Source organism: Pinus tabuliformis, chromosome 1_1 (genome assembly GCF_031772625.1).
Source record: "Pinus tabuliformis cultivar Carrire ecotype Pingquan chromosome 1_1, CPIR1, whole genome shotgun sequence".
Classification (NCBI taxonomy): domain Eukaryota; kingdom Viridiplantae; phylum Streptophyta; class Pinopsida; order Pinales; family Pinaceae; genus Pinus; species Pinus tabuliformis.
The window spans coordinates 572,097,337-572,241,515 of NC_142297.1; the positions used below are offsets into that span (position 1 = coordinate 572,097,337).

At 38.2% G+C, this 144,179-nt stretch overlaps 1 pseudogene; it reads right to left on the reverse strand.

The window, feature by feature from the left end:
- Positions 1-5,264: 5,264 nt before the first annotated feature.
- Positions 5,265-71,312, reverse strand: LOC149214466 (elongation factor TuB, chloroplastic-like; annotated as a pseudogene).
- Between the last annotated feature and the right edge of the window lie 72,867 nt (positions 71,313-144,179).

Below are 144,179 nucleotides of genomic sequence, written 5' to 3' on the forward strand. Positions count from 1 at the left end.
CACCTCTGTAGCAACAGCAGCACCAAGTATCTACATCATCCCCACAAAAGCTTCTTCATTCTTCGCATTAGATTGTGCAATAGCAGCCACTTTCGGTCTAGAAGGACAATTCTTCACCGTATGTGGTTCAGCACATATCCAACACTTCAAGGCTTTCTTCATCTTCGACTTATCATCCGATTTCGAAGCATCATCCTTCTTCTTTTCTTTCGGCTTATCAGACTTCTTCCTATCATCAGAAGTCTCATCATAATGCTCCACCAACCTGTCCACAACAGCAAAAGCTTCCTCAAGTGTTTTAATCTTCTGCCTCTTCACTTCATTGCGTGCCCAAGGCTTCAATCCAATAATGAAGTTGAACACCTTGTCCCTCTCCGCCATGTCAGGAAGTTCCAGAACTGCACTTGCAAACTCCCGCTAATATGTTTGAAGGTTCCCTGTCTGCTTTATGAACTTAACCTTCATTCTTGCTTCCCACGTTTCGTCCTGAGGGCTGAAATGGGTCTGCAAATCTTTCTTCATCTCATCCCACGAAGTAATGTCACCAGCACTGCCATTGGCAATCTGATCCATTCCCCTTCGCCACCACATCTTAGCATCCTTCGTCAAGAACTGAGCAGCTACCTTCACCTTCATCTCATCATCAGATAGACCCAATCGTTCCAAGTATTCCTCCATGTCCCATAGAAAGTTGCCAAGAGTTTTTGCACTCCTTGTACCATCATAAGATTCTGATTCCTTGACTTTCACATGAGGCACTCCTCCACCTAAGTTATGCCTCACGGCCTTCTTCAACACTGCGATCTCATCTCTGGCTTCATCAAGAGATTTCTGCAAGTCCACGATCTCTGCCAAGCCTTGATCTCTTGCCTCTTCAATCTCCTTGACCCTTACTTCAAGTTGTGTACACAAAAGATCAGTGTACTCGTGTTGAGTCCGGAGTTCATCGAGCTCTTCCCTCATCTTCGAATTGGCCTCTTGATCTTTCTCGACCAAGTCCATCTTCTTAGTCTAGTAAGCCTCTAAGTCCTCCATTCTTTCCAACACCTTTTCAATGAATGCCATAGTAGCATCCTTCACACCATGACTAGACCCAACCTGAGATTCACCTGCCATTGCTAACAGTTTCCTTCTTTGCGATCTAGTTTCCACCATCCAACAGCTTCACCAAGATGCCTGCAACCATGAACCAACCCTTGTTCCACTTGTATGTGAAACAACTTCCTTCACCTGCAAGTACCTGCTTCACTGTCACCAACTTCCAAGCTTCTTCAACCCTGAATCAGCTTCACTCACCAGCTCCAACCGAGCTCTGATACCACCTGTCACGCCCCCAGGCCGGCGGTAGTTTTTCAACCACTCTTGGCGAGGTGCGCACCACCGCACACTTTCTTTTCACCAATACTTATGTTCGTGGACTACGCCTAACCACTTATCCTACTGAGTTTGTGTTTCGCAACCAAGTAATTATTAATGTTTCCTTTATACCAATGAACACCCATACACATTCATTATCAACAGCAATTATACAAGAGAACACAATTGCACAGTATAAAGGGAGGGGCAACTCCCTGAACAATCAGTCTGCCCGAATAATATATTATACAATCTTCTTCAATATTACAAAGCTTTACAAGTATACTTGGAAACACCAAGTTTCATACTTAGCCAAAATTACAACTTCATCATACCTCCGAGCGATCACCAAGATTTGCGTGCCCTCACACAAACTGCCAACCAAACTTCACAACCAAACCTTGTCGACGAGCGGGCGACTCCACCAAGTCACCCTCGTTTCCTTCGCACGGCGGTCTCACCAAACTGCACCGCGTTATGTTTTGCACGACAGGCAGGTGCTCACCCGAGCCACCCAAGAACCCGTGCCAAGTCTCGGCGCCTTCACCCGCGCCTTCAACCAATAACCGAACGATGGGTGTTCCTACCCGCGTTCTCACCCAAGACTAAGACCTGTGTGTTTATCCCGTGCGGCCTTGCCCAAGAGCGGGCGCATTACCTTGTTCTGCCTTCTCTTTATTGTCGCGGCTTCACCTTTATCTGCACACACCCTTCTTTCTTGAGTTGATGACCGAAAGTTCGATGATGAAATGACTCCACGCATCGTTGTTTTTATATGAGTGGAAGGGCGAGTCGAGCTGCCCAAGCCGACTCGTCCTCCACATGTTTACACGCCCCTACTTCAACGCAATTCCTTTCAAATGTATGTCGGCCTTTGCTTTGGTTGTAGGTCGGCCCATGGGTTGAGCGCTCACGCTCCCCACGCTATATAAACAAGCCTTTCCCTCCTTCCTTGTGCGCATTTCGCATATGTCTGTCGCACGTTAAGTCAAGAGCTCATACTTCGCATATTTTTCTTTCGTTTGTTTGCCAAGCAAACTGTCGCACATCGGGTGGGCGTGCCTAGGAACCGCAGTCCCTTACACCTTCAATCTCTAAAGGAATGCTTCCAACCAAATGATTTCTAGAGATATTGAGATAATTGAGAATCTGTATCTTTGTTATCTGTGGGGTATAGGTCCACTGAGCTCATTCCTACACAAATTTATAAGGCCAAGACCTTACAGTAACTTATGTCAGTAGGTATCACTCCAGAAAATCTGTTACTACTGAAATCCATCTTGGACAACTGTTCAAACGGCCAATCTGTCAACGAATGCTGCCAATGAACTCATTACCACCGAGAAGAAGGATTTGCAAGCTAGAGAAGTTTCCTATGGAGTCTGGAAGTGGACCAGTGAGTCTGATGTTAAACAAGCTCAAATGACCCAACTTAGAGGTCACCATAATTTTAGTCGGCATGCCACTTAGTTGTCATGGAGTTAAAACATCTCCAACCTTGGAAGGTTTAGCAGCCCTTTTAGGATGGATCCATTCAAGTAATTGTGGCCCATTCAGGCTCTGGTGAGTGACTCACAGTTGCCCAGAGATTCAAGAATGGGGCTGAAGACTGTAAACGGTTTGCAGAGCTGATTTTCATATATAAAATCCTAAAGGAGCTCTTCTGAGGACTTGGCCCACAAAAATGGGATGAAGATTTTGGCTTTGACATGCAACTACCCCTACCCAACTTAGGTTACAGATAAGCCAGACAAACTACCAATCTAATCTTATAATCATGGATGACCAAAAAACTATTTTTAAACATTAAATATGAAACTAATAAAAATATTAAAAAAAATTAACCAGAAAAATACAATGGAATCCAAACCATGTAATTGGGGAAAGAAACCAAAGATAAATTGAAAATCATGTAATTACCTACCTGGTGCAATATAGCCACAAGAAGCTGCTATTGCAGACATGCATTCTGAAGTACCAGAATCCTGCAAAAACTTGGCAAGGCCAAAATCTGCAACATGATCTTCAAAATTGGAATCCAGAAGAATGTTGTTGGATTTTACATCCCTGTGAACAATAGGTGGAGAGCAATTGTGATAAAGGTTGAAAATTCCCTTGGCAGCCTCTAGTCCAATCTTATATCTTGTATCCCAGTGAAGATGACCACCATTTTTCACAGCAACTTCTTCTCCACTGGGCATAATGCCTGTGTATACTATTCCTGCTCCTCCTTTGCCTATAATGTTGTCTTCCTTCAAGATCTCAAGAACCTCGTCACAAGAAAAATCCAGTCTCTGGAATGCAGTCAGCTTCCATTGCCTTGAAGTGTTTGCCTTTTTCTGTTTTCTCGCTTTAGTAACCGCAGCTATTGCAAAGGCCATGGAGCAACTGAGAAGCCCTATGACCAAAAGCAGCTTGAAAGTTGAAGAAAATGGACCTTTGATAAGGGCTTCCTTTGATGCAGATATGTCATTGCAAGGTCCCAACTATGGTCCAAAGAGCTCAGAATCACCCGCAAAGGAAGTTGCATTGAAGTGAAAGAACTGGCCATTACCAGGAACTAAACCCGAGAGATTGTTGTAGGAGAAATCAACAGATGTTAGGCTTAAAATGCCTTCAATCTCGAAAGGAATGCTTCTAACCAAATGGTTTCTAGATATATTGAGATAATTGAGAATCTTCATCTTGGTTATCTGCATGGGTATGGGTCCATTGAGCTCAGTCCTACTCAAATCTACGAAGGCCGGGAGATTACAGTAACTTATCTCAAGAGGTATCACTCCAGAAAATCTGTTACTGCTGAAATCCATCTTGGACAACTGCTTCAAATGGCCAATCTGATGAGGAACACTGTCAGTGAACTCATTGCCACTCAGAAGAAGGATTTGCAAGCTGTAGAAGTTTCCAATGGAAGCCCGCAACTGGACCAGTGAGCCTGTTGTTAAACAAGCTCAAATGAACCAACTTAGAGGTCACCGTAATTTTAGCCGGCATGCCACCATTTCGATAGTTGTCATGGACTTAAAGCATCTCCAACCTCGGAAGTTTTAGCAGCCCTTTTGGGATGGATCCATTTTAATAATTGTGGCACATTCAGACTCTGATGAGTGACTCACAGTTGCCCAGAGATTCAGGATGTGGGCCGAAGATTGTAAATAGTTTGCACAATTGATCTTCATATATAAAACCCTAAAGGAGCTCTTCCGCTGACTAGGTCCACAAAATTGGGATGGAGATTTTGGCTTTGACATGCAAATACGCCTACCTAACTTACGTTACAGATAAGCCAGACAAACTACCAATCTAATCTTATAATCATGGATGACCATAGAACTATTTTTAAACATTAAATATGAAACTAATAAAAAAATTTAAACATGATTAACGAGAAAAATACAATGGAATCCAAACCATGTAATTAGGGGAAAACGCCAAAGATAAATTGGGAATCATGTAATTACCTACCTGGTGCAATATAGCCATAAGAACCTGCTATTGCAGACATGCATTCTGAGATACCAGAATCCTGCAAAAACTTGGCAAGGCCAAAATCTTCAACGTGAGCTTAAAAATTGGAATCCAGGAGAACTGTTGTTGGATTTTACGTCCCTGTGAACAATAAGTGAAGAGCAATTGTGATAAAGGTAGAAAATTCCCTTGGCAGCCTCTAGTGCAATCTGATATCTTGTATCCCAGTGAAGATGACCATCCTTTTTCACAGCAACTTCTCCACTGGGCATAACGTCCTTGTATACTATTCCTGATCCTCCTTTGCCTAAAATGTTGTCCTCCTTCAAGCTCTCGAAGCAAATCGTCACTGGAAAAATCGTCTCTGGAATGCAGTCAGCTTCCATTGCCTTGAAGTGTTTGCCTTTTTCAGTGCCCTCGCTTTAACAACAGCAGCAATTTCAAAGGCCGTGGAGCAAAAGCAGCTTGAAAGTTGAAGAAATTGGACCTTTGATAAGGGCTTCCTTTGATGCAGATATGTCATTGCAAGGTCCCAAATATGGTCCACAAAGCTCAGAATTACCCGCAAAGGAAGTTGCATTGAAGTAAGAGAACTGGCCAGTACCAGGAACTAAACCTGAGAAATTGTTGTAGGAGAAATCCACAGATGTTAGGCTTAGCAAGCCTTAAATCTCTAAAGGAATGCTTCCAACCAAATGGTTTCTAGAGATATCGAGATAATTGAGAATCTTCATCTTGGTTATCTGTGGGGGTATGGGTCCACTGAGCTCATTCCTACTCAAATCTATGAAGGCCAGGAGCTTACAGTAACATATCGCAGGAGTTATCACTCCAGAAAATCAGTTACTGCTGAAATCCATCTTGGACAACAGCTTCAAACGGCCAACCTGTTGAGGAAGACTTCCGGTAAACTCATTGCCACTGAGAAGAAGGATTGCAAGCTGGAAAAGTTTCCTATGGAGTCCAAAAGTGGACCAGTGAGCCTGTTGTTAAACAAGCTTAAATTACCCAACTTAGAGGTCACCATAATTGTAGCCAGCATGCTACCACTTAGATAGTTGTCATTGAGTTAACACATCTCCAACTTCAGAAGGTTTAGCAGCCCTTTTGGGATGGATCCATTCAAGTAATTGTGGCCCATTTGGACTCTGGTGAGTGACTCGCAGTTGCCCAGAGATTCAGGAATGGGGCCGAAGACTGTAAATGGTTTGCACAACTGATCTTCACATATAAAAACCTATAGGAGCTCTTCTGATGACTTGGTCCACAAAAATGGGATGGAGATTTTGGCTTTGACATGCAAATATCCCTACCCAATTTAGCTTACAGGCCAGACAAACTACCAATCTAATCTTATAATCATGGATGACCAAAGAACTATTTTTAAACATTAAATATGAAACTAATAAAAAAATTAAACATCAATGGAATGATGAATCCAAACCATGTAATTAGGGGAAAAAAGCAAAGATAAATTGGTAATCATGTAATTACCTACCTGGTGCAATATAGCCATAAGAATCTGCTATTGCAGAGACGCATTCTGAAGTACCAGAATCCTGCAAAAATTTGGCAAAGACTAAAATCTGCTACATGAGCTTCAAAATTGGAATCCAGGAGAGCAATCGTGATGAAGGTAGAGAAGTCCGTTAGCAGCCTCTAGTGCAATCCTATATCTTGTATCCCAGTGAAGATAACCACCCTTTTTCACAGCAACTTCTTCTCCACTGGGCATAATGCCCTTGTATACTATACCTGCTCCTCCTTTGCCTATAATGTTTTTTTTCTTTCAAGCTCTCAAGCACATTGTCACAGGAAAAGTTCAGTCTCTGGAATGTGGTCAGCTTCCATTGCCTTGAAGTGTTTGCCTTTCTCAATGCCCTCTCTCTAATAACAGCAGCAATTGCAAAGGCCAAGGAGCAAATGAGACGCCCTATGACCAAGAGCAACATGAAAGTTGAAGAAAATGGACCTTTGATAAGGGCTTCCTTTGATGCAGATATGTCATTGCAAGGTCCCAAATATGGTCCACAAAGCTCAAGATTACCCACAAAGGAAGTTACATTGAAGTAAGAAAACTGGCCAGTACCAGGGACTAAACCTGAGAGATTATTGTAGGAGAAACCCACAAATGTTAGGCTTAGCATGCTTTAATCTCTGAAGGAATTCTTCCAACCAAATAATTTCTAGAGATATTGAGATAATTGAGAATTTTCATCTTGGTTATTTATGGGGTATGGTGTTAGTTTTTGTAGCATCGGATGTGTTCTAGCCACGAAATTTGGTCGAGAGACTAGAATACATGTATTCTCCAAAACCCATAAATCATTTCTGGGAATTCCACCTAGAGACGACTTAATTAAAATAATTAATTGTTTTCTAATGTTTCCTAAGTCTAAACTAACGAAATCTGATTAATTAAAGGGTATTAATTAAATCATGGTGAGAATCTTCTAGAAGAAGACATGGATTGAGTTCTAGTTAATCTTAGCCATCAACTATGTTTTAATCTTGGCCATTGATGTCTCAACAAGAGATTATAAGAAGAGATTCGATGGGGATTGGAGAACACACTTGAGACACCAAAAATTCGATTTTTGTTGGGAAATCGATCTCTAGAGTAGTAGCATTCAGTTGCCGTAGGTGATTCAGTAAGATCGAAGCAGTGAGAAAGGGGCAGGGATAATAAGGCCAGAGGGAGATTTCTTAGTCCAGTGAGTGCATAGTAGAGAGGCAGCGCAGTGCTTCAGAGGGGAATCCGTATTTCGCTGGGGAGAAGCAGTGATTCAATGCCAAAAGCGGAGTGGGAGCCTGGATGCCAGGAGAATCGATCTTCCAGACAGCAATTGGTCAGTTAGCAAGAGAGACGTTGGTCTGAGTTGTAGGACCTAGCACTGCGTAGGCTGGTGTAGGGATTGCGCAGAGGTGGCAAACAACAGCTCATCAGGAGCCAAGGTGAGTGTCGAATCGCCAGTGGAGTGAGATTTTTCTCACTAGACTTTTTGTCAGTCATTTCTCTGTATGGATTGCTAGATTTGAGAATCCATAGTTTTGTACTCAGATTTACTACTACATAATAATAAAACCCTCAGTTGCTGCACTGGTTTTCCCAAGTTGGGTTTTTCCAAGGACATTGGTCCAAAAATAACTATGTATATGTGTGTGTACATCTATTCTTCCAGCATTATTTTTCTTCCGTAGTGTTTTATTTGTGAAGGTTGCAGTGTATTAGTTTCGATATTTACCATAGAACACAGTAAATAATTTGTTCAATTTATTTAACAAATAGAAGAAACTTAATCAGTTGTTGCAGTAGGATTCAGGGTTTCTGAATTTTCACATATGGATCCACAAAGCTCATCCCTACTCAAATCTATGAAGGCAAGGAGCTTACGACAACTTATCTCAAGAGGTATCACTCCAGAAAATTTGCCACTGCTAAAATCCATCTTGGACAACTGCTTCAAATGGCCAATCTATTGAGGAACAATGTCAGTGAACTCATTGCCACTGAGAAGAAGGTTTTGGAAGTTGTAGAAGTTTCCTATGGAGTCCGGAAGTGGACCAATGAGCCTGTTTTTAAACAAGCTCAAATGACCCAACCTAGAGGTCACTGTAATTTTATCCAGCATGCTACCACATAGATAGTTGTCACAATCAGGGTCGTTGGGGAGTGGCCTCCCCCCCCCTCAAACCCACTCCCAAAGCATGCTCCGGAGTCCGAGCGAGAGCGGGAGCGAATTTCCGGAACGCGCTCCCTAAAAAAAATTCATTCCCTGCCAATTCAGGAGCGATTTTTTGAGTGGGGCGACGGGAGAAAATTTCGAGAGCGCACTCCCTAAAAAAAATTCACTCCCTGCCAATACGGGGGCAATTTTTAAGTGAGGCATCTTGCTATTCAAGCATATGGGCCTAGTATTGATATGCAGTTCATGGTAATGTTAAATTCTTAAACATTACCATGAAATGACTTAGGATGTTTGAGAGTGGTTCTGACCTCATTGGGGTTCATATGGACAAAGTAGAATTTTAGATCTCAGTCGAAATCTAGCATACTTATCAGTTTTCCGGGATTTCAGAATTGGGGGGATTAAAATGTTTCCATTGGATGTTTTCATGTACTAGAATATGGAACTTGTATTTAATCAAGATCACCAATCCCTCTATGTGGGGCAGACTTCCAATAATCAAGAGCACCTAGGGTATCAAGGTATGGAACTTGTATTTAATCAAGAGCACCATGGTCATTCGACTATGTGGGAGGAGGCTCCCAATAAACCATGAGACAGGAAATTAGAAATTTCTCGTGGCAAGAAGGTCAAGCAATAGATAATAGATTTAGATGTCTTGACTCTTTTCTAGTTTCCAATACTTTTTATAACTAATGACTCTTTCATATTTATTATGGTATTTTTTGTAAATAATATATGACAATTTAAGTTTGAAGTTTGAAGTTGGCATTTATAACTCATTGGTATTGAATTATGAATATGATGCTTCTTGAAAGTTGAAACATTTCATTTTATGTTTGATATTCTTTGTTATAGTTTGGTAATGGTTACAAGTACAACTTTAGTGATGACAAATGTTATATATTGAATTTTGAAAGTTTGAATCTTTAAGATTGATGAATCATGAGACTCGATATGTTGTAACATGTAACTTGTGGGCATGTGGTTGACAAAGATTATAACTTCTAGATGATTGATGTTATATGGTTTAATCCATTTTGTTTTTAAATTATATCTAATTCATCATTATACATGCTTTTGTTGACAAGTATGCATCAAAATATATAAAAATATATATTATATAAAATTTGCTCCCAATTCGCTCCCAAACGAGGAGCTTTTGAAAATGTCACTCCCCGCTCCCGCTTCCCGCTTCGGCTTCCCAAGCAACCTCGATCATGGAGTTAAAACATCTCCAACCCCGAAAAATTTAGCAGCACTTTTGGAACGGATCCATTCAAGTAATTGTGGCCCATTTGGACTTTGGTGAGTGACTCAGTTACCCAGAGATTCAGGAATGGGCCTGAAGAAAAAGTTGTCAAGCAAAATCAATGTCTACAACTTCCCACCAGTGCATGGATCCTGAAGAATGAAACCAATAAGCTTGTTGGAAGACAAATCCACCTGCAAAAGCTCAGATTTCCTTCCTAACTGTTGAGGAATCCCACCAATTAAGTTATATTCGTGAAGCCGATTTCTGAAGAGATTCATAAGGGTTATCTCCTTCAGTGAGGAGAACTCTTCCGAGATTTCTCCTGCCAGGTGGTTGTTTGAAAGGTCCATAGATTTCAAGCTCTTGAGGTTCCCCAACTTTGGAGGAATTGGACTAGATAGCTCTCACTCCGACATATCCAGATGAAGAAGATTCCTCAACTTTCCCATTTCAGGAAGTATTCCACCATCAAATGAATTGTAATAGCCCACATAAAGCTCTTAACATTGGCTGAGTGTACAGTTTTGTAGATGTTCTATGCTAAGAGCAATTTCACTTTTCTCACAGCAATCATACAAGTAGATAAGCAAAATGCAGATAGAACATATAAGCAGATCTTACAGAAGACAAATCAGAAACAAGAAAAATGTATGTGTTTGTTTCGGCGGTCAACAGGATGCTTCAACCAGCAAAGTCTCCTTTGGTCAGCCAGCCCAGCATGTGTCACAACAACCCTCCAACCAGTAGATGAGTCAACCCAAGTCAGTTCTACAAAGTCAACGTTGTCCTGAAAAGTCAACGCAGGGGCAGCAAGCTAAAAGTCAACGCAGCAGCAAAACGGTCAACCCTTTGACCTCGATTTTTGTGCCAGGTAGTATGGCCTTCAAAAATCGAACCTCCCACAAGTTTTCAGCTTGTTTGGACCAAGCGTTGACCAAAGTCAACGTTGGTTAAACTTCTGCGAAACCCTAGCAGCAGAAACCCTAGCTGCAGAAAAATCCTCTTCGTCCTTCCCACGTGTGGCTGAAATTCGTCCTCCAGGTAGCTCGTACTTTTTAGGATGAGAGAGGAAGATGTGAGTTGTGTTGTGATCAAATTCTCTCCAACTTTTCCTGTATATATATATCCATCAATGAGGGTGTGTGACACATCTGTTGGGCATGTGAGCCTACATTACAAAACTGGCTGACCTTTGCACATATAATTGATTAAGAATAATAAATTCAAAATATAAGTTCTGCTCATCGGATTAAGACTATTTTTATATGGATTTTACACCTCTCAGAAAGAGGAATCCAACAAAAATATTAGCCTCTTAATCTGAGCATCAGAACATGGAGTTTGGACCTAGTTGTCCAATTTAACACTCCCTCTCAACTAGGGAGAACTCCATCTATTACTGCAATTAACATCGTGAGTCATCTCGCCGAAACTTGCTTTGCTGGCTTCTTTATTTCAGAACAGAAGTGGGTCAGTCACAAAGACATCATTCCCCGACTGACATAATCAGTCCAGAGGTCCCAGACCTCACAAATCTTGATCCCAGATCAAGTGGTTGGACCATGCCATCCTAGATAGAGAGTACGGCAATCTCTGATGCGTCCATCAGTCTTTGCTAATAGTCTCTAGCTTTTCCACACCTCATTGGCCAAATGAGAGGTACTTCCCATGAGCCCTGAACTCAATGGGTAGGATGCATACGGGGCACAGATTAAATGAGTGGCGAACCAGCTCAATAATCACAAGGGTGGGGCAGAAGCATTATGAGTGCTTATAGCTCCGAGAAGCTATCCCCAAAGCCCCCCAGAGCTCCCAGAGCTCATCGTCCAACAGGACCCACATCATAGGGTCTTTCCACGACACCAAGACTCTCACGGAAGGTTAGGAACTTGACCTTCCCCAGGGGCTTAGTGAGAATATCCGCGACCTGCTCATCAGTTCCTATATGATCGAGCCTTACGGCGCCTCGCTGTACCATATCCCGGATAAAGTGGTACTTGATATCAATATGCTTGGATCGGTCGTGGAACACAGGATTCTCAGTCATACGAATCCCACTCTGATTATCACAGAGTATTACAGTGGTATCTAGCACATGTTGGAACAGCTCACTAAAGAGCTTCCTCAACCAAACTGCTTCACAACAGGCCATACTAGCAGCAATGTATTCGGCCTCCGCGGTGCTCAAAGCCACCGACTTCTGCTTCCTGCTCATCCATGAGATCGAAGCAGAACAAAGATTGAAACAGCATCCAAATGTGCTCTTACGATCCACCACACTGCTAGCCCAATCGGCATCAGTATATCCCGGAGTATCACACTCCGGCAGTGTATCTCGATTCTCAGCCCATGGTTAATCGTGCCCCGAAGATATCTCAAAAGATTCTTGGCACCAACCCAGTGAAAATGATGAGGCTCAACCATCTGTTGACTCAAAGTATTCACTGCAAAACATATGTCCGGACGGGTGTTCACTAAGAACATCAAAGCTCCTATGAGTTGACGATACTCAGTAGGATTGGCCAATATAGGCCCTGCAGCGCTGCCACTCAACTTCTTAAAGTTGAGTTCCATTGGTGTCGACACGGACTTACAGTCCACCATCCCAAATCTTTCCAGAAGCTTCACAATATACTTTCCTTGAGAAAGGAAAATCTCTCCAGGTCTCTCCCAGACCTCCAGGCCTAGGAAATAGTGCATCAGTCCTAGGTCTTTCATCTCGAACTCAGCAGCAAGCTCCCTCTTACATTGATGAATGAGAGGGTCATCACCTGTCAGGAAGAGGTCGTCCACATACAGCACTAGAATGAGAGGCTTTCCTTCCTCAACCTTAAAGTAAAGGTTTGGATCAGCATTGCTTCGAGTGAAGCCCAGCTTCATCAAGTAACTATCCATCCTATCATACCAAGCTCTGGGTGCTTGCTTTAACCCATAGAGGGCTTTCTTCAACCTGCAGACATAAGTGTCTCGATCTTGAACTTCAAATCCCAGAGGTTGTTCTACATACACCTCTTCCTTTATTGCACCATGCAGCAAAGCGGTCTTGACATCCATCTGATGAAGACTCCATCCTTGCGTAGCAGCAAGGGCTATGATGGATCGGATGGTGGTATATCGAGCCACAGGTGCAAATATATCGTCATAGTCAATTCCTTCCTTTTGAGAGAAGCCACGGGCAACAAATCTTGCCTTAAACTTTTCAACACTCCCATCAGATCCATGTTTAATCTTGTAGAGCCATTTAGCGGTGACAACAGATTTGTCCTTCGGTCTCGGGACCACATCCCAGACATCATTCTTCATAATGGCCTCATATTCTTCATGCATAGCATCCTTCCAGACTTGATGCTTGATGGCTTCTTCAAAAGATCCAGGTTCAGATTGTATAATAGTACTCATGGCAGCTAGATACCCTTGGTATCTACACGGCTTCTTGCTTTCTCGGAATGTTCCCCTTGGGGCAGCATGACCCTCAGCATCTTCGAGGGTGTCCCTGAGCCATGATGGCCTCTTTCCTAGAGAAGGGGAAGGATCAATAGGGTCCATTGGCCCTTCAACATCAGGCATAGTCTCATCCTGGGGTTCTTCCAGATTTCCAGGTCTTTCTTCATGGTTTTCTTCAGATCTAGGAAGATCTACTACTTTCTTCAGGGAAGCATCTTCGTCAAAAGTGACATCATGGCTTATCTCTACTTCCCTTTGACCAGGTACATAGACTCTATATGCCTTAGAAGTTTCACTGTAGCCCACAAACATTCCTTTCTTCCCAGTAGCATCCAGCTTACTTCTCTTTTCTTTCGGCACATGAAAATAGACAGGACATCCAAAAATTCTAAAATGTGAGACATCAGGTTTCTTACCAGAGAAAACCTCTTCGGGAGTTTTGGAGTCCAAAGCGGAATGAGGGCATCGGTTTTGAATGTACGCAGCAGTATTTGCAGCTTCTCCCCACAGAAACTTTGGAAGACCCTGGTCACATAGCATGGCACGGGCAGCTTCCACAATAGTCCTATTCTTGCGTTCAGCAACACCATTCTGCTCAGGAGTATATGCAGTGGTAGTCTCCCTCTTAATGCCAGCTTCTCTGCAAAAGTCTTTGAACTCATTTGACTCATATTCAGTGCCATTGTCAGTCCTCAAAATCTTGATCTTCTTTCCGGTCATATTTTCCACCAAGGCTTTGAAGGTACGGAACCACATGAAAGCCTCATCCTTCTTCTTCAAGAAGTATATCCAGGTTTTGCGAGAGAAGTCATCAGTAAATGTCATATAGTAAGAACATCCCCCCAGGGATGTTACAGGCAACATATCGGAAAGATCAGAATGGACTAGTTGCAATATCTCAGATGTCTTTCTGACACTTGAGGGGAAAGGTCCCCTTGTATGTTTTCCTTCAGCACAACCCTTACATACACCTTTATGATTATTTCCAAAATTAGGCATCCCTGTCACCACCTTCCTTGCTTCGGGAAGAGCCTTGTAATGAAGGTGTCCAAATCTTCGGTGCCATAGTTCGGTTTGACGGATAGTATCACAAGTCATAGCTCCCAACGGACTCCCTCCAACCTGGTAGAGTGTACCAACTCTAAAACCAATTGAGATAGCTTCCTTGAAGCTCTTCTTCCACATGAGTACCTTTCCATCAGAGAAAGTTACATTGAATCCTTTGTCTTCCATGGCAGATACAGACACAAGGTTCTTCTTCAATTTGGGTACATAGAGTACATCTTGTAGATGGAGGACTTGTCCTTGAGACAAGTGGAGGGTCACAGTCCCGGTCCCTTTCACAGGATAAGTGGCATTATCCCCAAGGATAATTTCTAGATTAGTATCCCTTTCAACCATGTCAGAAAGTGCTTCCTTGAATCCGGTGATGTGTCTTGAGGCACCACTATCGATTAGCCAGACATCCATAGTGTCGGGCGGAGATGCAGCTGAGAGAGCAGATATTAGAATATACTCATTTCTTTTATCAACAACATTAGACTCCTCATACCTGGTATTTCTGGTCCTTTTAGAAGGTGGATGGTTTCCTTCAAAGTGAGCCTTCCTCTTTCCTTTGGATTTGTCATTTCTTTGATTCCCATTCCTTCGGTTGTTGTTGTTGTCGTCACTATCGGGAGAATTCTTCTGGAAGGGGCATTCTCTAGCATAGTGTCCAGTCCTATGGCAGGTGAAACATTTACCCTTCTTCTTTTGAGTCTTAGTCCTTCCTTTGTCCTTGGAACCACCAGAGTTCTTCTTTCGGGAATGAGCAACATAGGCAGCATTTCTTTCATTATCAAATTCCTTCATCCTTGTTTCTTCTTGCATACATCTAGACAGAAGCTCATCAAAGTTAGGGATGGTATTATTGTTGAGAATGGTAGTTGTGAATACTTGCCATTCATATGGAAGTCCTCCAAGTGCAGTGAGAACCATCTCACGATCAGCTGTTGTCTCCCCAATAGCTAGCAGATTGTTCCTGGTTTCGGTCAACTTCATAAAGAAAGTTTGAATAGACTCGTCTCGGCCCTTCTTCATATTCTTCAACTTGTTCTTGAGGAATAGCACTTGGTTCACATTGTTTACTCGGAACATAAGTATCAGTTTGTCATACATCTCCTTGGATGTGCCTAGTTCAGATATGTAGGCAACCAGACTTTTATTTATGGGTTCCCTGATCAGCAGTTTTGCTCTGATTTCTCCCTTCTTATACTTGTGTTTAACAGCAGCAGAGGCATTTGATGGAGGTTCTTGAATCTTCCCTGTCACATGATCTAGGAGATCATGATCTTCTAATTTGAGATCTAATAACATCTTCCAGGCATGGAAGTCATCACTTCCAGTCAGCTTGTCATTCTCCCTGAATTCAAGCTTAGAGGAATCCATTTCCTTCGATGATGATTGCTATAGATAGAGTTTGTCTTCACCTCAGCTCTGATACCATGTAAAGTTTTGTAGATGTTCTATGCTAAGAGCAATTTCACTTTTCTCACAGCAATCATACAAGTAGATAAGCAAAATGCAGATAGAACATATAAGCAGATCTTACAGAAGACAAATCAGAAACAAGAAAAATGTATGTGTTTGTTTCAGCGGTCAACAGGATGCTTCAACCAGCAAAGTCTCCTTTGGTCAGCCAGCCCAGCATGTGTCACAACAACCCTCCAACCAGTAGATGAGTCAACCCAAGTCAATTCTACAAAAGTCAACGTTGTCCTGAAAAGTCAACGCAGGGGCAGCAAGCTAAAAGTCAACGCAGCAGCAAAACGGTCAACCCTTTGACCTCGATTTTTGTGCCAGGTAGTATGGCCTTCAAAAATCGAACCTCCCACAAGTTTTCAGCTTGTTTGGACCAAGCGTTGACCAGAGTCAACGCTGGTTAAACTTCTGCGAAACCCTAGCAGCAGAAACCCTAGCTGCAGAAAAATCCTCTTCGTCCTTCCCACGTGTGGCTAAAATTCGTCCTCCAGGTAGCTCGTACTTTTTAGGATGAGAGAGGAAGATGTGAGTTGTGTTGTGATCAAATTCTCTCCAACTTTTCCTGTATATATATATCCATCAATGAGGGTGTGTGACACATCTGTTGGGCATGTGAGCCTACATTACAACACTGGTTGACCTTTGCACATATAATTTATTAAGAATAATAAATTCAAAATATAAGTTCTGCTCATCGGATTAAGACTATTTTTATATGGATTTTACACCTCTCAGAAAGAGGAATCCAACAAAAATATTAGCCTCTTAATCTGAGCATCAGAACATGGAGTTTGGACCTAGTTGTCCAAATTTAACACTGAGATTTCCCAGTTCTCGCAAAATATTTCTTCTCAGTTCATTTCCAGAGACTGCAAGATACTCCAACTTCGCCATCCACCATACTCAGGAGGAATAACACCAAAAAGTAGTTCCCTCCAAGGTGAAGATGCCTGAAATTGTTTAGCCCTGTCACGTACACTGGCGATGGCCCTGTGAAGTGACAACATCAATCCAACTTGATCGAAGAGCGAACGCACCCATTTTCACAAGCCCAAGGAGATGTAGGCATGCAAAATCGGCACTCAAAACTGCACATGGCCTCCTAGCACAGCATTCTCCATCATCCGTAACTGAAATGCTCACCATTTCGCCCATGACAGATGTCAAATTAGGCAAATATCTACGTGAAAATTAGATGTCAAATTAGGGGCAAATATTGATGTAAAAATATGGAAAGACAAAAAAAATGGTCTGCATATGTTAAGCAGTGTTCCACGAGGACGCGTCCCGAGGGTGGGAAGCGCTCCCCCATGCAAACCCTTGGGGAAACGTTTCCCCATATCCCCCTTTTGGGAAAACGTTGGGGGAAACATTTCCCCACGTTCCCCTTTTGGGGAAACATTTCCCCAATGAGGTAACTTGTTTCCTTTATAGGGGGGCAAGGGACATAAGTGGGATGCAGGGGCCACCGATATTTTACATTGTTGCCAAGGACCCTTTGAACGCAATTTTTTTCAAAAAGGCAATGATTTATGATAGGGGAAGCCTAGTATTTGACCATATTGCCCTACTAGTGCTATGCAATTCATTGTAATATTAAATTCTTATAGTATCATTTTACTTAAATTTTTAACATTACCATGAAATGACTCAAGATGTTTGAAATTGGTTCTGACCTCATTGAATTTCATATGGAGAAATTAGAATTTTAGATTTCACTCAAAACTATCAAACTTAATAGTTTTCCAGGATTTCATAAATCGGGGGATTGCAAAGCTCCATTGGATTTTGTCATATACAAGGGTATGGAACTAATATTTAATCAAGAGCACCAAGCCCTCTATGTACCTTAATGTTAGTTGCATTGGTTGTTGAATTCCTTTATCATGACCAACTAAAAAAAGTACCTATCACTCAAACAAAATCTGGAATTGACATGGTATGTTTTTCCTATCTTATTTTAATTCTTAGAGGGTGATATTGACGAAAAAGATCCCAATATAGGAAATGATTTTGACGATGTGTAGGTATTTGTTGTAGAATGAATTTTTTTGGATGCTAGAGGCCATGTGGAGCTTGTTTGTTGATGTATTTTTGGTTTAGATATTGATTGCACTCGGTGCTATTTTGGTTATGTGCACCTTTACATGCTATATAAATGACAGCTTTTGCTTGTTTGTGTATAAATGGTTTGGATTCATATGGATGCAGATGAATATATATGTTATTCTTTAAAATCTAAATATTTTATGTGTTTTTTGTTGACCAGATTTTTGGTCCGGTTTTTTAACCGGTTCTGGTTTGGTTCTATCTGATTCCCGGTTTGGGGGGTCTATCAGTTCGATGACAGGTCCAGTGCTAATAACATTGTTTTAGACTTCAACATAATGTCATTGTCATATGATGAATTTACTTTTAGATGTGTATTGCACAATTTCAATTGTCAAATGATGAATTTAATTTAGATATACCTTGCATAATGCTAAATGACGAATTTATATGGAACATTACATAATGTCAAATGATGGATTCAATTTACGTTTAAATGTAAATTGCATAAATGATAATTCATAATAGTCTAATACGAAATGATTCAATTTACATGTACATTCATAATTATTAAGATTTACTATTTAGTTATTGACATATTGTTGGGATTTTATTTTTTATTTTTATATATTAAATTTTTAATAATTTTATAATTTTTATGACTCTAACGTCCCCCCGTTTCCTCGAAATTTCCCTAAATTTTGGGGTTGCTTATATACGTCCCCCTTGTGTGTATGCCCACTCCCACGCTTCCCCATCCCAGAAACTCGGTGGAACATTGATGTTAGGTCTCATGATAAGAAAAAACTAGAAAATGACATTTGTCTCATGGTCTCAATTCTTCTCCATATTCAAACTCATAGATATAGACAGATCCAGTGGGCATGGCGAGAACTTCTTTAGATGGACTGTCGACTTCTGAATTGAGTTCATAGAGGATATGACAGCATTTGATGCGTTCAAAAGACTCGGTTACAACCCTAATGTCTGACAAAAGTGTTTCAAGTCCATGGATGTTCACTTCAACCTTCCTATTTGCCCAGTCAATGACCAGTTTTGAGAAACCCATAACCTGCAGATAAGACAAGCCTTTTTTTCTAGCTAGGTCCAAAAGAGATTGTAATGTTGCAATTTTAGCTTCCTTATTCAACCTCTACCAGGAGAGTGGCGATAGTAAATAATGTGGGAGTGACTAAAGTATAGAACTATCCTAATGTCACATCGAGAGTGGTGGCCCTGGTTGGCACATCAAAATAACCCCAAGGAGATTCATAATCAATTCAAGCATGATTAGCACTTTGGGCTTGCTTGGGCTCAGGTCCAACTTATATTCCTGTGCTAATGCAACAACATTTGCCGCATCCCTTTCTAATGTAATAGCCTTATCTTGGAAAATGTTGAGATTCTGAGCACACCAAATTCCAGCAGCTAGAAGGCACGAGGGAGCTTTGAAGGATGCAACATGTTTGTCCTACCACCAAAACTTGAGAATGTCACCAAGAGAAGAGCCTCCCCCATCTCGAATTTGGCTTAAAAATTCGTCATAAGAGAGGAACAATCGAAGCCACATAATTTCACTGTAAAAAATATGACCGTGAGATTCCTCACGGGAATTGCATAGGGGACATTAATTTGGCCCTTGCCATCCTTGCTTTTGTAGCTTGTCTTAGGTAAGTAATTTACTAGAGAGGGCAATCAAAGCTATCAACTCTGCTTTTAGAGGAGGGCATACTCCCTATAGCACCTTCCACCACAAACACTTATGTTCAGAGAAGCAGTCTTCAAACAAAGCCTTATATCCCAATTTTATTGTGAAAGAACCGGTATGGAAATTCTTGGACTAGCGTATTGAATCAGGCATCGAGTCTCTGAGGGAGACAAAATTCTCTAAGAGCAGGTTCACATATCTATCCCATTTCAAAGCATAGGCTCTCAACAGTGCTAAACTATAACAGACTTCCATCTAAAACGTCCTCTGAGTTGGAGCTCCTAGGCTTTGACGTCTGCTAAGTAGTGGATATTGGAATGCTTGAGTTCATCTAGCAAAGGAGTTGACAGTTTGTAATCATCGCTTGCACCGAACCAAGGGTCGAGGCCTAAGAAAACCTGCCACCCATCACCCACACGCCACGTGGCCCATTTGCCTGCCAAGGGAAACGCTGGAACCAAAGTTTTCCAAATAATTAATCCATTTGGAGACTTATTTTAGACTCTAAACCAATCAACCAGTGACATTCTAGGAAAATTAATTATTTGATATTTCTTAATTATGATGACGTGTAAGATTAAAATTAACTTGCAATTTCCTTTTCAAGTGTAAAAATACATCAACCACGAAGGATGGCGAGCTCCACAAGCGAGGGATGGGTTTTTGTTGCAGGAATTTTTAGTTCCATCACTTTGAGCCTGGAGATATGGTTGTCGAATAGGGGGATGGCTCTCGCCCCTCCTCTATCTTTTGCCTATTATCTGGGAAAGGCAAGCTGAGCGGTGATTAGAGGCCTTGGCAGAGGGGTTTTGTATTCAAATTTCATTGGGTTGGCCTGTGTTGGTCTTAATGGGAACCTTATGATTGTGGAGGCTCTCGATTCATCTTTTTCATCCCATCAGGTCAGATTTCTAATGGAGCTTATGAGCCTTATGATTGTGGAGGCTCTTGATTTCATCTTTTTCGTCCCATCCGGTCGGATTTATAATGGAGCTTAAGAGCTTGTGAGCGCACCTAGGCTAGACAATCGCGTGTACAAGATGTTTTCCTGCAAAATGTTTGTCAAAAATTTTGAATGGGATTGTCAATGAGAGCTCAAGATAACCTACAAAGTTTTCAACACATTGCTCCCGCTAGGCAAGTCTCTCAAGCCAGTCACGAATGTATCATGTTGTCAATCTTCAGATCGTTGGAAGGATGTTGATAACGAACTAGCCGAAAATTCAATAAGAGGTGTCAATCTAGGCTTGGTCATGTCTGCAAATTGTTTGATGAAAGCCTCCTACCAGCGAGCTTGTCCAAGGGTGTTGTGGTTGAGGATCTTCAAATGTTCTCCATTTTAGTTAGGTCCTTATCTGGGGATTCTTTGTGTTTTAAAGTGAAAGAGGAAGATCTAGTGGTTTCAGTAGCCATTCGCATCCATCAAATTACACGTATTCATGTGGGAGCATTCAAGCTCCTTTATGAAGGGAGGATGTTGAAGATGGAAAGTGATCTCAAATCTTCTGGCATTAAAAAGGGCGCTTCTATATCCCTTGTTGCAAGTTTGCGAGGAGGTGCCAAGGGCGGCAAAGCTTCTTCTTCCTCAATGCCCATGTCCTTCAAAGAAGCCCCTAAGTCGAGACCTGGTCCTCAAATTCCAAAGGAGCTCTCAGGTCAGACTTTCGTGGTGCAACATTCTTCGAATATCACAACCTTAGAGGTAAACGAGAACATTAATGAGAGAAGAACAATAGATTTTGAAATTCGGGCAATTATATGTCGTTTCAATGGCTTTTGCCCTTCGAGAATGGATCTACTAAAACTAGTCCTAGAACCTAGATATGTTTTTTTGCTCGAAGGATTACTTTGTGGTTTTCTTTAAAGATTTAGAAGACCGGAGAAGGTTTTTGATCATGGGCCTTAGTTTTGGGGCCAAGCTAGTCTTTTGATTCGGCCATGGTTCTCAGACTTTAATCCTCTCACGACGAAGCCCCTACCTATTCCAGTTTGGGTTAGGCTCCTAAACTTGCCTCTTCATTGGATTGTGCCAGAAATCCTAGAGGATATTGGCGACTCTATAGGCAACTTTATTAAAGTAGATAACGAACGATTGTCAAAAGGTTTCGTAAGTTACGTTCGCATATGCATGGAAGTGGACCTAAGTGAAGGCTTGCCAGAAAAATCGTCCTTATGAAGGAGCCTGGAGGGGAAGGAGTAAATTCAGCCATTGGACTATGAAAACACCGCCTCCAAGTGCAGAATTTGTGCATGTCCATCCTCAAAAGGGGCTTTCTGCAATCAGGAACCAAAGAGATGGCTGGAGTGATCCAAAGGTAGCAGCAGAGTCCAAGAATCTGGTGGAGCAAAGGTAGAACAACTCTCGAAATCAAAAGTCATCTCCCAACACCTCAACCTCTTAGGATTTCAAGCAGCCTCCAGCCACATTGACACATCCCCCAACAGGGGAAAATATTTTAGTAAATGGCAATGAGAAATTTCCAGCCATAACTGCACCGGCAATGTGGGCAGAAGTCCAACCATGAGTCTAATCACTCTGATAGCGAGAAATACCTACCGAATTCAGCTAATTCGGTTGCTTTGGTTCTTTCTCAAAAAATTGAACTAGCATTATCCTCTGTTGCGTTGGATGGCTCATGTGGGTGTATTGATGTTCGTAGAAGAAAGGGTAAAAAAGAAAAATCCATGAATCATCTTGGTTTTTAGTTCCAGCCTCCAGGCCTATAGAAGATGTGCTTTGGATGATCTATTTTCCTAATGGAATATGGTTTTCTGGAATTAATAGAATTCAATTTAAAATTTTAAACAAACAAACAAAAATTGTAAAATACATCATTTTATTGTAAAGAATGCGAATAAAATTTAATTTACTATTTTACTTGTGATTGAATAAGTTTGGCCTTTTTCACAAGCAATATGAATAAGTTGAATTTATTATTTTTTTAAGTAATTGAACAAGTTTTGAGACTTTTTTATTGTTATTTTGTACAAACAAGAAATACTAATACCTTTGTGAGGTTTTAAATACATGAAATCTTACTCTTTAAAAAACCTACAACTTTGACTATAGGGTGAAAAAGGTTAAGTTTTTTGTTGGATAATGGAAAGAGGTGTTAAATATAGTGTATTATTTGTCATGTGTTCATATAAAAGCATATATGGCTTGGACGGGTTTTTAATTCCAAGTACTATTGTTATTTATAATAATGAGTAGTCACATGTTATAAAATGTTATTTATTTTATATTTGTAGATGTGATATACAATTTAATTGTGCTTGGTTTATGAGGTGTATTACAAGATAGTTGAGAAAGCACTAAGTTTAGATGAAACAAAATAAAAGAAAGGAGGAATAAATTGTTGGATAAATTTTCATTCAACTTGAAAATGAGAATGAATATTTCTTTCCGAAGTTGGAAGTAGTTTGGATAGAAAAGGTTAAAAATTTCTAGAAACTTGAAAATGAGAATGAATATGTCCTTTCTAAAGTTAAAGTAATTTGGATAGAAAAGGTTAAAAAATTCTAGAAATGATTTTCTTGATACATTAATTTTTTCAATTTTTATTTTCCTAATAGAGGATTATTCCTTAGAGATGGTGGGTGTGGGTGGTTTTATCTTAGATCTTAGAGGAACAAATTAAATTCCTTTGCATGGGATCATTGATGACTCAAAATGTCATAAAATCATCATCAAAGACTCAAAAAGTACAATAAGAGCCCTAGTTAAAAACCAAATGGATGCTAGTAAGGAAAAGATCCAAAAATACATCAGAATTCTAAAAGAACTAGTCAAGTTTGAGGACACAAAGTTCTATCACATTCTTAGAAAGGGAAACTAAAGTCAAATGAAAGGCAAAGCATGCACCAATGTGTGTTTCAAGATAAACATGGGCAATCCCTAGTTTGGGTCTCATAGCCTTTAATAATCAAATGGTTGGGTTTTTTAATAAAGTTTTTTAAGAAAAATGTTTTGTGGAGCATGTCACCCCAATTTCATATTAATCATTAATGTCATTGTATTTAATTGGCATGCATGCTAATATATTGGCATCATAAATTGAATAAATCTTCACTTCTTCAAATTATGCAATTAATGAATGGGACAAGCCACACAGAATCGAGTGTTGTAGAGGACAGTATATCCACCTTCCATGATTACAATTCACATGGGCTAATGTAGGACTCAAGTGATGTAACACAATGAATTAGAGAGAATGGAGGATTTGTGGGTGTGAGTTTTAGTTTGAGCTAACAAATTAGAAGGGTCAAGACAATAGAGCTCAAAATTTGTAGTGGAACTAGGAAGGAGGATTAGTATAGAGGATTAATTGGTTTTATCGTTCAATTAGACATAAGATCAATGAGGGTGGTAAAGGAAGAAATCACAAGGTAGTGGCAAAGAGTGATTGGATCAATTTGAGTGAAGATGCATAAGCAGTGACGGTGCATAAAGAATTTGGATAATGTGCCTTTTGTGAGCTCACGGAAATGAAGAGATCCAACAAAGTGAACGAACCTAGAATAAATGAATTAAATGTGGCTCTGGTTAGGCTCACTAAGTAAATTTGCACTCAAGAAACCTTGAGCGTAAATGATCTTGCCATAATTTTAAAGGCTATCAATGCAAGTAAAACATAAATTGTGGAATCAAAAGATGAATGTGCTTCATTAGAACCATGTTTGATCCAGGAGGATCCTAAAAGGCCAAATTTTCAAAGTCCTCAAATCTCAACAAAACCTATCTCAAATCGAAGATCTCGTCGTTTTGAATCCAACGACGCAAACGATGTCTCAATCCGACACCATATGCAAAAGTTATGGCCCGCTGAAGTTTTTGACAAACAACAACAAAAAATTGTGTGCAGGATCCATAGGTTGTAACTGACGTCAACAATATGGACAACTAACGTCAGTGGTACTGATGGTGACGTGGCGGTACGGTCAACAGAATTTGGGGGATATTCCTAGCCAATCCAAAGCCAACACGTAGCAGACTAGTATTAGCCGAATAAGGCCCAATCTGGGGCCGCCATTTGGCCCAATCACAGGGTGCCACATGGCACCCCACGATTAGCCAATTGGGCCTGGACCAGGCCAATTTTGGCAAGACAATTAGCGACAACTAAATTCAATGGGCTTGGCTAATTCTAGCAACAGTTTTGGCAGTTACAACTGAATTTAGCATGCAGTTTGGAACCCATTTGGCAGAGGCCAAAGTTGGCACAACTGCCAAGCCTCCAATTATTTATAGCGGGCCAAATTGTCGAACAGTTTGGCGTTTAATCGGACAGTTAGACAAATCCAACGGTGGCATTGTTTTATATTAAAATTTAATACAACTTCTATATTAAAATTTTATACAGCTTGAGCGGGCCTAATGGTTAAGAGCATGTGTTTCCTCCTCATAGGTCACAGATTCAAAACTAGAGGGGTAGAGTATGTATACCTTCATAGACTTAGCAGTCAAATCGTTGTGCGAAGGTGGATCCCTTGTCCCACAAACAAGGGGGTCTCATACACCAATTTGGTGTCTAGCTTGGCCGCGACCTTAAAAATGGATAATAATAATAATAATAATATGTTGAATGGTCCGCCAGGAGGGTAGAACCCGTGACCTTCGGGTGGCATAAGGACTCGCGAGCACCACATTAGCAACGCGCCAGCTGGCACTACGTTGGTAGGTCTGCCATACAGATTGTATTTAACCCATTTATTTGCACACTGTCGAGGAGGAGACCGTGTGGCAGTGTGAGAGAGCCAAACCAGAATTGTAGAGGATCCAAGAGCCGGAACTGCACGCGAGGGAGTGCGTTTTTCAAGAGACTCTGCAGAGAATATTTTGCAAGAATATTCCTTGGAATATTTTGCAAGAATATTCGTTGGAATATTCCAATGAGGAATCTTGCAAGGAATCTTCAGATTTCCTAGGAGCACCATAGGTCACAGTGATAGAAACTAGTCAACTTTATACTCAAATTTCACGAAATTTCGCAACAAATCCAACCATGCAGTCTGCTTTCTAATCTGAGTAGTGCATTTTCAAACCATCCTCAAAATTGGAGGTATTAGGTGTAATTTTGCCATGTATGCATTTTGATTTTCCTGAGATTAATGCAAGAGGCCTCCCCACTTTGAGCAGGGCTCGGAGACGTAGTCCACATTGAAAACTTTGTTATCAAGTTGTGTGTGCTCTTGTCTTTATGGTTACCTTTTATTTTCCTCTTTTGTAACGTGTATGCACTTATGGTTATCATCTAAGCAAGGTTGCACGAAATGGGGAAACGGGTACGAGTTTCCGAAACGGGAAGCGATACGAAACGCGACCTCCCCAAATTTTGGAAACGGGGAAACCTGAATATATATATATATATTAGGACATTTAAGAAATATGTGCAATCATAAAGCATATATATAATATGATACATTCTAATTTATTACATTATGATAAAACTATCAATTGTCAATGCATAAACTATAAGTATCTAAATTTGCATCACATTTACTCATGAATAATCACATAATGAAAATAGAAATATCCAAAATCAGCCACGAGAAATTTCTAATTCTTGTCTCGTGCTTGATTGGGAGTCTCCTCCTACATAGTCGAACGACCTTAATGCTCTTGATTAAATACAAGTTTCATACCCTAGTACCCTACATTCTCTTGATTATTGGGAGTCTCCCCTGCATAGAGGGCTTGGTTCTCTTGATTAAATACAAGTTCCATACCCTAGTACATGATAAAATCCAATGGAAACGTTGCAATCCCCCCAATCCTGAAATCCTGAAAAACAAATAAGTCTGCTGGATTTTGAGTGAGATCTAAAATTCTACTTTCTCCATATGAAATCCAATGAAGGCGAAACCACTCTCAAACATCCTGAGTCATTTCATGGTAATGTTAAAAATTTAAGTAAAAGGATGAAAATGAAAAATAAAGGAGAATATCACTTTTACTTAAGAATTTAACATTACCATGAGCTGCATATCAACACTAGGGCAAAAGTTCACTTTTATAACTTTAGACAGGCATCTGGAAGCAACTAGAAGTCACTAGGCTAATGTAAGAATAGATTAGAAAATAAATAAAAAAATAAAACACAAGTAAATGCTGAAACATGGGTCGTACGGCCCTGAAACGCGTTTCAAGCCATACTGGCCACGTTTCAGTTTCGTGAAACGTGGCAGTACGGCCTGAAACGCATTTCAGGGCTGTACCAAGCGCGTTTCAGCGTTTCGTACCCGTTTCCGTACGGAAACGCCCTTCTTCCCCACGTTTCCTGCAACATAGCATCTAAGTAATCGGATTCATTATATAGGGTCCACGAATCCGAATCCGGCATGTCGGACACGATTCGCCGAAAATCGTGTCCAAAAAACATGACACGTCGAATCTTATTATGACACGTCGAATCCCAAGCGTGTCACTAAATTCACCAGCGTGTCACGATTTTTGACATCGTGTCCCGTTTTCCAGGACTCGTTTGGCAGAAAAGTGACTTACGCGGGTTAAAAAAGGCTGCATTTGTTCATTACAGCCATGTTGTTTATCATTTGGCAAGCATTGTTTGAGTTGTTGGCAAGTGGAGAAGGGTTTGGAACAAGGAGTTAAGGGAGTAGAGCGTTCGGTAAGGAGATTCAAGCACCAGGTAAGTGCATTTCAGCTCCATTTTTTTGCATTTCTTATTCTATTACAGCAGTTTGTATATGATTTTTTGTTTACAAATTTGTGCATGTTTTGTTCATTTCTTTTACAATATTCATGGCTCAATCAAAGGCAACAGTTAGGGGACAAAGGAAGGGCAAGAATGTCATGGGTGGAGATGTCCCTCCTCCCCCAATATCATCAAACTCTGTTGCAAGTAATGTTGAGGGAAGAGGAGGACCTAAAGACAATGATAAATACCCATTGTGGAAATATGTCACAAGAGTGGATGGGATAACCACCAAGGGAAAGGGAGGAGGCAATGTGCAATGGAAATGCAACTTTTGTCACATTTCTTTCAAAAGCACATATTACCGTGTGAAAGCACATTTGTTGGCTTTACCGGGTTGTGGGATTGGAGCTTGTAAAGTTGTTTCTTTACAAAACAGAAAAGAATTGGAAAAGGAGTCCACTGTTGGTATGGAACATGTGGCTTCAAAATCAAGAAAACCCAAGAATGAAGACCCCCTTCCATTTTTTAAGAAAGCCACCACCAAATTTCCATTTGAGAGTTCTACTTCTATTGGGGGACAAGCAGCAAAAAGAAGAGCACTTGGTCCAATGGACAAGATTTTCCAAAAAGAGAGACTGGAAGAGCTTGATCTCACCATTGCCTTCTTCTTCTATCAAAACTTCATATCATTTAATGTTGCACGCTCACCTCTATTTATTGAGATGTGCCGAGCTCTAACTGAAGGGGCTCTAGCAGGGTATGTGCCTCCTGGGTCAGAGAAGCTGAGAACCACATTGTTGATGAAGGCAAAAAAAGAGGTGCAAAAAATGCTTGAGTCTATTGTAGCATCATGGCCAACATTTGGGGTTAGCATTGTTTCTGAGGGATGGACAGATCCAGCACGACACCCAATCATCAACTTCGTGGTGTCTTTCTTGAGTGATCCAGTTTTCATGAAAACAGTGGATACACTTGGCGAATACAAGGATGCACAATTTATTGGTGAGTTATTATTAAAGTTATTAAGATGTAGGTGTTGATTCCTGTGTGCAAATCATTACAGATAATGCACCTGTTTGCAAGGCTGCTGGCATGATTGTGGAAGCTAAATATCCACAAGTGTTTTGGACACCTTGCATTGTCCATTCATTGAACTTAGCACTGAAATCCATTGCTTCTGATGTGCTTTGGCTTGGAAGCATTATTGAGGATGCAAGACATATCCGTAACTTTGTGCAAAATCATACAAATGCCCTCACTATCTACAAGGAGTACACCAATCTATCATTGTTGAAGATCGCTGATACACGGTTTGCCTCTTCATTCATGATGTTGAAGAGGTTGAGGGAGGTCAAGACCGCTCTTGGGTCCATGGTTATTTTTGAGTTTTGGTCTTTTTGGAGAAAGACAGATCAGGTAGCCTCTAAAAGAGTGAAGGACACAGTGTTAGATGATGCTTGGTGGGAGAGGGTAGATCTAATTATTCGGATCATGGACCCTAGCATTTCTTTGCTTTGATTTGCAGATACAGACAAACCCATCATAGGAGAGGTTTATGAGGGATGGGATTCCATGATTGAGTCTATGAGGAGCATTATTCTATAGAGTGAGTGCCCCAAGTATGAGACATCAGCAGAGGCCTTCCGTGATACTACAAAATATTCTTGTCAGCAGATGGGACAAGAATTGTACACCTTTACATTGTTTGGCTCCCTCATTGAACCCCAAATACTACAGCCATGAGTGGCTGAATGGTGGACCTTCCCGCAGATTCCCTCCTCACATGGATGGTGAAATCTCACAAGGGAGGAAAGAGGCATTCAGGCGGATTTTTCAGGATACTGCATTGCTTGATGAGGTGGAGGATGCCTTTGCAGAGTTTTCCACTGGCAGTGGTCGATTTGGAGGTTATGATGTGATTAGAGACAGGGGGATAAGAAGCCCTATTCTTGGTGGGCAAATCATGGGGCAAGAAGCCCTCCTCTTCAGCAGTTAGCCATGAGGCTCCTCTCTCAGGTGACTTCAAGCTCATCCTCTTGTTGCGAGAGGAATTGGAGCACATATGGGAATTTGTATAGTGTGAAGAAGAGCAGGCTTGAGCAGTCCAAGGCAGAGACAATGGTGTATGTGCACACCAACCTTCGTCTTATTTACAGGCAGAGGCAAGAGTGGTTGAGGGGAAAGACAAAGATGTGGGATGTCTTTCCTAACGATATGGGTCTAGACACCAGTGTTGAGTTGGCATTAGCCAACATGGATCTCAATGATCCAATGCTAGAGCCTGTTAGATTTGATGACTTAGAGGGGTCATCCTCCACACCGGCAGATGCAGAGGCGACTATGGATACAAGGGAGGAAGAGGATGCAGAGGAGAGAAGTGGGAACCATGATGATGAGGATATTTATGTTGATTCTGATGTTGATGATGAGGATTGATGCCTTGAGGCTTGTATACCTGTAGTTGTTTTATATTTCCTATTTCTATTTGCCATTGGCATTGCACCAGCACTACCTATGTAACACATTTTGATTTGATGACTTAATGAGAAAACTAAAGTTGTCAATGTGTTTATCTTACTATCTTGTAGTTGTAAGTTGTCTTTCAGTTATGAATTATGAATCATGATTTATCATTTATGTGACCACTGACATGTATTTGAATTTTGTATGTACTATGCATGCTATAGATGAAGATCTATGTTTGAAATCAATAAATTTGTATCATTAATTAAAATTTGTGTAAGAAATATCTAATTTTTAATATATATATATATATATATATATATATAGATATATTTTAATAAAATAATATATAACGAATCCTACGTGTCCTGTTCCGAGGGGTCAATGTGTCCGAATCCGACACTACAAATCCCGAATCCTACGAATCCCGAATCCCCGTGTCAAGTGGCTTAGGTTTTCATGCTCTTTCATTGCAAATTTTGAATACATACATGAAGTAAAATGATTTGGATCAAGTTCGGTACCAAAGCATGTCTTCTTGATGTGAATTGCATGAGTGAATGTTAACCAGGAACAAGCTCAAAAAGGGTGAAGGTAAACTTAAGTCCTTTGATCCAGAAGCGAGGCATGTAGCACAAAGAAGGAAAATGGCAAATGAAGATGCTCGTTTGGAGGAAGAGAAAGCTTTTCGCAAAGCATTTTACACCATGGCCAACAAAGTTGACAAACTATTTGCAGAATATGAGAAGACAGTGGTAAAGAAGGAGAAGAAGAAAGAACCAGCAGAAGATCATGCTTCAGTAAATCAAGGAGAAGGAGGAGAGCCTCCTGAACCCCCATCTCCATCTTCCAGTGAATGTTCTTCTTCTTCCTCTTCTCACTCTCATCATTCTAACAAGCAGCATAGGAATGCTTCTAAAAATCCTTTCTTTAAGTTAGATGTAAAGTTTGACTTGCCCGTGTATAATGGAGAATGTAGTGTAGAAAAGTTAAACAATTGGATTAGACCTATGTTGCGGGGGGGCGCTCCCCCGCTCCCGCTCCCAATCCGCCCTCCAGGCGAGAGTGGGTCGGGAGCGCGCTCCCGATAAAAAAATTTCCGCTCCCTGCCAAAATCGGGAGTGATATCGAGAGCGTCGCTCCCGGAGCGAAAATTACAGCTCGGGAGCGATCAGGGAGCAATCGCTCCTGAGCGTTAAATTTTCGCTCCGGGAGCGATTCGACCGACGACGGGAGCGATCCGGCGGAAGAAAAAAAATAAAATAAATAAATAAAAAATAAAAAAATCGCGAACGCCAAAAAAATCAAATTTAAAAAAAAATAATAATAATAAAAAAAAAATTATGTTTTAAAAACACAATGGGGCAAAAAAAAATTCTTTGTCACTTGAATGAGAGCAAGAGCAAAGGAGAGAGGAGAAGCGAGGAGCAAGCGCTGAGGAGCAAGGAGCAAGCCTACAAAGAGGTAAGTAACTTAGTAATTTAGTTAGGTAGTAATTTAGTTAGTTTAATTTAGTTTATTTAGTTTATTAACTATATTTAGTAAAAAAAGCATGAATCTAAATTAAATTAATTAATCTAAATTAATTAAATTAATTTGCAGATTCAAAAGCCTACAAATATCAAACATCATGGACCTGGCTATATTTCTTGGCATTTTTGTTAAATTTGGACAACTAGGTCCAAACTCCATGTTCTGATGCTCAGATTAAGAGGCTAATATTTTTGTTGGATTCCTCTTTCTGAGAGGTGTAAAATCCATATAAAAATAGTCTTAATCCGATGAGCAGAACTTATATTTTGAATTTATTATTCTTAATAAATTATATGTGCAAAGGTCAGCCAGTTTTGTAATGTAGGCTCACATGCCCAACAGATGTGTCACACACCCTCATTGATGGATATATATATACAGGAAAAGTTGGAGAGAATTTGATCACAACACAACTCACATCTTCCTCTCTCATCCTAAAAAGTACGAGCTACCTGGAGGACGAATTTCAGCCACACGTGGGAAGGACGAAGAGGATTTTTCTGCAGCTAGGGTTTCTGCTGCTAGGGTTTCGCAGAAGTTTAACCAGCGTTGACTTTGGTCAACGCTTGGTCCAAACAAGCTGAAAACTTGTGGGAGGTTCGATTTTTGAAGGCCATACTACCTGGCACAAAAATCGAGGTCAAAGGGTTGACCGTTTTGCTGCTGCGTTGACTTTTAGCTTGCTGCCCCTGCGTTGACTTTTCAGGACAGCGTTGACTTTTGTAGAACTGACTTGGGTTGACTCATCTACTGGTTGGAGGGTTGTTGTGACACATGCTGGGCTGGCTGACCAAAGGAGACTTTGCTGGTTGAAGCATCCTGTTGACCGCCGAAACAAACACATACATTTTTCTTGTTTCTGATTTGTCTTCTGTAAGATCTGCTTATATGTTCTATCTGCATTTTGCTTATCTACTTGTATGATTGCTGTGAGAAAAGTGAAATTGCTCTTAGCATAGAACATCTACAAAACTTTACATGGTATCAGAGCTGAGGTGAAGACAAACTCTATCTATAGCAATCATCATCGAAGGAAATGGATTCCTCTAAGCTTGAATTCAGGGAGAATGACAAGCTGACTGGAAGTGATGACTTCCATGCCTGGAAGATGTTATTAGATCTCAAATTAGAAGATCATGATCTCCTAGATCATGTGACAGGGAAGATTCAAGAACCTCCATCAAATGCCTCTGCTGCTGTTAAACACAAGTATAAGAAGGGAGAAATCAGAGCAAAACTGTTGATCAGGGAATCCATAAATAAAAGTCTGGTTGCCTACATATCTGAACTAGGCACATCCAAGGAGATGTATGACAAACTGATACTTATGTTCCGAGTAAACAATGTGAACCAAGTGCTATTCCTCAAGAACAAGTTGAAGAATATGAAGAAGGGCCGAGACGAGTCTATTCAAACTTTCTTTATGAAGTTGACCGAAACCAGGAACAATCTGCTAGCTATTGGGGAGACAATAGCTGAGCGTGAGATGGTTCTCACCGCACTTGGAGGACTTCCATATGAATGGCAAGGATTCACAACTACCATTCTCAACAATAATGCCATCCCTAACTTTGATGAGCTTCTGTCTAGATGTATGCAAGAAGAAACAAGGATGAAGGAATTTGATAATGAAAGAAATGCTGCCTATATTGCTCATTCCCGAAAGAAGAACTCTGGTGGTTCCAAGGACAAAGGAAGGACTAAGACTCAAAAGAAGAAGGGTAAATGTTTCACCTGCCATAGGATTGGACACTATGCTAGAGAATGCCCCTTCCAGAAGAATTCTCCCGATAGTGACGACAACAACAACAACCGAAGGAATGGGAATCAAAGAAATGACAAATCCAAAGGAAAGAGGAAGGCTCACTTTGAAGGAAACCATCCACCTTCTAAAAGGACCAGAAATACCAGGTATGAGGAGTCTAATGTTGTTGATAAAAGAAATGAGTATATTCTAATATCTGCTCTCTCAGCTGCATCTCCGCCCGACACTATGGATGTCTGGCTAATCGATAGTGGTGCCTCAAGACACATCACCGGATTCAAGGAAGCACTTTCTGACATGGTTGAAAGGGATACTAATCTAGAAATTATCCTTGGGGATAATGCCACTTATCCTGTGAAAGGGACCGGGACTGTGACCCTCCACTTGTCTCAAGGACAAGTCCTCCATCTACAAGATGTACTCTATGTACCCAAATTGAAGAAGAACCTTGTGTCTGTATCTGCCATGGAAGACAAAGGATTCAATGTAACTTTCTCTGATGGAAAGGTACTCATGTGGAAGAAGAGCTTCAAGGAAGCTATCTCAATTGGTTTTAGAGTTGGTACACTCTACCAGGTTGGAGGGAGTCCGTTGGGAACTATGACTTGTGATACTATCCGTCAAACCGAACTATGGCACCGAAGATTTGGACACCTTCATTACAAGGCTCTTCCCGAAGCAAGGAAGGTGGTGACAGGGATGCCTGATTTTGGAAATAATCATAAAGGTGTATGTAAGGGCTGTGCTAAAGGAAAACATACAAGGGGACCTTTCCCCTCAAGTATCACAAAGACATCTGAGATATTGCAACTGGTCCATTCTGATCTTTCCGGTATGTTGCCTGTAACATCCCTGGGGGGATGTTCTTACTATATGACATTTACTGATGACTTCTCTCGCAAAACCTGGATATACTTCTTGAAGAAGAAGGATGAGGCTTTCATGTGGTTCCGTACCTTCAAAGCCTTGGTGGAAAATATGACCGGAAAGAAGATCAAGATTTTGAGGACTGACAATGGCACTGAATATGAGTCAAATGAGTTCAAAGACTTTTGCAGAGAAGCTGGCATTAAGAGGGAGACTACCACTGCATATACTCCTGAGCAGAATGGTGTTGCTGAACGCAAGAATAGGACTATTGTGGAAGCTGCCCGTGCCATGCTATGTGACCAAGGTCTTCCAAAGTTTCTGTGGGGAGAAGCTGCAAATACTGCTGCGTACATTCAAAACCGATGCCCTCATTCCGCTTTGGACTCCAAAACTCCCGAAGAGGTTTTCTCTGGTAAGAAACCTAATGTCTCACATTTTAGAATTTTTGGATGTCCTGTCTATTTTCATGTGCCGAAAGAAAAGAGAAGTAAGCTGGATGCTACTGGGAAGAAAGGAATGTTTGTGGGCTACAGTGAGACTTCTAAGGCATATAGAGTCTATGTACATGGTCAAAGGGAAGTAGAGATAAGCCATGATGTCACTTTTGACGAAGATGCTTCCCTGAAGAAAGTAGTAGATCTTCCTAGATCTGAAGAAAACCATGAAGAAAGACCTGGAAATCTGGAAGAACCCCAGGATGAGACTATGCCTGATGTTGAAGGGCCAATGGACCCTATTGATCCTTCCCCTTCTCTAGGAAAGAGGCCATCATGGCTCAGGGACACCCTCGAAGATGCTGAGGGTCATGCTGCCCCAAGGGGAACATTCCGAGAAAGCAAGAAGCCGTGTAGATACCAAGGGTATCTAGCTGCCATGAGTACTATTATACAATCTGAACCTGGATCTTTTGAAGAAGCCATCAAGCATCAAGTCTGGAAAGATGCTATGCATGAAGAATATGAGGCCATTATGAAGAATGATGTCTGGGATGTGGTCCCGAGACCGAAGGACAAATCTGTTGTCACCGCTAAATGGCTCTACAAGATTAAACATGGATCTGATGGGAGTGCTGAAAAGTTTAAAGCAAGATTTGTTGCCCGTGGCTTCTCTCAAAAGGAAGGAATTGACTATGACGATATATTTGCACCTGTGGCTCGATATACCACCATCCGATCCATCATAGCCCTTGCTGCTACGCAAGGATGGAGTCTTCATCAGATGGATGTCAAGACCGCTTTTCTGCATGGTGCAATAAAGGAAGAGGTGTATGTAGAACAACCTCTGGGATTTGAAGTTCAAGATCGAGACACTTATGTCTGCAGGTTGAAGAAAGCCCTCTATGGGTTAAAGCAAGCACCCAGAGCTTGGTATGAGAGGATGGATAGTTACTTGATGAAGCTGGGCTTCACTCGAAGCAATGCTGATCCAAACCTTTACTTTAAGGTTGAGGAAGGAAAGCCTCTCATTCTAGTGCTGTATGTGGACGACCTCTTCCTGACAGGTGATGACCCTCTCATTCATCAATGTAAGAGGGAGTTTGCTGCTGAGTTCGAGATGAAAGACCTAGGACTGATGCACTATTTCCTAGGCCTGGAGGTCTGGCAGAGACCTGGAGAGATTTTCCTTTTTTCAAGGAAAGTATATTGTGAAGCTTCTGGAAAGATTTGGGATGGTGGACTATAAGTCCGTGTCGACACCAATGGAACTCAACTTTAAGAAGTTGAGTGGCAGCGCTGCAGGGCCTATCTTGGCCAATCCTACTGAGTATCGTCAACTCATAGGAGCTTTGATGTTCTTAGTGAACACCCGTCCAGACATATGTTTTGCAGTGAATACTTTGAGTCAACAGATGGTTGAGCCTCATCATTTTCACTGGGTTGGTGCCAAGAATCTTTTGAGATATCTTCGGGGCACGATAAACCATGGGCTGAGATACACTGCCGGGAGTGTGATACTCCGGGGATATACTGATGCCGATTGGGCTGGCAGTGTGGTGGATCGTAAGAGCACATCTGGATGCTGTTTCAATCTTGGTTCTGCTTCGATCTCATGGATGAGCAGGAAGCAGAAGTCGGTGGCTTTGAGCACCGCGGAGGCCGAATACATTGCTGCTAGTATGGCCTGTTGTGAAGCAGTTTGGTTGAGGAAGCTCTTTAGTGAGCTGTTCCAACATGTGCTAGATACCACTGTAATACTCTGTGATAATCAGAGTGGGATTCGTATGACTGAGAATCCTGTGTTCCACGACCGATCCAAGCATATTGATATCAGGTACCACTTTATCCGGGATATGGTACAGCGAGGCGCCGTAAGGCTCGATCATATAGGAACCGATGAGCAGGTCGCGGATATTCTCACTAAGCCCCTGGGGAAGGTCAAGTTCCTAACCTTCCGTGAGAGTCTTGGTGTCGTGGAAAGACCCTATGATGTGGGTCCTGTTGGACGATGAGCTCTGGGAGCTCTGGGGGGCTTTGGGGATAGCTTCTCGGAGCTATAAGCACTCATAATGCTTCTGCCCCACCCTTGTGATTATTGAGCTGGTTCGCCACTCATTTAATCTGTGCCCCGTATGCATCCTACCCATTGAGTTCAGGGCTCATGGGAAGTACCTCTCATTTGGCCAATGAGGTGTGGAAAAGCTAGAGACTATTAGCAAAGACTGATGGACGCATCAGAGATTGCCGTACTCTCTATCTAGGATGGCATGGTCCAACCACTTGATCTGGGATCAAGATTTTTGAGGTCTGGGACCTCTGGATTGATTATGTCAGTCGGGGAATGATGTCTTTGTGACTGACCCACTTCTGTTCTGAAATAAAGAAGCCAGCAAAGCAAGTTTCGGCAGGATGAATCACGATGTTAATTGCACTAATAGATGGAGTTCTCCCTAGTGGAGAGGGAGTGTTAAATTTGGACAACTAGGTCCAAACTCCATGTTCTGATGCTCAGATTAAGAGGCTAATATTTTTGTTGGATTCCTCTTTCTGAGAGGTGTAAAATCCATATAAAAATAGTCTTAATCCGATGAGCAGAACTTATATTTTGAATTTATTATTCTTAATAAATTATATGTGCAAAGGTCAGCCAGTTTTGTAATGTAGGCTCACATGCCCAACAGATGTGTCACACACCCTCATTGATGGATATATATATACAGGAAAAGTTGGAGAGAATTTGATCACAACACAACTCACATCTTCCTCTCTCATCCTAAAAAGTACGAGCTACCTGGAGGACGAATTTCAGCCACACGTGGGAAGGACGAAGAGGATTTTTCTGCAGCTAGGGTTTCTGCTGCTAGGGTTTCGCAGAAGTTTAACCAGCGTTGACTTTGGTCAACGCTTGGTCCAAACAAGCTGAAAACTTGTGGGAGGTTCGATTTTTGAAGGCCATACTACCTGGCACAAAAATCGAGGTCAAAGGGTTGACCGTTTTGCTGCTGCGTTGACTTTTAGCTTGCTGCCCCTGCGTTGACTTTTCAGGACAGCGTTGACTTTTGTAGAACTGACTTGGGTTGACTCATCTACTGGTTGGAGGGTTGTTGTGACACATGCTGGGCTGGCTGACCAAAGGAGACTTTGCTGGTTGAAGCATCCTGTTGACCGCCGAAACAAACACATACATTTTTCTTGTTTCTGATTTGTCTTCTGTAAGATCTGCTTATATGTTCTATCTGCATTTTGCTTATCTACTTGTATGATTGCTGTGAGAAAAGTGAAATTGCTCTTAGCATAGAACATCTACAAAACTTTACAATTTTCCTCTTCTTGGTCTCTTTTATGGTTATTATGGTGCTGGAGAGTAGGAAACGGAGGGGCCAAAATGAAGAGGGGGATGAAGAAGCTGGACAAAGTGGATTTGATGAAAACCCTGGTGAGGAGGAGCTGGAGGAGGGTGAACATGACTCTCAAAAAACTAAACAAGACCAAACCCCATTGTGGAAAAATGTTAACAGGCCTGAAGCAGGGAGAGGGGGTGGAACCACTAAATTTCATTGCCCCCATTGCAACAATGATTACACAGGTTCATACACCCATGCCAGAAAACACCTCTGTGGGAAAAGGCCATGGGATGGAGACAAACAAATAGGAATCAAAACTTGTCCACCGATGTCAGCAACGGATAAGCCAAATACATAAGGGAAGAGGAGGAAGCCCAATACAAATCAAAAAAATCAAGGGGTTTCTTTGAACCAAGCTCACAATCACAAGCACAAAGAACTCCTTCAGCATCCTCCCAAGGCAGTGGATATGGAGGCACAGGGTCATCAGCTTTAAGGCGTAGAACCATATCAGATTTCCTTGATGAGGGGTGTAGGAATGATGTGGATTCAAAGGTTTACAGGTTTCTCTATGCATGTGGGATACCATTCAATGTTCTTCGCTCACCTTATTGGCAGGAAATGGTTTCTTCCATAAATGATGCCCCTAAAGGATACAAGAGCCTTGGGTATGACAAGGCAAGAATCGTTGGACTTGATCATGAAAAAGCAAAAATATCACATTCTTTGAATAGAATGACAAGTTCTTGCACTGACCATGGGGTGTCCATTGTATCTGATGGATGGACAAATGTAAAAGGCAAGCCATTGATAAGTGTTCTTGCTGTCTCTGTTAGTGGTGCCATCTTTCTAACTGCACATGATTACTCAGACAAGTTCAGGACCGCCACCAACATTGCAGAAGCATTACTTGAAACAATTGACCGTATTGGGCCATACAATGTCATCCAAGTCATCACTGATAATGCTCCTAATTGTAAGGCAGCGGGAGCAATTATTGAGGATAAATACCCCAACATATTTTGGTGTAGATGTTTGGTTCACACATTGAACCTTCTGATGCATGATGTTGTCAAGAACAAAAATGCAAAATACAAATGGATTGGTGATTTGTACAAGAAAGGCAAACAAATGATAAAATTTATTACAAATCATAGCAATACCCATGGCCTTTTCCGCAGTCACTCGAGATTGGAATTGTTGAAGATTGTGAAGACCAGATTTGGTAGCTATTACCTCACCTTCAGGCGCCTTTTGAAGGTAAGAGAGTCATTGGCTAGCATGGTATCAAGTCCACATTGGCAGGTATTAAAGGAAAGGGCTACAAATGCAGCTGACAGGCGAGGTTTTGAACTGGTGGAGGAGGCCGCTCTTGATGGTCAGTTTTGGACAAGTGTGAGGCAAGTATTGGATTTCACCAAGCCCATTTATCACATGATTCGGTTTGCAGATATAGACAAACCAGTGATTGGCGAGGTGTATGAGCAGATGGATACCATGTTGGGGCAAATAAAAGATATTGTTCATAACAGAGATCCCGACTTGTACAAACTGATTCACAATTGTGTGTGTGAACAGTGGAATAGACTTAATCTTCCACTACATTGCTTGGCGTATATCCTTACACCAAAATACTACTCTACATCTTGGTTGGGCCAACCTGCACCAGGGGGTGGGATTAGGACCAAACCCCATTTAGATGCAGAGGTAACTAGTGGATATTTGCAAGCATTAGAAAAGTTGATACCTGACAGGGAGGAATGTGTAGCTGTGCGCCTTGAAATAGGCAAATACTTCAGTGGCACTGGTTTGTTTGGTAACTTCCATGCAATGGAAGACAGAGATAGATTTGATTCTCTCACATGGTGGGAAACATATGGCGGCCAGGGACTTTTGCCAAAATTGGCAAAAAAAGTTCTTTCACAGGTTGTAAATACTTCTTCTGCAGAGAGGTGTTGGAGCACCTACAGCTACATACATAATGTGAAAAGAAACAGACTCAATGAAAACCGAGCAGAAAGCTTGGTTTATGTGCACTACAACTTGAGGTTGTTGAGTCATTACTATGATCGGGCTTATGAGGATCCCACATATAAAATTTGGGACAATCACCCAGAGGATGACAATTTGGAGGATGGCACTATACATTTTGAAGAATTGGAAGAGGAACTTATAAGGGATGAAGATGAAGCAGCTGCAGCAGCCATGCCACCTCCACCTCCACCATCTAGTAGCAGTGCTCGAGTTCTGAGTCTTGTTCCTTTGTTGTCGCCACCTCCATCTACACCCTCACGTGGAGGGCATGTGCCTTCTAGTTCTGGTCGTCGGTCTGTGCGGGAGACTCCTAGAAGACCACCATGACCTGCTTATACTCCTGGAGACTCTCGTGGCAAGGGCCACATGTAGATTTACAGTTTACTTGTCATTTCTAGTTTCTATTAGTTTTCATCACTTTTGAGTTTTGAGTCCTTACTCTTGACTCTTGACTCTTTCATATCATAATGATATTTTTTGTAAATAATATATGGCTATGACAATGAAAATTTGAAGTTTGAAGTTGGCAATTATAACTCATTGTTAATGATGGGGAATTATGAATATGATGCTTCGTGAAAGACTAAAGTTGTTTCATTTCATTTCATTATTCATGTTTCATTTTATAACATTTCATTTCATGTTAATAGTTAGAAGTTAGGACTTGGAAGTATCTAAGATATTACTTCTTGTAATGGCTAAACTTAGCTTACAAGTACAACAGTGGTGATCAATGATGATAAATGTTATATATTGAATTTTCAATTTTGAAAGCTTGAAGTTGAAACTTTAAGATTGAATTTGATGAATCATGATTCACGAGACTCAATATGTTGCAGTTGTAATATGTATTTTACTAACCTGTGGACATGGTTGATGAAGATTATAACTTCTAGATGATTGATGTGATATGGTTCAATGATCAATCTATGTTTTTTTATGTTTTTTATATCTAATTCATCATTCTACATGTTTTTGTTGACATATATGTATCAAAAATTTAAAAATATAAAAAATATATATATTTTTTAAAAATCGCTCTGGGATTCGCTCCCAAACCAGGAGCTTCTGAAAATGTCACTCCCGCTCCCGCTTTCGCTCCCGCTCCCAAGTAACATTGGATTAGAAAAATTGAAGTATATTGTCAGATTCAGCAAATCAAAGAAGATGAGGCCAAGATCTAGTTAGCATCTCTTCGGCTAAGTGGCACCGCTCTCATCTAGTGGGAGAGCAAGCTTTAGAAAGGTAGTAAACATGTGGGTAAACTCCTTTCCTCCTAGTTTGAATTTGTTTCTGCATTGAAAGATCAATTCTATCCTTTGGGCTATCGGCAAAGGCCTTGATGGAATGGAAATATTTGAGGCAAGGCAAGGGCCAAAGTGTGCAAAGTTTCACAGAAGAATTTAGAAAACAAGCTTTAAACTTGGGCATTCCTTTAGATTCACCTGAGACTGTAACAAAGTATATTGGTGCATTACATAGTTATATCAGGCATTCTTTATTGTTGTTTGAACCTACTACTATTGATGCGGCCAGTGTGAAGGCCATCCATCTTGAAAGTAGGGGTAAACATGACAAGGAAGATTATCCCAAGAAATCATCATCCAAACCTCATAATGGAAAATTCAAAGGAAAAGGCAAGGGAAAGGACAAGAAGACAACTACAACCAAGAAAGAAGAAGGAGGAAAGTCATCTTGTACACATTGCAAAAAGGAAGGCCATGATGATGAACATTGTTGGAAGTTGCATCCAAAATTGAAGCCAAAACGATTTGGTGGAAAGGGCAAGCAAATGACAGTGGCAACTGTGCAACAAGACCTTAGATCTGACTCCAGTGATGAGATGCAGATTACAATTGTGGGCATACAAGGTAACAACTCTCTTCATGTTAATTATAGCTCTAAAATTCATGCAAGTTCAAGTTCCACAAATGATTCTCTTGTTGATGAACAGAAGAGGAGTGAATTGTTCCATATTAGGGTTATGGTGAAACATACCAAAGTAGACACATTATTTGACCTGAGCTCTCAAGTAAACTTGATTTCAAAATCCATAGTTAAAAAGTTGGGATTGGAAACCAAGCCTCATCCAAAACCCTACCCTCTTGGCTGGGTATGTGACAAAGAAAAACTGCATGTAACCAAGCAATGTAGGGTTAGGTTTGTTATTGCATCAAAACTTGTAGATGAGGTTGATCTGGATGTTGTACCATTGGATATCTGTGGCATTGTTTTGGGGAGTCCGTATTTGTATGACAGGAAAGCAGTCTTCTTCCGGCATGAAAACAAATACCATCTCATGAAAGATGAGGTGGAGTATATTGTTAGAGCCCATTGTATGAAGATCAGTGCAAATCTTGTTAATGCAAGTCAAATGAAGAGGCTTATCAATTCTAGCAAAGGTTGCATGCTCATGGTTGTGAGAGCAAAGGATGCAGAAGCATCTAAAGCTTTCCAAGGTTGTAATCCCACTCACAAGAAAGAATTGTATGAAATTGTTTCTAACTATGGTGGGGTTTTTCAAGAACCAAGTGGGTTGCCTCCAAAAAGAGAAATCCAACATGAAATTCATCTCCAACTAGATGCTCCTTTACCTAATGTGGGTATGTACAGGTTGTCGGCTATTGAAATGGAGGAGATCAAGAAACAAGTGTAGGAATTGTTGAACCAAGGGATCATAAGACCTAGCTCTTCTCCTTGTGGTTCACCCATAGGGTTGGTGCCAAAGAAGGATGACACATGGAGGATGTGTGTGGACTATTGAGCACTAAACAAGGTTACGATGAAAAATCGCTACCCTCTCCCTCGCAATGATGAGTTATTAGATTAGTTGAAAAATGTTGTTTATTTCACCAAATTGGATTTGCGCAGTGGCTACCACCAATTTAGAATTGCAAAACAGGATGTGTGGAAGATTGCATTCAAGACAAAGTGGAGGTTGTTCGAGTGGTCGGTGATGCCATTTGGACTATGCAATGCTCCAGCCACATTTATGAGGGTGATGACTGATATTTTCCAACCTTTTCTTGATGTTATGTGCTTGTGTATCTTGATGATATACTTGTTTTCAATAGAGATTTGGGAAGATCATGTGATTCATGTTAAAAAGGTGCTTGATGTATTGCAAAAAGAAAAACTATATGTAAAAATGTCCAAGTGTGAATTTGGTAAGACTTCTTTGGTTTACTTAGGTCATATTGTTAGGAAAGGGCAGTTGAAAATTGACCCTTCAAAAGTTGATGTGATTGTTAAGTGGCATAAGCCTACCAATGTTACAGAAGTCTGCAACTTTTTGGGTGTAGTGCAGTATTGGAGAAGGTTCATTACCAACTTCTCCATCATAGCATCTCCCTTGCATGCTTTAACAAGTGTGAAGCAAACCTTTCAGTGGGGAGGAAAGCAACAGAAGACTTTCGATACCCTGAAGGAGAAGATTAGTACCACACCAGTTTTGGCCTTGCCTGACCTCCAACAACCTTTTGAAATTGAGACAGATGCCAATGGTTACGCCATGGGAGCAGTGTTGATGCAACAAAGGAAATCAGTATGTTACCATTCAGATACTTTCTCCCAAGTTGTTATGAACTATCCCACTTATGACAAGGAGTTGTATGCTTTGGTGCAAAGCATAAAGAAATGGAAACATTACTTGATTGGTAAGGAGACCATTATTCATACAGATCACCAGCCCTTACAATACCTCCAATCGCAAACCAAGTTGCAACAGGCAAATCATTTCAAGTGGATGGGATTTCTTTAGCAGTTTCACTTGGTAATCAAATACAAAAAGGGCACTAGCAACAAAGTAGCAGATATGCTCTCTCGTCCTCCTATTTTTGCATCTGTTATTTTGCAAAATGCTTCTTTGTCTCATGAAAGTTATGTTGAACAATATGTTGTTGATGAAGATTTCAAGGAGATTTATGAGAAGCTAACCCATGGATCACAGGCAGACAATTACCATTTGTAAGGCAAACTCTTGTACCATCTTGGCAAACTTTGTATTCCCACCAATGAAAGAGTCCATGTAATCAGAGAAGCACATACTTCTCTTGTGTCGGGTCATTTTGGTGTAGGGAAAACTTTGTGTCATTTGCAGAGGTTTTGTTATTGGCCTCATATGAAAGAAATTGTATCAAAATATGTAAAGGGATGTGTGATGTGTTCTGTTTGCAAGCCCACTAATAGAAAATTGGGGCTATACACACCACTCCCTGTTCCTTGTCGTCCTTGGGAAAGTGTGTCTATGGACTTTGTTGGGGGTTTTCCTTTGTTTAAAAAGGTCATGACTATTTGTATGTCGTAGTGGATCGATTTAGTAAGATATGTATCTTAATGCCATGTAAGAAGCAGATAACTGCAGAGCAGACTACTCAACTCTTCTTTCAGTATGTTTGGGTCCACTTTGGGCTGCCCACATCCATTATATCTGATTGGGACTCCCAATTCCTTAGGGAGTTTTGGACAAGTTTGTGGAGAATGATGGACACCAAACTGAAGAGGAGCACGACATTTCATCCACAGACCAACGGACAGACAGAAGTTGTTAACCACGCAGTGGTTCACTTGCTTTGGGGCTATTGTGGCAAGCATCCCAAGTTGTGGGATGAGCAGCTTCCTTATGTGTAGCATGCATACAATAGGGCCATGCATTCATCCACTCAAAGCACCACACCGTTCGAGACATGTTTTGGTTACCTACCGAAAGATCCCTTAGACATGGTCTATGGGAAGGGTGAAGATTCCAGCAAACAAAGTGACCACGATAAAGCACGAAAGTTCATTCAACAAATTCAAATGATTCACCAAACAGTGCAAGAACACTTGGAGAAAAGTCAGGCTCAATACAAAGCTCAACATGACAAACACCGATTTGATCACCAATTCTAGGTTGGAGACAGGGTGTGGCTCCATATTAGCAAGGGACAGAATGAAGGGGGAAGGCAAGAAATTGAGACCAATTCAATATGGTCCTTTCACCATCTTGGAGAAGATTGGAGACAATGCTTTTTGCCTTGACTTGCCAGCATACATGCAGATGTATTCCGTGGTGAACGTTGAAAACTTGAAGCTCTACGAGCCTCCTTTGATCATGGACATCGAAGAGGTTGGACAAGTTCCTTCAGTGGATGACTTTGCACTAGAGTACTTGGACAAACTGCTTGAAGACATCATTCTTGAAAGGAGGACTAGGACTTCATGACGAGGAGACGTGGAGTACCTTCGTATTGGTTTCAAGGAGATGCATCCAAGTAAGGCCCGTTGGATTGAAAAGGAGAAAGTGAGGGAACAAATCCCTCACTTGCCAGTTGATTGATAAGGCTTTTGGGGGCCCAAAAGCTCATTAGTGGGGAGGAATGATCTAGGAGGATTGTAAAAGGCCAAATTTTTGAAGTCCTCAAATCTCAACGAAATCTATCTCAAATCAAAAATCTTGTTGTTCTAAATCCAACAACGCGAACGACACCTCAATCGGACACTGTATGCGAAAGTTATGGCCTACTAAAGTTTTTGACAAACAACAACAAAAAATTGCAGGCAGGACCCACAGGTTGCCACGTGGCAGCTTATGTCAATAGTACGAACAGTTGATGTCAGTTGTACAGACGGTGATGTGGTAGTACAATCAGCAGAATCTAGGGAATATTCCTAGCCAATCTAGAGCTGACATGTGGCAAGCTCGAATTGGTCGAATAAGGCCCAATTTGGGGCCGCCATTTGGCCCAATCACAAGGCGCCACGTGGCACCCCGTGATTGGCCGATTGGACCTGGACCGAGTCAATTTTGGCATGATAGTTAGCAGCAACTAAATTCGGCGGGATCGACTAATTCTAGCAGCAGTTTTGGCGATACAAATGAATTTAGTAGGCGGTTTGGAGGCCATTTGACAGAGGCTAGAGTTGGCACAACCGCCAAACCTTCGGCTCTTTATAGCGAGCCAAACTATCAAACAGTTTGGTGTTTTATCGGACAGTTAGAAAAATCCAATGGTGGTGTTGTTTTATATTAAAATTTAATACATTGAATGGTCCGTCGGAGGGTCAAACCTACGACCTTTGGGTGGCCAACAGACTCGTGGGCACCACATTACCAACACGCCAGTTGGTGCTACATTGGTAGGTTTGTTGCACAGATTGTATTTAACACGTTTTTTTGCACACCACCACGAAGGGAGTTGCATGGTAGCACAAGAAGGCCAAAACAAAATTGCAGAGGAACCAGGAGTCGGCACCGTGCACAGGCAGGTGCGCTTTTCGAGAGAATTTGTAGGGAATACTCTGTAGGAATATTCTTGTGAAGAATCTTGCAGGGAATCTTTAGATTACCTAGAGCCCCAAAGGTCACAGTGACAAAAACCAGTCAACTTAGTACTCAAATTTCACAAAATTTCGCCACAAATCCAACCATGCAATCTATTTTTTGATCTGAGCAGTGAATTTTTAGGCCATCCCTGAAATTGGAGGTCTAACGTGTAATTTTGTCATATATGCATTTTGATTTTGCTGAGATTAATGCAAGAGGCCTCCCCACTTTGAGCAAGGCCCGGAGACGTAGTCCACATTGGACAAACTCCGTTATCAAGTTGTGTGTGCTCTTGTCTTTATGGTTGCCTTTTATTTTCCTCTTCAGTAACGTGTATGCACTTATGGTTTTCATGCTCTTTATGTGCAATTCTAAATACATCTATGAAGTAAAACGATCAAGATCAATGTTTGACTCTCTTTTGGCCTTTAGAATTTAGAGTCCACTAGCATGTTCCCCTTAGTTCACTCTTAAGGTGTTAAACATGAATGACTAATCGAGCAGAAGCTGCTTGCTTTTCCAAGTTTAGGATATGGTAACAAATCAAGAAGTCAACATTGATTTGAAGATCTAGATTTCGAGGCAAACATGTTTTATTACGTTGTGCAAAATTAAGGTTTTAGTACATTTATTTGTTCAAATTTACCCTTCTAGAGGGATTATAGCACAAATTTTGGAAGAATAATTGAAGTGAATAGCAAAGGTAAGACAATAGCAACTTTAACATTTATCATGATAAAAAGGAAAGAACTAGAAATATACCCCTTTCTTGAATAATTTGACTATGGCCTTTGGTTAATATAAACTACATGTAACTATTTAAAATAAACCAGAATAGAGGAATATTCTTTACATATTTTTCAAATTGTAAAACCAATCAAAAAATTAAATAAAACAGGGATAAAATTGAAGAGTATCATAGAAGAGAGTGTTTTGAAAAGCAACGGTAGGGAAAGAGTGTTACTATTTTAGTAAGAGGAAGCTAAAAAAATTGTAAAATATTACAACAATAGCAATATTCAAAACTAATGATGCTCTTAAGGAATTACATTTGTTGTCCACAACTTTCTAGATCTTTTTCTTCATGGCAAATGCTTTTTTAAAAACTTTTCTAATGATGTGAAATATAATATGCATTTTTCAACTTCAAAATTGATATATAATAAAAGGAAAAGATCCCGGAAAACAAAAAATAATATCATCATTCATACCTTTAGTATTGCTGTGATTTCTGGTAATTTATAAAAGAACCAGATTTATTGGAAATCCTATTCACGCACCATGCGCTCCATTCCAACAACACGTTCCAACTCGTCCTGAAGCTTCTTCAGCACTAGTGGGTTCCTCAACAATTTCGACATTGCCCACTCTATTCCTGCAGATAACGTGTCCGTGCCAGCAGCCAACTTATCCGGCCAACATTATCTGATAGGGTTTTCAAAATTTTCATTTAAAAAAAGAAATTATGGATGTTGCAGAGGTCTTCAGAATTTCTATTAATTAAAAAAACAAAATTATTGAGTTTAGATTTAATAATATAGAAAATTCTTGATTCTATATAATAGATAAAATGAATCTCGTGTAATTTGTAACTCCATATCTTTATCTGCAGAGGCTGCAAGTAAAACATCTACCAGATCTTGCTTGACGTTGGGGTCTTTTCTACGCAACGTATTCGTCTATTATTTTCTCTAGGGACTCGTCTGGTATGCTGTGTATTTCCTTGAAGCATCGGTTGAGACCTTGTAGATCCATGCAGGCCATGTATGGTATGTAATTTCCGGCGTTAAAATCACCCAGCAGCTCCTCTCTCTGGTCTCGCATAGCACAAATAAGGGCGTCGAAGTTGATGGTCAGTTAGTTAGCAGAATTATTTTTACGACAAGTGAAGGCCAAATGTATCTTCATTCCGTCAAATGTCGATGACTTCGACGGCAAGTTATTACATCTCTTTGATCTTTATTCAACCTTTGTGGGCTATGTGGCATAGGTTCATGTAGTATCAAAAGAACAATGGCAACCATTGCCTTCTAAGGGGAATTAATTGATCTGGGCTGCATAAACATGTTAGTGGAGCTCATTGCGCATGTGTCAACAACTCCATACAAGCAGGCAAATACAAGCAGGCAACGGCCTAATTGGTTCTTGCACACCAACCCTTTATAACGTTAACAGGGTAACAAAACAGAATAGGGGATCTCTCACTAACCAAAGAAGGAGATCAACTTGGTCAATGTAGAGCAACAACAACATAGTCATGACTTGCAAGTAATACACCCTAATACAGCCCTCCGGCTATTTTCAACAAATTTACTATATTGAATAGTTGTAGGGGAACCTCTATTGCTACCATAACCCACATCACTTTTGTCCCGATCCAACATGCTAACTTTGGTGCCTGGGTATTGCTCTTTTTTGGTGAGTAATAAATAAGCATTTTTTAACCACAACATTAATACCATTCTGGAGTTTAATTCCTTGAGAGCATTTCTCTAGTTAAAGGTTGTGTTCCTTAAAATTCACCGTTCATGTTCTGTTTCTATGTCACATTTTCGGGTTTATCTTCTCTCACAATATTCTCTATTTTATCATTTATATTTTTGTTTCTTAAAAAAAAAATTATCTTTTGCACTGTTTCCATTCTTCGTGCTCTTGCTCCCACATTTTGTGTTCTTGGTAGTTGTTAGGGTTACATATGTGCAAGACTAGAAAAATGGTTCCTCCATAACTGTTCAAGAAAAATGGTTCCTTCATAATAGTTCAAACTCAATGTTTGGATTGTTGTCCCCAAATCCCCGAGCATTCAAATCATCCATGCCAATTAAAGATTGTTTATTTTGGCAAAACAATTATGCCAACGTGATTTTACCTAATGAAAAAAGTACTAACTGATTATTGTTTGTTTCATGGAAGTTGAAGATTGTATTTTCAAAAGAAAATAAAATGGTTTTTTAACTTCCAGACAACTTCTGAGAATATTATTTCAAAATGATTTCATATAAGAAAAATCTATTTCACAGTAATTTTCATAACTTGACCAAAATACTAGGTCAACCTGAATCAAACCTTTCAACTTTTGGCCTTGGAAAAACACATTTGATCTTTTGGTTCAAGGTCATCTTAGTCCTGCAATATTCAAAAAGCCCTTGAAATAGGTCCAATGTCATATACAGTCATTAGCTCCTAAACAGTTTGCATCATAAATATATGGGTGAAAATTTATCCCTAACCTCAGGAGACAGACCTCCACTACACTACCTGCAGTTTTTGATTGAGTAAACATAATGCTTTTCTATGCATTAAAGCTTTTGTAGTTTTTACTCCAAAACAAACTTCGTAACAACTTTTCAAGTTTACAACAATGAATATAACATCTCACAAGAAATATAAATGCCTCGAACACCTTCCATAGTCATCATATCTATAATTAGAAGTCTGAAAAGGCTACCAAGACTTATCCACCTGAAATGAATTTATCTCTAAACATAACAGACAAAAAAAAACACATAAAAAGATCCCTTCCTACAAAAGACCCCAGCTAATAGTAGCAGAAAAATTTAGGCAAATAAACATCGATCCCTCCTTTCTCACTTCTATCACTTTGATCTTCGACCCCTCTATGATGAGCCTTTTCATGGTTACATCTCAATATTATGTTTCATAAAATTCAGTTTACTCTAATGACACCACCATTACTACTACAAAGATATCAAAATTGTCGTTTGCAGTGCTTTTCATTTTGAAGTTTAATAATTTCCATCTATCACTGATCAGTGTTGCTTCATTTATAACATATTTGATGAGAAATGTGTTCTCTCTAATGGAGTCTAGTTTGTGTAAAAAATAAAACAATGAAAAAAATGACTAAAATTTTCCTTAAAGCAAGATCTTGGATTTCCTTTGGTCAACCTCAAAATTCCAAAGTAATTAAAGGTTTATTTTACGTGATGTATGATTAAAATTTAGAAGAAACTGAATCTTCAAAAACTAATCAATTATAAACAGTTATTTGGGTTTCTTGCAAAACTTGTTTCCACTATCTGTCCATTACTGCCTTATATGATAATAATCTAGAATTGTGTTAACAGTGAACACTATTATCTCATGGGATATCTAGAAACAAGTAGGGGCACCACCATAGATTTGTATCCATGAATGACCTAAAATTAACAAACAACATAGATGGGACCAGGAATGATTGGACCAAGGGGAGATAGGCGCAAAAAAGGGAATCAACGACCAAGAATTTGAAGTTTATTTTTCCTTTGCCCCCACTACTGGGGATACCCTTACCTTCGTATGTTAGGTTATGCATTTGGATTTGGATATTTATATGGAAGAGGGCGGAGAGAAGTTGGTGCAGGGAGATATGAGAATTATAAAAAATAATGATTAGAATGACTAGTACAAGCTTGTGTAAATCTTGTCATACATAGCAAAGTATTTCACCCCAACATTAAGTATGGCAGCACTAATATTTTCAGCGCACAATACAGTAGATACCCACATACACCAAAAACAACGAAGACTCCAAATATTTTAAAGGTTTTAACTTTCTCTCAGTCAACACTTGGGATAATATTCTACGGAACAATGAAAAGACAAAATAACTCTATGAAATGGTATTGGAAAAGATTGGGTACCATGATAGTACAACAATCCAATTAAAGAGAAAATAGGAAGAACCAGCTCAGCAGGTATCAATCCAGTCAACCAACATCCTATCGAAACGAAACTAATACATGAAGTCAAGATGGACAGTTGTTTGTCCTTAAAAAAAACTTAATTCAAATTGCATTAAGCCTACTATATGAGGATCTGACTATTATCGGTCCAATTCTAGCTACCTTTACTAAAAGAGTTGCATCTGACTGTTGTTGGCTTACCCACTACTATACATCTATAGTGGATGACACAAACTTGGTGCAAAGTGCATAATTGTATATCTTTACCTTTAAGAAATATTTAATGATGGCTTCATGTTTCCAAACCAATGTTTCTTGACTAAAATATTTAATTTCAATTTACCTTTAAACTACAGTGCCCAAACTTGTCTAGCTGAAATACAACATAGAATTGAATAGAGTGGCTAATTCAATCTATTAAAATTTAAAACAAACAAGTGAAAAACAACCTATAACTAAACATATGCTCACCATTTACATGAAAACAGAGAAACATCAATCATGCCATAACTAACCAATCCAAGCTAGTCTAGGACAACAAATCTGTGTATTATGAAGCAAAGTCATCAGTATATGTAACTCATTGCATCCAGAATGACTTCAAAGAGAACTTTGGCATGGCCTTCTCATTCTTACGATTTAGCACTTTATTTGGTGAAATAAAAAAACCATTTAACATTAGTCTCCAGTTCTGCTTTAAAAGCATTACAAAAAAACTATATATGAATGTGGAGAAATAGTCAATGTGACAAAATCAGTCACCACTACCTCCAAGCATAATGTTGTACTTCAGACAAAAGAAAATATGGACTCAAATAACAACAAAAGTGCAAGAAATTTTCAAGTAGCCAATGATCTAACATTTCTTTGCCTACTCGATGATGGATTGAATAACACCAGCACCAACGGTCTTGCCCCCCTCCCTAATGAAAAATCTCATACCTTGCTCACATGCCACCACATTTATCAATTCAAAAACCATCTTCACATGGTCCCCAGGCATTACCATCTTTGACTCCTCATCCTTGTCATTCATTATGGCAGTCACCTTGCCAGTGACATCAGTAGTTCTCATGTAAATTTTGGGCCCGTGTCTAGGAAAAAATGGAGAATGCCTCTCCCCTCTACAAACGCAAGATAAAATCACCTTGATATGATCATCATCCCTACAACTTAAAACAAGAATCTCATTTCACTTACTTTGCACCATCAAACATGAAGTGAAAAAGAAAATTATTGAAGAATTATCTGGACCTTATGATTGCGATCAAAATTTGAGGATGAACTTTAAAAGTGCTCATCATAGATATAATGTAGTAGTCACCTTGGACCACATTCCTTTGGCTTGAGACTCCAAAGGCTTTGTTTCGAATATAGGACTGAACTTGGACATTGTGTCACCACTACAAGTTGCTACATATAGATTCCAACAAATTTTGCAATACCCTTTATCTAACAAAATATAAACTTTGTGAGTTTTAAAATTAAACAATTAAAACAAAAGTAACATAAGAAGGGGTACAAAAAACAAACCATTCAAAAAAGTAAAAGAGCAGAAAATCACATAAAGTTAGTTGAATATTGAAAACAAAGCATTAAAAGAAATTGCAGAGTATAAAGTCACAGGATGTACCTTAGTTTCTTACCTGAAGAAGGGAAATTCATAAAAGAACACATGGTAACATAAAATGAAAAAAGTAATTTCTATTTTATTTTTGGTTTTGGCGAGGTAGGGCATGCTAGCAGGCTAATGCAACTTCAGCTTCCGTCACAGACAGAATATTTGATATTAGCAGCACATGTCATCCATCTGGAGTGCATTGCAGATGAATTTTTCATCCTCTAATTCTATTGCACATTGGTTCTTGGGAATAAAATTGCTTTGAGTAGCCATATCAACGTGTTACATCAGTCATGCTAGTTAAATAGTTTAATTAAATTCCTCCAAAACAACGTTACAACAACTAGATGGGTACCGACATTAAAGTTTTTAAAAGAAATAACAAATGAAATTATATTAAATATAATTTTTCCTTCTTGCAAAGAAATGCCACATTCCATTGAACCTAAGTTGTTCACTCTCCTAATTCCATAGACTACTCAAGAATCCACAAAGAAAAATTATATGAAAATAAACTCATTTACATATGAATTCCTGCACACTTTGCCATTCAACTTCTTTAAAGACCATAAAGTAGCACCCCTTTTGGGAGTAGCTGATAAAGAACAACGTTAGAGGTACATACATTTCCATGTACTCCTCAAGATAAAGAACTTGTTTTGATCCCTCACATTGTATACATTTGACCCATTTCATATTTACTGTTTTCTTTTTCTTGTGAATATGATTTTCCTTTTCTTGTGAATATGAGACGAAAATATATATTCAAACACTTATGTTTGCAATTTAGGAAACTAGAATCAACAATGTTCCAATCTACTTTCTTTCCCACTTTGTCCTGCACTTGTAATGCATATCTTCCTCCATCTAGAAATGACTACCTTCAGTGTCACTTTGCTTGTATCTATAAGTCAATTGTTTGCATTTCTAAGTTCCTTGAACATTTTGGAGGATGTTTTAGGTTTTGAAGTCCTTGATGGTGTGTGTTTTCATGCACAGGAAAGAAGGAACCCAAGCACTGGTAGTTTGAATAAAAGGGGAGGAATGGTACAAAGCAGACAAGATTCCAGAGTGAGATTTGGGAGAGAATTATTTCATGTATTCCCTCAGCTGGTAAGTGTGATGTAAAAACCCTAATTAATAATCTATGTAAAATTATGTAAGACCACGGTCATGGGACACGTATTCCAATCTGAATGTTGGGAAAAACATCCTAGTGGGTGTCACTTTGGTTTATTATGGCTAAGGAAATTGGCAAAGGTAATGACAAAGGCTTTGGAAAGGCAAAATGGCATTTTTGGCACATTTATTTATGAAAATAAAGGAAATTGGGATAAAAGGAAGGTGAAAGGTCACAAATTGCATGTGAGGAGTAAAATGAAGGAAAATAATGGAAAATGAAGAAAATAAAGGCCTTATTGATAAAAAGGCTTTTGAGGATTAGTTGGCAAGATTTTTGCTCAAACTTGGTCAATGTAACCCTTTTGTAAGTTCAGTTTTGGAGCTCTCTCATTATTCTCTCTCTCTCTCACTCTTGGACACTTAGAGTTTTCTTGGAGCACTTTGGCATTGGATCAATAAAGTCAAAGAAGGTAAGAGGAAGGAAGGAGCAAGCAAGGAAGAGCAGGATCAAGCAGCTACATTAGGATTCTTTGCAAGTATCGATTTGCATGTGTGATTTCCTTGCTATATTTGGCATGCATGGTATTGCATCTGGTTCTTTGTTGTCATGGCATGGGTTTTTCTAGGTGTGACAATGTTTTCAGCCTAGCCTTGCCATTTTTGGATAGCCATAGTGTGATGGGGTTCTCATGTTTTGGTTGAGTTGGATTGATGGATGGATTCAAAGTTGAGTGAGGTTGATCTCCTAAAGAAAGAACACGTGGCCTAGTGATACCTAAACTAGAATGTGGATTGGGGTAAAGCCACTAGGCTAGTGACCCCTCAACCGGACTATGGGTTGTGACAAAGCCAAGTATTGTGTGCCTTGGTGGGCCTAGGAATCCTTGACTAGTTAATGGCGGGATATACGGTAAAGCCTAGAGGTGGTTTCCCTTGATTAGGCCTAGGAATCCTTGCCGGTGAATAGCAGGATATATGGTAAAGCCTAGAGGGTGGAGTCTTGAATTAGGGCCTAGTGATCCGGTGTGGATTGCGATAAAGCCTAGAGACTAGGAGAGAGGAAAATTCCTCACGATGTAGGTGGAGGAAACCAGTGGAATCCATGTTTGTTTTGGCCAAGTGATCTGGTGGAGATCATGGTAAAGCCTGGTATTACATGTTTATTGTTTTGGCCTAGTGATCCGTTGTGGATTGTGGTAAATCTTGGTTTCCATTGATGAGGGTGAGGTGGTTTAGCCTCGGGATGCCCTAGTTGGTTCTTTTGGTTTGAGTCTCACATTCATTGTTAGGCCCCTATAATACTAGTGACTTCCCCATTACTATAGTCATTGTATCCCTTGTTGTTATTATTGTGCCCCTATTGACCCCATATTGTTATTAGTATGCCCCATAGAAACCCACTATTCTTATTTTTTTGCCCTTATGTTATTACTGTTATGTCGGCTTGATTACATTGTGACCCCTTAGACTCCTATATATAGAAGGGAGGTTTAGTCATTTGTATCATCCAAGAATTGTTCATTTGTGTAATGTAAAGGAGGGTGTCCCCTCGAAGAGGCTAAATTCTAAGGCATTGATCTATCTTTTCTATCTTTTTGTGAGCTGGTTTCCTAACATTTGGTATCAGATCTTTGGATTCTAGGATTTCGCTGCTCCAAGCATGTCATCATGGCATTTTCGCTATAATTTTTTTTTTGCGACGTTTCAGAAGCTAAAAAAAAACCCATTTGGGTCAAAATCATTCTGAACTTCGGGTCCAAATTTCAGAGCTTGTCTCGCTATATTTGTGGAGATATGATCTAAGGAAGTTGTCATTTCTACAGTCTCCATAATTACATTCCAAACAGGTGACCTGGGGAAAATTTTCATAACTTTTGTTTTGAGCATCAGATTCAAATTTCGTAAGAAGTTTCAGAAAGAAGATGGCCCGTAGTTTTCTGTGTATCAGTTTCAGGTACTAAGTTCGAAACACTGACACGTGGCACATCGTACAAGTTCATTGTACTGAACTATTCTATAATCAGGTCACTGTGGGAGATTTGGCATAGCTCTTCCTTGGAGAATCCAATCTTGATCAGACTTGCGGTGTTAGAAAGAGGACGCAAAGGGCTACCATAGGATGAGATTTCAGATTTTCAAGATCTGCAGTTATAGAGATACAACAGATTCAATATCGAGCTCTTACAAAGTGAAAAAAATGTGTTAAGGTAGACCCTAGCAAAATTAAAGCCATTAAGGAATGGAAAATCCCCATATCCATAAAGCATCTGCGAGGATTTCTCAGGTTGACAGGGTATTATCACAAGTTTGTTAAGAATTATGGGAGAATAGAAGCACCTCTAACAACATTATTGAAGAAAGATGCATTTTCATGGATTCCAGAAGCAACAAAGGCCTTCGAACATCTTAAAGAGGCAATGTGCCAAGCACCGATCTTAGCTACATCGGACTTCACAAAAACCTTTATTGTGGAATGTGATGCTTCATGAAATGGAATTGGTGTTGTTTTAATGCAAGATGAAAGACCCATTGCTTTCGAAAGTCGTCCAATTAAGGGAAAGTATTTACACAAAGCTATTTACGAGAAGGAAATGTTGGCAATACTACATGCACTTAAGAAATGGAAACCCTACCTAATGGGAAGACACTTCAAGGTAAAAAAGGATCATGATAATATTAAATACTTTTTAGAAAAAATATTATCCTTTGAAGAGCAACAAAAATGGGTCACAAGGATGTTGGGTTATGACTTTGAAATCATCTACAAAAAAGGGAAGCAAAATGTTGTAGCACATGCACTTTCAAGAAAGGATGAGGATGTGGAAGCATTATTGTGTGTCATTTCTATTATCCAAACAAATTGGATAAACGAAGCAAGGAAGGAATGAAAGAATGACGAAGAAGTGTGGCATTCATTCGAAAGTTACAGCAAGATCCTAGTACATCGGATACATTTAGCTAGAAAAATGTTTTGTTATGGTACAAAGATCGCTTATAACTATGTAAGAATTCCCAACTCAAAGAAAAGATTCTTATGGAATTGTGCACTTCTCCCTTAAGAGGGCACTTAGGATTTTTAAAAACTTACCACAGGGTTAAGAAGGAATTTTTTTTGGATGGCCTTAAATCGGATATTCAAAAGTTTGTGGTGGAATGTTTGTTTTGTCAATAAAATAAAGTTGAAACAATTAAGACCCCAGGTCTATTACAACCTTTATCCATTCCAAGCCAACGTTGGGAGGAGGTTTCAATGGATTTTATCACAGTTTTACCCAAGTCTGAAGGAAAGAGTGTCATCATGGTGGCAGTTGACAGACTTATCAAGTATGCACACTTTTGTGCATTATCACATCCATTTAAAGCTAGTACAATTTCTACTGCATTTATGGAAACAATTCAAAAGCTACATGAAAACCCAAAGATTATTGTAAGCGACAGAGATCCCATTTTCACTGGAAATTTTTGGACATAATTATTTTCTTGTCTTGGTACTCAGTTAGCTCATAGCTCATCTTATCATCCTCAATCTGATGGGCAAACTGAGATAGTAAACAAATGTTTGGAAGCATATCTTCGTTGCTTTGTATCTGATAAACAGACATAATGGGTCAAATGGTTGCCTCTAGCTGAATGGTGGTATAACACTTCCTTCCATACTACAGCAAAAATGACCCCATTTATGGCACTTTATGGATATCATCCACCATCCGTCACATCATATTTAAGAGAAAATTCTAAGGTTCAAGCAGTGGAACATCACATCGAGCATCAAGAACAAGTTCTGCAACTCTTAAAGGATAACCTCACGTTGGCACAAAATAGAATGAAACAACAGGCAGATCAACATTGCAATGAAAGAAGTTTTGATGTAGGTGACTAGGTATTCCTACGGTTACAACCATATAAACAAATGTCCCTCAAGCAAGCTAAGAAGGATAATAAATTATCGCCAAAGTATTATGGTTTGTACAGGGTGTTGCAAAAGATTGGTATTATGGCATACAAATTAGAGCTTCCTGTAGCTTCCCGAGTGCACCTCGTTTTCCATGTTTCATGTTTAAAGAAGGTTATAGGTGACAAGCTCCCAGTTCAAACATTATTGCCAGAACTTGACGAGGAAGGAAAAATCATATTGGAATTGGAAGCAGTCATAGAAACAAGAACTCGACAGCTATGAAATCGATCAATTTCGGAGTATCTCATCAAGTGGAAGAACTTATCTGCTGAATATTCCACATGGGAGGATGAGAATTTTATATAGAAGCATCCAGAACTACTCAAGCGTTGAGGACAATGCTTTTCGGAAGGAGAGGGGAATGTTATGCCCCTATAATACTAATGATTCCCCCATTAATATTATCATTGTATCACTTATTGTTATTATTGTGCCCCTATTGTCCCCATATTGTTATTAGTATGCCCCCATAGAAACCCACTATTGTTATTTTTGTGCCCTTATGTTATTACTGTTATGTTGGCTCGATTACATTATGAACCCTTAGTCATTTGTATCATCCAAGAATTGTTCATTTGTGTAATGTAAAGGAGGTTGCCCCCTCGAAGAGGCTAAATTCTAAGGCGTTGATCTATCTTTTCTATCTTTTTGTGAGTTGGTTTCCTAACATTCATGCTTGGAGTATGGCATGGGGGTGATTGGCTAAAGAGAGATTTGACTCAACCAATCTATGGTGGGGTGGAACGTGGTAGTCCCATACCGGGTTGGATTTTGCATTCATTAATAAGAGGTTCTTTCCTTGATGTTTTATGTGTAAATGTACTGGTTTATATGGCTGATGTATCCTTGATATTTTTGTTGGTTATAAGCATGTATTATGACAATGATGATGTATGACTCTCCTCATGTTTTGATTTGTAAATGAATGAACAATGTATCTATGATCTAATAGATGATAATCCAGTTAATGACATAAGGGAAAAATGCTTCTTAGTGATTCTTAGATAAATATGTGACCCCTATGCTCATATATGTTGTTTAAACCTGTAGATTACATATTTGTGACATGTTTGATGAAATGTTTGTCATGGCTAGTAGGGATCCAACCTAGTCCTTGTTGATGTTTTTGTAAATGTATCTTTGTTCCGCTGTGAAATTTCATTTCTGAAGGTGTCATTGAGTTTTGGGCAGTGACCTGGGATTTGGGCCTGAAAAGTGGCATAAATCCTGGAGTCGCGGGCACAAAATTGGGGAAAAAAGTCCATGAATGCTTCCTTGCCCTTGTTGTGGGAGCGTCTGGAGCCTCCTGGACGCACGCTTGTCCATATCAAGGGAGTGTCCAGTGGTTTGATGCATTAAAACTTCAGTTGGTCTTAGGGGATGGTTGCCTGAGTGGTTGAGATGTCTCCTAGGAGTCATGTTCATGATGTGAAAGCTCTGTGTGGTGTTTCCGTCGATTCCACTTCTTGAAGGTGACTTAAGAGGTTGAATCCCATTATAGTGGCCTCTCGTCGCATATTTACCCCAGTTGGCTGGTTACTTGGGTAGATATGGGAGGAGGGTGTTATAGAGTGGTATCAGAGTGGGTTGTGCTCTCTTTGGGTCATATTTGATACCACAGAGTGGTATCAGAGGGGGTTCCGTTCTCTTTGGGGAATGTTCGGTTTCTGTTCTCTTTGGGTGTTATCTGATACCACAAAGTGGTATAAGAGCATGGTTCACCCCTGAGACTGTATGGGCGGTGTGTTGGTCATGCATTCATGTTAGTTGCATATGTGTTCCTTATGCTTGTAGTCCAGGTGCTTGTTGCATTTGCATTGTGGTGGTCATTGTTGTCGTTGTGTTGCCATGTGGAAGTTGATGATGTCGTTGTTGGGGTGCGTTAGTCATGAATGCATGTCAGTGTCGATATGTCGTTATGCATGCATTGGCATGGTTATGGTTATGCATGTATGGTAGGTCAGCCATGCATTGTGAGGTCATTGTATGCAATTAGGTCATCATGATGCTATTGTTATGTTATTGTTAGGTCCATATACTACTAGTGTAGCCCCTTATTGTTATTACTGCAGCCCCCTTATTGTATTTTTGTGCCCATGTGGTCCCCATATTGTGATTATTGTGCCCCATAGAAGGCCATTATTGTTATTGTTGTTCCCTTACATTATTATTTTTATGTCGACTCTGATTATATTGTGACCCATTAGACTCCTATATATTGAAAGGAGGTCTTTCCATTTGTATCATTAAATAATTGTTCATTTGTGTAATGTAAAGGAGGTTTCCCCCTCGAAGAGGCTTATTTTTAAGTCGTTGATCTATCTCTTCTTCTATTATGTGAGCTGGTTGCATAACACTTGGTATCAGAGTTTTGGATTCTAGGGTTTCACTGATTCAAACAGTCCATCATGGGATTTTCGCTATAACTTTTTTTCTATGAAGATTCAGAAATTGAAATTAACCCATTGGATAAAAAATTAGGATGAACCGTGTGATTGAATTTCAGATCTTATCTCGCTATATTTTCAGAGATATGAAGCGAGGAAGTTAGGGTGTCGGCAAGCTCCTGAATTCCATCTCAAATAGGCGACCTTGTGAAAATAGTCATAACTTTCACTCTGAGAATCAGATTCAAATTTTGTAAAAAGTGACAAAAAGAGAACAGACTGTAGTTTGTTGGGTACCGTTTTCAGGGCCGAAGGTCAAAACAATGATAAGTGGCATGTCGTACACGTTCGCTCTACTGAACTAGTCTCTAATTAAGTCATCGTGGGAGATTGGGCATAACTCTTTCTTGGAGAATCCAATCTCGATCAGAATTGTATGGTTAGAAAGAGGACTTAGAGGGCTACCATAGACCGAAATTTCAAAGCTTGGAGATTTGAAATTACAGATTTACAGTCGTTTAAATATCGATCTCCTAAAAATAAGAAAAAGAATGACTCGAATCAAGAAAATAGAAACACCTAATAAGAAAAATTTGATGGATGATTTGAAGAATGCCATCAAAGCTAATATAAATAGTTTTATCTATGCCATGGAAGCTAATATCGATGGTATGGAAGCATATTTGAAGAAAGACATGGAAGGTTTGAAGGAAGGTGGGACAAAGCTGCTACAAGAAAGGCCCCATGATGGCGAAAAGGTAGTAGAGGAAACTTGTGATGAGAACAAAAGAAATGTTGATCATGATTTCATAGAATCTAACATTGGATTGAAGACCCACCATATTCCAAAGATCGATATGAGGAATTTTGATGGCAAGGATCCCGTAACATGGATACTATAGATGGAGAAATATTTTGATCTCCATAATGTGCAAAACACAAAAAAGGTACGTATTGCAACTTTATATTTAAAACCCAATCAGTTTTCATAGTATCGATCACTTTGATCTCGTAAACAAATGGTCACTTGGTCCATTTTTATGGAATAAATGATAGCACATTATGAGGATACAAAGAGCAACACCTGCTTTAGCCAATTGATAAATCTCAAACAAAAGGGTTCAATGGCAGAGCACATTGAGGACTTCCACAAATTGAATATAAGGGTAAATGATATTCCAGAGAAGCATAGGACTGAAGTCTTCATAGGGACTTTAAAGGATAAAATCCAACATGAGGTTTGCCTTTGGGAACCCAATTCATTAGAGAAGGCATTCAGGGTGTTAAGAAAAGTTGAAAGCAAAATTATGGCAACAAGGAAGTCTACCACTCACAACTATAAAGTTGGAAGTGTTGTTGGTCTTAGTCTTCCACAACCTACAAGGTTTACACCGCAACAATTGGAGGAAAAAAGAGAAAAAGGGCTTTGTTACAGTTGTAACAACAAATACACTAAAGGTCATAAGCGTGCTGAGAAGAAATTATTCTACATAGATTGTGAAGAGGAGGAAGAAAATGAAAAAGAAACATCAAAAGAGGAGGATATTCACCAGGAACCAACCCCAAATAAATAAGAAATGAATCTGACCATATCTTGTAATGCATTGATGGGAATTACCACTCCTCAAACTCTCAATATAGAAGGACATATCAAGAATAAAAAGGTAATAGTGTTGATTGATTCAAGTAGTACTCATAATTTTATTCATTGTAAGATAGCCAAGGAATCAATTGCTTCCTATATGCAGCACCAGAGTGTCAAGTGATGATTGCAAATGGAGGAACCATAAATTTCTATGGAAAATGTCATAATATCAAGCTATCCATGGGAGAATATGTATTGAATAGTCCAATTCTTTCCATTCCAATGGGTGGTGCTGATGTTGTACTAGGAATCCAATGGTTACAATCTTTGGGGACAATAGCTTTCAATTTTCAAGAACTTTTCTTGAATTTTTTTTGGGAAGGAAAGGAAGTTGAATTAAGGGGTATCGCAGGGAAACAAAGAAAGATAATTAGCTCTAATAACATGACAAAGCTTCTAAATAAAGAACAATAGGACATAATCTGTTAACTACGCGTTCAAACATCAAAATTGTCTGTTTCCCATGATCTCCAAAATGTCTTGGACAATCATTCTAAGGTTCAAACAATGGAAGATCACATCGAGCATCAACAACAAGTTCTCCAACTCTTTAAGGATAACCTCACTTTGGCACAGAAACGAATTAAACAACATGAAAATCAACATCACACTGAAAGAAGTTTTGATGTAGGGGACTGGGTATTTTTATGGCTACAACCATACAAACAAATGTCCCTCAAGCAAGCTAGGAAAGATAATAAATTATTGCCAAAGTAATATGGTCCTTACAAGGTGTTGCAAAAGATTGGTACTATGGCATACAAATTGGAGCTTCCTGCATCTTCCTGAGTGAACCCAGTTTTCCATGTTTCATGCTTAAAGAAAGTTATAGGTAGCAAGCTCCTAGTTCAAACAATATTGTCAAAACTTGATGAGCAAGGAAAAATAATATTGGAACATGGAGCATTCATGGAAATAAGAACCCACCAGCTACGAAATCGATCAATTTCAAAGTGTCTCATCAAGTGGAAGAACTTACCTGCTGAAGATTCTGCCCAGGAGGATGAAAATTTCATACATAAGCATCCAGAACTACTCAAGCGTCGGACAACGCTTTTTGAAGGAGAGGTGCATGTTAGGTCCCTATACTACTAGTGTAGCCCCTTAGTGTTATTAGTGCAATCCCCTTATTGTATTTTTGTGCCCAGTCCCCATATTTTTATTATTGTGCCCCATAGAAGCCCACTATTATTATTGTTGTTCGCTCTAATTATATTGTGACCCCTTAGACTCCTATGTATAGAAAGGAGGTATTGTCATTTGTATCATCGAAGAATTGTTCATTTGTGTAATGTAAAGGAGGTTTCCCCCTCAAAGAGGCTTATTTTTAAGTCGTTGATCTATCTCTTCTTCTATTCTGTGAGCTGGTTGCATAACAGTTATGATGCTAATTTGTTGAATGAGGTAAAGGAGTAAATGGAAACTATTAGAGCGAGGTTGCAACACTAGACTTTAGGGTAAGAGCATATCGTCATACAAGTTTGTATGTTTGGCATGCAAGTATGTGATTCATGATTGTTGCAAGCATTACAGTTACTTATTTGTTTGTCATTATATTATTATTATTATGGTTACATATATGATAAATGCTTGTTGACCAGTGTAGTCATATACCCATGTGTCAGATAGTCATGAATGATAATAACACGTGGCTGTATGCATCGTTGTTGTCGTTTTATGTTAGTTAACTTGATGATGATGTTATATGTTAGCTTGTTGTTGTTATATGATAGTTAGCTTGATGATTAGGTTATATGTTGTTGATGAGAATGATATATAACTTCGTATTGTTATATGCTAGTAACTTGATGATTAGCGCTATTACAGTAAAATCTTAATGTTATATGTACCCTGCCAAAATTGGATTGGCCTATGTAGATGGTTATGGTTACGATATTCAAGTATGAGCTAACATATTTGTGATATGGTGTTGTACTAATCTAGATTGAGTGTGCATATGTGATTGTTATGCATGAATGGCAATTGTTTATGAGCTTATGATGTGAACATGTTAGTCAATTACTGTCATGGATATCATGACCTTATGTTTGAGTTTATGTGTTGTGAAGCTATATCGTTCTAATCTAGATTAATTGTGCAGAAAAGATAACCTCCCCTGAGATACATTAAGGTATGAGTTTGCGTATGTAGTATACTTGGTGCTTCACTGTTTGATTATGTCGTCTATTTGGTGTTTGAGTGTTTGGTGTCTATTATGTCGTCTAGTTGATTTATCTAACATGGTACATTTATAGTTTGTTGAATGTTTGATTTATTGCATGATATGAGTATGTGCTCAAATGATCATGTTTTAAGATGATTGTACTAACACATATGTGTTGAGATAGTTGATATGTACTTGAGTGTAAGTAGGTTATAGTTGTAGCATTATGTCTAATGACTATGAGTTGACTATGGATTATGACATGATTGTTAGCCTTGGTAAAGGTTGATTTCAAATTAGTAGATATGTTGCCTTGATCCTTGGAACATGTGGTTGACATGTGTGAGCAGTTGGAAGGAAACGTGCTTGGCATAATAAGATAAGCTAACTGGTATATTGTTATAGTTATTTATACACTGAAAATTATGTGTTTATGGTAGTGTGATGTAGGGGATTGCATAGCAAAAGAGATTTTCATGAAATCTTAAAGAAGGCTCGAGTTGAGCTTTCACTTGGAAACATTGGAAACTCATGGGGATGGAGTCATGGCGTCTGTTGCTAGTCATGTGGTTTTGGTCTTTTATGATTTATTGAGCTCGATTTGCGATTTTTTTTTATGTCTGGTGCAAAGCGTCACTTTGTTTGTGGTGTCGTATTGTTATTGGTTTTCATGGTTTTCTCTTGCTTGCTTATTGGTATTGCCTTTTATGTTTTGTGAGTCTTGGGAATTGGTTGGAAAAGAGGAAAGTTAATGGAGCTCGAGGAGAGCTGGATGAGACCCAACATGCAATGTAAGACTCAGATGAAGTGGGTGCATGTATAAAGGCAACTGTAGGCAACAGTATGACATTAAGTTGAGTTGGTTGCGTCCATTGGGATAAATGAACGATATCATAATAATCACGAGAAAGGTAATAGGAAAGGTAAAGTAAATGGACTTCAGGTGTCAGATGCCTTGGCTATGTTGGGAATCGTTGTTCTCAATGTTGTGCATGCTCTGAACAGATAAAAGGAGTTCTATAAACCTTAACCTTATGCTATTTGAAAATTATGTTGTGATCATGATTATGTTAATGTCTATATATGTATACATGTATGTATGTATGTCATTGTTTGGCAGGGTCATCATAAATCATGATGGTTTAATGGTAATGTTTATATGTATATATGTATGCATGTATGTCCTTGTCTGACAGGATCATGATTTTTTTATGTTAATGTTTATATATATATATATATATGTCATTATTTGACAGGGTTGTTAGGGATCGTGCTTGTGGAGGAATGATTGCTTATGTAGGTGAATGGTATGAAGAGGTTCCTAGTCTTATGAGGAATCAAGCGGGAAGAGTAACCCTGATAAATCTATGAGGCCGATATCATGTGGATTTGAGTTGATATTATGTGTTTATACTATGCCTACGTTTATGTTATGGACATGTAATGTTGAGGGATACATCGACAGAATGAAAGCAACGTGATCGACAACATGCTGGAACATGCATGAATAGTGGAAAAACACTAGAAGCAAGGTTGTTTGGTAGAGTCAGTGTGTGGGCGACAGATGTGCAATGCTATTGTTGTATATATGTTGTACATGTTGCAGCTATGATATTGTGCGGTGCTGTGTACATATGGTGTTGTTTGCATGTTGTACATGTGGTGTTATGCACATATGGTGTTGTGTGCATGATTTCACATGTGATGTTGTGTGCATGTGGTGTCGTGTACATGTTGTACATGTGGTGCTCTGTGTAGGTGGTGTTGTGTACATGTCATGCATGTGGCACTGTGGGCATGTGGTGTCGTGTACATTTCGTGCATGTGGTGCTATGTACATGTGGTATTGTGTACATATTGTACAGGTGGTGCAGTGTACATGTGGCATTATGTACACATTGTGCAGATGGTGCCGTGTACATGTGGTGATGTGTACATGTTGTGCCGATGGTGTTGTGTATAGGTGGTATTGTGTACATGTTGTACATATGATACTAGTGTACATGTGGTATTGTATGCATGTCGTACATGTTGTGTTGCGGGCACATGGTACTATGCATGTACATTATGTAGTCGTGGTATCGTGACATGTGTATTCATTGTGTTATACTATGTGTACGTATATGTGTTATGTAACACATCTGGTGTAGGTGTATGTGTCATGATGTATATCAGGTGTAGGTGTATGCATTGTGTGATGACATACGCTATGTGTGTGTGGATGTATGTGTTCTTATGTACATTGTGTATGTGTACGTGATTGAAGAGAAGCAAAGGAACTGGGTGTTTGTCGCTTGTGGCAATCGATCCAGAGTGCTTACAGAATAAGGAAAAAGGTAGAAGCTAAGGATTGATTAAACGATAAGTATCAATATTTTATTTTAGTTTTATCATGTATGTGATTTATGATTCTAGTCTATGATGATTACATGTGATCTATGATTTTTGTTTATGATGGTTACATGTGAGTTATGATTTTGATCTATGATGGTTGTGTTTTGAGATAACCTGATGTGATATGTTTATACATGATGATTTGGTCAAAGATACTAGCAAGAAGTGAAGAGAATTGCAAGTGTACCTTATTGACGGCCCACCAATGAGGTATGATTTGAGTTATTTCAATTTATTTTGAATCTAATGGAAATTATGTGCTTGGTACAAGAAAGCATGAAATGCTCGGTTGGGTGGTCGAAACTGACAACAAGCATTAGCAACAACAACAAAAGAAATCAGAACAGGCAGCAGTGTGCTGGTAAAGCATTCAGGAGCAAGGCCATTATGGGACACTGGTACCCAATAGTGTCCATTGATTGTCATGAGCATGCTATGACCAATATGATGATTTTGAGGCAGGTATATGCCTTGGTTGTTAACCTTCTGCTGCGAGGAAGCCTTGCCAAGGGATGGATCATTTAGGATAGGGGATGTTAGGGAACTTGGAAGGTGAGTGACGACATGGAAGGGGGTGACCAGATTGCCCGAGGGACTGTGTAGCAGAGAAGGGAAGGTCAGGGATGGATTTGTTTTGGTCCTTAGCATTTCCAAATGAAATCAAATGCACATTGGGAGTGTGTCCTCAAACAATGAGTCGGTAGTTGTTCATTGAGAGGACAAGTGGCGTAGGATTATAACGTTGGACATTGGATGCATATTTGACCTTGCAGTGGATTCTGGACTTCTTGGGAAGGAGGTGAATCCTGGTATTACTTTAAGGGTGGAGGTGTGAGCCTCGGGATCCCCTTGTTGTGGATGCAGGCATTGCATCCTTTTATTTGTTGGTCGAGCAAATGTGCATATGTGTATATTATTGTAAATATTGTATCGAGCTGGTTTATAAAGCTCCACAGAGAGCATGGTTATTTGCTGGTTGAAGCAAATGTGCTTAAGTATATGTGGTTGTTATTGTAAATATTGTAATGAGTTGTGTTATAAAGCTCCAATAAACAGTATGATTGTCATGTTTCAACAATGGTCATTGTAAATACTATAACGAGTTGTGTTATAAAGCACCATGGGTAGTATGTTTTGTTTTTAGCAGCCTTGTTGGTTATAGGTGTCATTGAACACTGAGGATGGTGTTCCCCCAAGGGGGAGGGTTTTGTAACAACCATGGTTAAAAATCCATGTAAAAATATATAAGACAACAGTCATGGGACACATATTCCAAGCTGAATGGTGGGAAAAACATCCCAGTGGGTGTCGCTTCAATTTATTATGGCTAAGGAAATTGACAAAGTTAATGGCAAAGGCTTTGGAAAGGCAAATGACATTTTAGGCACATTTATTTATGAAAATAATGGAAATTAGGAGAAAAGGAAGGTGAAAGGTCACAAATTGCACATGAGGAGGAAAATGAAGAAAAATAATGGAAAATGAAGAAAATAGAGGCCTCATTGATAAAAAGCATTATGAGGATCAATTGGTAAATTTTTTGCTCAAACTTGGTCGGTGTAACCCTTTGTTCAGTTCGGATTTGGAGCTCTCTCATTATTCTATCTCTCTCTCTCACTCTTGGACACTTAGAGTTTTTTTGGAGCATGTTGGCATTGGATCAAGAAAGGAAAAGAAGGTAAGAGGAAAGAAGGAGCAAGCAAGGAAGAGTAGGATCAAGCAGCTACAACAAGATTCTTTGTAGCTATCGATTTACATATGTGATTTCCTTGCTACATTTGGCATGCATGTTATTGCATGTGGTTCTTTGATGTCATGTAATGGGTTTTTATAAGTGTGACAGTGTTTTCAACCTAGCCTTGCCATTTTCGGATAGCTATGGTGTGATGGATTTCTCATGTTTTGGTTGAACTAGATTTCTATATGGATTCGAATATGAGTGAGGTGGATCTCCGAAAGAAAGAACACATGGCCTAGTGATCCCTGAACTAGATTGTGGATTGCGATAAAGTCATTGGCCTAGTGACCCCTAAACTGGACTGTGGGTTATGGTAAAGCCAGGTATTGTGTGCCTCGGTGGGCCTAGGAATCCTCAACTAATTAATGGCAGGATATATGATAAATCTTATAGGTGTTTTCCCTTGATTGGGCCTAGGAATCCTTGCCGGTGAATGGCAGGATATACGATAAAGCCTAGAGGGTGGAGTCTTGGTTTAGGGCCTAGTGACCTGGTGTGGATTGCTGTAAATCCTAGAGACTAGGAGACAGGAAAATTCCTCACGATATAGGTGAAGGAATCCGGTGACATCCATGCTTTTTTTGGCCTAGTGATCCGGTGGAGATCATGGTAAAGCCTATTATTACATGTTTATTGTTTTGGCCTAGTGATTCGATGTGGATTGCGGTAAAGCCCAGTTTCCATTGATGAGGGTAAGGTGGTTTAACCTCAGGATGCCCTGGTTGGTTATTTTGGTTTGAGTCCCACATTCATGCTTGGACTATGGAACATGGGTGATTAGCTGAAGAGAGATTTGACTCTGCCAATCTATGGTCGGGTGGAACATGGTAGTCCCATACTGGGTTGTCTTTTGCATTCATTAATAAGAGGTTATTTCCTTGATATTTTATGTGTAAATGTATTTATTTTTATGTGGATTCTATGTCTTATGTATCCTTGATATTTCTGTTTTTATTATTGTTGTTATAAGCATGTATTATGACAATGATGATGTATGGCTCTCCTCATGTTTTGATTTGTAAATGAATGAACAATGTATCTATGACCTAATAGATGATAATTCATCTAATGACATAAAGGAACAATGCTTCTTAGTGATTCTCAGATAAGTATGAGGCCCCTATGCTCAAATATGTTGTTTAAACCTATAGATTACATATTTGTGACATGTTTGACGAAATGTCTGTCATGGATATTAGGGGTCCAACCTAGTCCTTATTGATGTTTTTGCAAATGTATCTTTGTTCCGATGTGAAATTTCAACTATGAAGGTGTCATTGGGTTTTGGGCAGTGACTTGGTCTTTGGGCCTGAAAAAGTAGCACAAATCATGAAGTCATAGGTACAACACTGGGGAAAAAGACTCCAGACGCTTCCTTTCCCTTGTTGTGGGAGAATCTGGAGCCTCTCAGATGCACGCTTTTCCATATCAAGGGAGCGTCTAAGGGTTTGATGCATTAAAACTTCAGTTGGGCTCAGTGGTTGGTTACCTGAGTGGTTGGGATGGCTCCTGGGAGTTCTGTTATTGATGTGGAAGGTCTGTGTGGTGTGTTTCATCGATTCCACTTCCTTAAGGTGACTTAGGAGGTTGAATCCCATTATAGTGGCCTCTCATCGCATATTTACCCCGGTTGGTCTGTTACTTGGGTAGATGTGGGAGGAGGGTGTTACATGTAAAAATATAAAAAATTCAAATACCTCGAAGACTCTCTTACAACCTATTCTTTGTTTCTGAGTTAGAATCCATTTCTGTTGTTGTTGGTCTTGGATTTAAAACTGAAGAGAACATAAAACATCCATAATTATATTTTTGTTTTCTTTAGACAATTTAACTGCCACTAACATTGAGTGGTATTTCCTCTTCATGGAAGAGTTCTTATCTTTGTCATTTGAATGAGTAGGAAATGGAGAATAACAACTTGGATGGAAGCATGAAAATTGTTGAGATGGACACAAACAGATCAAGTTCAAAGAAGTGGATTGGATTAATGACAGATTCTCTATCCATAGTGCAGAGCATATCTTCCAACTATGCAACCCAATACCCTCCACATGATAACTGTCATCTTCAATCTTCACAACAAGCTCACTCTTAGCCACATTACAAAGGCTTTACTTCAACATAATCTTTGCACAGGATGACTTCTGAACTAAATCAATTGTCTATCTTTAGGGTAGGAGGAGATATGTTGACTGCACCAGTTTCCCAAGATTTCAGCCCTGGAACTATGTATGTAGATTGTGATTACGAAGAAGATAATGTGTTTTCAACTACAAAAAGTAGTCCTCAATTCAGTTCATCGAAATTTGGAGGAAAAAGAGGTCCATTTACTCATAGAAGTGAATATGTAGAGAGTCTTTTTGAGGGTTACTCTGCCTTTCCTAACTACATGGCTAACACAGAATCTTCAAAAGCTAAGGGTCATTCTCATAGTGCTCCTAAGCATCGACCAACTTCTTATGAAAGGAATACAATGTCATCTAGAAGGAGAATGTCTTTGCAAGGAGTAGTGGATGATAGGTCAAGCATCACTAATGCACAGATGCAAAGGTCATCTTCTTAGGTCCCCTCAGTTCACAAAGGCTATCAATATGCTAGTATAGTTATGCTAGAGAGATCGATAGTGCCACTCAGGGATGGTCAATTTGAGACAACTTCCACAACAAATTGATTGATGGCTTTGGATTAATATGATTTCAGCAAGTAGGATAAGAGGATGAAGACTTAAGAAGGAAACATGATGGGATTTTTTGCTTTGTTTTTCAAAGTTATTAATGAAGACTCTCTTAATAGACCCTCTCTCGACTCGTCTAGTTGTAACAGTTTCACGACTAGTGTTAGAAAATACATCCTCTGCAACCATAAAGAAGCTCAAGAATTGGAATATATTCATCCACTGTAGCCATGAGATCATAAATCTTATCCACCCACCTATTCTCACCTAACTTGATATTTTTGGATTTGCCATAAGAGCCTCCAAAGCAAGGAGCGATGACCTTGAAACAATCGACACTTCATCCCCTGGAAACTCATAAGAACTCAAGGGCTCCCTAACCTCAAGCTCAACCAACTGAAGCAACTCGTCGTCTTCAACATGATCCTCTTTATTCAAGAACGCCACCACGTTGGGCACACCCACCTACTAGGCCAACATGATGTGCTCCTTCGTCTGTGGCATAAGATCGTTTGCTCCTAACACAACTAGGATTGCACCATCCATTTGAGCAGCCCAATAATCATATTCTTCACATAATCAACATGACCAGGGCAATCCACATGGGCATAATGTCTTTTCTTGGTCTCATATTTAACAGTAGTAGTATTGATTGTAATACCTTTTCCCTCTCTTCAAGTGCTACATCGATTTCATCATATTTTTTAGGGGTATTGGTGCCCATGGAGGCCAAGACCATGGTGAGAGTAGTAGGCAAGATGGCTTTCCCATGATCAACATGGCCAATGGTGCCAATATTCACATGGGTTTTTTTTTCTAAGATTTTCCATGAGATGCCCAGATTGTGAACCAGAATGAGTTGATGGTATTCACAGAGGAAGAGGAAGGGAAATGGTCTTTGAAAGCATTTTTATATGAAATTGGGTTTTAGAGAGATTGAGAATGTACCTCGTGAAAGCTTCCCTCCGGGTTTCGCTAGTGATGACCAAGATGAAGGAACTATCATTGCTCCCATGAATAACCTTGTCATTATTGTCATCATCTGAATTTCCCGAGAACTTTGTGTGTTCCCTCTTGAGCTAACCATGTCATGATTACCATCGTCTGAATTACTCGAGAGATTTGTGTGTTCCCTCTTGAGTTGTTGCCTCAACAATCTGAATGCAATCTGAATGAGTGTAAGGAGAACCCTTATCCCTTGTTTCAATAGATGTAGTCTAAGAAAAATTAAATGTTAATCCCTTGTGAAAGCGAGCTTTTGTACGAGGCACTATTGAGATTCATGCCAACTGTTGAGGACAACGAATCTCAACAGTGTGACCAACAACAACCTCACAATAAAATGCCTATCGACATAATTATTAAGATCAATTCTAAAATTTAGTGTTAATGGTGATGATTTTATTTATTTTATTTATTAACAACAATGAAATATATTTGACTTAGTGGAGGAGAGGGTATCTATTTTTCCCGAAAATTTATTATAATTTAGTGATAAATTAGTGGCATGGACAGTTATGATTGACCATTATAAAGAGTCGTAACTATTATTTAAGAAAAATCATATTAGACGAGAATGACTTGCTGGTAGTTTGTAAGGAATAGACTTCCACTCCTATCAAATCTATAAATGTTGAACCATTGAGACTAGTTTTTAACCAAATATAAATAATTTTAAATCATATTTTAAAATTGGTTGAGAAGAACGTAAATATAAAAATCTAATTTAATGAAATCATTTCTTTTTTAGATTGTTATAAAGCTTAATATTAATATTAATCAATAATCCCAACCGAGTTTTCCTATTGTCAGCAAAATTATTAATGAAAAAAAAAACAAAGATTATAATTATTTTATTTATTTGAAAAAAAGAAAAATTGTTTCCACTTGGTTCCCGAAAAAATATATAGAGAGGGTATATATATAACATAATTGAATGAGACTCCATAAATTATTTGATATTTTGCTTGTAATTTTTTTATTTTTTATTTTTATTATTATTATTATTATTATTATTATTATTTTTTAAAGAAGGAGACATGGTTTCTACGTGGTTCCAAAAAAATAGATAGAGAGGGTATATATATAACATGGTTGAATGAGAGTGTGTAGACTAGCATTTGCACCAAGAGGTGCAAAGGGTACGCCGATAGTGTTTTGGCTTGTTTTACCCTTTGAATATATACAATAACATTTGAAATAGAAGAGTTTCTAGTGTCTTACTAGAGGTCAAAGATTCACTGGTCGAACGAGCTCAGAGGTCATGTATCTCTTCAAAGGTCTAGCGTGTCGAGGGGTCTGACTATGCGGGATGTCATTGTGTCATGTCCTCTCTTCAAATGCCAAGAAAGGAAATAAAGACAGATAGTAAAAGGTGAAAAAATGGTGGTCATCAGATATGGAAGATATTCAATCTCATATAAGAACAAGTGGTGAGGTAGCAGTGTCGTTAGAGTTTGCATTGCCCCATTATTTAGTGTGATCACTTTAAATAGTAATAAATACAAACGACCTACTTGGGCAACAAATCATTTAAAGTTGAAAACTGGTCGGAAAATGGAAGCCGAGCGCAGAGAAGCAGTTTCTCTCAAAATCCATGGCGGCGCGGCATCTCTTCTCGGTGAGGGCGACAGACTTGGGTCGGGGCTCCTCTGGTCAAGGACACGGCTCTGCAGCTCTGGATCAGGGCCGAAGGATAATCATGAGCATGGATCTAAAGCAACATATAGCGTTTCAACTCAAACCCTAACGCAGGAAGAACACAGTAATCCTGTGAAGCGAGGAGGGCACTCCAGGGATCGAAGGGAGCCATCCTCAAGAAGATCGAGGGCGCGCTCAGAGGACACAAGAGGGCCGGCGGAGGCAAGAAATGATTGCATTGGACGCGTATGGCTAAAGCCCTTTCCTAAGGCGTCTTTCCAAGCGGCAGCACCCGTATTTGCTTGCAGTGGCGACGCGCTCACTGTTGCTCGCTGTGGCAGTGAGCTCGCTGTTGGGCCTACTGTGATGAACGCATTTCAAGAGAATAATTCTCCCTATTCGCGCCATGGATCTAAGGAATCCTGGATCTGTTGGAGCAGGGTAGTAGGGGCCAGATCTGAACCAGATCTGCATGAAGAACCACATGTTTTCCAGATCCAAGTCAACCTCTCGGGCAAGACAACAATGCAATGGGCACGCACAACGGATCTGGTGCAGGACCTTTTGCAGAATCTTGAATGCCAGCTAGGGATCCCCTCATTTCACCTCAGACTGCTATACAAGGGTAAGCAACTTATGAATACCCGTCCTCTCTCATTTTACAGCATTCAGAGGGATGCCTCTATTGTAGCTACCTTTCGTTTGAGAGGGGGTTCCTGTAGGCAGACCTCCTCTGCCCCTTCTTTCTCCTATAAAGATGTTGTCCGCAAAGATGCTGCCCATTCACAACCCTCTTCGACAGCAGGCCATCCATCTGAGGCTCCAAAGCCTTTTCTGGTAGACAAATCAGAGGACATCCCTTCCATCAATCTCTCCCATCCTGGGATTGACGATCGCTATCAGCTTTTTGCAGAATCCGCACTTATCTGCAGATTTAATGGGCTATGGCCTCGCACATCAGATCTATACCAATGGATCCATACCAATTGGACCAAAAAAAGCCAGATATACTTATGTTCAAAAGGATTTTTCATTGTGGCTTTTGACTTAGATGAAGACTACCAGAAGGCCTTAACGGGAGGCCCTTGGTTCTGGGGCTCGGCTGGGCTTTTCCTTACTCCTTGGTTTCCAGACTTCGACCCTTCTATAGCTGTTATCACCAAGACTCCCATTTGGGTCAGGCTACCGAACCTTCCGGCACATCTATGGCATATCTCTGTTTTCTTAGCCATTGCAGAAACTTTAGGACGCTACCTGGCAGTAGATTCTTCTCGGAAGGAACAAGGGATCTACACCTATGGTAGAATCTATGTAGAAATAGATATTAGCAAAGGACTGCCGGATCAGATTAATCTCAAGTATGGTGATTTCCACTGGACTCAAATATTGGATTACGAGAATACAGCCTTCCCTTGCCGCCATTGTCATCAAACAGGGCACCTCCAAAGTTCTTGTTCCCAGTACCTAGACAAAAAGAAGGATCTAAAGCGCAAACCCAAGTCCAAAAGTTGGAATCCCTGTGTGCCTCCCCCCCCTATGGATGATTCAGACTCCTCCAGCTCGGATGAGGAGGAAATTGCAGCAGATGGGCAGAACGTTGAGATTCCGCTGGAAACTCCCTTGGACGATCCGGCAAACCCCTCCGTCTCTCAGATATCTCAGAAACGTTCTCACTTTACTTCGTCCTCAGACTCTGATAAGGATATTCCGCCGCCAGGGCAGAATAGTCTTCAACTTGTTTCGGCTCAGCCAAGCTCCACTGGATGGGTCAAAGTAAGCAAGAAAAAAGGAAAAAAAAGTCATGTGATAGTAACTGCCCCCTCAGGGTAGTTCTCTCTGCTCAGTTCCTGCTTTTTGTTATTCCGAGCTCGCTCTAGCCCTCTCTTGGTTTTTCGTCAAGGAGCAAGGTGGAGCCTTTCCTCTTTGGCTCCCTTGCTTTTTGCTTCGCTTGCTTGCAAGCTTGATTGTATTATACTCTTCTTTTCTTAATAGAATTAGTCTTTATTCAGAAAAAAAAAAACAAATCATTTAAAGTTGCATAGAGTATTCAAAATGTTGCAATATGTGATCTTTGTTAATGTGAAAATTAAACCCTGTCATAATAATTAAATCAATAAAAAATTAACTATATAAATTTAAAATATTCAATAATTATTTTTTCTTTACATAAAATTGAGATTAATATATAATTTGACAAAACTTAAAAAAAAAGGTTTCAAAAAATTAACAATTAATAGAAATTCAAGAAGCATTTACTTTATGTCTATGGGTCTTGGATAAATTGTTAGATGTTAAATCATTGGTTCATTTCCTTGCCCTACTTAGCAGTTCATTTGTGCACTTTTTTCGAAAAGTTATTTATATCTATTTAACTTTTTCACATCATATTAATGATGTAAAAGCTTAATTTGTCTATTACTTTGTCTATTCATCCAAAATTTTACTTTGAATGATGAAAATTGTAAAATTATATTATCAATTATTCAATAATTCTCTTTTTCAAGTCATGTGCAAAGTAAGTAAAATAAAGTTATTGTTTTAAGTTAGAGGGAACCTCATTATAAAAATTATAAATCAATTTGATAAATCAAATAAATTTTTCAACATTGGAGGAGACTAAGAAAAGGAGATGAAGAGGGAAAGGGAAACACAAATGAAAAAAATAAAAATTAGGTGGGAAAAATGTAATTTAATGAGAGAAAAACTTAACACAAATGCAATATTAATGTTTGTTTTATTTATTGATTTATTAAAGTATGTTTTTCTCATTTATTTTATGTAAACTCTAGTGCAAAATTTTATGATAATAATTAGAATTGTAAATTTTAATTATTAAAATTAAAATATATTTTTAAATATTTTAATTTCTTTTGAAATAATTAAATAAATTTATATATTTAAAATACAATTTAAGTAATAAAAAAAAAACAACTATTCTTAGCTCAAACTAATGACAACTTCTTATCACATTCTTCACTTAAAAGACAAATCTTCCACCAAAATCTGAAAAACAATGCTTTGCTCCCATATTAATGGCAACATTTTATCAAATTATTAACTTTGAAAATAGATCTTTCACTCTGTAAAATTGTGAATTTTTAATTAACAATATAATGATTTACTTAGTCAAGTCACTTAGGAGCTATAATTATAATTTTATTCGTTTAATAAGAAGTTACACATTCTAATTACGAAGGAGGCGATTAGTGTGCCATGAATCCAAGTTTCCACCACCATCACATGGCATGGGACACAACATTCAAAGTATTCCATTTCAAAGACACAACAAGTGGTAGTTTAGTCATCAAAGTGTGTGGAAATGGGTGTATTATGCTGCCTGTAAGAATGCCCTAACACCTCACTCTGAAGGATATACCACCACCTGCCCTTTTCTCATGTACTGGTCTTTCTACTACCAAACTCTCTAACCATGTTATCGCACAACTCCAACCTAATTCCCTGGATTCAACCATCTCGTTACCTGCTCCTTCGAAGATATCTAATTCATAAATGACTCTTTGGCTTGCTTACTTCTCATTGCCCATCTCTTGAGAAACTTACTATAGCTCACCATGTTGGCTTAAACAATTCAAGAAAGGACTCGCTAGCCATATCTACCATCGCCTTAAAGATCTTGGATTAGCAGTTTTTCTACATTTGATTCTCAACCATGATACGATACTAACACCATAGAAAAATGGAGGAATGATCTATCTGTTGTGGCATATATAAGCGTTTTTGAGCTCAAGGCATGTAACGAGTAAGGGCCTCCACCTCTACCTATTGTTCCGAGTTTTTTACTTTGCTGGCTTCATACATATATCACAGTTAACTTATGTAGACGTTTTCCATTATGAAATTGACTGTGACTGTGAATATTATTTAGTGAGGAGGCGCAACTCATCCAACAAGTTTTGGAAACAGTCTCCAAACCAGTTTTGAACGTCGCTAGATATCCTAGTGGCCTCGATGAAAAAATAAAAGAGGTGGACATGCCATTGTCACTGCAGTGACAAAGCGAGAAGGCTACAGTTTTGGGAATTGTAGGTCTTGGCAGGATCGCAAAAACTACCCTCGCTAAACAATTGTTCAACCGTGAGAGATGAAATTACAATCAATCTTGCTTCTTATTCGATGTCAGATCCAATTCTTTACATTCCCTACAGAGTAGCCTTCTTAAGGATCTGGTTGAATGGAATGTACAAAAAAACTCGATGCATTGTGTGCACCACTCAAAGACACCATTGTTCTACGCAGCTTAATTTTAATTACATCTCACAATAAAGGTGCGCTCAGAAGCTCAGGTATTGGGGAGTCATACCTCGCCGATCAGGCGCTGTGCACATTTCCACTGCATCCAGGTCTGAATCTGTGGGAGCAACTAGGACGATGGGTTCATAAATGTCGGCTAGGACAAGCCGCATCAGCTTCTTTCGGAACTTAATTAACCAGATTACGTTTCAGCATATTCCCCGTTCCTGGAATGCTCAGGCTGATATCCTCTCAAAGGATGGTCTTAGCATGCAGCCTGGTCTGTGCTCATTATCAGTCATGCATGATGGTATCTCTTTCCTCATTCAGGATTTCAGCATAAATGGAATGTGACTCTCATCCATGGCAAGGCCGCAAGCTCTCTATGAATGTGTTTTATCATGCAATCTTTTGCTGGTTTTGTTTCTTCTGCGGTAGAATGATTTTGTATCATCATCGGATAATGCAGGTTATGTATATGTTTCTGTCATAGTTTTGGATGATCCTGAAAATCTGTCCTTATATTTAGTATCAGCTTCTGGGCTTTTCTTTTGCCCTCAAATCTTGTTATGTAATGCAGATCTTTATATTTTCTTAATATAAATCTATGATGGTTTTTTTCTGCAAACTTGCGTGAACCTATTGGAATATGCTCAAAACATGTTGAAACTTATCAAAATATACCCGAAACTTGCCCAAAATATACCCGAAACTTGACCAAACGTGTCAAAATATGCGCAAATGTGTCAAAATCTAATTGAATTGAAGGGCGAAAATAAAGCTCTGAGATTGGGTGGGGCAAATAGTGTTCGCCCATCCAACCTCACAAAACAAAACGCATTTCTGCGTAATTATTTGATATTTATCAACTATGGTGATGTGTAAGATTAGAATTAACTTGCATTTTCCTTTTAAATGTAAAATTACATCATTATATTGTAAACCATGCAAACGAAGTTGAATTTATTATTTTGCTCTTAATCGAATCAGTTTGGAGACTTTTTTATAAGCAATGGGAATAAATTGAATTTATTATTCCATTTGTAATCAAACAAGTTTTGAGAAATTATAATGGTTATTTTGTGTAAATGAGAAGTATTTTGTACCAATAAGAAGTGTTAATATCTTGTGAAATGTGTGATGTTTCAAATAAGATGAATTTTCATGAGGTGTAGAGTAGTCGGTTTGGGTGAGATTTATTTTCGGTAAGGTTACAAGTTCAAGTTTCATGGGAGGGGTTGAGGATGAAAGCCATTTTAGGGGGAATTAAATTTCATAAAGAACATTCAGGCACGATCAAGCTGAGCACAACATCTTTGATAATCATCCTAGTATGGGTGATCCTTACTTATTCTATAGAGGCTGACCTCAACTAGATGAAAAAAAGAAGAAAAGACGAAGAAAGAAAGAAAAAAGAAAATAGAAAAAGAAAAAAAGAAAAAGAAAAGAAAAACATGAATTCTCACTCTTTATTTTATTTTTTTACTATGAGTGTCTAAAAGTTAAGTTTAATGTTGGATAGTGGAACTAGGTGTTGTGTATGATTTGTTATGTGCTCATATAAAAGCATATATGGTTTTGAAAGGTTTTTAATTTTAAATACTAATGAGTAGTCACCTATTTTAAGATGTTATTTATTTTAAAGATGTAGATGTGATATATAAGTGATTATTTTTTAAGAAGAAACATATTGGAGGTTTCAAGAGGTAAATTATAAGATAGTTTAGAAAGCATTAAGTTCAGATGAAAGCATAATAGAATAAAGGAAGAATAATATGTTAAATAAGTTGTAGTTCAACTTGAAAATGAGAATGAATAAATTCTTTATGAAGTAAGAAAGTAGGAAGTGGTTTGGATAGAAAGGGTTAAAATTTTATGGAAATGGTTTTCTTCATACATTTTTTTTTCAATTTTATTTGATAATAAAGGATTATTCCTTAGTGATGAAAACGAATTATGGGGTCTCTTCATTTCAAGATCTTTTTTTAGTCTCGCTCTTGGACCTGTGGATTATGGCCCCACTACAATTTTGTTGCGCTCTCTGTTATGTGCATGCATGCAACATTAATTCCTTAGGCTTGGATCACACAATTGTTACATGCATTGTTAATTAATCAAACAAATTCAATGAATTAATGCATCAAGCCATCAAAGCTTCAACCCATGATTCACATACATAGAACTGCATAAAGCATAAATCAAATTTCATTAATTTAACCACTAGACTATTACAAAGCACCTATTGGCACCTTAACTAGCCATATCATTCTAATGTTCACCCTTCACACACACACAAGTTTATAATTTATATTAGAAAATTACAGTGTTGTGGATTATTTCAATATCATGAATTATTTCAAGATCAACGATCTTCTCCATAAAGATCTCAAGATGATCCTCTCCACAAAGCACTCAAAATGATCTTCTCCACAATGCCCTCAACGAATTCCTAAGATGCCTCACGAATATCATTTTTCATGCTTTTAATCCTTTACAAAATAGATATTACCTTGCCTTTTCACAACTGCATCTTTTGGAACTCGTTTTTTCTGATTTTCTCGGAGGATGGGTCAATGCTCTTGCATCAGATTCCCAAGGTACAAATTTTTTTGACCTCCTGGTCATATGCTTATGGTCTTGTCGTAACAACTTCAACTTGTGAGCTACAACACACCTATGCAGTAACAAGTTAGATTTCTCTTTAAATTTCTAGATATGTTACTTACTATTTATTGTGTATGCATGCAAATTATATTGTTTTAGAAAATAAAGAATAACGAAATAAAATTCACAAACTATAAACTAACACAACATATTAATTTGGAAACCCTTTCGAGAGGAAACCCAATTGGAAGGTGATACCACTTTATTCTCTTTTTTTGAATCGAAAATGGATGCAAGTACAAAGACGTGAGGCTTGTGGCATGTGGGCTACTACAATGCACAATCCCTATGTATTTGATTTATCCTTATCCATTCTCGATCACTCTGCTCATTTATGGAACAAAATTCGCTTGAAGAAAATGAAACCCCTTTTTTTCCTAGTCGCCTAGTTATAACACAACCTAATAGTCTACTAGTGGTTAGGTTTTACTTCTTAAACTCTTAACTAGAGTTATAAAATTGACTCTTTTAGAATCTTCTTTCATCATGATCATGTATCTAGCACCTTTTCCATGAATAGTGGGGGTTTACATGACATAGTATCGAATCACAAACTTTGATTGAGGTGATTCTTCTGCCATTGCAAATGTATTTGTGTGTAGAATAGTGCCACGGGGTTTTTCTTAAGTGCAAAATTTTACCCCCAAAAAATATTGTTGAATGTGTTAAATTGATTTTAGAACGTTTCAGACCCTAATTTGTGAAACTGGGACCCGCAGGTAAAAATGACCTTGTGAGTTGATTCCTCCACTTTTTCCACTCTAAAAGCATCAAGATGGATGAAAAATAATATAATGATCCAATTTGGATTATATTGTGCAAGTACATGCCTTAAACTAGCAATTCTAATAATTCTCTACTAGATTTTAGACAAAATTGATTGAAAAATAAATCTAAAAAAGGGTAAAATGTAAAATACTAAGACTACTTGAAATGTTTTTGCCATTGTTGGAAGTAATGTTTCCATGTGTTGTTGTGAGTTGTCATTGTGAATCTCTAGGTGTGATTATAGAAATAGTTATTTCCCTATGTCTGTGAGTTGTCTACGAGTCATAGATCCATCTTCTTCGGATCTTATCATCTAGAAGTCAGTGATCTAATTCTTATATATGTAAATGCTTTATGTGATCAATAAACAATGTGTGGTTTGTGTTGTGTGTAATCAATCTTTGATCTCTTTTTATTTTCTAACATGGTATCAGAGCTAGTTCAACCCTTACTCTCTCACGAGAGGGGCTGAGATCATGCAATTTTAGCCATGATACTCCTTTGTACATAGATTAGTTTAATAGAGTGCTTGATCTATTGTTTGTGTGAATATTTGATTTTTTTGTGGATTGTGGATAGTTGCATGCAAAGGAGAATTGCAAAGATCCAATGTTGCTATTATTGTGTGAAGTTCCATTTTGGACGAATATTTGTAAAAGAAGAGGAGATCCACTTGTGAAGAAACTAGATCAACATAGATTTGGTTTGATATAGTGTGGATCTACAATTGAGAGTAATGCCTACATGTTTTAAATGATGGTTCTTGAGATTATCAAATGGTGCAATATGTACAATTGTGGCATGTAGGTGGAATTTTGGCATTTCTCATTTTAGATCTGAACTAATAAAATATTGTGGTATTGTTTATCCAGAGATCGAGATCCAAACACTGCAGATTTGATGGAAAATACCAATATGCAAAGTTATTATTATTATATTTGATATGATCTGCACAGATCAATAAAGAGAAGTCATTGATTTTGTCTTTGTACATATTGGTGGTTGGTGTTTGTGTTTTTGTTAGTTATAAAAAGGGTTGGTGCTTCTTAAAATCGAAGCCTCAGTGTCCAAAACATCAATTCTTGTGTGTTTTTATTGGTTATAAAAAGGGTTGGTGGTTCTTAAACTGGAAGCCTCGGTGTCCAAAACATCAATTCTTGTGTGTTTTTATTGGTTATAAAAAGGGTTGGTGGTTCTTAAATTGGAAGCCTTGGTGTCCGAAACATCAATTCTTGTGTGTTAGTAAGGTCAAGTTATTTGATCAACTTTTAAACACATTCAGTATCCAGACCTCCATCCTGGAAATTAATGGATAATCGAAAGCGAAATATTCGACAGACAGTGGTTGGTCCATAGGACGGTTCATTACTTGATTACTGTTATCACATAAGCCCTTATGAGTCGATGTGTCAATATTGTTGATCCTATAAAGTTCATTAATGATGGTTAGAGGCGGTTGTGTTTTAAATGGAGTTCAAGTGACGACTCAAAGATGTGGTGGTGAAAGAGCGGTGTTTGTGAGATTCCATAGTGGATGAGAATGTCGATGAAGACCAATTAGGCAAATATTATTCTTCTTGTTGTAATATGTGTTTTCAATGTTTTCCATGTAAGCATTAAGGGAGGGTGTTGGAAGTAATGCTTCCATGTGTTGTTGTGAGTTGTCATTGTGAGTCTCTAGGTGTGATTCTAGAAGTATTTATTTCCCTATGTGTGTGAGTTGTCTATGAGTCATAGATCCACCTTCTTCGGATCTTATCATCTAGAAGTCGGTGATATAATTCTTATATATGTAATTGTTTTATGTGATCAATATACAATGAGTGTGATTTGTGTTGTGTGTAATCACTCTTTGATCTCTCTCTATTTTCTAATGACCACAATAATTTATTTTTTGACTTGCTTTAAATAATATATACATAGTTTATAATAATTTATTTTGTTACTTGCTTTAAATAATATATACATAGTTTTTTTTTAAATCATATAAGATATATAGTTGACATTAAAATATTTTACTTAACACGAGATCGAAATATTTTATTTATGAACCAATTTGTTATATTAAAATGTTTTTTTGTTATTAATATATTTGAATTAAAAATCAATATTAATTAACCTAATATATTGAATATTTTATTTATAACCCATATTAAATTTTTTAATTATTATCCCTGCAACAGCAAAATATAAAGCATTTGATAATGTGTTGAACTTCTATTAATTTTTGTTTGACTAAAAATTAAACTGAAAGTTTATAATGTTAACATTATAAAAATAAATCAATTCATTTCTAAAATTATTTTCATTTTATTTTTCTGAATTCTGATTCGATAAAGGGGCTCGGGCCTTATTGTGAAATGATTTTTTCCGCGGCCCTTTCAAGTTAGTGTACTGTCATACTGCCTGTATAATTTAATTTGATAACCTTTCAAGTTAGTGTACTGTCATACTGCCTGTATAATTTAATTTGATAATTTAAATGATTCAAAGGCCCTTTTAAATCTTTGTATAATTTAATTTGATAAAGTTTAATTAAAATAAAATTGAATTAAGTTATTTAATTTTAAAATTTAGATAGGGTATTTTTCACCTTAGCCATTTGACTCAAATTATTAGTTAAATTAAACTAATTTAATTTTATTAGTTAAATTAAACTATTTAATTTTATGTTTCCGTATGGAATCTTTCTACCTTCACGATTTGCGTGAGGTGTAAATACTCTTTTCTTTGGTGCGTGTGTTGGTCAAACTTTACCTGTTTGATTTATGATTTTAGGCTTTGATTTTTTAAAATGAGCATATTTAGTATAATGAATAAGGGAAAGCTATTAAAAATGAGCATATTTAGTATAAGGGAAAGCTATTAAATGAGTTTAAGTTTCAACATTGAACCAAGAAAAGTGAAAGAGGTGAGATAACACAGAAAAATTAAATGAGTTTAAGTTTCAACATTGAACCAAGAAAAGTGAAAGAGGTGAGATAACACAGAAAAAAGAAAGAGAGAGAGTGTTATTAACTACAATCAAGGCCATTCAAATTCCAACATATTCAACTTGTAAGTTGTACATAATGGGATGGAATGTTATATTGTTTGGGGATCTTGCATTTTCTTTGTTTGATAAGTGTTTTTAATTTAGTTATAAATTTCACGATAAAATAACATTTTTTTTTTTGAATCTCTAGACTTATTCTATAATCCAGTATGATGTTTGACGTTGTCTGTTCGTCATCAAAATTGTTCGTCATCAAAATTGAATTGAATGACGAAATTGAATTGAAACTTTGCTCATGTTAGCCAAAATAAAATTTAAAAATAAAAAAATTAAATAACTATACAAAACATTTAAATAATGTTGGCTCATAAAAAAATTTACACGTGAAGAAATTGGATCCCTCTCGGCTCATATTAAATCCGTATTTAAGATGGATCTATGCTGGTTCTACAATCCAATATGATGTGTAACATTAATATTGTGTGTCTGTCATCAAAGCTGAAATTTTGCTCATGTCGACTCAAATAAAAATTTAAAAAACTTTAAAAAACTTAAAAAAAATTAAATAACTATACCAAATATTTAAATAATATCGACTCATAAAAAAATTTGCACATGAAGAAATTAAATTGGATCCCTCTTGACTCATGTTAAATCCATATTTAAGATAGATCAATGCTGATTCATTTTTCCTTAAAAAACTATAACTGTAATTATCCATGAGCTTATTAAATAGTGTAAACATAAAATCCGATCATCAAATGGGACATTTTTATGTGACGCAACCTGCACATGATAAAAATGGTTCAAAATAACCATTTTTGACAAAGTACTTTGGAAAAAATGGAGCAGAATTTATACCTACAACATACATTTTAACACGTGAATTTTTCAAGAACGGTTTCTCTCTGTAGTGTGAGATTTTTAATAACAATATTTTTTATTTATTTTTCTCCAATTTTACTTAATTTAGTTTTATATTTAAAAATGCAATTTAATAATGTTAAAAGATCTTAATTTAATAATTTGATGAACCATTTAAATTGAAATTTAGAAAAACATATTATAACTAATCTATAAATTAAATTTTATAATATTTTAAATCAATTTAAAAGTATATCATTTAAAATCATTTATGAGTGACAATTGTTAGCCTATTTTATCTATGTATAATTTATTTTGACTAAAAATAAATAATATCTAAAATAATTTAACATCATACATTAAAATACTATATCCAATTATAATTTACCTTTTTTTTCACATAAGAAAGTGTAATATTATTAATTAAAACAAAATTACATGTTGCATCTACTAAGAAACATAACATCATCATGTCCATGACTAATGATAATTAGAAACATACAGTAAGCAAACTAATATACATATGAAGAGAAAAGTGAGACTTTTCTCCCTTTCTTTTTCTCGAACTTTTGCCATTCCCCTTGAGACCACACATAAGAGACCAGTGCAAGATGATTCCCAACTTCATGTCTTGCGTTGTCCTTGTTTGAATCAGAATTATCTGATGAGCGAATATGCTTGTTCCCACTGATATCCCTTTATTCTGGTATCTTGTCTGATTGCATCAGATGCTTCAGAGATTCAATTAGGTCTCACTTATTAGAATTGGAATAATCTCAAATCCGTAGGAAATTGGTGGGTGCTAAATAAAATTTGTTTATATATAAATGAATGTTATAAATAATAATGAGGAACTTATCATGGAGGAACTTATTATAATTAGAATAATCTCAAATCCCTAGGAAATTAGTGGGTGGAAGCCATTGACACGAGTCTAATTTTTTAAATTTATTAAAAGCCAATGCAACCTCACAAACTCTTTAATACACTACAACCCTTGATAAGCATTAAGATTAAGCATATGTTGAACACATTCCCTTGAGAATCAATCTAGGTCCTCAATTAAAAAAATAAAAAAAAGTCAACAGATCTTCATCCACCTTAAGTTGAAATAAGAAGCCTTCGACAACAAGTTAATTATTTTCATGGTAAAGCGAAGGTGAATCTCATGGTTAAGAATATTGCTACATGCTTTTTTAGAATGTATATATGTTTCTATTATTTTTATTTTATTTTTTTAAAGAAATGGGTATGATAATTTTATTAAAAAAGAGGGTTGGGATAATCCCATAAATGTTAGATTTCTTCAATAGTGTCATTATTCTGTGCTGGTTTGAGATTGAGCACAAAGGCTCAATCTAATCGCTCAAATGATTACACCATGAAACAATTTTTTTTAACCCTTTCCAATTGAAATTTTTCTAAAAAACTCCCAAAATCAATATGTATTTACACTCCATTTTCTGCTACTTTAATTTACACTGACTTATGGTTTTTCTTGGAAAAATATTTTTCTTTTTTTCCCCATTTTAATCCAATCTGCAGTTCCTGCTGGGTCCAATGAATCCTTTGATGCATGAACCTTGTAATTTTCCATATCTTCCTTATCTGCCTAATCTGCCCAAGAAATGACTTTTCCAGCAATTTTACTTGAGGATTCAGGGGGATGTTCATCTTTCACTCGAAGTTGTTGTTCTTGCACTACTTGTGAATATTATGGGTTCCCACGCACTTCTTTGGGACTGATTGTTGATTTTTTAGAAGAGTCCAATTTATTAGTATTTTATTCCTGAATTTACTTTGCTTCTCCTTCATCGAGAGATTATTTTGCCTTATATGCCATGTAATGCTTGTACTAAGCTCCCTTCCACCATATATATCTTTGGTTATTTTTCAGGGCATTATTGTTTTGTAAATGATCTAAACAGTTTTTGAATACATGCCCAATTTCATAACACATTCTGCAACGGAAAGATACATTTTCACAACGGATTTTATGAGTCCACACATAATCTGGAGCTCATAGATTAATTTTAGCTGGAAAATCCTTGCTGAAATCTATCTCCACACAAATTCATGCCTAAGTAGTTTTATAATACAATTTTCTTACCTGACTACAACAATAAAACTTCCTTAACACAAATAATAAGACTTCCTTAACACATTTCCAATAGAGGACAATGTTGAGAGATTTCAAAAATGCAGGGGAAGATTCATAAGCCTAACCCAAATAAAAACTAAGGAAATAGATGGCGATACCCGATGTCTTCAACATTATCAAAAACAATAACGAAGATAATTTATTTTTATAATTAATAACTACAATAATTTTAAATAAATTATTATTGACTTAATTTTTATGTTTTTTTTTTAATATGGAAAATGTGAGATGTATAGGGGGTGAACCGTTCTGATGTTGATCATGGATTGATGCATATGGACATAATTAACAAAATGTCATATGAACATGAGTTATGGTTTTTTAGGCACGTGGTATTACTAAGCCGTGGTATTGGAAAGGAACCTATTTACAAGTTAAGAATCTTCATGGTTAAGAACATGTTTTTATAAATGTATATATGTTTAACTCATAATAATAATAATAATAACTAACATAGATCCATTTTAACTCTAGATCCGAGAGGAATAAATTTCTCAAAATGCAAAAGCATAGATCCATCTTAACTCGGTATCTTTGAAACATTGAAAGGGATCAGAAATCTCAAAATGCAAAATTCTTTTTTAGTGTAAAACTTAAGGAAAAAATTGCACATTGAGAGATTTGATTTCTCTTGACAGTGATCCATGGTTAAGATTGATCTATGCTTTTATATATGTACTACATTTTTGTTTAATATATTTATAATTTTTTTAATTCAATTTTAAAATGTGATATGAATAGTATTGATGATTAATGATTATATATAGAGTATTTTTTTTTAATTATAAACCATAATTTTTATATATTTATTAATTAAATATAGAATTTTGAAATATAATGATTATGAATATAAACATTACTTATATTTATATGGTGAATTATATATATATATATATATATATATATATATATATATATATATATTCTTAATTATATATTTATTAATTAAATTTATTATCCGTTCGCTGGATATTATGCAATCGATATTGTGTTGACTTTTAATTAATCTATTGTTGACTAAAAATTGAACAAACATTTTGTAAAGTCTACATTACAAAACATAAATAATTTATTTTTAAAAATTAAAAAATTCTATTTATTTAGGTTCTTATTGGTTCAGAAGCCTTGAGTTTTATTTCGCAATGATGATCTCCGTAAAGGTTTGGTCATGTCAATCTCGCATTACTTTCTAGCTTTACAAATGGTCATTATGCATGGGAGGAAGCTAAATGACGCTTTTTCCTTGGCATGAATCTGGCAAAAATTTAAGGATGATTAGACATTGATTATCATCCAAATTCGTTCACTGGAAAATTAGTGTCACGCCCCCAATTCTTTTTTCGTTTAATTGGCCGGGTGCGACATCGCCTAAGTAGTTAACATGTTTCATTGTTAGCTTACTTTACGAACTACGCCTTAACATTCATCTTCATTCATGAATAAACATAGCATTAATGTGCGAAATCCATTAACATTATAAAATCAACAATAACATCCATAGAACAGCAGCATGAGCACATTCATATGCAAGTAAATCTTTTATTATATGTGAGAAGATTTTACAAGTGACCAGGAGTTATACTCGACCGGTGTTACAACCGAGTCAGGCGCCCACCCGTGCACGCACACACAGTGGTCTCACCCAACATACAACACACGAGCTCTTTTGCCAAGTCGGGCGGGCGCGCCCGTGCACGACCCACCGCCCAACACACAACCCAAAACCCGTTCAAGTCTTTTGGCGGGCAGGTGCCTTAGTACGCCCTCCACCCGCACCTTCAACCGTTCAAAACTTCGTGCAAGACTTGGGTAGACTTCGCCCGGCGGGCGAGCGCATAGTGCTGCGCCTCGCTGCGGCTCCTCCTTCCTACTTCGCACCTCTTGTTCGATGGTTGAAGACCGAATGTTCGATGCTCAAATGGCAAGCTCCATCGCATATTTATACGACGCCTTCGCGTGGAGGTCGTGCCCTCGGCCGACCCTTCCACCTATCTCCAACCGCGCGCCTATGCAAATAATACAACGCTATTGTATGGTCGGCCCACCCATGGCGCGGGACCGCCCATCAACTCGCCCTCCGTTTGCTTTCGCTCCTCGGTTGGCTTCGCAAGACGAGCTCCCCAACTCGCCCGTATAAGCATGGAATTCCAACCTGCCCGTGTATAACACAATGCCTCATCCTTGGTCGCTCCTTCGCATGACTTTTGGCTACTTCGCATGGTGAGAGGGCGCGCTCGGTTTGTTAGCCAACCACAGGGCGTTACATCCTCCCCCACTCGAAATCGTTGTCGCCCTCGACAATCTCGACCTCCTCAGTAGCTTCCTGTCATACTTCTCAATCTTCTTCTTCCATCTCCAAAGTGAGTCCTCCGATTCCCAGCTTTCCTCCTCCGGTGCATTCTTCCATCTGACAAGAAACTCCTGTTTCATGTGGCAACCAATCCCTGTAGTTCTGAAGCTCAAAATCTTCTCCAACTCCAAATCTGGCTTGTCCACAATCCCAGCTGGTCCTCTCGGCGGTTCAGCTCTCTCTGGATGATCAGTATCAAGTCTGCATCTCTTCAACTGACTCATGTGAAAAACCGGATGCTTCATGTGCATATGGTGTGGAAGCTCCAGCTCATAAGCAACTTCCCCCACTCTCTTCTTCACTCGGAATGGCCCCTCATACTTCCGTGTCAGCTTGTTTGTAGTCCCCTTAGGTACCTGAAACTGCTCCCTGGTTATCTTGAGAAACACCATATCTCCCACACTGAAGTGTACATCCTGTCTTCCTTATCTGCCCATTTCTTCATTCTCCTTGCAGATTCATGCAAGCGCAACCGTGCCAGCTCCAAGGTCTCATCCCAAGCCTTCATGAACTTCTTCACATTAGGACTCCTCAAGAAACCTCCTGTCACTACGGTATGCAGTGTGACTGGCATCTGCCCATTCACCAACTCAAATGGACTGTACCCCATCGCAGAACTCTTTTGAATGTTGTAGCTGAACTGAGCAACATCCAAGAGTTCAGGCCAATTCTTCTGATCAGCCATCACATAATGTCTCAAGTAGTCCTCCAGCAATGCATTGATCCTCTCGGTCTGCCCATCTATCTGCGGATGGTAACTCGAACTCATCAACAACTCTGTCCCAACTAACTTGAACAATGTAGTCCAAAATCTGCCTGTAAAATGCGGATCTTGGTCTGACACGATGCTTAATGGCATCCCCCAATACTTCATTATGTTCTTAAAGAACAACTCCGCAGTCCGCTCGGCTCCACAAGGTATCTTTGTTGGAACAACGACAACATACTTGGAAAAACGATCAACCACGACCATTATCCCATATACCCCTGAACCTGTGTCAATTGAGTGATGAAGTCCATTGAGTGATGAAGTCCATCGAGACGAAGAAAGAAAGAAAAAAAAAAAAAGAAAAAAGAAAAAGAAAAGAAAAATATGAAGTCTCACTCTTTATTTTATTTTTTTACTATGAGTGTCTAAAAGTTAAGTTTTATGTTGCATAGTGGTACTAGGTGTTGTGTATGATTTGTTATGTGCCGATATAAAAGCATATATGGTTTTGAAAGGTTTTTAATTTTAAATACTAATGAGTAGTCACATGTTTTAAGATGTTATTTATTTTAAAGATGTAGATGTGATATATAAGTGATTATTTTTGATGAAGAAACATATGGGAGGTTTCAAGAGGTAAATTATAAGATAGTTTAGAAAGCATTAAGTTCAGATGAAAGCATAATAGATTAAAGGAGGAATAATATGTTAAATAAGTTGTAGTTTAACTTGAAAATGAGAATGAATAAATTCTTTATGGAGTAAGAAAGTAGGAAGTGGTTTGGATAGAAAGGGTTAAAATTTTATAGAAATGGTTTGTTTCATACATTTCTTTTCAATTTTATTTGATAATAGAGGATTATTCCTTAGTGATGAAAACGAATTATGGGGTCTCTTCATTTCATGATCCCTTTTTAGTCTTGCTCCTGGACCTATGGATTATGGCCCCACTACACTTTTGTTACGCTATCTGTTATGTGCATGCATGCAACATCAATTCCTTAGGCTTGGATCACACAATTGTTACATGCATTGTTAATTAATCAAACAAATTCAATGCATTAATGCATCAAGCCATCAAAGCATCAACCCACGATTCACATACATAGAATTGCATAAAGCATAAATCAAATTTCATTAATTTAACCACTAGACTATTACAAAGCACCTATTGGCACCTTGGCTGGCTAGATCATTCTAATGTTCGCCCTTCACACACACACAAGTTTACAATTTATATTAGAAAATTACAATATTGTGGATTATTTCAATATCATGAATTATTTCAAGATCCACGATCTTCTCCATAAAGATCTCAAGATGATCCTCTCCACAAATCACTCAAAATGATCTTCTCCACAATGCCCTCAACAAATTCCTAAGATGCCTCACGAATATCATTTTTCAAGCTTTTAATCCTTTACAAAATAGATATTACCCTGCCTTTTCACAACTGCATCTTTCGGAACTCGTTTTTTCTGATTTTCTCGGAGGCTGGATCAATGCTCCTGCATCAGATTCCCAAAGTACAAATTTTTTTGACCTCCTGGTCATATGCTTATGGTCTTGTCGTAACAAATTCAACTTGTGAGCTACAACACACCTCTGCGGTAACAAGTTAGATTTCTCTTTAAATTTCTAGATATGTTACTTACTATTTATTGTGTATGCATGCACATTATATTGTTTTAGAAAATAAATAATAATGAAATAAAATTCACAAACTATAAACTAACACAACATATTAATTTGGAAACCCTTTCGAGAGGAAACCCAATTGGAAGGTGATACCACTTTATTTTCTTTTTTTGAATGGAAAATGGATGCAAGTACAAAGAAGTGAGGCTTGTGGCATGTGGGCTGCTACAATGCACAATCCCTATGTATTTGATTTATCCTTATCCATTCTCGATCACTCTACTCATCTATGGAACAAAATTCGCTTGAAGAAAATGAAACCCCTTTTCCTTCTAGTCGCCTAGTTATAACACAACCTAATAGTTTACTAGTGGTTAGGTTTTACTCCTTAAACTCTTAACTAGAATTATAATATTGACTCTTTTAGAATCTTCTTTCATCATGATCATGTAGCTAGCACCTTTTCCATGAATAGTGGGGGTTTACATGACATAATATCGAATCACAAACTTTGATTGAGGTGATTCTTCTGCCATTGCAAATGTATTTGTGTGTAGAATAGTGCTAGGGGGTTTTTCTTAAGTGCACAATTTTACCCACAAAAAATATTATTGAATGTGTTAAATTGATTTCAGAACGTTTCAGACCCTAATTTGTGAAACTAGGACCCGCAGGTAAAAATGACCTTGTGAGTTGATTCCTCCACTTTTTCCACTTTAAAAGCATGAAGATGGATGAAAAATAATATAATGATCCAATTTGGATTAGATTCTGCAAGTACATGCCTTAAAGTAGCAATTCTAATAATTCTCTACTAGCTTTTAGACAAAATTGATTGAAAAATAAATCTAAAAAAGGGTAAAACGTAAAATACTAAGACTACTTGAAATGTTTTAGCCATTGTTGGAAGTAATGCTTCCATGTGTTGTTGTGAGTTGTCATTGTGAATCTCTAGGTGTGATTATAGAAATAGTTATTTCCGTATGTCTCTGAGTTGTCTATGAGTCATAGATCCATCTTCTTCGGATCTTATCATCTAGAAGTTGGTGATCTAATTCTTATATATGTAAATGCTTTATGTGATCAATAAACAATGTGTGGTTTGTGTTGTGTGTAATCAATATTTGATCTCTTTTTATTTTCTAACATGGTATCAGAGCTAGTTCAACCCTTACTCTCTCACGAGAGGGGCTAAGATCATGCAATTTTAGCCATGATACTCCTTTGTACATAGATTAGTTTAATAGAGTGCTTGATCTATTGTTTGTGTGAATATTTGACTTGTTTGTGGATTGTGGATAGTTGCATGCAAAGGAGAATTGCGAAGATCCAGTGTTGCTACTGTTGTGTGAAGTTCCATTGTGGACAAATATTTGTAAAAGAAGAGGAGATCCGCTTGTGAAGAAACTAGATCAATATAGATTTGGTTTGATATAGTGTGGATCTCCAATTGAGAGCAATGCCTACATGTTTTAAATGATGGTTCTTGAGATTATCAAATGGTGCAAGATGTACAATTGTGGCATGTAGGTGGAATTTTGGCATTTCTCATTCTAGATCTGAACTAATAAAATATTGTGGTATTGTTTATCCAAAGATCGAGATCCAAATGCTACAGATTTGATGGAAAATACCAATATGCAAAGTTATTATTATTATATTTGATATGATCTGCACAGATCAATAAAGAGAAGTCATTGATTTTGTCTTTGTACATTTTGGTGGTTGGTGTTTGTGTTTTTGTTGGTTATAAAAAGGGTTGGTGGTTCTTAAAATCGAAGCCTCGGTGTCCAAAACATCAATTCTTGTGTGTTTTTATTGGTTATAAAAAGGGTTGTTGGTTCTTAAACTGGAAGCCTCGGTGTTTGAAACATCAATTCTTGTGTGTTTTTATTGGTTATAAATAGAGTTGGTGGTTCTTAAATTGGAAGCCTTGGTGTTCGAAACATCAATTCTTGTGTGTTAGTAAGGTCAAGTTATTTGATCAACTTTTGAACACATTCAGTATCCAGACCTCCATCCTGGCAATTAAGGGATAACCGAAAGCGAAGTATTCGACAGATGGTGGTTGGTCCATAGGATGGTTCATTACTTGATTACTCTTATCGTAGAAGCCCTTATGAGTTGATGTGTCAATATTGTTGATCCTGTAAAGTTCATTAATGATGGTTAGAGGCAGTTGTGTTTTAAATGGAGTTCAAGTGACGACTCGAAGATGTGGTGGTGAAAGAGTGGTGTTTGTGAGATTCCATAGTGGATGAGAATGTCGATGAAGACCAGTTAGACAAATATTATTCTTGTTGTTGTAATATGTGTTTTCAATGTTTTCCATGTAAGCATTAAGAGAGGGTGTTGGAAGTAATGCTTCCACGTGTTGTCATTGTGAGCCTCTAGGTGTGATTCTAGAAGTATTTATTTCCCTGTGTGTGTGAGTTGTCTATGAATCATAGATCCACTTTCTTCGGATTTTATCATCTAGAAGTCGGTGATATAATTCTTATATATGTAGTTGTTTTATGTGATCAATATACAGTGAGTGTGATTTGTGTTGTGTGTAATTGCTCTTTGATCTCTTTCTATTTTCTAATGACCATAATATTTTTTTTTACTTGTTTTAAATAATATATACATAGTTTATAATAATTTATTTTGTTACTTGCTTTAAATAATATATACATAGTCTTTTTTAAATCATATAAGATATATAGTTGACAGTGAAATGTTTTATTTAAAACGAGATTTAAATATTTTATTTATAAACCAATTTATTATATTAAAATATTTTTTTTGTTATTAATATATTTTAATTAAAAGTCAATATTAATTAACATAATATATTGAATATTTTATTTATAACCCATATTAATTTTTTTAATTATTATCCATGCAACAACAAAGTATATTGAAATTCTATTAATTTTTGTTTGACTAAAAATTAAACCGAAAGTTTATAATGTTAACATTATAAAAATAAATCAATTCATTTCTAAAATTATTTTCATTTTATTTCTCTGAATTCTGTTTCTGTAAAGGGGCTCGGGCCTTATTGTGAAATGTTTTTTTCCGCGGCCCTTTCAAGTTAGTGTACTGTTATACTGCCGGTATAATTTAATTTGATAATTTAAATGATTCAACGACCCTTTTAAATCTTTTTATATTTTAATTTCATAATTTAAATGATTCAAAGACCCTTTTAAATCTTTTTATATTTTAATTTGATAAAGTCTAATTAAAATAAATTTGAATTGAGTTATTTAATTTTAAAATTTAGATAAGGTAGTTTTCACCTTAGCCATGTGCCAATTTTTAGCAGGGGCCCCTATCACGAGCTTGCTACTTGCTACGTCTTTTCATTTGACTATGATGACCAACTCCTTGTGAACCAGTAGTGAACCAGTGGTGAACCTACTCAGAACTTTCACGCACTCATGGCCCCAACAATGGCTTCCTCGCCTAACAACAGCCTTGGCATCGCTTCGTTCCTTTGGCGAACTTCCTGCGAACTTCAGATGAAAGCATAGAGACAACTACTACCGCAACAGACAATATTAAAGTGCAGATAAGGTATTCAGATGCAGAATGGTGTACTCATTTTATTTCAGAATGGATAAACTGATTACAAAGATATTCTTTACAGAGATTGACTATCTTCGTGTTTATCGGACTTTATGTCGACCTCAAGGAACAAGTAACACCGAAGGCTACTTGGCGATAGATAGGCTCCGCCTCAGAATATGACACAACTCATTTACAAACTGGACGACTCTCTAAATTATTCGGCCACTTTAGGTTCTCACCAATGCCGAGCACACTGATGCGCAGGCTCCCAAATCACCTAAGGACTCGAGTTCTTCTCGTGTTGCACGTAGATCAGACAGAATGCCCGCAGATGCAAAGCAGGAGAGGCACTCGACTGGACTCAAACACACAAAGACTCTAACTCACTCCAAATGCGAATGCCCCAACAATGAGCCTTACCCTCATTATATAGGAAGTGAGGGGGGACAAACATCACTGTAGGCCATCTGTGAACTATCCTAAAGGTGGATGGAATCATTACTTTCGGATAGTGCTAGGGCAACGTCTGCACAAAGATTCCAGTCCGATGGATGGAATAGTTGCTTTTAGGTAACGCCAAAGCGACATCTGATCGTAGATTCCTGTCCGGAAAAGTAAATCTTACGGAAGATAACAAAGTGGATACTTTTGATCAAAGCCCACGAGAAAACAATCTGACAAAAAAAAGTGGATACTTTTCGTAAAAGCCCATGGGAAAATATAGACCATTATTTACAACATGAATGCTTTGGTACAACAAAGCTCACGAGAAACCTAGTCACAATTAAGCCCTTGTGACTGGTACTCATTATTACATCATGGATTAGAAAATAGTAAGTCCAAGGAATCTGTCCCTTTTATACTGCATTGTGTCCCAGGCTTTTGTGTAGATCCTGCGGACAATCATCGGCTTCCCTAGTACGATCTGGTACTGGACTTTGGTTAATACAAGCCATTCCATGTGTTCTCTCATATATTCTTCAAGGGAATTATTATATGGAGATGACTTGTATGTTGACCATTCACCTTCAGTCATTTGTTTAACAATGTTATAAATAGGGTGATTACAGTCTGTACTACATTGTTCAATACATGGTTTGCAAAGATTTTTGCAATATTTTTCATGTTCTATAGGATCCATGGCAGTTCTATTTATTCCAAAATCAGTCCACCAGTCTCTAAACCATTTACATTGCTGATATCCTTGAAAATGACCAATAGCACTGAATCTGAGTCTGGTGTAGTAGGTTTCGACCTTGTCGTCGAGGTTGAGAAATTCCCACCAGAGCTGCTTGTAGTCTGCAAAGTTGTACACTGTATCTGGAAATATGATCCTGGGATCATTTCTTGGCCATCTGGCAGCTGGTTGAGTTCTAACATGGCCTGGCTCATTCCAGAGATCTCTTGTCCTATATATGCAGACATACCTTTCATACATTCCTGTGCTGCGTCCACCATGGCACCAGATAGTGGCAATGTCGTGAAAATTTTGTTCCAAAGCCTGTCGTGCAAGATCACCATCCCGTCTTGCTTTATCATATATCATATCATGAATCCACTTACCTCCTTTAGGGTAAACTTTTCTTTCTGGAACAAAGTGTTGGAGGTCAGTATGTGGCTGCAAGTTGGCATCTAGCACCTTTGTATTTCGGAGCTGCCACATGGGTTTCCAGTTTCTTTTATAGGTCTCCCAGTCTTGGTCATCAGGGATGGTTCTCAAGACTTCTTGTTTCTGGTGCTGGTCCCACTCTGTGATAATCATCATGACATGATATTTTGATTCAATGTATTCTCTGCTTAGAAAATCAGGCAGATTATTGTCTTTTCCTTTGATGTGCTCTACCTGAAAATCAATGTTTGCAAATAAAGCCTGCCATCTGGCAACCTTAGCTTCTCCAGCCTTCTTAATATCTTTTGTTAGCACCTTCTGCAGAGCAGATGCATCAGTTCTCAAAAGAAAAGGTTTATTAATAAGATAAACTTCAAACTTACTGATACAGTTCCATGCTGCCTTGACCTCTTTCTCGATCGTGGAGTAGTTCATTTCGGCTGGATTCCATACTCCTGATGCAAATTGTACAACTTGTTCTTCTTTTCCAACCTTTTGTTTTAAGACTCCACCCCATCCAATATTACTTGCATCTGATTCAACAATTTTGTATGCAAGATCATCAGCAACATATAGAATAGGCAAGGATTTTACCTTAGCCTTGATGTTCTGAACTGCTCTTGTATGGACTTCTGTCCATCCAGGAGGATTCTTCTTCTTCAATCTCTGGTTTAATATCCTTCTGTCACTGGCGCAGTCCTGATAAAAGTTGCTGACATAGTTAAGACAGCCTAAGAACCTTTGCAGCTGGTTCTTGTCGGTGATGACATCTGGAAACTTATCTGCAAACTCTAAAGCATGTTTTTGCAGAGAAATCTGCCCATTGCAGATCGTATGACCCAAAAATTTGATAGTGGTTTGGAATACCTCTATCTTCTTTTTGCTAAGCACCAAGCCATTGTGCTTAACCAAATTCTTAAAAATATTTACATGTTTAAAATGTTCCTGGATGTTCTTGGAAAATATTAATACATCATCAATATATACAATTAGCCAATCAAAATATGGCTTGAAAATACCATCCATTACCTTTTGAAATTTTGATGGAGCATTCTTGAGTCCAAAAGGCATGACGTTCCACTCATAATGTCCTGCTGGTATGCTGAAGGCAGTTTTAAATTTATCTTTCTCAGTAATGGCCACTTGCCAAAATCCTGCTTTCAGGTCAAACTTGGAAAATATCTTGGCACCTGCTATCCTTCTGATTAAGTCTCCTTTGTGTGGGATTGGATAGGTGTCATCAGCTAGGACTGAATTTAGAGGCTTATAGTTTATGACCAGTTTGGGGATGCCTCTGATCTGTTCAGCTCTTTTGTTGACATAGAACCCGTAACAGTTCCAGGGACTGTTGGATTCTCTGATCAGTCCTCTACTGAGGAGCTGTTGAATCTCCTTCTGGCAAAGATCTCGGTATTCTGTGTTCATCGGGATGGCTCTGCTCTTACAAGGTTGCCAGTGTATCCTTCCTTGTAAGGGAGTTCGACTGTGTGCTGCTTCCTATGCCAAAAGGCATTGGGTTCCTCTGAGCAACATTCTTCTTCTAATTGTTTCTTCAATTCTCCAATTCTGTTTTTGATCTGGGGCGATTTGAGCTGTTCTTCTATTCTCAAAGTTGACTTAAGATCTTTTAGATCTGTCAGTCTGGCTTCGGCTCTATCCAGATCTTGTACAGTGTGTACCATTGTAGAAATTCTAGGATTGGAGATATATGGAAGTTCAATTTTCTTTCTTGTCCCTTTTGAAGTGGGGACAGAAATAAAATATCCAGCTTTGCCTCCTTTGAGTCTGAGTGACCCATGAGGTTCTATTGCTGCAAGAAAGACATTACCAAGTATGCAATCTACTGGAATGTCAGCTACTGCAAACTTCAAATAAACACAGTGGCTATCAAAGCAAACAGATGCTTTGGGTACTTCATATCTAAGCTTTTTATTACCCAATCCTACCACTTATCTTTCTGCAGTCACCCAATATCTTGCTGGGATATTTTTCATATTCAAAATATTAATATCTGCTCTAGAATCAATAAGAGCAACCATTTCAAACATTTTCCCTTTTATGCAGATATTTACTAAAACATGATGCTGCTGGTATGAGATGGTTAATAGCCTCATATCTCTGAAACCAAAATTTGGATCCTTCATACCTTCAACAATTTGAATTTCTTGATTACTGCAATGAGAAGCTGTTTGATTTATGATTTTACGCTTAGATTTTTTAAAATGAGCAAATATAGTATAATGAATAAGGGAAAGCTATTAAAAATGAGCATATTTAGTGTAAGGGAAAACTATTAAATGAGTTTAAGTTTCAGCATTGAACCAAGAAAAGTGAAAGGGGTGAGATAACACAGGAAAAATAAGTAAAATCAAGGCCATTCAAATTCCAACATATTTAACTTGTAAGTCATACATGATGTGATGGAATGTTACACTGTTTGCGGATTTTGCATTTTTTCTGATTGACAAGTGCTTTCAATTCAATTATAAGTTTTACGATAGGATAACACATCTTTTTTTTTTGAGCTAAGAGGCTTATTCTACAACCTAGTATGATGTGTAACATTGTCCGTTCATCATCAAAATTGAATTGAAACTTTGCAAATAATGTCTGCTCATACAAAAAATTTACACGTGAAGAAATTGGATCCCTCTAGGCTCATATTAAATCCGTATTTAAGATGGATCTATGCTCGTTCTACAACCTAGTATGACGTGTAACATTAACATTGTCTATCTGTCGTCAAAGCTGAAATTTTGCTCATGTCGGCCGAAATAAAAATTTAAAAAACTTTAAAAATAAAAATATTAAATAACTATACCAAACATTTAAATAATATCGACTCATAAAAAAATTTGCATGTGATGAAATTGGATCCCTCTCGACTCATGTTAAATCTATATTTAAGATGGATCTATGTTGGTTCATTTTTCTTTTAAAGAACTATGACAATGATTATCCATGTGCTTATTGAATAGTGTAAACATAAAATCAGATCATCAAAAGGCACATTTTTATGTGACACAACTTGCACATGATAAAAATGGTTTAAAATAACCATTTTTGACAAAGTATAAAGGAAAAAATGGAGCAGAATTTATACCTACAACATACATTTTAACACGTGAATTTTTTAAGAACGGTTTCTCTTTGTGAGATTTTTTTTAATGACAATACTTTTTTTTCCCAATTTTACTTAATTTAGTTTTATATTTAAAAATGCAATTTAATGTATTGAAAATTATATTTCATTAATTTTTTTAAAATAATGTTAAAAGATCTTAATTTAATAATTTGATGAACACTTTATTTTGAATTGAAATTTAGAAAAACATATTATAACTCCCATAAATTAAATTTTATAATATTTTAAATCTATTTTAAAATTAGCACACTTATTTATAAAGAAAAATATATCATTTAAAATAATTTATGAGTTACAATTGTTAGCCTATTTTATCTATGTATAATTTATTTTAATTAAAAATAAATAATATCTAAAATAATTTAAGATTAAAATACTATATCCAATTATATATATATATATATATATATATATATATCAAGGAAGAAAGTGTAATTTTATTATTGAAAACAAAATTACATGTTGCATTTATTAAGAAACATAGCATCATCATGTTCATGAATGATGATAATCAGAAACATATAGTAAGAAAACTAATATACATATGAAGAGAAAAGTGAGGCTTTTCTCCCTTTCTTTTTCTCGACCTTTCGCCATTCCCCTTGAGATTGCACATAAGAGACCAGTGCGAGCTGATTCCCAACTTCATGTCTTGCGTTGTCCTTGTCTGAATCAAAATTGTCTGATGAGTGAATATGCTTGTTCCCACTGATATCCCTTTCTTTTGGTATCTTGTATGATTGCATCAGATGGTTCAGAGGTTCAGTTAGGTCTTGGGGGGTTTCCCCCTGTGTTTCTGGTTCCTTTGGTGTCTGGTTATTCCCATTGGGTGAGGTTTCATCCTCAACATCGTCTTTCTCCTCTTCGAATTCAGGTGGGGGAAATTGCCAACCTTTAGGATATTTCCCAATCTTCTTCTTTCTTCAGGTGTCTTTCTTGGCTTCAGGACACGTATTATGAAGGTGCCTTGTTTGCCTGCAATTTCTACACCTGAAAGTTGTGTTCTCATAATCTAAAATCTGTGTCCAATTCCGCTGGCTGTGGATCAGGTGTATGCGATCCGGTAGGCCTTTGCTGAGGTCTACTTCCACACATATTCATGCAAATGTGAAGACCCTTTCCTCCACTCTTTGGGTATCTATCTTGATATACTTCCCAATGTTGTTCCCTATGCCTGCTAGGACCCGGTTGTCCCAGAAATGAAGGGGAAGATTGTGCAGTCAAACCCAAACTGAAATTCTGGAGACGACCATGGTATTTGCATCAAATTTTGGAAACCAAGGAGTGATGAAAAGGCCCATCGATCCCCAAAACCATGGTCCTTCCTGTAAGATAATGTCTCTTGCATTAGATGATGGGAATTTTACAATAAAGAACCCTTTGGAGCAGAAGTGTATTTCACAATCTAATGTCAAGTTAGTTAAAATCCAGTGAAAAATTTCTCCTGGTTTTGGTCCGAAGCATTTGAATCGACAAATAATGACCCATGTTTCAAATGTGGCACAATGCTCATATGTTTCTGGAGTGTCTATGTTTAGTTCTGGAGTGTAGTTCAATTGCTCCACTATGTATGGACTTGGTAAAGTTCTTGCTTGTTTTTGTTGGTTTTGTGGCTGCGTTTTTTCCTTGTAGAATGTTCTTGAAGGATAGTCCTCCATTTGTATGCTTCTATTTTGATTCTGTGCTTTTTGATGTGCTTCTCCCAATACCTCCTCCTACACCTTTGATTTTACTGGATGCCACAATTCCTCCTCTAAGTCTCAGGTTAAGGGTTATGGAGGATGCTGATAGGATGTAATAATCCATCAGGAGCCGGTTATCCTGCATTATTCTGCCCCCATATATCAAGTTTTGCATATGAACAGGGTATCCAATTTTTTGTGTGATATGATGCTTCATTTGCATCACTCTGTCTGATGTATTCACCCAAATTAATAAAGAACACCCGATAGGGTTTTTTAGAAATATTTGAATGCAAGAAGTATTTACCAGTTGCCGGGAGCCGATCTCCTACATGTTGCCGAGAGACAGTTCTGCTTCAGGTGTTCCATTTGGCCCCATGCTCTGTATGTTCTGATTGATATAACAAGTCAAAATAGTGATCAACCCTTCTGAGCCAGTTCACAGTGCTTGTTCTGGTTCTGTCTTGATAGAGCAGAGGAAGGTGTGGTAGTCTTGAATCTGCAACCATTTGTCCCCTTTGACTTCGGAACCCTGGGCACCCCAATCTGATGTGCTCCCCTCCAGCACAGAGGTAGCGAGCATCTATGGTGGGTTCGAAAGCCCAACCGCCACATCAATGTCAATTTGCACGGAATTCAACATATCTGGCCGAAGTGTAGTTTGTACACTCAGGGTCCAAGCAACAAAAGTGATGTTATGGCCATAGTGGAGACCTGGAGAGCGGGACTGATATATCCCATCGACAAATGCCACCATAAAAACAGTATCTGCCTCCGTCCACATAGTTTCCCATCCCTATCACCAGAGATATGTCCAAGTAACCTTATTCAACCAATCCAATAAGGGAGTGTCAACTCCAACAGTCCTGCGTGGGGATGTGGAATGGTTGCGATGGAGAGGAACCACGTTTGTAGCCTCGTGTGTGTGAATCTCCACTCGGCCATGATTTCCTTCTTCTGAAAATTTTGGGTCCCTTGCATACCCACATCCAGATTGACCTCGCCTCTTTGGAGAACTGCAAGTTTCCACCTAGATTTGTGCGCCCACCAGAGGCCTGTTGCCTCAGACCCGTGATTTCCATTCGCGTCCACCAAGGGGTTGATCTTGGTTTCCAATCTCCTTCCTGCATATCCGCACAACAAAACCCTAACGCAAACGAGCACCATTTTCTCTCCTAAATCCTATCCCTCAATCATATCAGTCAATTATAATTTACCTTATTCTCAAGGAAAAAGATTAATAATTAAATTATTTATTGTAAATTAAATTTTTTTCCCCTGGAAAAATCGTAATCTTTTCATTAGTTGGAAAAAATTACATGTTGTAGATGCGTATAGCATATGCTGCATATTTTTCAATAGCAGTATCAGTAGTTTGCTGTACATGATCAAAAAGAGCAAAAATTACATCTCTAGGATGTTCTGTGTAGTCATATATATGTTGCCACGCAGGGCTATCAGTAGAGTTCCTATATCAGCTATATACAAAACAGTTCAAAAATTTATATAACAAAAAACCATGAGATTCATGGGCTATCCGCCCTATGATACTGTGCGTCTATATATGGGCGATGGTAATACTGATATGTATTTTCGCCCCGCTGCTCGTGTATCATCCACTCTCCCCTGGGAAGTGTCGTGGCCTCCTTGGAAAGTTGGTCGGCACAGTTGTTATGTTCCCTGTAAATGTGATGGCACGATATGTCAGTGAATTGAGCCTTCAACATATAAATTTCATCCAAAATACTGCTGAGTGTATGTGTATGACATGTGGTGATATTGTTGAACCAATCAATGATTATCTTTGAGTCTCCATAAACATGCAGATGCAAGCAGTCATGATTCAATGCAAAATGAAGTAGGTGGCGTAAAGTGATGAGCTCTGCGAAATTATTTGAGCCAGCCCCGAGACCAAGCTTTGCTTTGTAGATATGCTGTGTATTTTTATAGAGGAGAAAACCACCCCCACAGCCTTGTTGCTGTGCGGCACCATCGAAAAAAGCCCATGGCTGGCTTTGATCAATATGGGGCGGATCATGCGGATGACGGGTCTTAGGCTGCACAGGGTCGGGGGTTTCGTTATAAACAGCGATAATCTTTGCAGTGAGCTGTGGCCAGATTATTTCTTTGTCTTCAAATGTCAGGCGATTTCGGGCAAGCCAGTAGTACCAGCATATGATGATTGGCAGGCACTGTAGTTTTGAATTGCGGTGCTGGTTATACCAGAGTTCCCAAGCATTGTTTAAATCCGCACCCTCCCATCTAGCCGAGAGTTGAATGTTCGTGGATATGGATTGCCAGATGTGTATCAGATTTGGGCAATTTAGGAAGAGGTGTACGCTGGTTTCAGCTGCCTGCTTACAAATGATGCACCAGGAAGGTCCATGTACAGCCCGTCGCATGAGATAATCACCCGTGGGAACAATACCTTTCAGAATGCACCAGAAAAATAACTTCTGTCTAGGAGGGGCCGTAAGCTTCCAGATGGAATTCCACCAAAAGGAGATGTGATCCGGAATCTTGTGGGAGATAAGAGAGAGGTATCCATCTTTTGGTGTATAGGAACCATGCTTGGATGGGAACCAAATAAGCTCGTCCGGACCCTGTTTGATTCTGATGTGAGCTTCTGAAAGAGCAGTGGTGTATGTTCTCCAGTTATGGTGCCACTGTGGTGGGATGTTTATTTGATCCGCAGTTTTCCAACACTGTTCAAAAATAGTAGAATTTTGCATGTCAGCAATATCAGCAATGAAGGAGATCCCTTGAGAGTGTAGGTGTTGTATGAGCTCTTCCGGGAGTATGTGTCTGCCCCCACTATCACTCCAGGGATCCCGCCCAACCCTGACCTGTGCACCATCATTGATCCTCCAAGTCAAATTATCCCGGATGAGAGGAATAGCATGTAGAAGTGCTTTCCAGACAGAGGAGATCCCTGCTTTAGGCCAGGAAGGGAGACGAATCCAATCCATGATCTGAAGAGGCCATATATATTTATGGTAGACCATATGGGTCCACAGATTTTCTCCCGTGATAAGAGTCCATCCCATCTTAGCTGCCAATGCCAGAGCAAAAGATGGGAGATCCTTGAGTCCCCATCCTCCCCATTTCTTGGGAATGGCGATCCTTTTCCATCCGATCCAAGCAAATATGCGCTTCTCTGTTGCCCCATTCCATAGATATCTGTTGCATGTTTGCTGTAATCTGGATAGAATGCTCCGAGGGATCCATGCCAAGGCCATCCAGAAGACCGGAGTAGCTTCTAAAACTGCCTTTATAAGGACCAGCCTTCCTGCACGGGAGAGATAGCGGTGACTCCAGATGCTAAGCCTCTTTTCCAACTTTGCAACTAGCCAAATCCAATCCGCTATTTTGGGACTGATAGGTTTGATCCAAAATCCCAGATACTTTAATCCCTGATCAAGGGGATGAATGCCATATGGAAAAAGCTGACGAGCCAGATGAGACTCATTTACAGAAGTTCTGGCAAGAATGATAGATGATTTTGAGTGGTTTGCCAGCATCCCAGTAGCAGAGGAAAAGAGTGTGATGATCTTTGAGAATGTATGCGAGTCCCGGATACTACCATTTAAAAAGATCATGACATCATCCACGAAAAGTAGATGTGTGAGGAACCAATCATCGGATACTTTGAGGCCACCGAAGTCTCCATTCCGCTTGGCAGATGCTATGAGGCGGCTGAGACTGTCCATGACAATAAGGAAAAGAAGAGGAGATAGTGGACATCCCTGACGAAGGCCCCGTTCAGAGTGGAAGAAGGGAGTAGCCGACCCATTGATCAGCACACTGAAGGATGGGGTGGAGATACAAGCCATGATCCAAGTGATGAAGGGATGAGGAAAACCCAGGTGAATGAGGAGCATTTTGATGTATAACCAGCTGACCCTATCGAAGGCTTTTGCCAGATCAATTTTTAGGATGATAGCTTTTTGCTGTTTTGTCCAGATGGAGTGGAAAGCTTCCTGTGCAACCCCAATGGCTTCGTGAATCTGGCGATTCTCCAAGAAGGCAAATTGTTGAGGTGCAATGTGTCGGGAAAGGATAGGGCGCATGCGGTTTGCAATGATCTTAGATATAATCTTATATAGGACATTGCAGAGGGAGATGGGGCGGTACTCATCAAAAGAGGAGGGAGTGTCTGTTTTTGGAATCAGGGCTATGAAGGTGGAGTTGATAGCATTATACATAGAGCCCGTCACTCTGCACTCCTCTACCACCCGAAGGAGATCCATCTTGATCATCTCATAGAAAGCTATGTAGAACTCAATGGTCCATCCATCCGGGCCAGGACTGCGCTCCTTTTTGAACCACTTGATGGTGGCTTCAAGCTCCTCCGGGGATACAGGATCAAAAAGACTTTCAGCTTCCTCTTCATTGACAAACCGGGGAAAATGTCCAGCAATGTTTATGATATCTGCAAGGTTGGAGCCCGGTGGCTGTTTGTAGAGATTCCTGAAATGAGCAGTACCCAACTGTGATAGTTTATTGAATGTGTCTGCTACTCCACCCTCTGGCATAGGAAGATTCCAGATGGTGTTACTGACTCTCCTGCCTTTTGCATAATTATGAAAGAATCGAGAATTGTCATCCCCAGCCTTAAGCCATATTGCTCTACTGCGAAGACGAGTAGATTCTTCCCTCTCCTTGAGGATTTTTTGTTTCTGATTTTCAAGCTCCACCAGGTGTGCCTTGTCAGTCGCTGATATAAATCCAAGCCCTCTTTCATCAGTGAGAGTGGAGAGTTCCTCTTCTATACGAATAAGATCCGAGGTCTCCTGCTTGTGTTTGTTCCTAGCCCATTCAATAGACAGCTCCTTGAGCTGTAAAAGGTTCGCACAAAAACCCCTAGCCAGAGAGTCAGCTCGATCTATAGGATGCGAGGGCCAGAAGTCTGATACAAGTTTGATATACGCAGGGTCCTGGAGCCACCCATGATTGAATTTAAAAGGTGCCTTAGGCTTTTGATTTGGACCGTTTATTTCTAAATAGATGGGCAGGTGATCAGATATACCCCCATGCCCAACCCATTGCCTGAAGTGGTGAAGCCTTTGAAGTAATGGCCCCTTCATCAGGAAGCGATCAAGTCTGCGAGCTAGGGCAGCATCTCCAATCCTTCTGTTCCTCCAGGTGGGCAGAGGCTTGATCATGGGCACATCACATAAATCATGCCTGTCCAATAGGTCTGTCATGAATGCAGTTAAGGGATCAATTTGAGCCGAGGCTCCCCAAGATTCCCCATATCCCAGGGAGAAATTTAGATCCCCCCCAATAATCAGCTGGTCAACAGAAAGGATAGATAACCTCATGAGGTTATTCCAGAAATATTCACGCTGCTGGCAAGGCCCATATATATTGATGATCCTAAGGGAGGTCCCCAAATCCGCTGAGAAAAGATCAACCCCCAAGAAACCAGGTCCACCCCAGGTACCTTGTGCTTTGATGGTGGTAGGATTGTAACCAATGGCTAAACCACCAGATCGACCAGAAGCGTCCAGAGCAGTAAACTGCCAACCAGGAAGGATAGAAGATAGTGCTGCTGTGATGGAATCTGCAGGCCCGAGGGTTTCTTGAAGCAGCATGATGTCTACAGGGGAGGACTCAAACATCCTCTTGATGGCTAGTTTCTTAGAGGCACTAGCCAAGCCTCGACAGTTAAAAGAAAGGCACTTCATGGGGGAAAATTCCCCGGGGTATTCTTCGCTCTAAGAACCCCATCAATGGTGGATTGCCTTCCAGTGGCAACCTCTGCCCCAGCTCTCCGAATAGCCTTGGTAAGATCAGATTTTCTCCCTCGGGTGGGTAGAGAGGATGACCCCGGAGTGATAATCCCTAAACCCGTATGTGAGGTGTGTGTCCCCTGAGAATGTTGCCGAGACCGCAGGAAGTAAGGGTGGGCCGCTCCCCTGGGCGAAGAGAGGGATGATGTAGGAGATGATGGGGGGAGCGTGGAAGTGATGACAGGGGCGACAGCAGAAGATTGTGGCATCGAACAAACAACAGCAGATAATGATGGTGCAGCTAATGTCGATGATGAAATAAATGACAGTGGGGGAGATAGAGAGTTACCCGGGAGTCCCTCTGGTGCGCTGGTAGTTGCCGACTTTGATCTGGTGACAGGAGCAGAAGGACGCCCAATTGAAATACCCTGAGTCGGTGCAGCAGATACACTGGTGGTGTTCGCCGGAGGAAATGGTTGAGCAGCCGGTGAAGCAGTCCTTGGAGTAGAAATGTTGGCCTCAGGTGTACCGGCACATCTCTGATTAAGCGGGCAGTCCTTGAATACGTGCCCCACCCGGTGGCAGCGTCGGCATCTGAAGGGCACACCTTCATAATCAAGGATCTGGATGCGAGAATATCTCCCCCAATGTAGAGTGATCTTTTCTTCCAGACCATCCCTGGTGTCCAAATGTACTAGGATCCGAGCTAGGGCTCGATTCCTAGATTCCACGAATGTGCGATCGTGATCGAGATAGGTTCCCAGAGCGTTGCCTATGCGGATGAAAGTCTCTTCATTCCAGTACTGCAGGGGCAAGCCTGGCAGCCGAACCCAAAGAGGTCCCGCACCCAATTGTTCTCTCTCTGGGTCAAACAGCGGACTCCAGCGCTTTAACAATACAGGCGCCATCTCAATATGCCAAAACTTTGCAAGAACCAGGTCCGTGTAATTTTCCTTTGCGAAATGTAACGAGAACCATCCACGAGAGAGCACCTGAACTTCCGGGAGTTCCATTAAGATCCCACCCCAAATTTCTTTGACCCATTGGGTTAGCCTGGTAGCAGAGTAGGCACGGCCCCGAACATGTCCCACCAAGATAGTATTTGCCATGACTGCGGTCTCCGAGATGGTAGTAGCCTCACTGAACCAAATAGCAATGTCCTTCGATGTAGATTTAACACATTTGGTTCTCTTTTTCCCCGATCTAGGCGCAGAAGGGTGATTTAGCAGAGGATCCGGGAGGCTATCCGGCGGATCCCTAGAGGCGCCGACTTTCACCGCTGGGGTTTCAAAACATCCAGAAGGAGAGCTCAGGAGGGTGGATATACCCGCAGCGGATGGCTGAGCCTGAGAAGAGGGGGGCGGTACCGGGACCGAAGTGGAGGGGGGGCGCGAATCGAAAGGCGGTGATGGGGGAATCACGGAGGATAAAAAACGGAGAGTACCCGGCGATAGTGGGGGGAGGTCCAGATCTGAAGAGGCAGTGGTGACGGTGCCTTCGGGTGTACCAACAGGGGGTGGGATCGGGATGGAAACCGAAGGGAAGGAAAGCGACCCAGAGAAGGAGGTAACCGGAGCCACAGACCGCGGAGCGAAAACGGGGTGTTCAGGGAAGATCTGCGACGGTTGAAGGTCCTCAGAGTAGTCAAGAGCCTCCTCTGTATCCATGACTTCATTAACCGTCTCCATAGCTGACAGTGACCGCGACAGATGGCCCAGAAAAGTCGTGCCCGGTTCGGGAATAATCGTAGGTGTCTGCAGGAAAACGACGGAGTAGGGTTTCGATCAACCCTAACCGAAACCCTCGCAGCTTCCCTCAGTGCGCGCCGCAGACTTCATCCTCCCTATGGTTTCTAGTCGTAAATTAAATTAAATATAAACTATAATAAATAAATATACGATTAAAGATAATTTGTACACATTTTATTTTTTTATTGTAATATTTTTATATTAAAAAACATCTATATTTCTCATATTTTTAAAATTATATATATATACTAAATTTATTCATTTATTTATTTTTTCACGGAAGAAAGTGTAATTTTATTAATGAAAACAAAATTACATGTTGCATCTACTAAGAAACATAGCATCATCATGTCCATGACTGATGATAATAAGAAACATATAGTAAGCAAACTAATATACATATGAAGAGAAAAGCTTTTCTCCCTTTCTTTTTCTCGACCTTTCACCATTCCCCTTGAGACCGCACATAAGAGACTAGAGTGAGCTGATTCCCAACTTCATGTCTTGCGTTGTCCTTGTCTGAATCAAGATTGTTTGATAAGTGAATATGCTTGTTCCCACTGATATCCCTTTCTTATGGTATCTTGTCTGATTACATCAGATGCTTCAGAGGTTCAGTTAGGTCTTGGGGTTTCCCCCTATGTTTCTGGTTCCTTTGGTGTCTGGTTATTCCCATTGGGTGAGGTTTCATCCTCAACATTGTCTTTCTCCTCTTCGAATTTAGGTGGGGGAAATTGCCAACCTTTAGGATATTTCCCAATCTTCTTCTTTCTTTAGGTGTCTTTCTTGGCTTCGGGACACGTATTATGAATGTGCTCTGTTTGCCTGCAATTTCTATACCTGAAAGCTGTGTTCTCATAATCTATAATCTGTGTCCAATTCCACTGGTTGTGGATCAAGTGTATGCGAACTAGTATGCCTTTGCTGAGGTCTACTTACACACATATTCGTACAAATGTGAAGACCCTTTCCTCCACTCTTTGGGTATCTATCTTGATATACTTCCTAATGTTGTTCCCTATGCTTGCTAGGACCCGGTTGTCCTAGAAATGAAGGGGAAGATTGTGTAGTCAAACCCAAACCGAAATTCTGGAGATGACCATGGTATTTGCATCAAATTTTGGAAACCAAGGAGTGATGAAAAGGCCCGTCGATCCCTAGAACCATGGTCCTTCCTGTAAGATAATGTCTCTTGCATCAGATGATGGGAATTTTACAATAAAGAACCCTTTGGAGCAGAGGTGTATTTCACAATCTAATGTCCAGTTAGTTAAAATCCAGTGAAAAATTTCTACTAGTTTTGGCCAGAAGTAGTTGAATAGGCAAATAATGGCTTGTGTTTCAAATGTGGCACAATGCTCATCTGTTTCTGGAGTGTAGTTCAGTTGCTCCACTATGTATGGACTTGGTAAAGTTCCTGCTTGTTTTTGTTGGTTCTTTGGCTGCATTTTTTCCTTGTAGAATGTTCTTGAAGGATAGTCCTCCATTTGTATGCTTCTATTTTGATTATGTGCTTTTTGATGTGCTGCTCCCAATACCTCCTCCCACACCTTTGATTTTATTGGATGTCGCAACTTTTCCTCTAATTCTCAGGGTAAGGGTTATTGAGGATGCTGATAGGATGTATAATCCATCAGGAGCTGGTTATCCTGGATTATTCTGCGCCCATATATCAAGTTTTGCATATGAACAGGGTATCCAATTTTTTTGCGTGATATGATGCTTCATTTGCATCACTTTGTCTGATGTATTCACCCAAATTAATAAAGAACACCCGATAGGGTTTTTTAGAAAGATTTGAATGCAAGAAGTATTTACCAGTTGCTGGGAGCTGATCTCCTACATGTTGACAAGAGACAGTTTTGCTTCAAGTGTTCCATTTGGCCCCGTGCTCTGTATGTTTCGATTGGTATAACAGGTCGAAACAGTGATCAACCCTTCTGAGCCAGTTCATAACACTTGTTCCGATTTTGTCTTGATAGAGCGGAGGAAGGTGTGGCAGTCTTGAATCTGCGACCATTTGTCCCCTTTGACTTCGGAACCCTGGGCGCCCAAATCCGATGTGCTCCCCTCCAGCGCAGAGGCAGCGAGCATGTATGGTGGGTTCGAAAGCCCAGTCGCCACATCAATGTCAATCTGCAGGGAATTCAACATATCTTGCCGAAGTGTAGTTTCTGTGCTCAGGGTCACAACGACAAAAGTGATGTTATGGCCGCAGTGGAGACCTGGAGAGCGGGACTTATATATCCCATAGACAAATGCCATCGTAAAAACAACAACCGCCTCTGTCCACATAGTCTCTCATCCCCGCCACCAGAGATATGTCCAAGTAACCTTATTTAACCAATCCAATAAGGGAGTGTCAACTTCAACAGTCCTGAGTGGGGATGTGGAATGTTTGCGATGGACAGGAACCACGTTTGTAGTCTCGTGTGTGTGAATCTCCGCTCGGCCATGATTTCCTTCTTCTGAAAATTTTGGGTCCCCTGCATACCCACATCCAGGGTGACCTCACCTCTTTGGAGAAATTGCAAGTTTCGACCCAGATCTGTGCACCCACTAGAGGCCTGTTGCCTTGGACCCGTGATTGCCATTCGCGTCCACCGAGGCGCTGATCTTGATTTCCAATCTCCTTCTTGCATATCTGCACAACGAAACCCTAATGTAAACGAGCACCATTTTCTCTCCTAAATCATGTCCCTTAATCATATCAATCAATTATAATTTACCTTATTCTCAAGGAAAAAGATTAATAATTAAATTATTTATTGTAAATAAAGTTAAATATAAACTCTAATAAATAAATATACGATTAAAAATAAGTTGTACACATTTTAATTTTTTATTGTAATATTTTTATATTAAAAAAACATCTATATTTCTCATATTTTTTAAATTATATATATATATATATATATATAAAACATCGATATTTTTCATATTTTTTAAATTGAATAAAAATAATTTTAATTAAGTTAAGAAGTATTTTGCAACATTGTAACATTAGATAAATCATCCTTTTTTAAATACCAACTTGAAGAGGTTGATATTTCATTTCCCCAAAAAAAAAAAATGCAATTGTCCATTTCATTGGAAAAATCTAATTATTAATTATGGGATATCTCAGCTAATAACACCACTTTTTATTCTAATTTTTATGTTTTAGTTTTTGAAAGAGTTAATGTTTAATGTAATTAATCATTATTTATAGGTGTGATAAGGCAAAGTTTCAATCGGGCATAGTTTCAGTTTTATCAAATATTATGGATTTTAAATTATTCAAGTTACTTGTAATAACGATGTAAAGATTAAAGTTACTTGGAACAAAATTTCCATTATAACCTTGGACATTGATACTATTTGTTTTATGTTCAAGATAACAATTTTTTTGGAACAAAATTTCCATTATAACCTTGGGACGTTGATACTATTTGTTTTCACAACTAATAAACCTCTAAAATTTAGTTTTTATTTATTTATTTGGTTGAGTTAGTTCTATTAATTTCAAGGAGAAAATAACGAGAATGTTTAGATAATTTTCATTATTTTATTAATGATTTTTTTTTTGAAAATTTATAATACATTAAAGCTGTAACTAAAATTAAATGATGGTAAAAACATAAAATTAAATTAGTTATCACCATTCAATATCAATAGACTAGTCTGATTCTAAAAGTTCCTTTCCATCCATGCATAATCTTCCATTCATATGCATCGATGGGGTTGGTGATGAAAACCTTGAATTCTATGAGCCATTTATCAATTGCAATGTTTTCTTTTATTGTCTTTTACTTTAATCATATATAGTACAAATTAATAATAAAAATAACATATTATAACATATATTTTAATTTAATTATATTTAAACTAAGTTAATTTAAATATATTTTAATCTAAGATCAGGCATGCCATTTCCCATTAGAGCATTTCTAGAAAGAAGTTGTACCTTTTGTCGAAAAAAATACAAAATTTTCATGCAAATCTATACAAATAATAGATTAAAATGAACAAATATGTCATTAAAGTTTATAAAAAAAACCAAACACAAATAGAGTTCTACCTTTTGTCCAAAAAAATACAAAATTTCCATGCAAATCTATACAAATAATAGATTAAAATGAACAAATATGTCATTAAAGTTTATAAAAAAAACCAACCACAAATAGAGTTCTTATTGTCTTTGCCTAGCCGAGATAATACAATCATGAGTTATCTTATTATTTTAATGGTAATTTTTATTAGTATAGAGTTGTATGTCTTTATTCTTTTTTGCTCTAATTTAACTATATGTAAACTAGCCCTTGTTCAAATGTGAGAGCTAGTTCATATTTTTCAAAGTTGATTAATTAAACTCAGCCGAGCTATGTGGCCTTCTTATTATTATTTTAAACACTACATATCAATAATGAATTACACTTCTCTCTTTTATTATGAATAAGAAATAATTGAATATTTTTACTTTCAATTACTTCCCATTTGGATATTAAATTTTTTATTATGATTAATATATATTAACTTTTGTATTTCTCAATACATGTAACATATATATGAAGTGATATTGAAATATATTATTTAATATGGATATTAAATAGTTTATTTATGTTTTTTATTGAAATATTATAAAAAAAATTAGAATTATGTGTTTGGAAAATTGAATTTATTTAATTTGATTTTGAATTACTATCTTTCCTTAAAGTTGATATAAGATTATATTAGATAGCATAGACATTGAAATTATCTTTATGACTAAAAGTGAGATTGACATATTTCTCACATCTCCTTCATACAGTTTATAACACAACCAAGTGAGATCTCCTTTATACATTTATTAATTAAATATGAAATTCTCTAATACAATAATTATGAATATAAACATTACTTATATTTATATGGTGAAAATATAGATGTATATATATTTTTAATTATATATTTATTAATTAAATTTATTGTCCGTTCGCAGGAGATTGTGCAATCGATATTTTGTTGACTTTTAATTAATTTATTGTTGAGTAAAAATTGGCTAAGTCTACACTACCAAATATAAATAATTTATTTTTAAAAATTAATAAATTCTATTTATCTAGGTTCTTAGGTTCAGAAGCCTTGAGTTTTATTTGGCAATGACGATTTCCTTAAAACACTTTTTCTTTGGCATGAATTTGACAAAAATTTAAGGAGGATTAGACGTTGATTATCATCCAAATTCGTTGCACTGGAAAATAGGATCGGATCATTCTTTTAAGGAATTATTAAGCCGACAGGCTTTTTATCTTGAGGTTCCTCCTCACGACACTGTAATAGATTTGTTAGCCTCCAAAAAAAATATACAATTTCGATGGTGCGATTGACCGTCGGTCTCCGATGGGTAATACGTACAACGTCCACGCAGTCATTGTCGATTCTTTTAATTGCCAGAAACGCGAGTTTGACATTTCCGACTGCCACATTTGGGACGGAGTGTTGGCAGTTGGGTCTGTGAACACCGGTGCCCATGGCAGTGGCCTTGTAGGCACGTATTATACCATTAACGAATATGTCGTGGGAATGCGCCTAGTTATCCGTGCGCCCGTGTTTGAGGGGTACGCGAAGGTCATTGAATTGATAGAGAAGGATGAAGATCTCAAGGTTGCCAGATTCACGCTGGGAACTCTGGGGGCCATCTCCAAGATTACCTTCGTTGTGCAGCCCATGTTCAAGCGTTTCATTTGCTTGAGCCTGAAGGATGACGATGGATTAGAGGATCATCTCGAGAACTTCCTCAGGGGATATGAGTTTGCAAACGTTTATTGGTATGTTGGCCATGGGAAGGCCTTCATGGGAAAAATTGATGGAGCTTCGTAGATACGCCTAGAAATGGGGTTAACAAGGCTGCGTACCAGCCCACCTCGATCTTCAATGTCGAGAAAGTCACTTCAAACTGTGAGAGTACAGTGTATATATTTATTGAATAATGGAGAATCGCTATACTAATGATCAAATTTTATATATCTTTAGAGTTCTTCATTGATCTTGTAGGAATGCAAACGAGACCATTCAAGCAACGAAAGATGCGAAGAAGCTGTGTAACATGACCATGACATCGATGGACAACTGAGTCATCCCTAGCGGCGGGTTTTTGAATGACGGGGTTCGTTTCATAGGGTATGCTGTGGTCGGATTCAACCATCTAATGGTAACCTTGGGCGGTTGCGAACACTACTGTAGGAAGCACGACAACCAGTCGAGCTGCACAACCTGGCATATCGTAGACAAGAACTAGTTCATCTGCTCCTGGGATACGCGAGCGCGAGGAATATTGACGTTCGATACGAAAATCAGAGTCCTCCTCTGTCAAGCTCGAGAAGCCATCCTGGACGTGAAGAAAATCAGAGCTCTGAATCCACAAGCTCTTTGTGCGCTCTAAGGGTGGGAATTGTTATGCGGACGTTAAGAAATTGGAGGCAGCTTATTTAGGCCCGGTCGAAGACGTTGTGACATTTGAAATAATTTACCATCAGTCTTGGCAGGCCTATGTGCCGACATGGGACATGGATGTTTATGAGGAGAAAATTACGGTGGGAGTCTGCCTTCTCAGAAGCTGTCGCCGTTTGAACAAGCGATCTTGATTTATGAAGGCAGACGCTAAAGAGTGTACATGTACACTCTGCATATTTTGTTAATTTTCCTACCTTTAAATTTTTGCTTTTAAAAAATCCCGAGTAATTGCTTAGCATTTAAAGTTATTATTTTCATAAAATTTTAGACTTCTCATAGTACTGAATCCACTTATGAAGGCCAGCGCTGGCTAAAAAGGCCATCACGATTCAGGTAGACATAGAATTAAAATGATTCAAAACAATGTCTTTTGAGGCTGTAGTTCTAGTACCTTGAATCTACCTTTAAGCTTAACAGGGCCACCCTTCTGTGACACATTTCAACTATTATTTAATAAGAGCCTCCCTCTGCTTTTCAATCACAGGGAATGCCAGCCAGAGCAGATATGAAAATTGTGGCATTTTCCAGAAAAGTAAAGGGATTTGTGGTTACAATATTTCAGAACCATTTCTTTGCTATTGTATTGATTGCACATCGCATCTTGACAAATGCCCTAACAATGGTAGGTTTCCCAATCGAAATTGTTTACAACTACAAATTAATGATGACATTTTCTGTCATTTTCAAGTGGCTGCAACAGAAGCTATTGATTATATTTTATTCACTCTACTAATCCAATGTTTCCAAGTCTGGTTAAATGGGAAAATGAAGTTGAATAAAAATTGCCCCTAACCAGACCAGAAGCATTTAAATTTTCGTTTCAAATTAACGGAACTCCTCGTGGCAGAATGAATAGGCGAAGAAATTACCCTTGAAGACCAGAGAAACATTCCCGGGAGGCATCTAATTCCATCAAGATCTCTGAGCTACTAAACTTAGCAGAGAAAACCGAGAAACATACCTGGGACGGATTGAATTCCATCTAGATCTCTGAGCTACTAAGTTAGAAGAGAAAACCATGAAGATTACGCACTACAGGTATAATGATTGAGACAAGAATTCTTGAAACATCATTTATGTACATGTTCCTGTCACTTCTGTAACGGTTAATTTATTCACGAAAGAACACGACGAGGTTGTTTCTACGCAAGTAGTGGTTTCATAAGTGTGTGGATCAAAATTTTGCATAAAAATAATAAAATATGTAATTATGTTAACATGGTCTTGGTTAGTGAGAAAAGTGTGGGTGTTTCATACCCCTTCCCTTACTAATATTCAAAACCCCAAGAGGGACATTTATGCAAGTAGGCTGTTTCATAGGTGTGTGGATCAAAATTTTGAATAAAAATAATAACATATAGAATTATGTTTATGGGGTTTGGTTAGTGAGAAAAGTGTGGGTGTTTCATACCCCTCTATCACTAATTTTCAGATCACCAAGAGGCACATTTTTTTTTGTATATGGACCATTTTACTTATGCAAGCAAGCTGGTTCATGCGGGTGGGGTAGGGATGACTCCTAGCTGAATTTAGAAGAACAGATACCCTCCCCCTCTGGTGGCTTCTTAATGGAAGGGATATTTCAAGAGTTTTGTAAACTGGCTACGTTCCATTATAATAATCGTAGAATGGGGAGGGTATGTATCAATATATTGTCAGGAACATAGAGACAATGTGCACTATAGATGTATTTTAAAATAAAACGAAACAACAGACTATTAAAACGAAACAATTCGAGCTATGATAAGTGATGAGCCTAGATATTGCAACAATAATGCTGCAACTCCCAGGGCTACCAACTTTACTTATCAACCCCGGATTCGTACAAACTTGGAGGTGACAGTGCTATATGCACAAGTAGAAGTGAAGGTCCTGCCTGTTATCACTGTTTGTTTGGCAAGAGATCCCGGGGTTTTCAAGCCAAACTTCTATAGGGTCAGAAGAAGCTTAATTCTTTGATGGAAGGAGAGAAAACCTTATTCTAAGAAAGAGCTACTCTACTGTAGAAATGAGGAAAACAACATGAAATGTTAAATTTACACCAGAACCTAACTAACCAATTAAACAACTATGCTAAGTAGAATTGCTAAATTAACACTAACTTAATGCTAATTATCTGAGTTGCAGAAGTAAAGAGCTTTAAAACTAAACTAAGATGTAGCAAAGAAACTTAGGCTAAATCTGGTTTCAAGCGGAAAAAGCAATCAGAGGTCGAAATCAGTGAAAATGGACGTGAGGGAGCAACAATGCATGAGAACCGTTGGATCAGTCAGGTGAAAGGAAATTGAATGGTGCATATTGGATCACAGGAGGTTACATAGATAGATGGACGAACAAGGGGACAAAGCATATGAACGACGGAGATTGTGTCGCGAGGGATTAGGTGAGTGGATGGACGAATGAGGTTAATAGGAGATGAATGGCCGAGATCTAATTGCGCGGGTGAAGTCAAAAGATGGACGGACGAGGCTAATAGGAGTGATGAATGGTTAAGATATTATCGCCCAGGTGACGTCAAGAGATGGACGATGGAGATCATATCGCAGGGAAAAGCAACGTGTGGAAATGAGGGAGTGGGTTTAGAGGGCGGTAAGCTATATTTCGCGAGCCCTCTAAGCTATAAGTTGTTTTCTAAAATTTCATGCAATTAGCCTAACTGGGCGACATGTAGCACAGAGAAACCATTTTTCTCATGTGCTCTCGGGCGGATAACGGTGGGACAAAAATCCATGCGATATGCGATAGCCGTCAGATCTGGCGAGGCAGATCAACGGTGGAGATCAGCCAAGCTAGTTGGCGATCGAGTGAAGTAAGAACTGTCAGATCAGGCAAGGCAGATCGACGGTGGGGGTTTAAAGTGCTTAAAGTGATCGGGTGAAGCGACAACCGTCGAATTAGGCAAGGCATATTGACGGTGGGGACTTAAAGTTCATAAAGTAATTGGTCGACTCCACGCAAGGCACGGTTGGAGAAAATAGTGAATCAGACAGTGATTGTGAAGGTTTTTTGGTGATCAGATGACGAGGAAGCGATGTATGAAGAACGTGCTGGAGGCGGTTTCAAATGAAAAATGACAGAGAAGACCAGTGCGGGTAAACAAATAACTGCATTAAACAGTGAACTCCATAGCCCATGTGAGAACCAGAGATTGTGTTTTTGGGGTTGTTGGAGGGTCTCTTCCTCAAGTCATGGTCCCAGAGGGAGGAGATGAGGCCGAGACACCTGCGCACAACCTGATAGTGACCTTTTTCCTCTAACTAACCTGTGAACTGAAAGAAGGCATAAACGAAAGTAAACTACAACAAATGTAGCTACTGAAACAGATGAACAGAAACAGGAAGCTATTCAAACAAATGAACAGAACCAGAAAGCTGCTTAATCAAATGAATCAGAACCAAAAAACTTCTTGAGAAAATGCACAGAAAACCATGAAACTACTTAAGAAAATAAACAGAACAAAACTCTATGCTAGCATAACAGTATAGTAAAGAGGAGCTGTGGCTGCTTGGGTCGAGCCCTAACCCAAGAGCTTCAGCCCTTGAAGTTAACAAAGAGCTGGCTTAAACATAACTCATCATTATTATAGAAATCATGGATTACAAAGCAAATTGTCACAAGTCTTTGTAGCTCAGAAATAAAATAGAGTTTTACAAATGAAGTCCAAATCCTAATGAGTTCCTAAGCCTCTCTATTTATACATCTAAAGTCTCTAACGACTTCCTTCCCATTAGGGAGGCTTGGCTCCCAACTTAAGATAAATTGTTTTCTGTCCTTTTCACATGCTTGGCTGTCTTTTAGTCTTCAAAGTGATGGCTATGTGCACTTCGAGATGATGGTGGAATATTCAAATGGAGGGGTAGTAAATGAGGAGGATTTACCTCCTATAGTTACTCTCCCTTGTCCCATTTGAGTCTTTTCCAAGGTCTTTGCCATAGTGCTTTTATTTTATCCTTTATACCTACATTTTTCCTTGATTTTACCCCTTTATTCCTGCATTACATGCACATTAGACCACAAAGCCAAATATCCAACTCTAACTCATTTCATAAACAAAATATAATCAAAAGTATGCAATAAGTTGTGAGAATAGTTGGTTTTACTAAGCTAGGAGGTGAACTAAGGCAAATTAAGGCCCATATAATTACTTAATAATGAGGTTCATCATCACCCCCTACTGAAAGTGTTGCTCATCCTCTGAGCAACTTGGTCAATGTCCATGTCCTCCATGGCTCTAGTAGCCTCTCTGACATCCCATTATTCTAATGTGGTCTCTTCTTCTTGTTTATAGAAGCCTGCTTTCCTTTCTACTTCTTCCCACTGCCTCTGTTCCTCTTCTTCTTTTCTTCCTTCTATCATCCCAAGGAGTAGTGGTGGACTGAGTTTTAGGCCTATCCAATTGACCTTCAACCTTTGCATTAATTGCTTATACATAGGTGTCTTGTTGAGTGCCTATCTCAACCTTTGAGGGAAGTGATATTCTATGATCTTCAAGCTGTGTGGTAGTGTTTCATCTCCTTTAGTAGGCATGTATATTATCATCTTTTAGCAGCCTAAACATATCCTCAAAATGTGAAATTGCTTGCTCTTGGGCAGCAAGCTATCTAAGTGCTAGCTGGGGATTATTTGCAATTAGATTATGGGTGCTGATTAGGGCCATGGGATTTGATTGTTCAACTCTGATGAAAAGAGGTTCATTTTGCTCTTTGGCCAATATTATTTTCATCTTTGTAGCCCTTGACTCCTCATGATTCATCCATAATGCCAAAGCCATTAATTGTAGATCTCCTAGGTCTGCATTAGGATACCAAATATTCATGTATGTGAGAGCCATGTTGTGCAAGTAAAACTTAGCCATTTTGGTCCTATCTTCTAGTGCACTTTGATCATAAAGATCAATAAACTGTCTGCAGTCCTGAAATGGCATGGTGCTCCTTTGTGCTAGTGTTTTAATCTGAAATTGCAGCCATTGTTTTCTGAGGTAAAAACATAGGATTTTAGCTGGCATCCTACACTGGATGGCCTCCAAGGAGAGGCTGGCCATACATGCTAGCTGGTTTTCCTTTTCCTACAACTATCCTCTCTGTTTTTCTTATCTTCTTCCTTTTACTGTTCTTCCTCATCTCCATTAGATTCTTTCTCTGTTTCAACATCATCCTCCTTGTGTTTCAGCATGTTCCTCTGTATTAGTTTCTTCTTTATTCATCTCATCCCATCTAGCTCTATATCTTCTTCTTGTTTTGCCTCCTCCTCACTGACAGAAGGACTAACATCATAGATGAGGGTTTTGATGTCACCCTCTATTGGGAAGTCTCTGAAGACTGACCATTTTATAGGGATCCCGAGGTTTTGGAGGGCATCCTTAATGAGGATCCTGATCAAACCATGGTGAACTAACTGCTGGGAATTTCCTTCCTTTACTTTGCTGCTGGAGTTTGTGAGTGATTGCATCAAGAAATAGGGTATGCTGAGTCTTTGGTGAACTGTTGTTTTTGCCCCAAATCTTAATTCTTCAAGCATTCTCAAATGGTTGCCATAACAACACTGTATCTATGGACTCTTGCATTCTCCTTTGACTTATCAAAGAATTTCATTTTTGCCACCTTTTCACTTATAAACCAACTACATCTTAACCTTTACAACTTTATATAAAATGATGCATATGATTGAGTGAGTAGGATACTTACCTGTGGTCTTGATGCCATGTTGCAGTTGTCAAAGATCAGAGGTGCTGTTGATGGTCATTCTTCTTCCTCATTTGTTGTCAGTTGATGGTTTATTAGCTTTTGCAGGTGTCTGTGGCTGAAGATCTGATGCTGTTGTTGCTGTTGCTGTGGAGCTCCTGGATTTGATGTTACTGTTGATGTGGTGGATATATTGGATTTGATGCTGCTACTGCTGTGGAGCTCCTGGATTACCACTTGGCAATGTTTGGTGTCTCCCTTAGAATTTCTTGATCATGTTGCTGGATGGTGCTGTGAGGATGTTGTAATGAATGGACATAGGGAGTAGGAGTGTATGTGGATGCGAGGATGATGGTAATGGTTGAGGTGATTCTATTAAAAAAACACAACCTTCACCTGAATTGAAGAAATGAAGTGAAAAACAATAGAATTGATGGAGGGATGCATGGTAAAGAGTGGAGGAGATGAATATATGTGAGGTAGGGTTCCCTTTGGATCTTCTCTTTGCTCCTTGCTTGTCTTTTCACCCACTTGCAAAAATCAATCATGTTTTAATCTTATTATATATATATATATATATATATATATATATATATATATATATATATATATATATATTTTAAAGAAACACCTAGGTTGCCTCAGAGAGGTTTTCACCCTAGATATCTGCCCTGGGCGCCTCAAGGAAGGTTTTCACCCAGGGATATTCTTACTCTTTTTCATTTTTCTCATCCTTGGGCTGCCTCATGAGGTTTTCAACCCAAAGATGGGACTCAGGTGCCTCATGGAGGTTTTCACCTAAATCCTTATTCTTTTGTTTTTTCCTTTTTCAGTGACCTAATGAGGGAGGACCTGGAACTTACTCTACCATCATCACTGTCTTATTGATACTGCCAATGAACTCTTGTTTTGATAAAGGTCTCTTGTACATTTTCAATCTATGTGCATTAACTAGCAATGGAATGGCTTCTTCATCAATAGTTCTGATTTGCACTGAACCATTGTCATGGCATATTTCCACCACATAAGGTCTGAGCCATCTTTTCCTTAGCTTGCCCTTGAAGTCTTTAAATCTGGAATCATATAAGAATGCCTAGTCTCCTTCTTGAAATTGCTTCTCCTTGATGTGCTTGTCATGCCAGATCTTCCTCTGAAGCTGAACTATCTCTGTATGTAGCATCCTGAATTAATCCAAGCCATTCAAATGTAACAACCTTTCTTTCTGTGCATGACTAAGATCTAAATCTAGTTGGGCTGTCGTCCTCAATGTGTTATATTCAAATTCAATGGAAAACACAACCTTTTTACCATAGACCAACTCATAGGGTGTAAACCTAGTGGTGGTCTTCCATGTTGTATTATAGGCCCAGGTGGCCTCAACTAGTCTCTCTGCCCAGTGCTTTCTACTGCTACTCACTACCTTGGTTAAGATGTTCTCCAATGCCCTATTGGTCACCTCCACTTGCCCATTAGCTTGTGGATGATAAGGCGTGGAGGTCCTATGCTTGATTCTGTGATGGATGAACAATTCTTCAATCATGCTGGAGGTAAACTGGTTATCTTGGTCTGTGACTAGCTCTCTAGGGTATCCAAATTTGTAGAATACATTCTCACTTAGGAACTCAACCACCTTCTCTTTTGTTGTTGCCTTTATTGCCTTGATTTCAGCCCACTTAGTCAAATAATCAGTGCACACAATGATGTGATGTTTTTGGTTTGAAGGAGGGTTGATAGGCCCAATGAATTCCATGCCATGCTTGTCAAATGGATTGAAAGTCACTTGAGGTTGTAGGGGAATTTCTTCTCTTGGAGTAGGCTTTCCCATCCTTTGGCACCAATGACACTGACTAATATACGTTTTCACATCCTGATGAAGAGTAGGCCAATAATAGCCTGCGTACAACACTCTGAATGCTGTCCTCTTTGCTACAAAGTGATCTCCACAAGGCCCATCATGACAGGTCAGAAGGATGTCAAAGAATTCCTCTTCCCTTACACACCTTCTTAAGATTTGATCTGGGCCAAGTTTGAACAGATTGCCCCTAATCTAGGTGAAGGGGGTACTCTTTCTGATTATCTTACTCTTTTCTTTGGAGGGTAAGTTTTGTGGGAACTGTGATGACACCGGATAGTTTGCTATATTAGCAAACCATGGGGAGAGAATTGAAATAGCAAACACATGCTCATTTGGTAATTGGTCATCCACCATTCCTTCTTCACCTGCAGGCAAATTCATTCTAGATAGAAAGTCAGCAACAACATTTTCCTTTCCAGGATTATCAACAATAGTTAGATCAAACCGCTGTAATAAAAGCGACCATCTTATGATTATAGCATTCACATCTGGTTTATTCATTAAATATTTGATTGCATCATGATCAGTATGCACAAATGTTTGATAGCTTGTAATGTAATGCCTAAATTTGTTCAATGAATGCACACCACCCAGGAGTTCCTTTTCGGTCACCGTATAGTTTAGCTCAACCTTTGATAGGTTTTTACTGGTAAAATAGATGCAATAGGGCAATTTCTCTTCTTCCTGACTTAAGGCGACTCCTGTGGCTTTGTGTGAGGCATCAACATGAATATGAAAAGGGAGGGCCCAGTTTGGGCCTCTAAGGATTGGTGCAGTGGTTAACTTACCCTTTAGAATGTCTAAGGCCTCTTGACAGCTCTTTGACCATATAAACTTAGAATCTTTGGCCAACAATCCAAACAAAGGAGAGGCCAACTTGCTGAAGTCCTTTATGAAACTTTAGTAGTATCCAACCAATTCTAAGAAACTTCTGAAATCACTAAGCTTTTGTGGAGATGGGACCCTTTGGATGATTGCTATTTTGTTTGGGTCCACCTATAGTCCTTGCTGAGATATTGAATGACCTAGCATAGTCCCATTAGTCATTAAGAATTCACACCTTTCTGGACTGAGAGAAAGATTCATTTCAATGCATTTGTGTAATAGTTTGCCTAGGTTAGTCAGGGCTTCTTGGAAATCACAACCATAAGGTGTAAAGTCATCCATATAGATTTCCACAACATCATGTACTAATTCAGCAAAAATACTCAAGCTTTCTCTCTAAAAAGTGGCAGGAGCATTGCATAGGCCGAAATGAAGGACTCTATAGGAAAAAGTACCCCAAGGAGAGGTGAATGTGGTCTTATCCTGGTCTTCTGGGCAGATTTGGATTTGGTTATACCCATTGAATCCATCTAGGAAAGAAAAGAATTTCTTCCTTGCTAGGCCATCTATCACTTGGTCAATGAAGGGTAGGGGAAAATGATCCTTCTTTGTGGCTTTGTTCAACTCCCTATAATCCACACAAATCCTCCACTTACCATTTTTCTTGGGAACTAGCACTAAAGGAGAGACCCATTCATTGTTTAAGATAGGGTAAATGAATCCTGCATCTAGCAGTTTTTGCAGTTCTTATTTGACTATGTTTTTAAGAGCTGGATTCATCCTCCTTTATGGTTGCCTGACTGGCCTGCAACCTTCCTTGATGTATATGTGGTGAGTACACATTGAGGGGTTTACTCCCTTCATTTCCTTATAACTCCAAGTGAAGGATTCTAGATTCTCTCTCAACATGTTGCATAGATTTTCCACTTCTAAAGCCGAAAGAGATGGATTAATGTTCAAAGTTTTCTCTGGGCCAAATCCTACGGTTTTGACACGGAGTGGGTTGGAATTGGCCAAGCATAAGTCAATTGGATGATTGTTCTGGGCTTCCTTTACTTCTTCTTCTAGTAGTAGTGAACTAGGAGTTGGACTTTGGAGCAGGTGTTTAATTAAGTCATCCTCATCTTGATGTCCTCATCCTATGGTTGTTTCAAAAGCATAAAGTTGGGCAGAATAAATTCCATCTTCTTCCTCCTCCTCTAACCATAAAGGTAAATCATGCTCTAGGGTAGGTTGAGCAAGAGGGTATAAGACTAATTGTTTGGACATATGCCCATTCTTGATGGTCATATTCCCAGCTTTGCAGCTAATGTAAGCATCAACTCTGGCCAACCATGGCCTCCCAAGGATGAGAGGGTAACCAGTGAGCTTAGCCTTAGGCTGGAGAACTAGGAAATCTATAGGGTACTCCCAGGAGTCAATGGAGACCATCGCATCGTCCACAATTCCCTCAGGGGTGACTGTGGAATGGTTTGCAAGTTGAAAAACAGTTGTGGTCTTCCTTAATGACCCTTGGAGGTTGAGCTTGAGCATGGTGTCCTTAGTCATCACATTAGTGGCAGCCCCAATATCAATTAGAGTGTGTGGGACAATGGTGCCATTGATGTGTACATCTACTACAGGGCTTCCAGGGTCTAAATATTTTGGACATATTACCTGCCCCAACATTAAGTCAGACAACTGCCCAATGACATTAATGGTAGGGGCATCCCTTTCACTATCATTATTGAGGAAGGTGTTTATGATTTTTATTTATTTTTCCAAATCAAATAGAATATATATGTAAATATAGGGAAATCCAATTAGAATATATTCAAAATTATGAAAGATTGTTTAGTGAAATATCACTATTATTAATATATATTGACACAATTATGGAAGTAGAAAAAAATAATTTTATTTTATTTTGAATAATATATTAAATTTGAATTTGAATTTACTATCTATACTTTATAAATATATATTAATTTTAATTTTAATTTTTTAATAATTATGATGTACGTCATTACATTTTTTTTTGTTTTTTTGTTTTGTCAGTCAAAGTTCAATCATTATATTAACATCAAAGTGTAGAGTACAAAATGCATCTCAACAGGTCCCTTTCTCTCAGCTCGACTAGACTTGTTGAGATTGGGACCTAGAGGATAACATGAGCTATCGGCTTCATGCATTATTTTCCGGTGGCCTAGGAGCCATGATATACATACTGTAAACAAAAAGAGAAACATAACTGAAAGCAACATATTAAGGAGGGGGGTTGGGGGGGATTACAGGGGAAGTTGTGAAATAGACAACATATTCGTGCATATGAAAATCAATATGCTCCACCCTTGCTTCCAGATTGCGAAGGTGGTCATTGGTGCACCTTTTCTGGTGTCACAAATTATCCAATTGTTCCATGATTTCACTTTGGCCAAATTGAATGTCATTGACGAAAGCTACCATCTTATTACGGTCATCATACCTTTGGTTCCTGAGATTGTCCATGTTCACATGAATGTTCCAGATTTGAGTAATGATAGACTCCAACGTCTCTAGAACAACCACATGCCTCGGGGAGCCATAAACTCTCTCCTCTGTCTCACGATTGTCCGACAAAATCAAGAAGGCATCATTGTCCCGCTTCAGCTAATATGCTTGCCACAGATTTCCACCCCCACGGCATGGTCTCCCTCGGTGGTGAGGCATCCCAACATACCCAAAACGCCTGAAACGGTGACAGATGTAAACACCCTCCCAACCGGGCCACACAATAATAGAAAACAATCTAACTTCTACCATTGCCCCCAAATAGAATTGAGGGGTTATCTTGCACCGGTCGTCACTGTAATCAGATCTCCATACCTAGGAAAAGTGAGATGAGGGTTCCTCAACACAGGGCTTCGGAAGATGAATGCGGTGTCCCGCCACCTCTTGTACAATCGCCTCTACATATTTCCTCTAGCTAGCTGAGCCCTTCACAACTGTAATTCCTCGCAGGGGCCCTGAAAAACCAAAGTCTTTCCATAGGTAGTAATCAGTCCCAAACCACTAGTCTCCTGAATAGGTTCCCCACTGCTCATGAATCATAAGAGGATAATTCACTAGTGCTTGGCCATGGTTTGTCAGCCCTGGCTCTTCTCCTTTCCCCTACACTGCATCATGCAAACAAACTAGGCCGACGAGAATGCCAACCAATTCATTCTCCCTAGATGTTCTAGGGTCCCAAGGATCATCCAGCGCTACCAACACACCCCGCAATGCACACTAGTTGCTGGCTTCTCCACCTCTCCCCTAAGGCCTAGACCTCGATGAGGCGTGCAAGAGCTCCACAACCCTTACCACACTGCACAACCCTACCATCTCTCACCATGACCAAGCAATGCATAACCAACTCCAAAGATGGGATTTAACAGCCATCATCGTGGCTGATAACCTCGCATGCTGGCCCTTACTATCACATCTATTAAACATGGGGGTGGGGCACGCATGGAGGTCGGAGAGGCTTCGCTGTCGACTCCTCCACCACTTGTCCAACAATTAAGGCACCCCTATTGGGGATTCGAAGGTCTATATCTACAAGATCTTGGATAGTTTGAAGATCTCCTTGATCCAGGTCTACCTTGCTTCTCATATCCCTCTAGGAAGAGGTGAAGTCTTTCTGGATCCCAAATTTGTCAGCCAATCTACCACCTTAATTCCTCAACGAAGGACGTGGCTAGTAGAAACATACTCGAAACCTAACAAGAGTTGCTAGACCCTATCCAATTATGCTTCCAACGCTAGCTCTGGGAAATTTTTTGAATGGAAGACCCGTTAATGATCTTTTGGGTCATTTGGATAATCAACTTTGAGTCTCCAACTATATGCAGTTATTTCCGGTGTTGATCCTGTGCCAGAATGAGCCTATGTTCAAGATATGTTAGCTCATCCACATTATTAGTGGTAATACCACAGTCTCCTATGAAGGCGCCAACTGGTTGTCTTGTATGATCTCGAAGAAATCCTCCATAACCTCCCTGGTCGGGGTTCCCTTTGGAAGCCCCATCAAAATTAACTTGGATGCATCCCTAGGTGGACTAGAGAAAATCGATGGAGAGGTTGTTCCAGGAGCCTTTGAAGGGGAGTTCACCAGGAATATCATATCTTGGGAAAGGCTAAGACAGGAGAGGATTGGAGCTTTTGTTGGATTAACCTTCCAATCTTCGGGATCCCATTTTTCCAAGAGGATGGTTTCCCGAATGTTTTCTTTGACTTTAGTCCATACTAGAGAGCTAGAGGGGGGCTTATTCTGAAAGATGTCTCAGTTGTGGTCCTTCTAGACATTCCATAAGGAAAACCCGAGGGAACGATTCCATGCTCTATTAACAACAGGGTTGCGGAAACGATGTGTCTACCATTCTTCGATGGTCGCCCAGATATCCTCCTGGTTGTAGTCCGTGGGTTCAAAGAGATCATCCATCTACCACCATACTTATTTTACAAGTGGACAACCCTTTAATAGGTGCTACATTGTCTCCTCTAAGGCTAGGCATAGAGCACATCTAGAAGGCCCCTCGTAAACTTGCTTTACTAATCTGTCCTAGGTGAGGATCTTATTGTGCCCCACCAACCATAAGAAATGTGCCACTTTAGGCCATAATCTATCACCCCAAATTCACTGCCATATCTTCCTTCTAGGATTATTTAGGTCCATATTTTTGATGAAATAAACTCCATGTAGAGAGAAGTTACCTACTGTTGAGTATCCCCACCTAAGTTTATTCGGGTGGTGAGATTGGAGGATCCTGTGATGGGCCAATTGATTGAGTAGTGGTTCCCATTACTCATTGTTTTTGTGAACTGGTTAGTCTTGTGCATTCTTCCAAAAATGCCAATGATTGTCTTCCTGACCTTCTCACCAGTAATCGACCACTCACCCTTGTCTTAGGTCCTGGATCACATCATGCAACGTCTGAAGATCGAGCTTTGGGCAAGGCGAGGTTGCTACTGCCATGATTCATCCTTGAAGAGTGCCGACTGGCCATTCTGGACTTCCCAAAAGAAGTGATCCCGAATAATGTGGCTATTATGGTTAGCCATTTGCCAGATTGTCGAACCAATGGTCTCGTAGTGATTCCTCAAAAAATCCCCTTGGGTTTTTCCTTGCCCATATTTCTATGTCTAGATGAGATTCCATTATTTTTTTCCCCCCTGAAGCCAACGCCACCGTTGCTTGGCGCCGAGGGTAGCATTAAGGTTCTTGAAATCTCTAATACCCAGCCCACTTAGATATCTGGGGAGACAAAGTTTTTACCATGCTACTAGTGGCCATTTCCGTTCCATCTTTTGCTCCATTCCATAAAAATTTCCTAAACAGGGCAATTAACTCTCGGTATATACCTTTAGGGGTAGGGAGAGCTAAGAGTTGATATAGGGGTATTGCCTGGAGGATGGTGTTAGGCCCCTATACTACTAGTGTAACCCCTTATTGTTATTAGTACAACCCACTTATTATATTGATATACCCATGTAGTGCCCATATTGTTACTAATGTGCCCCATAGAAGCCCACTATTGTTATTATTGTGCCCTTACATTATTATTGTTATGTCGGCTCTGGTTATGTTATGACCCCTTAGACTCCTATATATAGAAAGGAGGTCTTTTCATTTGTATCATCCAAGAATTGTTCATTTATGTAATGTAAAGGAGGTTGCTCCCTCGAAGAGGCTGAATTCTAAGGCATTGATCTATCTTTTCTTGAGCTGGTTTCATAACATTTGGTATCAGAGCTTTGGATTCTAGGGTTTCGCTGCTCTAAACAGGTCATTGTGGCATTTTCACTATAACTTGTTTTCTGGGATGTTTCAGAAGTCGCAAAAAAACCCATTTGAGAAGAAATCGCGCTGAACCTTGGGTCCGAATTTCAGAGCTTTTCATGCGATATTTGCGGAGATATGATCTGAGGAAGTTGGTCTTTTTGCAGACTCCTGAATTACATTCAAAACAGGTGACCTGGGGAAAATAGTCATAACTTTCTCTCTGAGCATTGGATTGAAATTTCGTAAGAATTTACAGAAAGAGGACAGACTGTAGTTTCTTGTATGCATTTTTCAGATCCATAGGTCGAAAAATTGACACGTGGAACTTCATACAAGTTCGCTCTTCTGGAAAGGTCTATAATCAGGTCATCTTGGGAGATTGTGCATAACTCTTTTTTGGAGAATCCAATTTGGATCAGACTGGTGGCATTGGAAAGAGGACACAGAGGGCTACTACAGGTAGAAATTTCAAAACTTAAATATCCACAAGTACAGAGTTACAGTCGTTTCAAGTTCAAGGTATTAAAATCAAGAAAAAGCAAGATGAGGAAGTTTGATGGCAAGGATCCGATAAATTGGATACTTCAGATGGAGCAATATTTTGATCTACATGGTGTACCACTATTACAAAAGGTATGTATGGCATCTTCATATTTAGAACCGGATCAATTTTTATGGTATAAAGGGCTTTGCTCTCGTAAAAAACTTGTTACGTGGTCAATTCTCACGGAGGAAATGATAGCACATTATGAGGATACAAAGAGCAACACCTTCTTTAGAGCAACACCACAACAATTGGAAAGAGTAAAAGGGATTTGTGACATATTTGAAAGTAAAATTATGGCAACAAGGAAGTCTACCCCTCACAACTATAAAGATGGACGTGTTGTTCCTCCTAGCCTTCCACAACCTACAAGGGTTACACCACAACAATTGGAAGAAAAAAGAGAAAAGGGCTTTGTTACAATTGTGATAGAAAATGCACTAAAGGTCATAAGTGTGCTGAGAAGAAATTATTTTACATAGAGTATGAAGAGGAGGAAGAAAAGGATCAAGAAACATCAAAAGAAGAGGATATATGCCAGGACCAGACCCCAGAAAAAGAAGAAATGGATCAGAACATATCTTGTAAACTATTGGCAAGAATGACCACTCCTCAAACTCTCAAGATAGAAGGAAATATCAAGAAGGAAAAGGTGCAAGAAGTGAAAGATCACATCAAGAAAGAAGAAATGAATCCAACCATATCTTGTAATTCACTGGTCGGAATTACCACTCCTCAAAATAGCGATACAGAAGGACATATCAAGAAGAAAAATGTTCAAGAAGTGAAAGATCACATCGAGCGTCAAGAAATGAATCCGACCATATCTTGTAAATGATTGGAAGAAATTACCACTCCTCAAAATCTAAAGATAGAAGGACATATCAAGAAGAAAAAGGTTCAAGCAGTGAAAGATCACTTCTAGCATCAACAACAAGTTCTCCAACTTTTAAAGGATAGAGCCACTTCGATGCAAAATCAAATGAAACAACAGGTAGATCAACATCATAGTGAAAAATGTTTTGATGTAGGCGATTGGGTATTTTTACTGCTACATCTAAAGCAAGTTATTTATGAGAAGGAAACGTTGGCAATACTACATGCACTTAAAAAATGGCGACCTTACCGAATGGGAAGACTCTTCAAGGATGAGGATGTGGAAGCATGGTTTTGTGCTATTTCTATTATCCAACCAGATTGGATAAACGAAGCAAGGGATGAACGAAAGAAGGACAAAGAAGTATGGCCACTTATTCAAAACTTGCAAAAGATCCCAATTCAAACAATATTGTCAGATATTGAAAATGAAGGAAAAATCATATTGGAACCTGGAGCAGTCACAGAAACAAGAACCCGACAGCTATGAAATCGATCAATTTCAGAGTATCTCATCAAGTGGAAGAACTTACCTGCTGAAGATTCCACATGGGAGGACAATAATTTTATACAGAAGCATCAAGAACTACTCAAGCGTTGAGGACAACGCTTTTTGAAGGAGAGGGGCATGTTAGGCCCCTATACTACTAGTGTAACCCCTTATTGTTATTAGTACAACCCACTTATTATATTGATGTACCCATGTAGTGCCCATATTGTTACTAATGTGCCCCATAGAAGCCCACTATTGTTATTATTGTGCCCTTACATTATTATTGTTATGTCGGCTCTAGTTATGTTATGACCCCTTAGACTCCTATATATAGAAAGGAGGTCTTTTCATTTGTATCATCCAAGAATTGTTCATTTATGTAATGTAAAGGAGGTTGCTCCCTCGAAGAGGCTGAATTCTAAGGCGTTGATCTATATTTTCTATCTTTTTTTAAGAGGGTGGCCCTTCCTACCAGGTTCAAAACACAAAAAGTCCAATTGGAAAGTTTTTTTTGAATTTTAGCACACAAAAAGTCCAATTGGAAAGTATTGCTGATGAGTCATATCAATAGAGGTTCCAGGCAAATGGATACCTCACAATATATTGTTGCTATTAGCTGATTTGATCAAATGACTAAGGCCCTTTGCTGCAATGATGAAGATGAAAGGCAACAACGGGTCTCCATGTCAAAGACCTCTAGAGGAACGAAAGGTGGGGGAAGAGGTGCCATTTACTAGGATTAAGAAGAAAGGCATGGAGAATAGTGATTTTATCTAGGTCACCCAGTCCTCAGCAAAAACGAAAGCCCGAAGGATGCCCAACAAATATGCCCAACTTAGCCTATCACAGGTTTTTGAAATATATAATTTAAGCAACACCCCTTATTTTTTGTGGGATTTTAGGGAATGGATAACTTCATGGGAAGTGACAATTCCAGCTAGGATCTGCCTCCCTTCGATGAACCCCAACTGTTCTGGGCTAATGATGTGATGAAGAATGGGTTTCAAGTGGCGAACCAAAACAGATGAAAGGATCTTGTAGATCACATTGCAGAGGGCTATAGGATGGAAGCCGATAGGAGAGTTGACTTATTTAGATTTAAGAATTAACATGAGGAAGGTGGCATTGAGAGCTGACCACACTTTCCCGTGACTCTGGGATTCCTCCACTAGTTCCATGATCTCTGTCCCTAGAATGGGCCAACAAATCTTGAAAAAATCTGAAGTGAAACCATCAAGTCCCGGTTCTTTATTAGAAGACATACTTTTAACCACCGTTTCCACCTTGTCTCTAGTGATTGGGCGAAGCAATGCTTCATTTTGTTCTGTTGTGACTAGCTGTGGGACACGATGAGTAACCCTTGTTATATCCTCCGACTAGTCATATCCTTCTTCCCTCAACAGTGGCAAGTAGAAGGAAATAAGTTCCCTCTCCATGTATTCATGCCAATCCAGACGAATACCATCCTCAGAGAGAAGAGAGGTAATATGATTGTGTTGTCTATGGTTGATCATTGAGCAATGGAAGAACTTTGAGTTTCTTTCCCCTTCCCTTAGCCATCGAATCCATGATTTCTGCCGCCAGAGGCTCTCTTCCTAGATTCTTCGTTCTTTAAGTGCCAAGATCAAGTGCCCTTATTTGGATACCAATTCCTCATATCGACCTTCACACACCATTTTCATTTGAACAACTTCCATCCTTTCCTCAAGCTTTTGCTTTTCTGTGAAGATATCCTCGAACTATTCACGTTACACCCTTTAATTTTCTGCTTTAGGTGTTTCCATTGGAAGACCTTCATATGAGTTCCGACATCAACCTCGATTTCTGTCCACCATTCTTCTATCTTATCCATGAGTCCTGGGTGCCTCAGCCATAAGCTCTCAAATTTGAAAGGCTTGTTTTTAGGCAAAGCTGGAAAAGAGATGGCAAGGCTTATGGGCCAGTGGTTGGATCCCATAGATGGGAGAATGGATGCATCTAGTGCAAGGTCTCTTAGGATTAAATCCTCAGATAAGAAGAAGTGGTCCAACCGACAGGCAATCTGATGATGACCACCTCATCTCTTGTTCCAAGTGTGGATCCTAGTTTGCATTCTAATGTCCGCCAACCAAAGATCCTCAATTAAGTCGTTGAAGGCCTCAGAGGCGGATTTTAAGCGCCTTATTCCTCCTATTTTCTCCTCCAGATTCTGAATGATATTGAAGTCACCTCCTATGATCCAATCCGGTTTGGTTCTAATCTCCCTTAGAATCTGAAGGTTGTGCAAGAAGGCCTCCTTCTCCTGGGGGATTGCTGGTCCATAGACTGTTGTCAAGCTAGTCCAAATGCCAAAGCCTATGGGCCTGAAGCTGCCAGATAAAGTGTGGCAATTCCCTATACAATATTTAAAAATAATGTTACTAGGGTTCCATAGGATCGCAATTCCTCCCGCTGCTCCAATAGCTTCGATTGTCATGCCTTCACTCTGCCTCCAAAAAAATTGGTTGGATTCTTTGAGCTTTTCTTCCGTCATCTTTGTTTTGTGGATCATAACTATATCTGGCTTATACTTCGAGATATTATCTTTAAGAGTTCAAAGCTTACCCTTATTCTTTAAGCCCCAGACATTCCATGATATTATCTTCATTGAGAATGAGAGACAGATCTGGGAAAGTATTATGTTAATTGTCCCATCTAACCTGAGTTTAACAAAAGTTCACCTGCTTCTCTAATCACTTCCTTAGTTGTATTTCGTCCTTTCTTTCCTTTCTTGGAAGCCCTTGGATCAGGGTATGTGATGTCCAGGGTTCCAGTCTCTCCCCCTGGGGGTTTCAGATCCACTTCTTGCTTGCCAGATATAACACTCCATTGGTTGAAAATATTATTGAAGTGGGTCAGTTGATTGGTTGGATGTCTTCGATGTCTGATCTTATCCATAGTCTAATTATATCTAACAATTTATTTTCTTTTGGCCCAAGTCGATTGTGATTCTCCTCCTATTCTAGAACTTTGCTTGTTTGGGCTAATGTCTCCAATCTTCGACCATTATTTATTGTTTCTGATGCTTTTTTCTTAGCAATTAGTTTATCCTCTTTCCTTGGGGTGAATTTGTCCACTTCCATAGCTTGAAATGGTGGTTGGAGTGGAGCTGGGATCTCGATTAGGTGCTCATCAACTAGATCTGTGACTTTTAGTAGAACAAAAAGGTTTGCAGCACCAGGAGGCTGTGAGTGCTTCGCAGGCTGAGATGCTGATTTTGGCTAAGACTACGACGACGGCAATGGTTGGGAACAAACTTCTGTGGAGCCTAAATTAGCCTAAGCTGGACGATTACGATGACCTCCCACCTGCTGGAATCCTTCCTCATCTCTATAATAAGCTGCCTTGTGGGCCTCCTCCGTAAGAGTAAGGAGAAATCTTGGAACAAATAACCATATTCATGGCATCAACGACATTTAAAGGGAACATGCCCGTAGTCCAGAGGTTGAGTGCAGGTGTAATCATGGTAGAATAGATCTATGGATTTTGGTAAAGGTTGAGATATGTTCATATGGATGTAAATGTGAGCATATGCTGCATGTCTTCACCGCTTGGTTATCTCTGAGACTTTCACGAATTTCCCTATCGCATTGCCTATTTCTTCCAAGATGCACGGTTCCCAAAAATCGTCAGGGAGGGAGTACAACCTGACCCATATTGTTGCTGCCTGAAATTCTTCCTTGTCGGGGTTTTAGCATTCTTCCTAGTAGCGGAGGAAGAGGCCAACGATACTCATGAAGTATGGGCCATTCTCGAAGATCCTCTTGCGATCTTCCAGATCTTCAAAGATCACTGTGAAAAAACTCTTTGCTCTCAATCTGAGTTCTATCTATCCTCTTGGTGCCCATTTATTCTGGATCCATTGAAGAGTGTTTTTCTCCCTAGGCCAAATGCCTAAGCACTTGCAAATCATGGCATGATCCTTCATATATTTTCTTGATTTTTCCAAGTGATTGTTTGGGATGACGTACTTCGGGAGGCATTGGTTCTTTCCGTGGGCTTGCCACTGAGCCCCCATTAGTAGAGATTATGTAGCCATTGAGGAAGAAGAGGGGCCTCCTGTCCCTGGTCATCTACCCTAGACGAATGAAGTTCTAATTGCTGCATCCTTGAAAGAGGGTGCCTCTCCTTGCCCGAGTGAGGGGCCAGTCATAGGGACCTCTTGCGTTAGCAAAACTGGCTTAGACTGAGACTGAGAAAGGACTTGGAAGCGTGATTTGGCCTGCCGTTGCCAGCCCTCCTGGCTTGATTTAGAGATCGAAACAGAAACCCTACCGATTCTTCAGAGCATTCCCAACAGTACTATGTATGCTTGAAAATTAATCCTAGAGTTTATAATATTACATTTTTATTGTTACTATAATAAATAATTTATATTTATTTTTTCATATATATATATATATATATATATATATATATTCACGAGGTGTAGTTTAATTGATTTAAATGGGGTTTAGTTTTTATTAAATTTTAGGTTCAAAATTTATAGAAAAGTGTTGAGAATGGAAACCACTTTTGGAGAAATTAAACTATCACAAATTCGATTAAGATAATCTAATTCTATAGATCATAAGCATTAACCATATGAAAAGGAAAAAGTTTTATTATATATATATAACTCTTTATGATATACATTTAATATAAAAATATACAAAAGGATTTTTAATACATATTTTAAGTAATATAATTAAAATTGAATTCATTATGGTGATAGGCGTGTTTATTTTAGAATCATGAAATTTTAGTTTAATTATTAATAATTATTAAATTGATGGAGAGATTTGAGCTCCACCAACTTTATATTTGAGAATATTTTTATTATTGCTCACACATTAAATGCTGAAACTTATATTAAAAATATTTAGGTACATATTTTTAATTAAATTGATTAGTTAATAAAAACATCATATGAAGATGTGACATATGGTATTTATTGCTTTTTGACCATATAGGCTTAGTAAGCGATAACATTGGATCATGATATTGTACCAAAACTTATTTACAAATTAAAAAGCTCCATGATAAAATGATGCTTAATCTACATAGATAAAAATCCATGTTATATATATATATATCTATATATATATATATATATATATATCTATATATATATATATATATATATATATATATATATATATATATATATATATATATATATATATAGATATATATATATATATATAATAATAATAATAACATATTGACAAGATGTTCCATTAAGGCACTCCATAGTGAAAACGTCACCTGTTCAAAACCCCATGGGCAAAAATTTAGCCATGTTAGAAATTAAATCAACTAACCTTCGGTCTTCGAAGCAGCCACGATGTATGGTATTTGGGTTAGAAAGCAAGGCACACAATTATTTGAAATTAAAATATTTATTTTCATTAAAATTTGATAGACTTAATAAAAAGTGAATTATGAACAATTCCACATTTGGATTTCAATTTAATTTTAATAATTTTTTGTATAAATAAATAAATATATATAACCTTTACCTACCATACAATACTTAATTATATAAAAAATCAATAAAGAAAAAGGGTTAAACAAATATTCATATAATTTATTTTATCATTTCTTACAATATATCATGAGATCAAAATATTTTATTTCAACTAAGTAGCAGGGAACACTAGCTATGAAATCTTGTTGAGTTTTAATATGTCTATTTATTGTACGTTTTAAAATATTATTTTACAAACATGAATAATTGTAATTTAAATTTATTTTAACATGGTATGTATATTATGAAAACACAATTAAAATGTAATAAATTGAATTGAATAAATTTATTATTTTTATTAATTTTGACATTTTATTATTATTTTAATTGAGCTCACAATATGTTTTGCTCTTATTATTTTATAATTTAATGGTTCATTTTATTGACACCACGACATCTCTCATGTTTAGGTGATATTTAAATGTTTACACTCATTTACATGGATGGACACTACAACATCCACCGAGTAGAGTGCGAGGTACAATAATAATTATAATTTACATTAACTTTACAATTTATTTTGTTTTTATGATTTTTTAAAATTTTGGCTATTTTTTAAATGTTAGCAACACAAAATATCTATTGATATAAGTATTTGATTCCTATATATGTTTATCAACCATTTAATTTATATGACCAAATTACTTTTATGTTAAAAATTAAATATTTTTAGGAAGCAAATGATTTTTTTTGAAATATTTTATTATAGTGAACATTAAAATATTTTTCTCGGTGATATTGAGATAAATTACTTTTCAAGTTTAAAATAATTTATTATTTATTATGATCCATATTTAATAGATTACTTTTTCTCTTTGAATTTTAAAATATTTTATTATCGTCAACCTTATTATTATTAAACTTCCTCAATCTATATAAAGTTGACACTGAAATAAATTAATTAATATAGATATTCAAATAGTTTATTTAAGTTTTTCATTGAAATAAAAATTACATATTTTCCATACATTTAAAAGTGAAAATATAAAAGTTATAAAGTTGTTATTGAAATAAATGATTTAAAGTGGACATCCAAATAATTTATTTAAGTCTTGTATTAAAAGATTCGTGTAAGAAATATAAATCTTCTATACACTCAAAAATGAAAATATCATATTCTTTTAAACTTTTAATTACTTCATCTATATTAGAGCCAAAATTGTTTTTTATTCAAATTTATATGTTTGTTTAGCTTATAACAACTTTTCATTATTTTAATGAGAGATCAAATTGTTTTTTATTTAAACTTTATATGTTTTTAAGTCCATTAGGGGCAATTCAATTGGTGATTCTCATTTTATAAAGTATAATGTAAATTGTGAAATTCAAAGTTCAAATCTTGCATTAGTTTTTATTCAAAAAAATACAAATGATATGTTTCCTTTAAGAAAAAAAAACCTTGAATCTTATAGTAATTTACATAATACTTCATTAATGTTTCCTCTAATGGGTTCATTTTTATATGTTATTGTCTTTATTATTAATTAATTTTTTTGTATTTTATTATCTTTATTATTGGTTATGTCAATGCTGCCCCTCATGGGTTCATTTTTATATGTTTTTTTTTTCTAAGTAAAGTTAATCTATTAATATGTTACAAAATATGAATACAATGAGGCACAGGCCTCAGCAGTGCTGAACATTGTTTAACAGAAAATAACTTCACTGCCCCATCGATGGGGAAACCAGTCCGCAAAGGCAAAAAATACCCAGATATGGGATATCAGTCTTTAAAACAGGAAAAAACAAAACAAGAGAAGTTCCAACAGGACAATCATAAACCCAGAAAAGTTCCAACAGAACAATCATAACAGAAAAGAGCCAGTCAGCAAAGGAGACCTCAGCTGGCATATGGGTGGCACCTGGCTGCCACGCATCGTCATTTGAGCTCGTCCGGGACGGGTATCTCTTCGACGAGGCACACATACTGATACCAATCATCCTCCTCCTCCGACACGCCGCTGTGTGGCCCACGCGCAGGTTGGACGCCACCAGAGCTGCCAGCAGCTGCATGTGGTCCTGACGTGTCAACCATGCTGCCACCTGGTGGTCACATGTCTCCAGAACTTCCTCCCGCTGCATGCTGACCGCCACCTAGGGCCTTGCCATGCAGAGTACCCATTTCCTCGTCTAGCGAATGCTTTCCAGTATCTCGGCCATTCCTGCGCCTGCGTGCCTCCTATTGCTGTGCTTCAGTACTTCCTGACAGGGTGGCTTGCAGCTCATTTTCTTCAGTGAAAACGATGGTAATGGTGGCAGTAATAACCGGTTTGTTCAGGTTGCTGCGGAACCTGAATTGGGTCGAGTGGGGAGTTGGGTGAGGGGGCAATGGGAACTTGGCAGTGTGAACCGTGACATCTCTTTGGCAAACACTTGGAAGCTGTGCGCGTCCCCGACCATTGTGGGTATTAGAATATCTGCCTGAAACAGAGCTATGGGGGTAAGGAATTTCTGGGGAAGGAGAGGGGGAGGCGGGGTCAGGGCTCGGCGTCACCTGAGGGCGGACGCTACCATCACGATTACCACCTCTGCAGGTTCTCATGCGATGACAAATGCGAGCCATGACAGAATGCCAGGCCGAGTTTTCAGTGGGAGGGATGGTTGAGGAATTAAGCAAAGGATGAACAAGGGACGGCTGGGCGGAAGTTAAATTGCAAAGCCTGGATTGAGAATAGTGATGCCCATTGCCAAGGTCAACACAACTCACTAACCAACAACGGCTCCCAGTGACAGTGCGAGAACGGGGTTCAGCAACTTGGGGTGGGCAATTACAATGGAGCAGGGGGGGAAGGACAACAAAATGGAGAGGGGAGTCCATTTCTATGCACATAATGGCCAGTTCTCGGCCCGAGCACCCATTAAATGCTGCTTGCAGGCGACCATGAATTCGGCTCAGGCTGGCTTGGGAGGGAATGCTGACGGCCATGTGGCTCGTCCTCTCGCCGCCTACCAGTCTAATCTTCATTAATGTCTTGATTGTCACCCGCATCCGGGTGGTTCATTTTTATATGTTATTATCTTTATTATTAATTAATATTTTTGTATTTTATTTTCTTCATTATTTATTATATTGAGATGTCATCTTTATTGTCATTGATGGCCCAAACAAAAATATTTGTGCTCCATCTCATTATACACTCATGAAGACACATACAAAAAGGTTAAACTAACAGAGGCTAAAGAATAATTGGAGTAATCCTAGTAATGTTGTTGATGTCAATCCCATTGCCAAGGATAAGATTGTTGTAAAAAATGAAAAACAATAAGACATTCAACAAAACTGCACAATGGTAGACAAACTCCAAGTTGCCTAATGAAGGAAAGGCATAGTACATTCAAGAAGAAGAGTCTAACATTCTACAATTATGGCAAATACATGGTATATTCCAAAGATGAATTTTGGAGGAGAAGTGTCAGTCATCAATGATAAAGAAAGGAGAGGTGAAATCAATACTTGGCATTGTGATAGAAGGAATTTTTTTGATTACATCTATGCATCCTTGTAGCATAAAGTGCAAAAAATAATAATTTTCCATTAGGATCCGGATAAGGGAGTTAGTGACTGTACTAGTGTTTGATATTGATAGTCAATGAAATCTCATTTTAAAATGGGTAGTCAAGGAACATAATTTATCTACAACAATACACCCTAGACTCTACTCTGTTGTTGACTCTAGGAGAACAAGGATTTATACCTCTAACGCAAATGTAAAATGAATTTTACCATCTCTAACAACAATTGTAACTTCAAAACTACAAATCTGTCTTAACAACAATTGTAACTTCAAAACTACAAATCTAGTTCAAAAAAACCCTATTTTTTCCCCAAAAAACTTGAAAAGACACCTTGAAAACCAAAAGTGTTGTTGTTACATCAACTCTGTATTTTTGATAGGCTTAAAATTCCAATTTTTTTAGCAACAACATTAAAAGCCAAAATTTTTGTGCAATAAACATGAAAAACACCTAAAGTTTTAATGCGGCATCATCACTTTTTTTCCACGTTAATAGTTCCATATTTTTTTTAACAATGGCATTAAAATCTAAAAATTTTGTGCAATAAACGTGAAAAAAACACCTTGAAATTGTAGAGTGTTGATGCTACATCAACAATTTTTTAAGTTAAAATTCCATTTTTTTTTAACAATGACTTTAAATAAAATATCATGAATCCAAAAACCTAAAATCCCAACTATTATTTTAGTTAAAATTCCATTTTTTTTAACAATGACATTAAAAATAAAATATCATAAATCCCAAAAACCTAAAATCCCAATAAGTTTCCACGATAATGTTAAAGATAAACTATCACGACTCCAAAGAACCTAAAAATTCCAACAATTTTCAACCATGACATTAAACATAAATATCACTCCAAACAATCTTAAAATTTTGACATTTTTAACCATGTTAAAAGAAAAATATCACATCTTCGAAAAACCATAAAATTTTGAAAATTTTCAACCATTGAGTTAAAACCAAATACCATCATTAAAAAAACCTAAAAAATAAATACCTAAATCAAAAAGTCATTATACTAAGTGTTTTATTTAAATGCTAAAACTATAGCTCTTTAAAAATCATAGCCTAATACAATTTGACACATGCAATGAAACTTAAAAATCAAACATCAAGTTGACACACAATGACATCTAATTTGACCAATTGCAATGAAAACTTAAAAATCAACTATAAAATTAACACACAGTTGACACACACTTGATCTGTTGTAACAAAAACTTAAAAATCAACTAACAAAATGACACATAGTTGGATCGGTTTGCTAATTTAGCATTGTGAATTAAAAAAAAAAAAGAAAAAAAGAAAAAAAAGAAAAGAAAAACAAAAAAAAACAAAAAATAGAAAAATAAATAAAAATGAAAAAAATAAAAAGAAAAAAAATTCGAAAAAAAATAAAAAATAAAATATTAAAATGTTTAAAAAAATTAGAACATAAAAATAAGTTAATTTTTTTTAAAGAAGAGTAAAAAATAAATAATAATAAGAATAATAAAATTATTAAAAAAAATTAAGCACAAGTATTTTTAAAAATAATAAAAATTAATTTATAATTTTTTGTTTTAATCAATAAGAAATAATTTTACCTGTTAAATAAATAAATGAAAAACATAAAAATATTTAAAAAACCACAATAAATAAAAAACATAAAAATATTTAAAAAATATAATAAATAAATAAATAAATAACATAAAAATATTTTTAAAAACATAATTAAAAAAGAAGAGAATAAACAAAATAAATAATTAAAAAGTCAAAATAAAGAAAAAAAAGGAAAAAACAAACCAACAATATATTAAAAATGATTTAAAATTAAAAAACAAACAATTAAATTAAAAAACAAAGATAAAAAATAAAGTTTATGTTGAACAAATAATTGAATATATATATGGTTTATTAATTCATATAAAATTTATGTTCATGATGATGACAATGATGGGGATTAACATCGGCTGAGATTGGTCTATCAGACTAACCAACAAAGATTATTTAGTTAAAAGATTATATGTTTTTTTGGAAAATTGAAAGAAACAAAGTATTGAGACATATAAGTTTGATACGAAGTTATGTGAATACTTTTAGATTATTTAGGTAAAATATTACATGTTTTTTGGAAATTTGGAGAAACAAAGTATTGAGACATATGAGTTTGATATGAAGTTACGTAAATATTAAGAGCTGAGCTTAAATTAATTCTCACTCGGACCAATTAATTTAGTGTCAATTTTTAATAGAAATGTGACCATTAAAAATTTTAATATTTTATTTTATTTTTATAAAATTTTATATAAATATTATAATACTCAATTTGGAATATGTTAATTTAATTGTAATTTTAAAATTATTATCATTAAAAATATAATATATATTGGGTTGGGGAGGTAAGAGTTGAGGGCTTATTTTTTTGTCTCGATAAAGAAAGAGAGATTCAATATACTTGGATTAAGAATTTCAATAAATAATCCGTCATGTCATGGTTTAGAATTGGCTTTCTCCAAAAACTGTCCGTCGGTCTTTGGAGACTCTTCTGATTGGATAACCTGCTTCCTATTTTTTTTTGGAGACTCTGTCTATATTATTATTATGCAGTCGATTGGCTATATTGGGATCTCCTATAGATTGATCAGTTTAAGCCTTGACAATTTGGGATGCTTTTTATATTAGATTTTTGTTAAATTTCCCAAATGTTTGGGATAATTTTAGTAGAGTGTAAAGTGGGTATATAACTATAGAACATTTTGTTGATTTCCATGAGACCATATGTTGTCTATATTAGCCATATGTATTTTATGTAGAGGTTTTTTTTGTTTTTGTTTTGTTTTTTTTTTAAATGGAAATTATCAACTATATATATATATTTTTCCGAAAAATTTTTAGTCATCACGCTATTTGTATTTGCAACATATATGGTTTGGTTGGAGGTCATTTAGTTTGTGAAAGTAACAGAGTTGTCTATAGTGTGATTTTTTGGATTTTCCGAAATTTGGCAAAAAAATTTGAAGTAAAATCTTGATTTGTGTTATTTAAATTTGTTTTTTTGACTCTATATATGGATTCAACACTCTAAAAAACCCCTAGGGAACTTGTATTGTGCAGGGGTTTCCCATCAAACTTTTGATTTCAATAAATTCCTGTCGGATTTTAGAGAAACTAGACCGGAACAACCCGCGGGAAAAGCTTCCAAAAAATCACACTAAAGACAACTCGGAAAGTAACTCATTATGTATTTTTTATTATTATTATTTTAAAAATTTATTTATTTTTTAAAATTAATTTATATGGTCATTTATTATACATTATATATATAATTTATATTTTAATGTTTTTCTATTATTGTTTTTTTAATCTAAATATTATTTTTTATTTATTTTTAAGATATTTTTTTGTATTTTTGTATATATTTTTTTAATTTGTTTGATACACAATTTTTTTTCAATTTTATTTTATTTATTTATAGGTTAAAGTTGTTTTTAATTTATTTTAAGACTTTGTTTTTTCTTTGATTTTGTTATATTTAGTTAAAGTTTTTTTTTTTCAACTATGGTTCATTAAAGATTTTGTTTTTTCTTTGATTTTGTTATACTTAGTTAAAGTATTTTTTTTCAACTATGGTTCATGGTCACTCAGTGACCGCTACATCGACGGATAATAATCCAGGCAGATCCACCCAAAGGGATCTACCCATCGAATTGTCTAGTTGGGCTTAGCCCCAAGGGCGTCGAAGAGATTTGGCCTAGTGACCTCCCAATTGGTAAGGCACTTAGCAATAAGAACTTGACAAAAAAAACGTTAGTGCGCCTTGTA